At 39.0% G+C, this 144179-nt stretch overlaps 2 protein-coding genes and 1 non-coding gene across 3 annotated transcripts; 1 reads left to right on the top strand and 2 right to left on the bottom strand.

Moving 5' to 3' along the window:
• Positions 1-64728: 64728 nt before the first annotated feature.
• Positions 64729-82263, bottom strand: LOC133814021 (MDIS1-interacting receptor like kinase 2-like). The gene is made up of 4 exons (XM_062247040.1): positions 81457-82263; positions 78000-78003; positions 65279-65347; positions 64729-65195 (listed from the first exon to the last, which is right to left on the bottom strand). Exons 1-4 carry the CDS (start codon positions 82261-82263, stop codon positions 64729-64731), a joined length of 1347 nt encoding a protein of 448 aa, XP_062103024.1.
• Positions 82264-97056: 14793 nt separating this feature from the next.
• LOC133815902 (tyrosine aminotransferase-like) lies at positions 97057-119990 on the top strand. The gene is made up of 6 exons (XM_062248670.1): positions 97057-97440; positions 97529-98099; positions 98185-98244; positions 98562-98717; positions 98828-98924; positions 119581-119990. The coding sequence occupies exons 1-6, from the start codon at positions 97172-97174 to the stop codon at positions 119697-119699; spliced, it is 1272 nt and encodes a 423-aa protein (XP_062104654.1). The 5' UTR covers positions 97057-97171; the 3' UTR covers positions 119700-119990.
• A 9901-nt stretch (positions 119991-129891) lies between these two features.
• Positions 129892-129998, bottom strand: LOC133820187 (small nucleolar RNA R71). Its single transcript, XR_009886616.1, has one exon. It is a non-coding gene; the product is annotated as a small nucleolar RNA R71 (small nucleolar RNA).
• Positions 129999-144179: the final 14181 nt, after the last annotated feature.

The following is a 144179-nucleotide window of genomic DNA, read 5'->3' as shown; positions in this document are numbered from 1 at the left end:
TTTGAAATTCAATGCAACAGATGGACACCTGTTGATTAAGTATCCTGTAGTTTTAACAGCTTCTCCCCAGAAGTGTTTTTCAAGTCCAGCACCTCTCAGCATACACCTCACTCTTTCCAAGAGTGTTCTATTCATTCTTTCAGCTAATCCATTTTGCTGAGGGGTTTTTCTAACAGATTTATGCCTTGCAATTCCTGTTTGTTCACAGTACCTTCCAAATTCTCCTGAACAGTATTCTAAACCATTATCAGTTCTCAGCTTCTTAATCTTCCTTCCTATTTGATTTTCAATCAATTTCTTCCAAGTTTTGAAGCTTTCTAATGCTTGATCCTTTGACTTGAGAAGTAGAACCTAGACCTTCCTTGAGTAATTATCTATGATACTCATAAAATAATTTTCTCCACCTAAAGTTGTTGTCCTTGAGGGACCCCAAAGATCAGAATGCAAATAATCAAGTGGTCCAGTAGTTGAGTGAGTACCTGGACTGAATTTTAGTCTGCAACTTTTACCATAGATGCACTCTTCACAGAAATCAAGCTTTCCACTGACATTACCACTTAGCAGTCCTTGTCTGTTCAATTCATAGATTCCTCTTTCACTTACATGTCCTAATCTGAGATGCCAAACCTGTGTCATATCTGAGATGTTTCCGCCTGATGCTGTAGCAGCAGTGCCAGTGACAGATTTTCCATTCAAAAAGTATAAACCATTTCTGTAGTCACCCTTCATCATTAACGATGATCCTCTGAAGATCTTCATGGAATTTGAGTCAATTTTGACTGTGTGACCTTCAATTGCAAGTTCACCAATTGACAATAGATTTCTCCTCAATTCAGGCACATATCTAACATTTTTTATGACTCTTTGAATGCCATCATACATCTTAATGGTGACTGTACCAATGCCTTGCACTTTGCAGTCCTTATTGTTCCCTAATAAAATGGTTCCACCTGCAATATTTTCAAAGGAACCAAATATGTGCTTGTTTGGACTCATGTGAAAGGTACAACCTGAGTCCAAAATCCATTCATCACCTGATATTGCATTGGTCACAATCAAGGCATCTGCAGATTCATAGCCTTCACTGTCAAAGGCTAAACTTGCTTCTCCTTTGTTTCTATTTTTCTCTCTGTTCAGTTTATTCTTCAAGAAGTAGCATTCTGATTTGTAATGACCCTCTTTCTTGCAGTAATTGCAGAATTCCCCAGGTCTTGATTTGGATCTTGACTTGTCTCTATTTCCTTTCTGTCCATGTGAATTCTTATGAGGTTTGAATTCGCTTTTCTTGGTTCTTCCTCTTACTATCAACAAACCCTCTCCAGATTGATCTCCATTGTCCTTTGTTTTCTTCTGAATGTTCTTTGAGTTTAGTGCAGCTTTAACTTCAGACATGGTTAAGGTATCTTTTCCATACAATATTGTATCAACAAAATGTTCATAAGCTTTAGGTAATGAACTAAGTAGAATGATACCTTGATCCTCTTCTTCCTGTTTGACTCCCAGATTGTTCAGTTCCAATATGATCTTGTTGAAATCATCAAGGTGCTTCCTGAGCTTCGTGTTCTCATCCATTCGAAGTGTGTAAAGCTTCTTCTTCAAATACAATTTGTTTGCCAGGGATTTCTTCAAGTAAATTATGGCCAATTTCTTCCATAAACTAGCTGCTGTTTCTTCATCAGATACCTCCCTTAAAACCTCATCACCAAGATTCAATAATATCACACTATGAGCCTTCTTCTGTATATCTTTCTTGACCTCTCGTCTTTCAATTCTTTCAGTTCTTCTTCATCAATTGCATATGAAATCCCTTGATGAACCAGCAGTGCTTTCATTTTTATTCTCCATAAACTGAAGTCATTCTCACCAGTGAACTTGTCAACCTCATATCTTGATGTTGTCATCTTCTTGCTCCTGTTCTTGATTGTACCCCGATCAACTCAGTTGATCACAAACTCAGTTCTTGATCCACCTAAACAACGAACCTGTGCTCTGATACCACTTGTTATGAAAATAACAAACCAAACTGAGATCAAATTTGCAAGAACAAAACCAGAAAATGCTCAAGAACAACACAAGAATTTACTTGGTTCGAAAGTCTAAGCAATGTGCTTAGCAATCTACTCCAAGGGTCTGAACAGCCTCAATAAGATGGCTGGGAAACTTTATTAAAACAGCTTCAATTATAAGAGATGAGAGAGAGAGATTTAAAAAGCAATTGGAGTCATGCTCCTGTTACAATCTAATCTCACAATGGTGAAAGTCTTCTCAAGGAAGAACACTTCACTTTACAACCTGATAACTCTACAAAATAGAGTTATTTTACTACTTTTTATGTGCTAATTGTTGCTTAATTCTTGAGTTTTTAATTGATTTATTAAGTTTTTAAGTAATTTTGAATTTATTAGTCTTATTTTGATTTTATATTATTTTGTGTGTTTTTATAGTTATTTTGTTGTAAAATGTTGTAGTTAATTATTTAAATTATTATTGTTTAGTTTGAGGTAAAAATGTTGTATTATTGAAATTAAATGTTAAAAATAAATTAAGTTATAATTAATATTTTCAAAGAATTAAATTGATTTATTTTATAGTTGAAAATATTGTATTATGATTTATTTTATATTTATTTTGTAGGGAATTTATGCTCTTGAAAAGCAAGGAAAATAAAGGAAATGTGACATTTTTAAGAAAAGAAAGGAAAAAAAGGATGGCATTTTTGAGATTGAAAAAAAAAAACCCAACAGGCCCATCAATGGCCCAAGCCCAAGTTTAGCAAGCCAGCAACCACATTCACCAAAGCACTCCACCATTTTGCCTCCAAGCAACCTTCAGCATCACCCCAACGTGGCCAAGTCTCCTTCAGCAAATGCAATCATCTCAGCCAGCCATTCCATGCAAAGCCACGCCTGGCTCCCCCAAGCTGCCTTGCTGCCATCAGTGCCCAGCAGCCACCACCACATAGCACACGACCCATGAGCCTCCAACACGCCCAGCTCCCACCTGCCATAAAGCAGCCCCAAACCACTTTATTTTGCATTGAGCCCATAAATATCAATGTTCCCTTGTCTCATTTTCTCCAAAAATACCACATTTTTACCCCACTTTCTATACATTTTACCCCAAAACATCATTATTACACCCTATATTTTACCCCTATTTGCCATATTATACTTAATTAATTTAATTTAATCAATTTAATTAATTTAAATTGATTATTTTAATACCACTTTTTTGGCTATAAATAAGGGAATTTGGGGTCCATTTTAGAAGGGAGGTTACTATACCATAATTTCTACACATTCAAAACCTCTCAATTATCTTCTTCTTCTTCTTCTTCTTCTTCTTTTTAGTTATTTTCTATGTATTTTTAGAGGAAATTTTGGGGGTTTCTCCTCCAAATTTTCCTATTTATGTTTGTAATTTTTAGTTTGTATTTATTATTCTAGTTATGTGTTTCTAATCTTTTTAAGATTATTAAGGTGATGATGAAACAATATGTAACTAGATAGTATTTATTTTGTATGTTGATTTCCCATTTTGTACAACAAATTTTATGGAATTGTCTTCTTCAAATATCTTCTTTCATCTTAAATATCATGTATTTGGGATTGTTAGCACATATTTACACTTTGTTCTTCATTAGTGCATAAACATAATATTCTTTGTGTAAGATGTGTCATTAAATTGTACACATCCATGCTTAGAACAAAAATATTATGTTTTGCCTTATAAATAATGTTCATTGATTTATTTGTTATTTCATTAGATTGATTTACACTAAATGCTTTGAAATTATAATTTTGAAAAGTGAAGAAAAATCATATCTTTTTAGAAATAATTTGTGCTTAAAATTATAAATTTATTTAGAAAATGATAGTTTGATTTATTTTAACTATCACTAAAACTTGGGAATCAATGTACTTATAAATATTATTGAACTTATATTTTGTGGATTCTAATCCTTAATAATCTTATTTTACCATCTTCATCTTCATTTTTACTTTTAATTTATGTTTATATATTTGTCTTTAATATCTTTATTATTGTCTTTTATTTCATTTTCATTATACAGAACTCTTATCAATCTTTGGAGCTATGTTAGAATTTATTAATTTTGGTTTAAAATAGTTTCTCTTTTTCGATTTTAGTCAACTCCTTTGGGTTCGACCTCGTGCTTACACGAAAACTATTCTATAAATACGATTCGTGCGCTTGCGAGTATAAATATTTAAACATACCCGTTTTGGGACCATCACAACCCTCTTTCTTTTCTTTCTCACAAAATAGAACTCTCTCTAATTTTACAAAATGAGCTTACACCGAATTCAAAAGCCTTGATTCCCTTTTATAGCCAATAGCCTTTAACTAACTTGACCAATTGAGTTGGCCACCTCAGCTGCCAAGTCAGCAAAAGACTAGGGTCCTAAGTGGCTGAATAATCACCACAGTAGCCATTTCTCTTTATATATTGGTCATCTATCTTTTTCTTTTTTGAAAATGACATCCCATGTAATAATTTTTTTACCAATATAATTTGCTATATTTTTTATAATATGTTTGGATGGAAGGGCTACTTTAGAACTTTCAGATTGCAATCACTAGACAGTCATCATAATGATTATAGGGACTTAGCCTATGTTTGGTAGGAAGTAAAGAAAGTAGGAAAGATTGAAAAAATGAAGGAGATAGAAAAAGTACAGGAAAGAAAAGAAAGATATTTTCTCATTCACTTGTTTTGTAGAAAGAGAGGAAATAAAATTGTTTTATTTTCTTTGTTTGATATTTGAGTTAAAATTGAGAGAAAATAAATATATTTTGATATTTTTACCTTTATATTTATATGTTATTTATAGTAATATTAAATTTTATATGTATTACTCATTATTTTGACCCTAAAGTTTTATATATTTTGGCATTTTTACCTTTATATTTATATATTTTTTATACTCATATTAATTTTTATATGTATTACTCATTATTTTGACCCTAAAGTTTTATAAATTATCTTGCTTATTATTGAAAATTAAATTAAAAAAAAAAACTATGCCTACCCTTCTATATATTTTTTTCTTTCTTTTCTTTCATATTCTTAAAATAAAACATATAAATAATATATATTATAAAATTTTGACTAAAAATAAATAAACGAGCAAATATAATAAACTAAAATTTATATATATTATTTTTGAGTGGTGTATAAAAATATGTAGATAAAATATAAATGAATGATTTTAACATAGAAAGTTAAAAAAAAGTATTGTGAACAAATTAATAAAATAAATATAAATAGGATGTTTATAATGATGGTAGTGATGATATTCATGTATAAATAAAATAAGATAAAATAAAATATTTTAAAAGGATTAATTTATTAAAAAAGAAATAGAGAAAATGCAAGAGAGTAACACAATGTTATTTTAGTGAAATAAAATTATTAAGCATTTTGATGTAGAATATATGTATTTAGAATATTCTAGAGCTTTAGTTGTTATATTTTGCATTTTTGTTATTTTGTTATTTTATTAGCTTTATTGTAATGACTATATAAGCCTAGTGGAAAGAATGTAATGAAACTTTTGGAATTAATATTTTGAAATAGAGTTTTGAAAGTCTCTCATATTTGGGGTATTCCCCATGTTTGCCATGGATTTGGCATGAGCTTTGCTTAACAATTCAATTCGCTGTATCATTTGGTATTCAGAGCCTCGGTTCTTTCTTGAGGGGTACGATAGCCATGGATGGCGTTTGGAGTTTGCTTCGATAAAGCAGAAGCCTTTTGGGCAGATCAAAAACTTCAACAGATGCGAAGAAAAGATTTGACTCAATGTCGATATGGGCGAGTTAGAGATTCAAACAACGGAGAATGACGATTTCGAAAGTGGAGTGCCCACCAACGATCATCTTCTCCACCCTCATTTACAAGGTACCGCCCATCATCACAATCACCTCCATTTTCAGCTTCATCTTATTCTCAGTACCACCACCGTGACCCTTCACCATCACCATCACCTCACTTATATTCATCTTCCTCTCATTCTCGGTACTGCCATTTAAATCACCATACTTCAAACTCAGACCCACCACCACTACAACACTACCGTGAACCCCCACAACCACCACCATCACCTCCATTTTCTTCTCGGCGCCATCATCAACCCCACCTCCCTTCTACACTACCGTGACTCACAATCACAAAATTACTATTCCCTTTACCTCCATCATCAATCCAGTTACACAAACTCAGATTCATCAATTCCTCTTTTCCAATCTAGTCTCCCTCAGCATTATACACACACCATTTCTCAACAAGCAAATCAACACCCAATCCCCATCAATCTTTCACCCTCACTCGGCCATAATCACCACCATAAAATTCCAACCCAAAGTAGCCCACTATATCACCATGAACTTCGTACACACCTCAATCATTGCCAATATCTATCAACACCACAAACCCATAAAATCCAACGCGTAAGACACACTGAACTTGCCAAATTTTTTTGAGAGAAGGTGACAATGTTGTCGCTGGCCACCGACGATCATTTCAGCTTTGGCAAGGACGGCGTAGAAAATCAGAATATGCTTGTACAAAGATGGCCGCTTCCTGGGGACACAGTAGAAGAGGAGCACGATCATTTTCAGCTTTGCTCAACAATCCAATCCGCTGCATCACATTTTCTCTATAGTATTCTCTCCAATTTGGAGTGAAAATATTTGTTGTAAGTCTCACCTTTTTTTTTTCTCTCCACATTTTTTATTCTACTAAACAACCTTCATTTTTTATTCTCTCCAATTCTTTCCTCCCATTTTTCTATCCTAACAAGCAAAGGGAGTCCTCAAAACTAATTTTCTCAAAAAATATTTAATGGAAGTTGCAGTCAATACAGAGGAGTGGGACCCTGATTCAGAAGGGGTAAGTCAAAAAATTGAAAGAAACAGTCATCCATCCAGCAGGGAACAAATCAACAAATTAAAACAAAGAAATAAAACAAGTCTGTATTGTTTATGAATATTAGTGATGAACCATAGATATACAATATATATAATTTTCATATATGTAGATGTGATAATGTGTGTCAATCAAGAGACTCATCTTTCGACTACAATAGTTCAATGTTTGATGTCTTTAGTACTAACTAAGGAATCAAGTTTGAAAATGGAGACCTAAAATTGAACAAGTGTTCACTTTCTCTTCTTTAACTCATTCATTATAAATTATTTTCACAAACAATAAAATGGTCATCTACAATTTTGCACCTTTAAAAGAGAGTTTGAAAAATGAATAATATAAAGACAAAATGAATGTAAAACCCCAATGCTTCCCTTCCACTCATTGTACCTAATCAACTTCATGACCGACTACATTCTAATTAGTCAAGAAAACGAAACAAAAGAAAATAAACTATAGCTCTACATATCATCAAAGTCATCAAAGTGACATACTATAATCTCTAAATTAGTAACTCCCAGGACAAAGCAGTCTCCGTCATGTTAATTTAATTTCTTAGACTATTAAGTATTAACCATCTTATAAAATTTGACAAGCTTTTTCCATTACAATATCTCATGCTTTGTTCAATCCCGAAGCTGGAATTCTTATTCAAATTATGTAATATAATAAAAGAACAATCAGCATGAACAAAAAGGGTTATAAACTAACATTAGTCGGTCCTGAGCGTATAGGTCTGCCAGGAACATAATTTTCTAGCACATCTTGTCCTCCCCAAGCATTTCGTCACGTATTCCTGTAGAAGCATCTTCATCACATATACATCTAATGCCAAGCAAGTTTAGCTACGGTAAACCCCTCCAAATTAAAAAATTAATAAAATTTTCTCCATAAACGCTCTTCAATTCTTCACAGAATTTCAGATTAACTAGTGATAAAAGATGAAAAAAATATGAAATTTCAAAAACATTGGTTTTGTTCTAAGACAAGTCTATCACAACTAGAAACCAACCAGTGTCTCTTAGCAAGCAAAAGAAATTAACAAAAGTGATATCTCAAAAATTTATCCATAACAATAACACAATTTTTTTTGAAGGAGAAATAACGTGACTGAGAGTTGAAGGAGAAGAAGGAAAATTTTATGGGTTTTATTTTGTATCTTTCATTAATTAGAAATTTAGTTTAAAAAGCCCATAACAAATCTGATTTAACTCAATTAAAAAGCCCAAAACAACTATTTTCAAGGACTTTTTTCATAAATCTGGATTTTTTAATAGCTTTTTACATAAATGTGGCTTTTTATCTGGAAATAAGGATTAAAGATTTAAAATTATGGAATTTTTTTATTCCTATATAACTTAAATTTTCATTAAACACTAAATTACTTTCCTTTTCTTTTCTTTCTTTCTCTCTCTCTTCATATGTTGATCTCTGCTCTCTCCCTCTTCTCTGCTACCATCGCTCTTCACCACTACTTCTCCAACTTCAGTGACACCATGGACGAGATTTGTGGGTTGCTCCGGCAGCGCTGACGGTGAGTTCTTCAAGATCCAAATGAGCAACGTTCATTGAATGATTTGAAGGCTATGATTTATTGATCAAATATGCCAAGTCTTAATTGATTTTGACAAAAGGAAATCTGGTAGTGAGGAAAGTAGCCTAAAGTTTTATTTTGTCTTTTTTAGCTAAAAGAAGTAACTTGATACATGCATTGTTTGGTGATCAAATATGTTGAGCCTCGATTGATTTTGGCAAAAAGAAATTTAGTAGTGAGGAAAGTAACATGGTATCTGCATTCTTTGTTTATCAAATATGTTGAGCGCTAATTGACTTTGGCCAAAAGAAACCTGGTAGTGAGAAAAGTAACCTTTAACTTGATTATTTGTCTTTTTTAGTTTAATGAAGTATCCTAGTACCTGCATTGTTTGTTGATCAAATATGTCGAGCCTCAATTTATTTTGACAAAAAGAAACCTGGTAGTGACAAAGGTAACATAGAACTTGATTGTTTTATCTTTTTTAGCTCAACGAAGTCACCTGATACTCTAAACTATTTTTTTTAAAATTTTAAATAAAGTAACTAGTACTCTGAATTATTGAATAATATTTTGTACTAGGTTACCTTATTCATAATACACTTACTATTTGTGATTTTGTATTGTTTTATGATCTTTTTATAGGTCTTACCATGCAACACCATTATTTCCCAAGTTATTGAAGAAAAAATAACATTTATTGTCAACATTCAAGAGAAAACTTGCACATGTAAAATGTTCCAAGAAGGTGGAGTACCATGTTCACACGCCCTTGTGAAATCCACTAATGGAGATGTCACACAAGCAAAAAAAAAAAAAAAAGGAAATGATTCATTCAATGTACTTAGACATATATCATTTTTATACATTCATAATTCAAGTACTATGTTACTTTAGAAACAAGCTGAGCCTTAATTGATTTTGAAACAGGTTACATGGTAGTGAATAAAGTAACATGTCACTTGATTCTTTGCTTGTTTTTTTTTTTTATTAAAGTAACATGGTACATGAAATTATCATATGATCATATATGGTGACTCTTAATGAATTTTGGAAACAGTAACGTGGTAGTGAAAAATGCACACTCACTTGATTTCTTGACTTTTTTGCCGAATAAAGTAAAATAGTGTATACAAAAAAAAAATCAACTTAAATATACATGTAAATAACAACAAAATCACCTAAAAGTAGCCAAGAACCAAAAGTGTAACCTGAAACTCTTGATGGTAATCTAATCTGGAACAAATGTACCATGTTGCTATTGAAGGTAATTAATCTATAAATAATATATCAAGTTACTTCTAAAGGTAACTTAATCTGGAACCAACAATTATTTGAAAAAGAAAAAGACGTTAAGTAAAAAATGAAATAAAATAACACATAAAATTACAAAATAATCCTTTAAAAATTAGGTGAAATGACAAACAAAGCCCCCAAAAAATAATACAAAACCCTAAACATTCAACTAATTAATAAAATATGGCTTTATTTCAAAATAAAATTAAAAATATGGAAATACTTTTCCACACAATTAGTTTATGCTAGGAAAAAACTATATATGAAGAATTTTTTTAAAATGTCCACATTTATGAAAAGAAAAGAAAAGAAAAAAACCCACATCCTACGTAATTTATACTAAAACAAACTAAACAAATTAACAAACAAAGACCACCTGTGAGATTTATTAATCAGTCTTTAAACAACCAAAATGATATGTAAGTAGTGAGGCGTGCGCCTCACTGAATGTAGCAAAGACATTTTTGAACCGCCTCGCTTTGAGGCTATAACGTCCTTAAGGTAGGGTACGTCTGCCACATACTCGTAATTCTAGGGTTTACGAGTATGTAAGGCACTTGACCAAAAGAATTAAATAAAATGATACGAAGAAATACAGAAAAATTTAAAACTTTTATATAAACTTATTAGAAGAAATTATTACACGTATGGATACTTTAAATTTAAGGTAGCCATATGAAAACTCTAAACCATTATTGCATTGCTACTGAGCCCGTGCTCCACAAGTTGCTCAACAGCTAAAGCCACACCTGGAAAAATGTTGGAAAATAACATAATGAGCTAACGCTCAGTAAGCAAATCTCATGCATACACATACACATGAATGTCGTGAGTTTGTAGTGCACATATACTAATATGCTGACTTATATACTTATGCATTTCATTTATTGCTCATGCACTTTCAAACTTTACTTTTATGCTATTTCTTTTAGTTTCACATTTTTATGGGCCCAATATCACTTGTGCATACTGTTTGATTCGGCCAATGCCTGCAGGGCTTGTTACACATATCATATAGAATCCCATGGGTTCTCCTCCGGCTAGCCATCATCTCAGCTAGGCTCATCATAACACTCATTTCATCGTCGCCATAGCTGCCATACTTATTACACATATGGAGGAGAAAGACGGGAACATGGCAAGCATGTCTGAATGGTTAACTCTGACCTAGCCCATACTAGTGGGCAGCCACTATTAGTCTTATAGACCTCCGTCTTCTTTGCTGAACTTACTTAATTGCTTCATCAAAACAGTGGCACCCTTTTTAAACATATTATTATCACTTTGCTTAAGTCTTGTGTCATTAAAATGTTAAATTTTATATAAGACTTTTCAAGGCATTTCATAACTTTTCTCATATTCATATGCATGGTCTTATATCACATAATAATGTATCACATAATTGTACATGCCATGCATACATGCTGATGCTGAAATGCCAATGTTCATGTTCATGATTCATGTTGATGGTATTCAATCAAGGCATTGTATCACATCTCATATAACTCAAAACATCTTTAGTCATAATACATGAAGCTTTGGGTTGATGGCGTTGTTATACCTTAACGTAGAGCTATGGCTTAGGTCTAAGGTTTCCAGCCTAAAAACTTAAACGCTTCATATATCATAACATATAACAAATCATGATTCATATAACACATACTTGCACATAATTCATATCATTCTTAACCAAGCAAGACATCTTTCACATATCACGGAATTCATCAATTACATATCACACAACACCCTTATGGTGTTCATATAACCATTCTTCACATACTTATCATATACATCATCATCATACCATACTTAACTCATCAGATGTACACAATCAATGTAGTCATGCATCTTACACTTAAGCACAAAAGGTGAGATTTACTTACCTTATGTCCTTAGCTTATTTTAAAATTGCTCAGCAATAGTCAATCAATCAAATCCATACAAATCCTGTTCAAGGCACATCATTTATTAAATTATATCAAAATCGTAAATATACACTATTGATAGTGTATATTAACAATACCAGAAACTATATAAATGATAATAATAATTATTATCAACGTAATGCAAATAACTCTTCATATAAAACCATGCTTTAAACCTTGCTCATAAGATAATGTACTCTTATGATAATAATAACAAGAATAATAATTATTGTCTATAAATAAACTTACTTCAATATTAATAACAAAAATACTTCAATAACAATACATATATGAATGTATATATTCAAATAGTCATTTTATAAAAGAAATCATATTTTTAACATAAAGTTGTAATAATCGATATAATGATAATAATATAAATATAAATATTTATATTATTATTAATTAGTCATAATATCAATTCCAGTGATATAATAAATATACTTTATCCAAAATTTACTGGTCTTACAAATATCAATAACTGTAGGAAACTAATACTGATATTATTTTGATATTCAAATATTAACAAAATTTTAATGTATAAGAATAATTGTTAAATAATAGGTTCACTATAAATCACACTTTTCATTTATATATATATATATATATATATGAAACTATATTCTTGATTTACTTAACAAAATAATAACAATAATAATTAAAATTACTTAATCATAAAAATTTCCATATTAATATAAAATCAATTAAATATGTATTTTTATACTTTATTTAATATCTAATATTTTCTAGAAAATTGGACAGCACAACGGCTATAAAGTGGACAATCCTAAAATCAAAACCTGTATAAAAAATACATATAATCCCAGACAGCCAGTAAATTACAGAAAATATTCCATATATCAATAATATATAATTATATACTATAAATACACATAATAAAAATTACTCTAATCAATCACAATATAGGTCAAAGAAATTATACCACAATGATCGGGTTCCACAACCAGTCAAACGGTGATTTTCTGAAACTCAAAACGTACTTCGGAACCTCGAACACTAAGTTTCGACCGTCAGTCTACGGTGGATCGCGGTGGCTCGTGGTGGGCCCACCACCAAACTATGGTAGATGTAGGAACCAGTTATTGGGTTTTGAAGCCCACAACACGAGGAACACGATGGTGGTGACAGATCGGCAAACAGATGCCCGAGGTGGCCGAATCGCAACTTTGAAGTTGCGGGGTGGCCGAACTTAAATCGACCAGTTGAGGTGTTTAATCGGCGAGTGAGCTCTAGATTCCCACGTGGTCGATAGTTCGGAGGCCTTTGAATCCAACGGTCCGGCGCGTGGCTATAATTGGTGACCGCCGGTGGACGTTTGGTGGTCGAGCAGACGCACGCACGAGAGAGAGAGAGAGAGAGAGAGAGAGAGAGAGAGAGAGAGAGAGAGAGAGAGAAAGACTCGGTTAAAAGGCTGAAGCCTTTTTTTTTTAATTTATTTATTTATTTAAATTACACTTGGACCCAAAATACTAAAATTCTTTTCAAATAAGCCCTTTAGCAAAACTTTCTTAATTTTATAAAAATCCCCAATTAAAATTATATGACATTTGGGTCCAATACTTGACTACTCAAGTTTCTCTATCTTTAATCTCATTAAAAACATAAAATGATATTTTAAACACTATTTTTCCATTACTATTTCTTAAATTTGTAAACTTGTACATTTTATGTATTAAAACTCTGATTTATAATAAAAATGTATAATGAAAATGTTGGATATTACAGAGGCGCTTCAACTGCTTTTGAAAACATATTTATGTGTAGTTAAAAGGGATAGAAAGATGATTATTTTACATTAATCCAAAATTTACCAGCTTTATTTCTATTCTCATCCAAACCAAAGCCAACAAGTCAGTGGCCTAAGGATTCTCCCCAATTTTTTTTTGATATTGATTGCATTCTCTTGTTTAACTTCAATCACATATCCTATCCTCTGTTTTTATGTTTGATATACATTTCTTTGACAGTCAAAATCCTAGTTAAAAATACTCGAAAGGGAATATATATAAAATGTATTCTTAATTATAAGCAGCACACACCATATAAATATTTCTAGGTAATAAAATTACAAAATTGTTTGCACACCAGACTCTGCCAACTGACCAACTTCGGTGATTGGTCTTAAATTTAAAACTCGTTACATCCATACTTTGAGGCAACAGAATACAAAAGCCATATATGAGGAAGCCTAATGTTGTCAAAAAACTTCCACAATTAATGAGAAAAAAAAAACATCATAAGAAAAATATATATTGATTTTTTTTTTCTTTCCAAGTTGCATGCATCAATATAAGTTTGTTGAAAAACACAATTGACAAAACAAAATCATTTCAAAAACATAGAAATATTTAGACTCCCTTTTCTTAGTCCCACTCAATTGGACCTATTAAAGAATAGTTACTGCAAATTCAACCAATACCATAATATTGTCTACTATTACTATGCTAACATGTTTCTTGTTCCTTATATTCCTTTCTTAAATTCAAAACTTTGATTTTATTTCTCATGTATTTTGATAAATTCAACAAAAATCATAAAAAAAAAAAACTCATCATCAACCTAATAAGATAATTACACACCTCGTTCAAACCAAATAAACAAAATTAAAAGCCCAATGGAAATCAGATGAAATATCAAAGACAAGGTACCAAACACCCAACCTGCATTCAACTAGAAAAACTCAAGACTCTATATTCAATACAAGATTTCCATCAAACATTATTCACACTGAACCTTAAAAATATCCAAATGTAATTTCCTCACCACATGAACAAAAAGAAGAAATTGAACCCACTTCCACGAAGAAGAAACGACGGTGTTTGTAAAGCCATACTACTCAGGGACCGTTACGTTGTGCATTTTAAACAGTAATAAACTCGCTAACCGAGTCATTTGACCATAATCATGTAACTAAGTATGATTAACGATTTAGGGTTAAAATTTTTGGTCAAATATACAACGTTTCACTAAAATGTTTACTGTATACATTGGGAACCCAAAAATATAATTTAAATGTTAATTACAATAAAATATTTACAACCAGCCGACCTAAGTGGCAAAACAAGCTTTAACCCTAGTTCCTCATTAAACCCTCGGCCGTGGTGGTCGAGCAGCCGCATATGTACACATCGTCACCTAACATCTCCAACTCAAGGATGGTCTAGCTTTCTTTTGCCTTTTCCTGCACCACATAGCACCTGTGATCCGAAGCTCAGCAAGAAAACTCAATATGCTCATGAACAAGTAATAACATGTCACCAAATCATAATAGGCATGCCTAGCAGTAGTAACCCTACTCATGCATGCAAGCAGGTACAAATAAATATTTATGGAGTCCTGCGCTCTGAGTAGATGACTAGTAAGTCTCTTGCTCTGAGGTAGATGACTAATAAGTCTCTCTGAAGTAGATAACTAATAAGTCTCCCTCTGAATAGACAACTAATAAGTCATACTCTGTATAGATGACTAATAAGTCTATCCCTGTGTAGATGACTGATAAATCTATCTCTTTTTAGATGACTGATAAGTCCATCTCTGTATAGATAACTAATAAGTCCATCTCTGTTTAGATGACTGATAAGTCTATCTCTGAGGTCTCACACCTTCCTAGCCATGTGACGTATCAGTCACCTGAGCTTGTAGCCCTGGCTCTATGTAACTAGCCCTTAGACTAGACAAGCGCTTTTGATTTCATCGAACTTAGGGTCAGTCATGCATTTCATACTTATGTTGATAATGCTTAAGTCGATTAGATCTAATCTTTTCGGCTTGCGTTAGACACGCTAATATCGTTCTTGACTCATAAGCCAATCTCATACGACCAGTGCTCAATACTACTGTCGAACTTGACTAATAAGTCACAGTTTCACAGTCAAAACTGACACCGTTGTCGATTTTGACTAATAAGTGAGTTCCACTCACAAGTAAGCAATGCAACCAGGCATATATCATATGTCAAATATCCAAATACAGGGCATTCAACATGTTTACTCAACATTCACTAGCATAATTATGATCATGCACATTTATAAAGACGCAAGCTCTGATCAATCTCATATTCAACATTCATGCCATGCCCTAATCACATGTATCTTATGCATCACACGCATCACATACTGGGTGTAGTTTTCTTACATCTGGTTCGAGCGTGAAACAAGTTAAACACAACCATTGAGAACGATCAATTCTTTGATCCCTTAGTGGTCACCTAGTCATAACATAAATATGGAATTCCATCAATAAAATCAATAATAAAAGGTTCATGATCTAAACCTCACTCCTGGGACCTCGAATCCTACTAACACGGTTAATAAATTCGATCCCGAGCCTTGAGAATTGAAACCCCGAGCCTAAAACCCTAAAAAGTACCCAAAAGAATGCCCTGGAAAAATATGTAGCATTGCCTTTCAGACGCTATGGCGCTACAGAAAACCAGCCATCCCCTGGACAGCACTGTAGCGCCCTACACTGGGCGCTGTAGCGCCAGAACCAGAGTGTTCAAACTCTGGTTTTTCCTCTTCGTGTTCTCCAAATTCCAAACCTCAAAAACTGACCCCAAACCTCAACCAAGCCCACAAATGAACCAAAAAACAAACTCTACATGTCTTAGACATCAAAACCCAATCAAACTTTCCCAAAAACCTCATTGAATTCCCAACTAGTCAATCCAAGATTTCAACTAAAACCAACTGAAAAATAGGGCAAGAAACCAGAGAATTCATGGCTGAAACCTTACCTCAAACTCAGGATTAAACTCCCTTCAATGGCCGAACATAAGCCTAGAACCTCAAGCTTTGATTCTCTAGCTTGAATCCTCAAACTAAGCTTCAAAATTTCAAAGGAAAAGAGAGAAGAAGATGATCAGGAGGAAGAGGAAGGAAGAGCACTCTGTTTTTGCCTCTTTCTTCTACAGCCATCTTATTTTAAACATATCCCTTGGTCCAAAGACCAAAATGTCCCTAGGTTAAATAATTTCCTTTCAAGGCTAGCAAGGGCAAAATCGTCATTTCTCGTCTATCTCGTTAATTATAATTAACGTTATCCAATTCCCGTTATTCCCAATATTCTCAAATAATAATAAATCATATCCCATTACCCTATAATTCTTGGTAATGTACTAATTATCAAATTACCCCAAGACTCACCCCGAGCCCGGTAAATAACCCCGATATGACCAAACCGCTAACTTGCATTCAAAGATCGTCTCATGCCAAATAACTCGAAAAAATCCACATTATAATGTGGCCTCATCCATAAATCACCAACATGCATGAAAATATACAAATATGCCCTCAACATACCAAAATATGAAAATCACCCAATTAATCAAGAATGAGTTCACATGCATATTTAATACACCTAAACATGCATATCAAGTCATATTATGATATAACTCACATAATCACACAGCGATACACATAAATATCACATAATTCCAAAATTTACCATCTTGGCCCCCTAATCAAGACCCTAAGCCTTATTAGGAAATTTGGGTCGTTACAGTGTTAGACTCCATCGACCATAGCAAAGTCATGCCGTATAAAGGCAAGCAGCCGCGTTATAGCAATAGCAAACTATCCCACTGCCGTTAGCACCTTTTTAATACTCCTTGAGCTAATTTCTTATTGTTTTCGCGCATTAAGCTTGCCCAATTTATGGTGGCACACCCCTCACACAAGCACCACCCAACGAAGGGGAGATCGGTGATGTCCTGAGGAGCCATTCCATGGAGGATTTCAAATTCAGAGAATGGTTTAGAGACATTTCCTAGCAGCACAAGGCAGGGTAGAAAGGCGACAACCCCGGGGTTGTGAGTAGGTTCCTATCCCTGTGCCTCTATGGTATGTTCTCTTTATGAGAAATCCCTCCATCTGATCCCTATCTTTTATGTCGATCTCAGCAAGAAGTACCAGAAGGAAAAAAAAAAGAGTGAAGGTTAGCAGACTTGGTTGGCCCGAGGAATGTTGAAAAGACTTCCTGTTTAACTCAACGTTGATACTATAGCTAGAAAGTAAGCCCCACAACCAAAGCGACGAAGAGCAAATAGAATTTGCTACAAAAGCTGGCTAATGGGGGTATTCGGAACTCCTGCAGGTTAGAGAGATGGAACTACTGAAGCTTCTCCCTCTGCTTCTAGAACTAGTTAAGGGAGGGGAGAATGATTAATATTTCTCGAAATTGGGAATAAGTGATCCAAACTCGATCAGAGTGAATCTCCCATAGAGGCAAGTGGAGTTGGTGAGCCATATGAGCCAAAAGGCTAGATTTCACTCTTACGAGATAATCCTTTAGCTAGTTGGGGGCAACAAATGAAGGAGCAAGTGGAGGCAATCGATACAAGAACGCAATAGAACACTAAAGAGAGTAGAGACTTACGGTCCATGCATTAAAACACTTTATTTTTTGTATGAAAAAGCGAAAACTAAAATTGTGAAATCTACATCTAGCCTATCAAATAAAGTAAAAATCACGATGTGAGTCTCCCTCAACCCTCAATCTTCCGTGGAAAAGGCGTTTTCCATATCCCTATTTCCAATGGACAACAATCTAACAAAATTTAAGTACAAAAATATGATTGAAAATAAAGAAGAATTTTGTGTGTGTGACAGGGTGCATGGTAAGTTGAATGTAAATTACAGGTGCTTTGCATATCTCAGCAGTTCAAATAAATCCAACGGTGCGAAAGTTCAACTGCACCGGTGCGGTTGTTTTAAAAAGACGGCACGTGAGAATCGTCCGTTATATTTATACCCTTCTCTCTCTTTTTTTTTTATCTATTTTATTTTTTCTTCTCAAGATTTTGCCTCGGATTTGCTCCCCGAGTGTGTCTGCCGCTGGTGTAAATCGTTCTCCACTATGCCACGCTCTTATTCGGCGCGTGTATCACTGTCGAGCTCTTTTTTTTGCTTTGTAGATCGGAGATTGCGAAGTACGAACCAAGTTCAGCACGTCGGTAATGTTAACGCTATTCGTGAAGACGAAATACAGCGGACGAAATTGATAGCCAACTACATGTGCTTTATGTGACGAAGAGTAGTCGAAGAATTAAAGTATGCATTTTAATAATTAAAAATAATAGGTCTTAGGCTATTTCGTTCCCTAAAAGCTAGCTTTTAATTTTCTTATGGTGTGATTTGAATTCTTTTTCGTTTTCTTTTTAATTAAAGATAACTTATACGTGTTAGACTTTCCTATGGAAATGTCTTTGCCAAGTGGGATTCTTATTTTGTCCACGACACGTGGCAAAATATGAAACCAAAGGCATATAAGTTGGCAAAAAGGTTCAACAGTAATTTTATTGTTTTTCATCTTTCCCACTTTTATTATTTTCTCAATTCTTTAATTCTTAAAGCATATGTATAGGAAATTTTTATTACACTATAAAGACGAATTGTCAATCGTTGATAGTAAAGAAATGTGGAGGCGTAGTTTAAGTACCGTGAGGTGTCCCTCATATTATGTAATCTCTTTTTATTAAAAAAATAATACAAAGTTTACTGACAAAAACTTTAATATTTATACCACAAATAACACTATTATAATAATTCTTGTCATTTAAATAGAAGCAACATAAAAAATAGAAATATAAGTTATATATAAATAAAGCATAGAATCCCTAAAGAAAGGGTATGCATTAAAATAAAAATAAATTATATCTAAGGACTCGCTAATTAAAAAAGTATCAAGTTTTTATGTAAAAATATGAATAAAATATACAATAGAATAAACTTAAATAGTATTGTTACTGTTGTCTGTATTTTCGCCTTCGACACGTGGCAACTCACAATGACTGGCTCAGATGATCATAGACGTCTTCGGAGTATGTTACCTCCCGAGAGCTCTATTCAAGGCGAAGATCCTTTTAGGTGAGGTCGCCTGTAGCGACCCAGATTTGCTAATAAGGCTTGGAGCCTTGATTAGTGTGCTTGGATGACAATAATTGTTATACTGTATTAATCTATGTGAATTTATTGAATATGTGGTTAGAATGCATGTTTAGGTGAAATAAATATGCATGTGGGCCCCATTTGGCTGTTAGGGGCGAGTTGGTAATTTTAGCCCGTTGAGGGCATAAATGTAATATATGTGATATTGTTGATATAATTGTGATTTGTTTGTGATGCATGTTCCGAGACGGTCCTAGAGAGCTATTCCGCCTAAAGTCACAACGAGATTTTATACCCGGCTCGTGAGGAATCTCGGGGTATCTCAGGATTATTATAAATTTAGTTGGGGAATTTTTGGTTAATGGTTAATGGTATTTTAGTAACTTGGGTAACTATAGGTAACTCTTGAGGATAGTTACTTTAAGTGTGAAAGTGGTATTTTTGCAAGGGATTAAGGAAAGGACTAAAGTGCATTGAGGGTTAGTTAGAGACTAAAATAGAAATGAGGGTAGTTGGGTAATTAGGCTTTAGGAAGGGATAACCTTGGCTGAAGGATAGTCAATCACGTTTTTATACACTTAGACAAATTCAAGAATTCTGCTGAATGTTTGAGAAGAAGCAAGAAGGAAAGGAAGAAGGGGTCTAGGGCTGAGATTGGAGTTGAGTTTCTTGAGATCAAAGAAGGAGTTCAAGCTGAGTTTGGGGCAGCTAGAGTCAAGCTTAGGCCAAGATTTGTCCAGAGGTAAGGCATCATCTCTGAATTTTAGTTTCTTGCAAGTTTGATTTTGGAGGTTAGGTTGAATATTGAAAGCTGGGTTTTGGCTTAGCAATTGTAGAATTCAACTAGAAAGTCAAAGGGTGTCAAGCTTGGAAGTGGATTTGGTGGTGGCTCAAGGTCGAATTCCATCTTGAGGTATGAATTCCATGCATATTTGAAAGTCTTTATCTGGTATGGTTTAAGATTTTTAAAGGGAGGTTAAAGTTTTGAAAGGCTTGGTTTAAGTTTCTGAAGTTTTAAACCAAATTATGAATTGTAGGCTTGATTGTGTGTTTGAGCTGGTTGATGATGTTGTTGAGTTGCTAGATGGTTTATTTGGGGGTTTTGAATTGAATTTGGGACTTAGGTATGCATTGGTATTGGTTTGGGAGTGTTTTGGCTCGGGGAAAACGTTGGGAGAAACCCAGATTTCTGGGTTTGCGAAGGGGTGCCGCAGCCGTGTTCTTCTGCGCCGCAGCGCTAGGCAACTTCAGGGGAAGGGAGCCCTTCTGGGCGCCGCAGCCCTCATTGGTGGGCACCGCGGCGCTAGGCCATTTCTGGGCAGAGGAAAATTGTGGATTTTAGGCTTTTGCCCAGGGGGCTCGGGGGACGCTTCCGCCACGTTGTGTGGGGTTCTGGGAGGTCCTGAGGGCTCGGGTTTGGTTCCGGGAGATGCTTTTAAAATAGTTAGTAATGGGAGTGATATTTATGTGTTGTGACTAGGTTCTCGGTGAGGCTCGGACTAGAGGATCGTGCTCGAGGATTCAGTGCTCAAGAAGCTCGGGGCACAGGTAAGAAAACTGTTGTACCCACAGAGCAGGGTGAGGCCCCATGGTTGTGTTGCAGGGCACGACCCTATATGATTATGTGTTGGGTGTAGCCCATTGATTGTGTTAATATATGTTTAAGTTATGTTTTAATTATGCTGTGTATGCACATATGTGAGTGATCGGCAAGGGCTGGGAACGGCGAAGGTCGGGAAAGGCGAAGGCCGGGAATGGCGAAGGCTGAGAGCGGCAAGGGGCCGGGAGCAGCGTTAGCACGCGAAGTGCGAGTTTCCAGGGTTAGACCCTAAAGGATACCTAGGATATCCTTACGGTGAAGGGCGCAACCCAGGGCCTGGTAAAGCGCCTGGGACGGCTAGGCCGTACATGTTTAGCCGGTTGGCGAATTTGTTGTGTGCTGAGTGGTTTATATGCATATGTTGTATGTATACGCGGAGTTTTCTTGCTGAGCTTCGGCTCACTGGTGCTTTGTGGTGCAGGTAAGGGCAAGGAGAAAGTCAACCGACCATGAGTATGGAGAGCGTGAGGTGGCGCGTACATGTCTGGTCTACCTGGCTGCCACGGCTAGGGGTATTTTTGGGAATTGTTTGTAAAGAACCCTAATTTGTCGTTTAGTTGACTTTAAATATATTTTGAGTTGTAAATATTTATAAACAGTATTTTGGGATCCCAAATGTTAAACATTATGTGATTTTCAGTAAATGGGATTATTTTCAAAGTTTAAGACTCTGTTCATGGTTTAATTACAAGTTTGCCTTAAAACCTCGATCAGCGAGTTAAAAGCACGTTTAAAACTCACTTAGTAACGGCTCTAAGGAAGTAGGGCGTTACATCGCCTGTCTTTGCCGGTAAGTAGGTAGTGGTTACCTTAAATGTAGATTACTCTCGGAACTGGAGGTTCTCCAGCTTAGGAAATTAAGGCGAGGGCTCTCCTCCCCTAGTGGTCTCCCAAGTTCAAGGTTTCGGTTCTCAGACCTAAGATAAGGCGCCAGGTGTCAGCCAATGCAGGTTTGCAGCTCCAGAAGATCGTATGACAACCTTTTTGGGCGATCCGTCAACAGTGTTATCGAGTGTACGACTCGACAATTCGCACTCTCACTACGACGTACTTACAACACGTCCTGACAGTACCTGGGGAATGTTCCCCATAAAGTAGGTATCTTTCTGTGCTGGGCCTCGCAGATCTCGCTTGGGCCGTAGTCTCTATTCAATGCAGCCCAATGCATTGAATTAGTATTAATCTCCCAATAATGAGAAGAATGTATATTAATTACCGATGATTAGTATTAATGACCCCTCTATAGATAGGGCTAAGAGTCTCATTGTAAAGGGTTCGGTCTTTTAGAGAGAAAACACATTGTACTCAGAGCAATCTAAATGTTTTTTGAGAATAAACCATTGGAACTTGCTATAACAAGCTTCCAATCCTCTTAATACCAGAGACTCGTAGACTAGGGCTCTTTTAGAACCTAAACCACGTAAAAATTCTTGTGTTTGTATTTCTTATTTCTTTAATCTCTCATTTTAAGGTTGATAGCGAAAAAGACAGTCAACATTTTGGTGCTTTTATGAGAGTTTGAAGAAAGCATTTGGAACACTTACAACTATGGTGACTACTCGAAGAAACGTTACAGATGACATGCTCCCTCCTACAGGATTCGAAGGAGGAGAACCCCGTAGACAGCCGCCTCAGGACGTGCCTGAGATGGTAGAGGACTACGACGAAGACGCCGAGTACGACGGTGAAGATGACAGCGTCGACCACAGGTATTATGAGGAATAATACCCTCATCCCATGAATGCAGACGACACGTCGGAGGTGGTGATGCTCCGTGAGCAGGTGGCCACCCAACAATAAAAGATCGATGCACAAAAGGGTAACATCGTCACCTTACAGGAGATGGTGCTTGCCGTGAGGCCACTCTTACAGCCTAAGGGCTGTGAGTGGACCCCAATGGAAATGCACCAGCTGGGCACTCAACTGGCGTGCCACCTGTGCACCCCGTTGGAGTGCCACCTGTTAATGCAGCTAGAGTGCCTCCCGGGTACCTGGCTACAGAGGCGTGAGAACTACCAACTGGGGTGCCCGCCGGGCACCCAGTAGGAGTTGGAACCCCGATGCCACCACATGAGTGTTGTAAAGGAAAGGCTGATGATAATCTTGCTCCAAAGTAGAAGAGGACTCATCACGATCCCGAGGGCCACCAAGTTCCTCAGTATTGTAATGCCCCAAATTTCCTAATAAGGTTTAGGACCTTGATTAGGAGGCCGGGAGGGCCATAATTGGTTTATTATAGTATTTAATGAATATATGCATGCTTACGTAAATTATATTATTATATGATGGTGAATGCATGCGTATGGGAGTATTTATTATTATAAGGGTATTTTGGTAATTGGCTACTGTGGGCGTAATTGTATATTTTTGGTGCATGGTTGTGATTAATTAGTATAGCCACATTATAAGGTGGGTTGGTTCGAGCTATTCGGCATGAGACGATCATGAGATGTAAGTGTTCGGTCTAGTCATAACGGGTTTAAGTTCGGGGCTCGGGGTGAGTTTAATGATTAAAGCATTACAGGGAATTAAAGGGTAATGAGATATGATTTATTGGTATTTGGGAATATTGAGAATAGCGGGAATTGGAGAGCGTTAATTATAATTAATGAGATAGGCAGGAAAGGACGGTTTTACCCTCGGAAGCCTTTAGAGGGATTTATTTGGCCTAGGGGCATTATGGTCTTTTGACCTTAAGGATTTATATCAGCTTGGGGTGTTTAGAAGGCTGTGGAAAACAGATTAAAATAGAGGCCATCCTCATCTCTTCCTTCTCTCCCGTACAAGGTTTCTCCTCCATCTTTCATTCAAATTTTGAGAGCCATCTTGAGGTATTGAGCTGGGAAATCAAAGGTGGTAGCTGGGGAACTTGTTTCAGCCATTAAAGGGGATTCAAAACCCTATTTGAGGTGAGTTCCAGTTATGAATTTAATGGTGTGCTCTGTTTTTAAGCTTTAGTTTTCAGCTTGTGAATTTCTTGTAGAAAGCTTGGATTAATAGAAGTTTGGGTGATGTTTTCTTGGGGCTTTGATGAGGGAGAGTGGTAGAGGATGTTTGGTGGTTTAATTGGGTGTTAAGTTGTGATTTGAGACAGGTTTGAGGGGCTGGTTTTAAGGGAAAATGCAGGGGAAAGATTTCAGGTGCGTGCTGCCTTTTTGCTGGTCTGGGCTGAGCGCCGCGGCCCTTGGCGTCTGGCAGGGAGGCCCTCTCTGTTTGAGGGCGCGCCGCGGCACAGCTGGGGAGGGTCGCGGCCCTTAAGGTCATTTTAGCCCAAAATGGTGTTTTTAGCTTGGGGATTCAAGCCTTAGGCCTCGGGGTTGTACCTAGTACCCGGTTAAGTGGGGATTGATGTCCCGGAGGCTGGATATTGGTTTGGGAATTTATGTTGATCATTTTTATTGATGGTATCTTATATTTGGTTATGACTAGGTGACCGCTAAAGGATTAAAAGTTGGTCATTCTCAAGGGTCGTTCTTAAAATCATTCTAGCTCGAATCTGAGGTAAGAAAACTGCACCCTGTGTATATGTGTGACATGCATGGCTATTATTGATGCATGTCGGTTGATTACTATGTGTGACATGCATGGCTATTCTTGATGCATGTTGGTTGGTTATTAAGTATGACATGCATGGCTGTAATTGATGCATGTTGTTTGATTATTAAACATGACATGCATGGATATTATTGGTGCATGTTGGATTGTTGAGTATGGTGCATGTGATGCACAAGAAACATGTGATTAGGACATGCTTTGTATACTGGGTATGATGTTGTTCAGAGCTTGAGCCTCTGTGTTGTGCATGGACCTAATTGTACTAGTACCTGTTAAGTAAGCGTGCTGAATGCCTTGTTTATGGATATTGGATATGTGATATATGTTTGGTGGCATGGCTTACTTGTGTATGGCGCTGGCTTATTAGTCAGAATCGACAATGGTGTCAGATCCGTCTGTGAAGCTATGACTTACTAGTTAAGTTCACAACGGGCTGAGTACTGGTCGAGTTTCACCGACCCAAGAGTCAGAAGTGGCAGTGCGTTGCGAACGCCGGGCCAAATGGAGATTAGATCTAATTGAGGTTGGCATTGGATGACCCATATAGGGTATCAGTGCTGGACCGACCGGAAGGTCAATGAGAACTATAAGCGCTTACCTGGTCTAAGACCAGATAATTTCAGCCAAGGTATATGACCCCGGTGACTGTTTGTCACATGGCTGGGGGACGCTGTCTTTAGTTACGACTCTAGAGTCGGGAGGATGGTTATGTTGGTGACTATCACCATGCACCTATCCTGATCAAGCTTATGAAGGAACTACCTATCAATTGAGCTACCTGTTGATATTATATCATGTTACCTGATGATATTACATCATGCTATCTGCTGATATTGCGTCATGTTATCTGTTGATATTATACCATGTTACCTGATGATATTACATCATGCTATCTGCTGATATTACGTCATGTTATCTGTTGATATTATATCATGTTATACGGTGTTTTCTTGCTGGGCTTCAGCTCACGAGTGCTACGTGGTGCAGGTAAAGGCAAGAGGAAGTTGGACCATCCTTGAGTTGGGGAGCTTAAGTGATGACGTGTACATATGCAGCTGCTCGTCCGCCACGGCCGAGGTTTAAAGTGGAACTAGGGTTGAACCCTGTTTTGACGCTTAGAACGGCCTGTTGTAAATATTTTCTGTAATAAACTCTGAAATTATATTTTCGGGATCCCAATGTATATATTAAACGTTATAGTGAAACGTTACATCTTAACCAAAGTTTTTAATCCCTAAACTGCTAATCATACTTAGTTCACGATTTTGGCCAAATGACTAGATTAGCGGGTTTAGCACTGTTTACAAGGCACACCGTAACGGTCCCTGGAGTTTGGGGCGTTACAAGTATGCTGGTAAGGGTGGCCCAGGGGTCCAAGGACATTGCCAAGTTGTCAGCGCCCATGGAGATCGGGCCTTCCTCCCCGACGCGCTCATACGGACCGTGTGAGACCTGGAGTTGGTGTCCCCTCGGGGCCTCACCAGCCCCAAAGGAATAACGGTCTAGGGATCCGCCCAAAGAATTCCCCGCACAACCAAGAACGCGGTATCAGTATCTCGGTAACCGAAAATGTCGAGTTCAATGGGGAAACCGAAATGGCTCGTCTTGAGAATAACAATGCGTTTCAAAGTCAAGCTGACTTGTGAGACATCCTCAATGCCTAAAGATGCAATGAGGTAGGAGGACACGAGCCCACCGGGAGAGGGCTATCAGATCTTTGAGATAATCTCAACGCCCAAAGAAGAGATAACCTGACTCAGAGCATCAACCGAGATCGTGACCTGCTCCGCGCGGAGTTAGAAAGTATGAAGCAGATCATGCTCAGAATGGTCAGGTGGCAAGACCACGAATTTGACTAAGAAGATGAAGAAGTGGAGTCGTGTGCTCCTCACATTGTTAAGGCCCCTCTACCACAAGGTTTCAAAATGCCAACCATACCGCCTTATGACAGTGGCTGGGACCCCACAGACCACTTGTCTAAGTTCAATAGATTGATGTTAGTGCATCGCGTCTCTGACGACGCTAAGTGTCACGTGTTCCCAATCACCATGACGGGAGTGACAGATGAATGGTTCAAAAAGCTCCAACCAAGATCCATTCAATCGTGGCATTAGTTATCGTTTGCCTTCTGAAGACAATTCATAGGAATTTGGAAGGTAAGCTTTGAGGTCAACGCCTTATGTAGCACCCACATTATTTTGATATTATATAGCCAATAATCACATGATTACATTGCATTACATTACATATGATACAATATAATTTGAGCATATGCATATTCTTATAAGTGTTTCCATGTATACGTATAGAAGTTTTGTATATGATGTCTATGTGTATGTTCAATATTTTTAACCTTGTGGTGTTTGAGTTGTCTTTTTTGGGTGTGTGATGTGCTCAAGATATAAGAAAGTATGAAAAATATGGACAAGGCATGAAATCAAGTGAGAAAAGTGAGATATAGAATGCAAAATATGTTAAGTGGTGAAAAATACTACAATGTCGATTACTAGTATTTCGGTGTAAAATTAAGTATTAGTGGATTTACCAAATATAATTGAGGTATGATTAAGGTCTCATTGATGAAGTAAAAATGGTTTTAGAACCATTAGATCAAGTCTTGATGGGAGGTATACATAATCAGTGGTATTGACGCAAAGTCAAAACGAGCTTAGCATAAGTGTGCTACTCTTAATCAGGTAAGCATAACTATTGGGTATGAACTCATATGGACCTAAGGTTTGGTGTGAGTGTTTCACACATAAGGATAATGGGCTTAGTAGATGATTAAGTCAAAATTATTGAAGTGATAAGGTTTTCAATAAGTCAAAAAGTGCAATGATGAGATGAAAGGTCAAATTTTGATATAATAAGGCCAAATTATTGAAAATAAAGGATTGTCATCAATCTTATCACTTTGCACGACCAAGACTCTAAAAAACAGAGAGAAAAGAAAACCAAAAACCATTTCTTGGCTGGTTTGAAGAGATTCTAAGAAGATCCAAGTGAAATCAAAGCCAAAGAAGTGGATTAAGCTTAGTTTTGGCCTTTTTATGGTAAGTTCTTGTACTTGAAAGTTGAACCATGTTTTTGAATTTTTCTGAGAGCTTACTTATGGTGCTTTATATTTTTTAATATATTTCTTGGTGGTTTCCAAGTGGTTTGAGGTTTAGAAAAGCTATTAGAGATCGTTTTCGCCGAAAAGTTGCTCGGTAAGTGAAATTTTGTGTTTTATGAGGTTTTTGGGGTTCTCGAAGTACAAATTGATTTTTGGTTATTTGACTGAGTTTATAAGAGGGTATTTTATGTTTATAAATATTTGAATACATGTGGAGACTCATTTAATTTGGGTGATGATCTTGGAAATTAGAATTATATCAAAATCGGTATATGATAACTTTGTGATTAATTATGTTAGTATTTGGGATATGTGGTTATGGAAGGTTATTTGATGTTGATTACTGATTGATATTGATATTTGGGGATAGCTAAAATTAAGGGGAAACTCTGTCAAAATTTCTCCAAGTGTTTAAGATAAATCTAACGCTCGATCTAAGTGATTTAAGGCATTTTAGGCATGATTTGGATATGAAATTATATGATGTTTTATGGATATTTTAAATGATAGTTCAATGCCTTACTGCCTTTATTATGATGTGAAATTCATGTCATTTCCAGGATAAGAACATCAACACCTAAGACACCACTTACACGGTGAAATATATTTTGGACAGAATGTAAGTAAAGTACTCAACTGCAACACAAGAATTACATGTTATGTGAAAGTATGCATTATATGAATAATTTGTGAGTAAGTGGTATTAACATACATTGACACTTCATCATTAATTTGTATGCATGGAATAATAGTGATATGGTGAATTATTGTATGATATAAGACCATGCATGATATTATGATGATTAATTACGTGATGCCTTAGCAAGTTTTATGCAACATAAAAGTAAGTTGTAATAAGAAGTTAAGTTCAGTGCCACTGTTTTGAAAAGGAAAATGAAAGTGTAAGTAAGTGTAAGCAGAGGCCTATAGTTAGGCTCATAGTGACAGCACAATAATTTGGGCTAGGTTTTAGTGAACCAATTATATTGTTTGCCATGTTTCCGTTTTTATTTCTCCTCCATATGAGTTATTGTTATATGTATTGACACCACAGTGTGTGGCCGCCTTAACTCTTTAGCTTGACGGGGCAATGGTGGAATAAAATTTTTAATGTGCCCTACTATGGTGATGGCTAGCCGGAGGAGAACCCATGAGATTTTATATTATATGTGTAACAAGCCCTGCAGGCATTGACCAATTCAAACAGTGTGCACAATATTAATGGGCCCAAAAATTTAAAAAGAAGTTGTTTATGTCCATTGACATTGGGTAATCATTAGCATTGCATGCATCACTTTTCTTACTGAACTTTAGGCCCACAGTTGTCTTGTGTTGCAGGTAGAGAAAGAAATGAGTGAATGACATAAGGAGAACTGAAGCATGGTCCTAACCATGATTTGTACATATGAACATATCGATCTTTTGTGGGTTATTTCAGTTTATTAGTGTGATATTTGTAATAAAGTGTGAAGTTATGTTTTGAAAATAAATTAGGTTATTTAATACATATGTATAATATGTTTGAGACACACTTTATGTTTAATGTCAATAATGTGAAATAAGTTTTCTTACAAAGAGAAAAAAAAAATCCAGACTTTTGCAGAAAGAAATTATGATATAGTTTTAAAACGTAACACCTCAGATATGGTTTAAACTAAAATAAGTGAGGGTGTTACACCTTGGCCAATATAAAGCAAGGGCCCTTTGACACCCTCAAGGAATACATCAAACACTTCAAGGAGGAAGCAGTGAGAACCAAAAGGGTTGATGATGGCCAGCAATTGATGGCATTACAAGCTGGCATCCGCGCAGGGTCCCCGCTTTGGGATGACCTCCAACGAAGGGGATGCCGATGTCTTAACGACTTCATTCGTTGAGCGAAAGAATATATCACCTGGGAGGATGCCTAGATTGGGACATTCGGAGCACCTGCCATTTTCCCTACTTTGGCCGCACACCTGATCCTGTGGCTTCAGGAATCCAATATTCCCCTTTTGCTCTCATCCAATTGGGCTTGGGGGGAGTCCAACACAGCCAAAATGTTCCACCTATTGGTTATAGCACCATGCCCGCTCCTAGATTTAGTATGGCTCTAACAGGGTATGGGGCAACACCCACTGGATGTAGTGCTTTTTAACCTGGATTTAGTGCTGGAGTTGCTGCCCCCTCCCAGCCTTCCGAATCTAGTCGAGCTCTCGGCAGTAGTAGACACGGGGGGAAAGGCAAGGGGAGGAAGCCCAAGGGAAGTGGAACTGCACAAGCCAAGCAGGGAGTCACATCTGGCGAGAAGTATGTCTTGCAATATTCTGAGTACACCGACTTGGTAGACACCCGAGAGAATATCTTCGTGGCCACGACGCAATATGTTCACTACAAGAAGCTGCAGCCCATCCGGAGAGACAAAGAAAGGCAGGACCCTAGCAAATTTTGTCGTTTCCACAACGACATAAGGCACCACACCAATGAGTGCTGCCAGCTCAAGGATGAGATTGAGAATCTCATCAAGCTGGGACACCTCCATCAATATGCTAAGGGTGGAGCGCGTCAGGCACAACCTCCTGTGGCAGGACCGCTGGTACCACCTGTTGCCCCACAGGTCCCAGCAGTTGCTCTTGTAGTTTCCCAACATCTAGTGTGCAAGGACCTCCTTCGTTGAATGGGTGGGTAGGAACTATCTCAGGAGGGCCCCACATGGGTGGAACTTCACTAAGCTCCCATGAGATATGTAACGCCCTACTTCCTTAGAGTCGTTACTAAATGAATTAAAAAATTTTCAATTAACTCGCTAATCGAGGTTTTAAGACAAAAGTGTAGCTAATCCATAAATAAAGTCTCATAATTTAAAAATATATTCATTCATTGAAAATTATAAAGCGTTTTACATTTGGGATCCCAAAATATTGTTTAGAAATATTTACAACTAAAAAATATAATTAAAGTTGACTAAACGAAAAAATTAGGTTTAATACAAGCGTCTCCCAAAAATACCTCTGGCCGTGGTAGCCAGGCAGGCCAAACATGTACGCGTCGCTTCACGCTCTCCGTACTCATGGTTAGTCAACTTTCCCCTTGCCCTTACCTGCACCACAGAGCACCCATGAGCCGAAGACCAGCAAGAAAACTCCACACAAATAAATAACATATGCATATAACACATCCGACAAAAGGCTAAACACATACGGCCATGCCATCCTAGGTGCTTTACCAGGCCCTGAGTTCGCAGTCTACACCGTGAGGATATCTCAGGTATCCTTTAGGGTCTCACCCTGGCAACTCGCACTCCGCGTGCTAAATGCTGCTCCCGGCCCCTTGCCGTTCTCGGCCTTCACCATTCCCAACCCTCACAGTTATCGGCCTTCACCGTTCTCGGCTCATTGCCGTTCATTCACATATATGCACACATAGCATAATTAAGCAGATACTCAAACACGTATAAACATATTCAATGGGGCTACACCCTACAACACAATCATATAGGGTCGTGCCCTACTACACAAACTATAGGGCCTCGCTCTGCTCTACGGGTACAACACTTTTCTTACCTGTGTCCCGAGCTTTCCAAGGACCGAAGTCTCGAGCACAGTCCCCTAGTCCGAGCCTCGCTGAAAACCTAGTGACAACGCACAAGTAACACTCCTGTTACTAACCAATTTACAATTGTACCCTGGAACCAATCCCGTGCTCTTAGGACCTCCCGTTTCCCCACACAAGGTAGCGAAAGCGTCCCCTGAGCCCCCTGAGCCAATACCCTAAAAACACAAATTCCCATCTCCTGAAATTGGCATAGTGCCGCAACACAGCCCTATAGGGGCCGCGACGCCCAACAAGCCTCCCCTGTCCTGATTCAACCCAGCGTCGCGACACGGAAGAACAGCGCCGCGAGGCTCATACGCGAACCCAGAAAACTGGGTTTTTCCAAACATTTCTCCCGAGCCAAAACTCATCCAAATCATCACCAAAGTACACCCAAGTCCCAATTCGGCCTAAACCCCCAAATAAACAGTATAGCAACCCATAAACACTAGAAACACACTCAAACACTCAATCAAACTCAAGAATCACCCTGTGGTTCAAAATTCACAAGAACTTAAACCATACTTCACAAAGTTTAAACCACCCTTCAGAAAACTTAAACCACACCAGCAAATAAACTTCAGAGATGCATGAAACTCTTACCTCAAGTAGAAATTTGACCCTGAGCTGCTTTCCCAATCCAATTCCAAACTCAAATCCACAAATCCCCAAGCTTAACTTTGCCAAATATTCATTCCAATAATCCATAAGATAAAACACAATTCAGCTCTCAAACCACAACATATCTTTGCTGAATTCAACAAGATAACCACTTAAAATCCTTACCTCAAATTGGTAGAACAACCTCTAGCTTCCTTGCTTTGATTCCCCACCTAGATCCCACAAAATCAGAGGTCCTTCCTTTTTGGTTTCTGGTTCTTTCTAGAGCTCCCAATAATAATCCAAGTATAAGCCAAAATGAGGGTAGTGTACAAGACTTTTCCTCACCCAAAGCCTATCTACTACTGAAGCCAAATGACATTTATCCTCCCCTCTAAGTTCGACTCTAACTTATCCTCAAGGGCAGCCTAGACTTTTCCTTATCCTCTTGCTAGAATGCCACATTCCCACTTAATTTCCCACCTATAACAACCATCCCCAAGAGTTACTTATGGTTACCCAAGTTACCAAAGGGCCGCTAACCACTAATTATTCCCACCTGTGACTATCTGGCTAAACCGCTCCCTAGGACCGTCTCGGATCGTGCAACACAAATATATCATAATTATCACATTTATGCCCTTAATGGACTAAAATTACAAACATGCCCTTAGTAACCAAATGGGGCCCACATGCATACTTAATTCACCTAACCATGCATTTCTAATAACGTTTTAATCAAATTCACATATTAACATAATAAAACAATTATTGCCCTCCAGGTGCGCTAATAAAGGCCTTAAGCCTTATTAGCAAATTTAGGACGCTATAAGATAGATTCTCAACGAATTTCTTTCTACATGGTAGAAGGAAATAGAGAGGAAGTCATTAGGAAAATTCTCATTGTACTTCTCGTTGAGGATGATCCTAAGACCTATATAGAAGCCATGCAATCAAGAGATAGTGCATTTTGGAAAAAAAAACCATCATTGATGAGATGGAGTCCATTCTTTCCAACAACACTTGGGAATTGGTAGACCTCCCACCGGGGTCTAAGCCAATTGGGTGTAAGTGGATATTTAGGAGAAAATACCACAGCGATGACACTATCCAAACCTTTAAAGCTAGATTAGTAGCTAAAGGGTTTAGGCAAAAAAAGGGTATCGATTATTTCGATACCTATGCTCCTGTTGCAAGAAATACTTCTATAAGAATTTTGTTCGCTTTGGCTTCTATACACAACTTGTATGTTCATCAAATGGATGTCAAGACAACATTTCTTAATAGTGATCTCAATGAGGAGGTCTATATGGAACAACCCGAAGGGTTTGTCCTACCATGATATGAACATAAAGTATGTAGACTTGTAAAATCCTTATATGGATTGAAACAAGCTCCTAAGCAATGGCATGAGAAATTTGATCAAGCCATCATGTATAATGGGTTTAGGCATAACAATGGAGACAATTGTTTGTATTCCAAAACTTGTAAAGGATTTGTGATCATTTTTTGCTTATATGTGGATGACATGCTTATTCTTAGTGACAGGATGAAAGAGATAGAAGAAACGAAGAGGTTTCTATCATCAACCTTCAAGATGAAAGATTTCGGAGAAGTTGACACCATACTTGGTATCAAAGTGAAGAAACATAGTGGGGGTTTTGCGTTGGGACAAGCACACTATATTGAGAAAGTATTGAAAAAATTTAACCATCTCAAGGTTAAAGATGCCAATACTCCATTCAATCATAGTGTAAAACTAGAGACGAATGAAGGAAGAACGGTGGGTCAATTGGAGTACGCAAGTGCTATAGAGAGTCTTATGTATGCTGCCCATTGTACTAGAACTAATATAGCATTTGCGGTAAGTAAACTTAGTAGGTTTACAAGAAATCCAAGTTTGGATCACTGGAAGGCTATTGGGAGAGTCTTAGGTTATCTCAAGAAAACCAAAGGACTAAGCTTTCACTACTCCAAATTTCCTTCAATCTTAGAAGGATATACAGATGCAAGCTGGATATCCAATCTTGGGGACAACTTGTCCACCACTAGTTGAGTATTTACACTTGGTGGGGGTGCAATTTCTTGGAGTTCCAAGAAACAAACCTGTATATCTCATTCCACTATGGAAGCAGAGTTCATAGCTCTTGTTGCTACCAGAAAAGAGGCCGAATGGTTAAGGAATATTTTGATGAAGATACCCCTAATCAATGAGAATGTATCCACTATATCGATACATTGTGATAGCCAAGCAACATTGGCTAGAGCATACAACGGAGTGTATAATGGGAAGTCTAGTCACATTAGTCTAAGAGATGGATATGTAAGAGAATTGATTCAAAGATGAGTCATCTCAATATCCGATGTGAGAACAAGTGAAAACTTGGCGGATCCTTTCACTAAGCTACTAACGAGAGATTTAGTGGCTACATCATCTCGAGGGATGAGACTTAAACTCCCTAAAGAGGTTCACGATTGATGGTAACCTGTCTTAACACTAGTTATTTAACTAGTGTTAGGTTCAATAGGTAATAACAAGTCAATCAAGTGAATATCAATTGTACTCAAAACAGTCCCACCTGAGATGTTGAGTACTTGTGAGTTAGCAAATTGAGGGTTAAAACCAAGAGATTTTTTAATAGAATTTAGTCTTGTGAAGAAAAGTATTTTTGGTAACAAAATACTGTAAGAGTTCTACCTATATGGAGACCTAGGGGTGGTGCCGCCTCATGAGAATTAAGAGTTTTCTAAAGAACATCCATGAATGAAAAGTGCACATGGCCATAAACGATGCAAAGCGAGACATAGAGGTCTCAAGTGAACATGGCAAAGGTGTGTGTTATCATCGATTTATTATCATGGAAAAATGGTTCAAAGCCTAGTGCAACCAAATTTCCAACAAATTTTGTGATAATTACACTATAGTAAAGTTCAAGTTGAAAAACACTTTACTTTATGCACCAATGCAATGGCTTCTATAAGAGAGAATTATTATTTAATCAAGTGGGGGATATGTTATGTTTTAAAATATAATTTTGATTGATTAAATTAGTGTTACAATAGATAACTATTTAATCTAGTGGGGGAATGTTATATTATTTTATGATATAATGCTTTAGATTAAATAAATGTGACAAAGAGTGTTACATATTGTAACATATAAAAGAGAGTTACAATATTTGGATATATGTGAGTTTTCAAATATGTAACATATTTAGTGTTACAAATTCAGTTACAAATTTGTAACTTCCAAATATTGCCCATTATTGTGTAGATTTGTTGTTACACAATTTTGAGTTAAATTTCTTAAAGCCATAAGTGAAATGGTTGTAAGAGATGATTTTAACCCCAATAATGTGTTTGGGGGTTACAAAATCAATTGGGAGTGATTTGAAACCGTTTGGAAAAACAACACAAAATTATGTGTTGAAAATGGCTAGTGGCTGCGGCCAGAGGTATTGGTGCCCGCGGCTTGGGGGACAGAGATCAGTGGCTGCGACCAGTGTGGCGGACAACCAAAATGATTTTTAGTTTTTTCCAATTTGAACAGTTCTAACCTTCTAAGTAACTCCCAAATCTCCATTTTCATTCCATAAACATCCAATTAAACATTGGTAACAACCATGGGGGTTGGTGGAATTTGAAATTCAAAGGGTGTCTCTAAACTCTATAAATAGGAGCCTATTGCTCACTTGCAAGAAACAATTTTTCTATCCATTTGAGCACTTGTGTAACGCCCTACTACCCAGAGACTGTTACCGTGTGAATTTTAAACAGTGCTAAACTCGCTGGATGAGTCATTTGTCCATAATCGTGTAACTGAATGTGATTAACGGTTTAGGGTTAAAATTTTTGGTTAAAGATACAACGTTTCACTAAAACGTTTATTGTATACATTGGGATCCCAAAAATATATTTTAAAGGTTAATTACAACAAAAGATTTATAACCAGCCTACCTAAGCGGCAAGATAGAGTTTAACCCTAGTTCCTCTTTAAACCCTCGGCTGTGGTGGTCGAGCAGCCGCATATGTACACATCGTCACCTAAGCTCTTTGTTAACCCTCAATTTGGTCAACGACACAGAGTCAGATAAACGATATAAAAATGAGATGAAAACAAGAAGAAATTCAAATGGAAAAGTAAACAATACAAACGTTTTATAGTGGTTCGGCCTCAATTGGATAGTAATGACCTATGTCCACTTAGTATTCTTATTGATATAGAATCAAAATACTGTGATCAATGAACTAGGGTTCACGAGTTTCACAAGCTTTGGGAGAATTAAAACTTTGGTGAATAATCACACTACAATTTTCGCTTAGGACTCAAAGATCGAAAAAGTCCCCTCCATTGAGCCTTTTGATTCGTATTTATAGGCTCAGGAAGGTTACATGAGCCAATGGGCCTTAATTACCATTAAGACTTGCGTATCTAGGTAATAATAAAAATTACAATCAATGTATAATTACAGAATTGCATAAATAAATGAAATAAATGAATGTATGCGACCAGGCTAGTCGCCGGCAAGTATGATGCTTGATAAACCAATAACTTTCTGGTCGAAGGTTGAGTAGGATACACTCACTAAAAACTGTCATGTGCCTGCAACGTGTGAACCCATCCTGCCATGTCATCAGGGGCTATTTTTGGGTAAACATTTTCCCCCCAAGTTTATTTTACTGCGACTAGCATAAAGTAAACTTAATCAACAGACCTTTCGTATATCTTGTCAAATCTGTCAGAGCTGTCCATGCCTTCTCGAAAAAGGCAACCAATCATATCTTTGTAGTTTCCCAAAAAGTGGTTTGATGGCTATTATGCTTTTCCATGCCTCGAAAAATAACCCCTCATGATTACTTCTGTAACCGTGCTTCGACCAATTTATAAGCCCCCATATTTACCTTTTTTCCTTTTACTTTTTACCTTTTTCTCAAGAACACTGAAGAACAGAACCCTTAGAACCCAGAAGACCCAAACGATCCCAACGATCCACAGAGTTTCTGCCCAACCACTCAACGTCTTGGAAATTTACACCCACTTTCATCCAAGTAAGCTTCTTGAATTTCTTCGTCTCTAAGATGCCATGCTATATTTAGTTTCTGGTTTGTTTCAGACTTTACGTTCCTAAATGTTCTTGAAAAACTGATTTGGGGTAAATGTGTATGTAGGTCTGAGTATGATAGGATAAAGAAAAAAAAAACACTACATGAAGCTTTGGAATTGGTTTGGGAGATAGAATTATTGATTTAGGGCGTAAAATCGAAGACTTCGATTTTTAAGCATGTAGAAAAAACTGGGTTTTTCTCGCCCTTTCTCAGAGTCGAAAAGTTTTTTCCGAAAAACTTTTCACTTCTGCTTTTTAATCTGTTTTCCAAACTGTTCGCAAAGAATTTAGTGTTTTTGTTAGAATGCTGCTGGTCGTATAAAAGCTTAACTTTTATACACAAGCAACGTTATTCCAACTTTTGCACTTTCTTGGTCTTTTGGCCGTAGATTCTCATCTCCCCTTCTCTGTTCGCATATTTTCATGCACGACCCCTGGGGAGGAGAGAGGCTGATCAGCGATGACTTGCTTGCGCAGTTACTCGAAGATCAAGAACAACCGTTGCTGCTAATCCCAAAAATTCCTTTTTCTCATAACCTTTCAAATAGATTTTTGACCAGCCCAGCCAACATGGGTTGCGTAAAATCCATTGCTCAAAAGAAAAAGAAAACAACCACTCTTTCTGCCAAACAGCCTCTCGGGCTGAAAAATCCTTCGACCAGCCCTCAACCCGAAAATACTTCCCAGTCAACATTCCAAACAAAAGCCCAACCTCGAGACGTCATTCGACCAAAGGTCGAATGGTACGTAGTACCTCCTAACAACATTACATCTAGGATGGTAGGGAATTATCTCAAGAAGTACGGACTTCCTGGGATAACCATAATCAATCCTACAATCGACTAGTGGGCAAACCTGCCTGGGGGCACCTTCAGCGCCTGGTCGAGATATCACATTGAGGTAGGGGCAACCTTGCCTCTTCATCCATTTTTCCAGGGGGTGGCCAACTATTTCGAGGTCGCTCCCTTCCAAATCACCCAAAACAGATATAGAGTGTTCTCTTCTCTCTATATTCTGTACAACCATAAGAAGTGGCCCGTTCTTACGCCACACGAGATCAATTATTTATTTGATCTCAAGTCCAAGCCCAATCACAACAACATGGGGTTCTTCCACTTTTACCACCAGGAAATTGCTCGCACTTTCCTGAGTGAGATCACCCACAAGTCCAATGTGGGAAAGTACTTCCAGGAGTACTTTTTAACACCAGACCTGGTTGCCAACAATATGGCCTTCACTGAAGGAGGTAAATTGTTTATTCACTGGTCACTTAATTTCCTTTAGCTTTTCTGCATATTCCTTAGAACTTCAGTGTCATTTAGGTCCATGGCATCGACCAGCTCCTACTCCAGAATTGGAGATACGAGCGGTATCCCTGGCTAGCATGATCAATATAGAAAAAAGCGTCAAAGAACTGGTCACAAAGACCAATCTAAGGCTAGTTGGCCTTCTGGCACCTCACCTGGATGTGAGGGAATCAACTGCAGGGAGTGCTACCGGTGGAGAAGTTTCTGAGCAGCACCAAGATGTGTCACAACCTCCAAGGAGGAGGAAAACGGGAGTGACCATCAGGGAACCCTCCAACACCACGCGAGCAGCTGCTGCCCCGGCTCCACCAGGACAGGGCAAGCAGAAGGTTTTCGAACATCCTGAGCCCATTCTTAAATCTTCAGATGAGAACGGTACTGACTTCTCACTCTTAGACCATTTGCCCATTCCCTGTCATTTATTTGATGGGGACAACAACTTTAAATACACGCCTAATTTAAATTCAGACTTCTTCAAGGCAGTGAGTGAGTGTAGCAGTAGTACAGTAAATAATGTAGCGACCAGTAATTGTAGCTCGGGTATTTTAGTTGTAATTTCCTTGATCTTATTTCCTTGATTTAATAAGTATCTCCATCTATATTGCTTGACCGTTCGCTTCTATTTTGCAGCCATGTCAGCTGAAGATCTGTTCGACCTGTATAGCGAACCTGAACCCGCCGCTCCTTCGAGCAAGAAAAATGGGAGCAGGCAACATCGCAGAGAGAGCAACAGTAACCCTCCGAAAAAAAAGACTCGGACCGCAGATCCTCCAATACCAGTTCCTTCCAAAGATACAACACCTCCTTCAGCTCCCATCGACTAGACGTCTTCACCAGTCCCTGTCGAGCAAACACGTCCTCCAACGCCTGTTAACCAACCTCCTCCAGCTCCTGTTCACCAGACACCTCCTGATCAGACAGGAGAGGCTTTGACAAACATTGTGCTTAGTTCGGCCAAAGATAGGTTGATTAAGCTATTGAGGCACCGACGCAGCCGAGAGGCCATCATCGGTACTGACTCCATGGAGGTCGACCAGATCATTAACCGTTCGCTGAACGAAGTGCTCAGCGTAACTTGTCGTTTCTTGCTGAGCTTTATTTGTTTATCTTGACATTTTATTTCCACTAACAACTTTATCTTTTCTCTGATCGCAGGGAGTTCTAACCATGAGCGCTAGCTGGCGCCGCTCGGGAGCCCTGACTGCTCAATATGAGAAAAGACTTGGCGAGCAGCTTAAAGCGTTCGAGGACAGAAACGCTGAGGAGCTTAAGATGGCTGAGGTAAAATACACCGAGGAGCTTAAGGCGGCTGAGGCCAAATACACCGAGCAGCTTGAAGCAGCTGAGAAGAAAAATGTTGAACTGCTCGAACAGAAGGCTAAGTTGGCCGAAGAGATGAAACAACATCAGGCTACCTTAACCAAAGCCATTGGAACTAAAGAGAAGTACAAGGAGGCTTCTTTACTTAATTTCAAGGAAGCCTCTAAGCTTCAAGATAATCTGGTCATCAGTACAAAGGAGACTGAGAGGTTGGAGGGATGCGTCAAAGAGCTCGAGGAGACCAATGCCAGTAACGTGGAGAGGTACAAGGGGGCCACCTTTAAATGCTTATATACGTTCTGGAAGCACAACCGCGGGGCAGAATTCAGCTATCTATTAGAGCGTATGAGGCAGTCTGAGATAAGCAGGTGCCTGGCTCGCCTTGAAGAGGAGGAGAGAGCGAAAGTTCCAGCCTCCCGCGAAATCTCCTTGGCTACAAGCATCGATGGCGTAGAAGAGGAAATTGGGGACTCCGTCGACCAGCAAACTCCTCAAGATCCTCCTACTTCATATTTTTTCTGTTTTTTATTTAACTTTGTACTTTGGGACACACGGACCTCGGTTCGTAGTGTCAAAACAATATATTTTTTGCTGCATGGGCAACTTTTTCTTTTAAACAAAGAATTACATCTGAGCAGTAACTGCTCGCAGTGTAAAACAATATACTTTTAATATTTAGATACTATAATACTTGTAATATATTACAACATTCTGTTCGCATGACCAAACTTAGCATAGCACTTCGGTTTGATTTAGCAAATTTTAAACAAAATTTTGAAAAATACTCTAAGTACTGTAGCATGCTTTCACTTATTTTGCTTGTGTGTTAACATATACTTGTTGATATGCTTTGCTTACTAGATACCTTATATGCCCCCCAAGTGATTGAGGAGCTTTAGGTCCTCGGTCACTTGCCTTGACCAAGACCTGCTCGAACATAACTACTCGTAATAAAGAGAAAAAAAAAATTATAATATAGCAAAACAACACACGTAATGAGCAAATACTTGTAATAAATACAATAGTTGGCAAGATTGACTGGCTGCAAACAATCCCTTTTATTTCTCGTAATAAATGGACAATCGTGTCTGTACGAGTGATCAAAAATTTGATCTTACACTTATAAACGATCAGTCACATGATTGACTAACCCTTATTCATAAACTTATAAAAAGTAAAATTAATGCAAGCCAATTCTTAAAGAAGAATTGTTTATTGATAGTACTTGCACAGGTGTTCTCCATTCCAATAGCGAGGAATGAGATCTCCATTTAAGCGAGCAAGTTTATTGGTGCTTGGTTGAAGGACTTCTTCGATTTGGTACGGTCCTTCCCAGTTAGGTCCAAGCACTCCAGCAGCTTGATCGCGGGTATTAAGAAAAACTCTTCTAAGTACCAGATCTCCCACATTAAATTTTCTTTCACGTACTTCAAACTTGAAATACCGGGCCAACTTTTGCTGATAAGCTGCTACTCGGAGTTGGGCTTGTTCGCGCCTTTCATTGACCAAATCCAAAGATTCCATCAACAATTGACTATTGGCATCTTGATCGTATGCCATCATTCGATGTGATGGCAGATCTAATTCAATAATAGCTTCATACCCATAGGCCAAGGAAATGGAGTATGGCCTGTTGCTATTCGATGGGATGTTCTATACGACCAGATGACTTCAGGCAACTATTCTGGCCATGCCCCATTTGCTTCTTCAAGCCTTTTCTTCAGAGTATCCTTTAGTGTTTTGTTGACAGCCTTAACTTGTCCATTTACCTGTGGATGATCTATTAAGGAAAAGCTTTTGATAATCCCATGCCGCTCGCAAAAATCTATGAACAGGTCACTGTCAAACTGCGTGATGTTGTTTGAGACAATTTTTCTTGGCAATCCGTAGCGACACACTATGTTCTTGACCACAAAATCTAGCACTTTCTTGGCCTTTATGGTCGCCAGTGGCTCAGCTTCAACCCACTTTGTGAAGTAATCAACAACTACCACGACATATTTGACGTTGCCTTTTCCTGTGGGGAAAGACCCAATCAAATCTATTCCCCAAGATGCGAATGGCCACGAGCTTTGCATTTGCTTTAACTCATTAATGGGTGCTCGTGGTATCTTGGAGAATCTTTGACACTTGTCACATCTTCGAACAAAGTCCAAAGATTCTTTATTCATTGTTGGCCAAAAGTATCCTTGCCTTAAGATCTTTTTTGATAAACTCTGCCCCCCATTGTGATCCCCGCAAAAACCTTCACGGACTTTTTGCATTAATTCTTTTCTTTTGAGACACACCTTAGGAGTGACATTGAGTATCCCCTTATGTATAAAATTTTGTCAACCAGTATAAACCGAGCAGACTGCCTCTGGAGGGCTCTGGCTTTGTTTCCATCTGTTGGCAGCACTCCGTGCATCAAGTACTCAATGAAGGGTGCCATCCACATGTCTGCTGCCTAAATTGCCAGAGAGGTTTCTTCTGCTTTGATGCTTAGTGCGGACAACCGTTCAACCAGAACTATATTCAGGGTGTCAGCATCCTTTGCACTTGCTAATTTGGCCAAGGCATCAGCGTTTGAGTTCTGGTCACGAGGTACTTGCTGGAGAGTATATTTTTTAAACTGCGCCATCAAATCCTTTGCTTTGTTCAAATAAGCAACCATATTCAAACTCCGGGTTTGATATTCTCCAGTAATTTGATTAATCACCAACTGGGAGTCACTATAGATTTCAAGTTACTTTATGCTCATGTCCTTGGCTAATCTTAACCCTGCGAGCAGCACTTCGTATTCGGCTTCGTTATCGGATGCTGTGAAGTCGAATCTGATTGCACAGTGGAATCGATATCCTTCAGGCATTACCAAATCGTACCGGCTCCAGCGTGGTGCTGGTTAGAAGAGCCGTCTATGAACAACTTCCAAGAGGGAGTTTGGTTTAGAGGCTCAGGTTCTTCTATCTGTTCAATGTCCGGAAGCGCAGTGAGCTTTGCGACAAAGTCTGCTAGAGCTTGTACCTTCACTGCTGCTAGTGGCGAGTAAGAAATATCAAACTACCCAAGTTCAACCGCTCATTTCAATAATTGACCAACGACTTTTGGTTTCTGCAGAACTTGCCTGGTCGGTTAGTGCTGTGATGGGGTGAGCTTGGAAGTATGGCCGTATCTTTTTAGAGGCCAAGATCAAGCAGTAGACTAATTTATCAATGGGTCGGTACCGCAGTTTTGCTCCTATTAGCCTTTTGCTTATATAACATACGACTTTTTGCACATTTTCCTCCTCTCTTACTAAGACAACACTAGCAGCATATTCCGTGACCGCCAAATAGATGAACAAAGTTTCTTTTTCAACCGGCTTAGATAGGATCAGTGGCTGCAACATATGAGACTTTAGAGCCTGTAAAGCCTGCTCGCACTCCTCCGTCCACTCGAATTTTTTATTGCCCCTAAGTAGATTAAAAAATGGGACACACTTGTCCATGGATTTAAAGATAAATCTACTTAAAGCGGCAATCCTCCCGGTTAAACTTTGAACATCTTTATCTTTGTTGGAGATTTCATATCGACCAGGGCCTTGATATTTTTTGGGATTAGCTTCAATACCTCGTGAGTTCACTATAAATCCAAAAAATTTCCCTGATCCAACTTTGAAGGAACACTTAAGGGGATTTAACTTCATATGATATTTGTTCAAGACGTTGAAGCACTGTTGCAGATCCCCAATGTGTTCTTCTGCCTTCTTCGACTTAACCAGCATGTCATCAACATATACTTCCATGTTTATACCGATAAGCTCTTTGAACATGTGATTGACCAATCGCTGGTAAGTTGCACTAGCATTTTTCAAACCGAAGGGCATTACTTTATAAAAGTAAAGCCCTGTATCGGTCCGAAAGCTCGTGTGATCCTCATCAGGCAAGTGCATACTGATTTGATTGTATCCAGAGTATGCATCCATAAATGATAGTATCTCGTGCCTTGAGGTGGTATCGACCAGCATGTCGATCCTTGGAAGCGGGAAACACTCTTTAGCGCAGGCTTTATTAAGGTCTGTAAAATCCACGCATGTTCTCCATTTGCCATTTGTCTTGGGAACTAGTACGGGATTAGAGACCCACGATGGATAAAATGCTACCCTGATGAATTCGTTCTCCTTTAGCTTCTCGACTTCCTCCTTTAAAGCTTTTGATTTGTCTTTGTCGAGTAGCCTTCTTTTCTGTTGTATTGGTGGAAATTTTTTATCTATGTTCAGGACATGGTTGATAACTGCTGGGTCAATTCCAACCATATCTTGATGTGACCAGGCAAAGACTTCCTGGCTCTTCTTCAAAAATTCCACCAGCTTTTGCTTTGTTGTTGTCTCTAAGATTTTACCGACTTTCATAACCCTGGTCGGATTTGCCTCGTCGAGTTAGACCTCTTCAAGGTCCTCGACTGGTCCTACTTCCTCATTACAATCCCCAAAGTGAGAAACTAAATCCCTATCCTCACTTTGAGCAACACCCTATTTGGTGACGCGCTCACCTGATTGGGCTTGTATTTCATCGGCCAACTGCAACTCTTTTCCGGCGATTTCTCTCGATCCACCCGTCTTCGCCTTAGTAATCGAGGAATTATAGCACTCCCTCGCTTCTCGCCGGTTTCCCAACACACGTCCTATCCCTGCGTCAGTTGGGAGCTTCATGGCGAGGTTCCAGACCGAGGTTACAGCTCGCAAGACGACCAGAATGGGCCTTCCAATCACAGCATTGTATGCGAAAGGACAATCAACTACTATAATAGTAGTGAGTAATGTCTTGTTCGCAGGTGCAGTTTTCGTTGTAAACGGAAGCCTAATCGACCCTGTTGGCGTGAACCCTTCACCAGAAAAACCATAAATGGTTTGGTTGCATGACTCTAAGTCCTTCACTGACAACTTCATTCTTTCTAGTGAAGACTTGCACAAAGATGTTTACTGAGCTCCCTATGTCAATTAATACCCTCTTAACCATCATGTTGGCTATCTGGACGTCCACGACCAGAGGGTCTGAATGAGGGAATGAAACATGCTGAGCGTCAAGCTCAGAGAAAGTTATTAGCTCTTCCTCTGTTCGAGCTTTTTTGGGAGTTTGCTCCTCCACATTGAGCATTTCGATGTCCTGATCGTGGCGTAAGGTCTGAGCGTATCGCTCCATTGCCTTCCCACTATCTCCTGCAAGGTGTGGGCCGCCACAGATGGTTAGCAACGTACCTGCCACAGGAGCTGGCTGTAAAGGTGGCGAGCGTTGGCGTACAGGCGCCTGCTCGTTGCCTCCTTGAGCCTCTCGTTGAGAACCTCCAGTGGCTCGTATGTATCTCCTTAGGTGTCTTTGTCTGATAAGGAACTTAATCACATTTTTTAGTTGGTTACAGTCATTAGTGTCATGACCATAGTCGTTGTGGAAACGACAAAACTTCGTTGTATCTGTCTTGGAGATATCCTTCCTTATAGGCACTGGTCGCTTGTAAGGGACGTTGAAGCTGGTCGCATAGTACACCTCCGCTCTGCTTTCGACAAGGGCCTTATAGTTGGTGAACCTTGGCTCGTACCTGTTTCCCTTAGAGCGCTTATTCTCGGACGTTGACGGCTCACTGTTCGTCCTCTTTCCACCATTTTTCCTGTTCCCATTGCTTTTTCCATTGCCATTGGGTTTATCTGACCCGTTGGCGGCCTTAGCGGGATCTTCCTTCAGTCCCTTGTCTTTCGCAGGTGACTTCCCTTCATTGGCAATCGCCTATTCGAGATTAATGTACCAGTCTGCTCGATCAAGGAATTCCTGGGGTACTCTTCACCCCATTCTTCCTTAAACTGTTCTAGAGGGGAGTGTGGTGCCTCACTCCAGCAGTAAGGGCCATCATTTTCCCTTCATCACCAACTGTTTTAGCTCCAGCTGCTGCTCATATAAACTGCTGGACATACTCCTTTAAGGACTCTCCCTCCTTCTGGCGTATCTCGACCAACTGACTGGCTTCAGTCGGGTGAACACGAACATCATAGAATTGCCCATAGAACTCCTTCACGAACATTTCCCATGTACTATGCTAGCATGAGGGAATTTAAAAAACCACTCCTGAGCGGTGTCAGATAGGGTGGCCGGAATGATTCTGCAGTGGGCATCATCCGACAGCTTTTGGATGTCCATCTGTATCTCGAACTTATTCACATGAGATACTGGATCCCCATATCCATCGAAGTTGGGCAGAACTGGCATCTTAAACTTGCTGGGGTTTCTATCACGACTATTCTTTGTATGAATGGAGTGCCTCTTCTCTGATCATACTCGATGTGGGATGTTAGGCTCCCTACCAGCTACTGGACGACCTGGTTTAGTGCATCGATCTGAGCTTGCATGGCGTTTGGGATTGCTGGGGAGACTAGTGCTGGAGGAGCGTACTCATCGTGCCTTTCGCGCCTGTTGTTGAGCACATCCCTCAAGTCGTCATCTTTGCGCCTTTGCTCGCTAGTGCCCAACTGATCAAAAACATTAGGCTCCCTAAGCTGTCCCCTAGCGTTTTGGATGGTAGGCCTATATTCTCTTGGTGGGGGGTTCCTTTCCCCACCTCTTATTCCTTGCCCTCGACCAGTATTCCCTCTTTCGGAATCAACTTCGTTGTAATCGTAGCCGTCTCTGAAATGTGACTGGCTATGACGCGACCGGCTGGTCGCACTAATCCCTCCTCCAGCTGGCATCTCCCGAGCATCAGGAGGAGGTCTGCGTTTGTAATGCCCTGGTTACCCCAAGACCGTTACGGTGAACGTTGAATCGTGAATTTAACTCGCTACCCGAGTTCTTTGGTTAAAACGTGCTTCTAGGTGTTATTAATTGGCTAAGGTGGAAAACCAATCAAAAGGAAAGGATATATTTGATTTAAAATGCAAAACTGTTCATGGGATCATAAAAACATTTACAAGTTATTTACAATGCAAAATGATCACTACATTATAAAATTTACAACCCGTCGATCTAAGCGGCAAAAATAGGGTAAACCTCCTAGTTTCCCCTGAGAACTCCTTGGCCGTGGTGGTCAAGTGGTCGCATATGTACACATCACCACCTAAGCTCTCCACTCAAAGCTGGGTGAGTTTTTCTTTCCCTTTGCCTGCACCACATAACACTCATGAGCCAAAGCCCAGCAAGAAAACACAATATTGCATATATAATATCAACAATGATCATAACAATTATTCAGGACTTTCAGTACAAAATAGAGGAGTGACAATTGGAAAAGTCACTAAAATAGGTTTCGTTCCCATTAGCCATGTGAAGATAGGGTCACCTGGGCTTTACAAATAAGTGATCCTTTCACTAGCTTATCAAGATAGGTGTTCGATGAACTAGTCACCAATATAACCTATCGCATGACCATATAGTCACAACCATGTGATTCCGCTCCCTAGCCACGTGACAAACAGTCACCTAGGCCTTAGGCCCTGGCTCTGAGTAACTAGTCTTAGACTAGTCAAGCACTTATAATTTTCATCGACCTTAGGGTCGGTCTAGCATTAATTCTCCTAGAGTCATTCAACGCTGATATCGATTAGATCTAATCTTGTATTGGCTCTGCGTTCTTGACGCTTATGTCGTTTTGACTCTCAGGTCAATAATACGCGACCAGTGTCAATTCTGAATAGTCAGTGCCATACACAAGTAAGCAAGATTTTCTAAGCATTTAATATGCAATCAATGTCCACATTTAATAACCAACATACCTCAGCAACAACCACGCATGTCATATACACAGGGTGCAGTTTTCTTACCTTTGATTCGAGCGAGAGTGAGTAAAAGAACGACCCTTGAGAATGATCTGACTCTTAATTCTTTAGCGGTCACCTATTCATAACCAAATATGGGATTCCATCAATAAAATGAATAAAAAAGGTTACTGAACCAAGATCTAGCCTTTGGGACATCGAACCCCACTAAATCGGGTAGTTGGAACGACTCTGAGGCTTAAAATTGAGTTCACATGATCAAAACACCCAATTGGCCTAAAAAACCCTCATGAGGCGCGGCCCCAAAACCTTGAGCCGCGACCCCCAGCAAAACTAGGAGCAAGCACCGTGGCGCACCCTACCCAGTGCGCGGCCCCCAGCACACACAAGCTTCACCTCCTTCAGCATCGAGCTTGGGCCGCGGCGCCCAAGAACAGGGCCACGACCCCCCACCTGGGAACCAGCCATAACTCCATTTTTCCACATTCTAAACCTTCCAAAAACATACCTAAACATCTCCAAATCTAAAAATAAAAGTTCCCAAACATCCCAGTGATCCAAAATCATCAAATCTTGAGGCGCAAATGAATAAAAAACTCATCAATACACAAAATCCAAATCAAAGCTTAGAAACTATAAAACTCAAAACTTAAAGCTTGAATTACCTTAGATTGGGTTGTTTCTCGTTAAATCCTTTGGTCAAGAAGCTTCTAATCTTTCCTAGGATCGCTGTGCCTAGATCCTCACTTGATTCCGACTCCTAGAACTCAAGATTTCTTCGAAATTTCCATGAATGGTCACAAAGGTTAACGAGAGAAAGAGAGAGAGAAAGTGTTTTTTTTTAACGTACGGTTCTTTCTGTCAGACTACTTCAGGCTTAAGTAACCTCAAATAAAACCTAATGCTCGGTGTCCCAAAAACAACCCCGGGAACCAAATAGTCAAAACTCCCAGAATTTCCTCATGATCTCATTAACTCCCAATATATCATCAAATAAACACTCTCATTATGCAATATCCCATAATTGACCCCGTTATGACAAAACAACTAATTTTTAACATAGGACCGTCTCATGCCGAATAGCTTGAATATATCCCCATAATAATGAGATCTCATCCATAAATCACAATATACACCAAAATACACAAATATGCCCTCAACGAGCCAAATTACCAAAATGCCCTAATAATCAAATGTGGACCCACATGCATGCATTTAACATCATATTATAATATAATTCACATAAGCATGGATATAATCATTTAGTGGCGTAATAAAACAATTATGGCCCTCCTGGCCTAATAATCCAGTCATTAAATCGCATTAGGGATTTTGGGGCATTATAACTATCCATTCCTTACAGAAATTTTGTCCTTGAAATTTACCTGAACAGCTCGGGATACTGATTCTGCATATCTGACTCCAGCTCCCAGGTAGCTTCCTAGACCTTGCTGTTTCTCCACAATGCCTTACCAAAGGTATCGTCATATTCCTGAGGACCTTGTCCTTTCTGTCAAGTATCTGGACTGGTTGTTCCTCAAAGGAGAGATCTGCCTCAAGCTCCAGATCTTCATAGCTCAAAATATGAGTCACATCAGATACATACCTCCGAAGAGCTGAAACATGAAACACGTTATGCACGGCTGACAACGCCGGTGGCAAGGCCAACCTGTAAGCCACCTGACCAATCCTCTCTAGGATCTCAAATGGACCTACAAATCTATGGCTTAACTTGCCCTTCTTCCCAAACCTTCTCTCCTCTTTCCATGGTGAGACTCTAAGGAAGACATAGTCTCCCACTTGGAATTCCACGTTCCTGCGCTTGAGATCTGCATAACTTTTCTGCCTAATCTGATAAGCGAGCATCTGAGCTCTAATCTTCTCAATGGCCTCACTGGTCTTCTGAACTGCCTCAGGACCCAAGTATCTCCTTTCACCTGTCTCATCCCAATGAATGAGAGATCTGCACTTCCTACCATACAACATCTCATAAGGTGCAACTCCAATGGTAGACTGATAACTATTGTTGTAGGAAAACTCTATCCAAGGTAGATACTTACTCGAAGATCCACCAAATTCCAGCACACATGCCCACAACATGTCTTCCAATATTTGGATCGTCCTCTCAGATTGCCCATCTGTCTGAGGATTATAAGTAGAACTAAACTTCAACTGTGTTCCCATGGCCTTCTATAAACTCCCCCATAGCTTGGACGTAAAAGTGGGGTCCTGATCTGACACGATCGACCTCGGTGCTCCATGAAGGCGCACGATCTCTCTCACATAGAGATCTGCATACTGATCAACTGTATATGTAGTCCTCACTGGCAAGAAGTGAGCTGACTTGGTGTAGCGATCCACTATCACCCAAATAGAATCATGTTGACCAACAGTCTTGGGTAACCCCACCACAAAATCCATCGTGATGTCCTCCCATTTCCACTCTGGGATATCCAGAGGCTGCAATAACCCTACCGGCCTCTGATGCTCAACCTTGACCTGTTGACATGTCAAGAACTTAGCCACATACTCTACTACATCCCTCTTCATCCCCGACCACCAATACAATGATCTCACATCCTGATACATCTTCGTGGTGCCTAAATGCAAAGAGTAAGGTGTAGTATGAGATTCATCCAGAATCTCTCGCCTCAAAGTAGTGTCTAACGGAACACATATCCACCCCTTGTATCTCAACAAGCCTAAATCAGACACAGAAGAATCTCTGGATGCTCTAGCCAAAACATCCTCTCTGATCTTGATCAGCTGTGGATCACTCAACTGACCCTCCTTGATTCTTTCCAATAGTGTAGACTGTAGTGTAATATTGGCCAACTGGCCCACCAGCAACTTTATACCAGCTCTGGTCATGTCATCTGCTAACTCTCTGGCTATCAGCCTCGCACCATAAATCTATCCCGGACCCTTCTGGCTTAAAGCATCAGCTACCACGTTGGCCTTTCCTGGATGATACAAAATCTCACAGTCATAATATTTTACTAACTCCAGCCAACGACTTTGTCTCATATTTAGATCTTTCTGCGTGCAGAAGTATTTCAGGCTTTTGTGGTCTGTATAGATCTCACACTCCTCTCCATAAAGATAATGCCTCCACATCTTTAAAGCAAAGACCATAGCTGCTAACTCCAAATCATGAGTGGGATATCTCTTTTCGTACTCCTTTAGCTGACGTGAAGCATAAGCAATTACCTTTTCTGACTCCATCATAACACAGCCCAAAACTTGATGAGAAACATTGCAATAAATCACAAACTTCTCCTGATCTGTCAGAAGACTCAGAATCAGAGTTGTAATCAATCTCTGCTTAAGTTCCTGGAAGCTGCTCTCACATTTATCTAACCACACAAATTTTTTACTCTTGCGTGTCAGCTCAGTCAACGAAGTAGCAATCTTTGAGAACCCTTCCACAAAACGCCTATAATAACTTGCCAATCCAAGGAAACTTCTAACCTCATAAGCATTCTTTGGCCTTGGCCAATCTCTGACTGCCTTAATCTTCGCTGGATCTACCTTAATCCCCTCCTTACTGACAATGTGCCCAAGAAAGGATACATGAGATAACCAGAACTCACATTTCTTGAAATTTGCAAACAATCTGTGCTCCCTCAGTCTCTGTAGAACCAACCTCAGATGCTGCTCATGCTCTGACTCAGACTGAGAATAAACCAGGATATCATCGATGAAGACGATCACAAACTGATCCAGATAATCCTTGAACACTCTGTTCATCATATCCATAAAAGTAGTAGGGGCATTAGTCAACCCAAAAGACATGAATAAAAACTCATAATGCCCATACCTGATACGAAAAGCAGTCTTCGGTATATCTCCCTCATTGACCCTCAACTGATGATAACCAGAACGAAGGTTGATCTTTGAGAATACTTTCTTACCTTGCAACTGATCAAACAGGCCATCTATCCTTGGAAAATGATACTTATTCTTGATTATTAGCTTATTCAGTTCTCTGTAATCAATGCACATCCTCAGAGAACCATCATTCTTCTTCACAAGCAGAACTGGCGCACCCTAAGGTGAGAAACTAGGTCTGATAAAACCCAAATCCAACAACTCTTGCAACTGTACTTTCAATTCTTTCAACTCAGCTGGGACCATTATGTAAGGTGCTCTAGACACTGGCTCCGTCCCCAGTGCCAGTTCTATCACGAACTCAATATCTCTGTGTGGTGGCAACCCTGGAAAATCTTCTGGAAACACATCCAGGAATTCACAAACTAATCTGGTCTCTTCTGGTCTCACTGGCACGACCTGAGTGGTGTCAACCATACTGGCTAAAAACCCAATGCAACCTTCTTGCAATAGATCTCTAGCCCTCAAAACAGAAATTAATGGTATACGAGGTCCATGCACAGTACCAAAAAACACAAAAGGATCCTCACCTTCAGGCTTAAAGGTGACCATCTTCCTTCTGCAATCAATGGTTGCCCCGTACTTTACCAACCAATCCATACCCAATATCATGTCAAAGTCAGTCATAACCAACTCTATCAAATCTACTGACAACTCTCTGCCCTCCACTGTCACTGGCAAAGATCTGACCCATCTCCTGGATACCACTAATTCCCCAGTGGGTAATAAAGTTCCAAAACCCATAGCATAAAAATCACAGGGTCTACACAGTCAGCAACAAAAGAATGTGTAGCACTAGAATCAATCAAAACATTATAAGGGGTTCCGGCACTATGAAGCTGACCTGTAACTACTGTGGGAGAAGCCTCAGCTTCTGCTTGTGTCAATGCGAACACTCGAGCTGGGGCCGAGCTGTCCACTTTCCTAGGTTCTTCTTTTCTGACCTTAGGGAAATCCTTCTTAATATGCCCCACTGCTCCACACGAAAAGCAGGCCCTTGCCCTACACTCTCCCAAATGATGCCTCTTGCACCTAGGGCATTCAGGATAAGACTTCCAGGCTTCACTACCACCTTGACGACCCATAGAAACACCACGGGGCTGCTTATCAGGACCTGGAACTGGGAAGTTGTCAGGAACCTTCCTTTCCTGATCACTGGGGCCTCCACCCTTACCAGAACCCATAAATGGAGAACCTGTCCTCCTGAACTCCTTTCTGGTTGTACTATCTTGCCAGATCTTGTTCTCTGCACTCTCAGCTGTGAGTGCCTTCTCAACCACCTGTGCATAGGTAGAAACCCCAGCCACATTGGTAATACGAACATCGCGGGCTAATCTGGGTTGTAGCCTCTGGAGAAATCTCTCCCTCCTGGTCCCATCAGTGGGCACCAGCTCCATGGCAAACTTTTCCAAATGATCAAACTTCAGGGCATACTCAGTCACTAACAAACCTCCCTGAAGTAACCTAATAAACTCCTCAGCCTTTGCCGCCCTGATAGCATCATTATAATATTTCTCGTTGAACAGAGTCTGAAACTTTTCCCAACTCAGGGCATTGACGTTTCGGGTTTGGGTTATAACCTCCCACCAAATTCGGGCATCCTTACGAAACATATATGTGGCACAAACCACCCTCTCATTACTAGTCACCTTCATGAATTCCATAATGGTGGTAATCATACTCATCCACTGCTCAGCTTTGGCAGGATCTGCACTGCCTTAAAAAGCTGGAGGTTGCTGCTTTATGAACGTTTCATAGAGAGGCTCCAATTTATTGCCAACCTCAGGCAGCTGCTCAGTTGCTGGCATCGATACAGGAGGTGCCTCAGATACACTGGCTACTACTGGAGCTTGCTATTGACTCAGGAGGTGGAGTTCTTCTCCCTGGCTCAACACTGTAGCCTGCAAATCATTAAATAACTACTGTCAGTTTGCGGGAGCTGGCTATGGAATTTGTCCCTGGTCATTCTCTTAACCCTAATTATTATTATTCTGGCCTTGATCACTCTGGCCAGCTGATGTATTTTTCTATTCTTGATTCATTCTTATAAACTTATACCTTGCTGAAATAATAGTCAATACGGCCAGTCAGGTAGTGATAACTAAACCTCTTGCCGCTTTACGGTCCAAGAACAAGCAGATAACTATCATATTCCACAGTCATACAAATATACAAATAGATACATGATTATAGCATTTAGCACTTAGCATGTATCACATAATAATTCACAATCAACAATACTAATAAGTATGTTCCAGCAATTTTAGTACTATTTAGCACACGGTTGCTGAAGATGCAATATTTAGGGCACAGGTTTAACACAATGTCTCATGTAAACAGGTAAAGCATGTATACTATATTTAAGCAGTTATACATATAACTACATAAATAGTTACCAAACCATGAGTCGAGCTTGTCTTCAGTGGTGAGTGTACATGCCCAGCCAGTCTAGAGGAACCATAACCTTGGCACGCTCTGATACCAAGTTGTAATGCCCTGGTTACCCCAAGACCGTTACGGTGAACGTTGAATCGTGAATTTAACTCGCTACCCGAGTTCTTTGGTTAAAACGTGCTTCTAGGTGTTATTAATAGGTTAAGGTGGAAAACCAATCAAAAGGAAATGATATATTTTATTTAAAATGAAAAACTATTCATGGGCCCATAAAAACATTTATAAGTTCTTTACAATTCAAAATTGTCACTACATTATAAAATCTACAACCCGCCGATCTAAGCGGCAAAAATAGGGTAAACCTCATAGTTTCCCTTGAGAACTCTTTGGCCGTGGTGGTTAAACGGCCGCATATGTACACATTACCACCTAAGCTCTCCACTCAAAGCTGGGTGAGCTTTTCTTTCCCTTTACCTGCACCACATATCACCCATGAGCCAAAGCCCAGCAAGAAAACACAATATTGCATGAATATAATATCAACAATGATCATAATAATCATTCAGGACTTTCAGTCCAAAATAGAGGAGTGATAATTGGAAAAGTCACTAAAACGAGTTTTGTTCCCATTAGCCATGTGACGATAGGGTCACCTGGGCTTTACAAATAAGTGATCCTTTCACTAGCTTATCAAGATAGGTGTTCGATGAACTAGTCACCAATATAACCTACCACATGACTATAGAGTCACAACCATGGGATTCCGCTCCCTAGCCACGTGACAAACAATCACCTAGGCCTTAGGCCCTGGCTCTGAGTAACTAGTCTTAGACTAGTCAAGCACTTAGAATTTTCATCGACCTTAGGGTTGGTCCAACATTAATGCTCCTAGAGTCATTCAACGCTGATATCAATTAGATCTAATCTTGTATCGGCTCTGCGTTCTTGACGCTTATGCCGTTTCTGACTCTCAGGTCAGTAATACGCGACCAGTGTCGATTCTGAATAGTCAGTGCCATACACAAGTAAGCAAGATTTCCTAAGATTTTAATATGCAATCAATGTCCACATTTAATAAACAACATGCCTCAACAACAACCACGCATGTCATATACACAGGGTGCGGTTTTCTTACCTCTGATTCGAGCGAGAATGAGTAAAAGAACGACCCTTAAGAATGATCTGACTCTTAATTCTTTAGCGGTCACCTATTCATAACCAAATATGGGATTCCATCAATAAAATGAATAAAAAAGGTTACCGAACCAAGATCTAGCCTTTGGGACATCGAACCCCACTAAATCGGGTAGTTGGAACGACTTCGAGGCTTAAAATTGAGTTCACATGATCAAAACACCCAATTGGCCTAAAAAACCCTCATGAGGCGCGGCCCCAAAACCTTGAGCCGTGGCGCACCCTACCAGCGCCGCGGCCCCCAACACACGCAAGCTTCACCTCCTTCAGCATCGAGCTTGGGCCGCGACGCCCAAGAACAGGGCCGCGACCCCCCACTTGGGAACCAGCCATAACTCCGTTTTTCCACATTATAAACCTTCTAAAAACATACCTAAACATCTCCAAATCCAAAAATCAAAGTTCCCAAACATCCCAGTGATCCAAAATCATCAAATCCTAAGGCTCAAATGAATAAAAAACTCATTAATACACAAAATCCAAATCAAAGCTTAGAAACTCTAAAACTCAAAACTTAAAGCTTGAATTACCTTTGATTGGGTTGTTTCTGGTTAAATCCTTCGGTCAAGAAGCTTCTAATCTTTCCTAGGATCGCTATGCCTCAATCCTTGCTTGATTCCGACTCCTAGAACTCAAGATTTCTTCGAAATTGCGGCGAATGGTCACAAAGGTTAACGCGAGAGAGAGAGAGAGAGAGAGAGAGAGAGAGAGAGAGAGAAAGTTTTTTTTTAACGTACGGTTCTTTCTGTCAGACTACTTCAGGCTTAAGTAACCTCAAATAAAACCTAATGCTCGAGATTCCCAAAGACACCCTCGGGGACAAAATAGTCAAAACTCTTAGAATTTCCTCCTGATCTCAATAACTTCCAATATATCATCAAATAAACACTCTAATTATGCAATATCCCTATAATTGACCCCGTTATGACAAAACCGCTAATTTTCAACATAGGACCGTCTCATGCAGAATAGCTCGAATATATCCCCATAATAATGGGATCTCATCAATAAATCACAATATGCACCAAAATACACAAATATGCCCTTAACGGGCCAAATTACCAAAATGCCCTAATAATCAAATGTGGACCCACATGCATGAATTTAACATCATATTATAATATAATTCACATAAACATGGATATAGTCATTTAATGGCGTAGTAAAACAATTATGACCCTCCTGACCTACTAATCCAGCCATTAAATCGCATTAGGGATTTTGGGGCATTACAGTGTTGGTCAGTGGGTCCCCGGGTATTATTATGTCGTGGGGATCCCCTGACCGCAGAGCCTGACTCGGCGTGCTTTCTGTTAGCAGAAAGACGTTGCCCCTGTTAGGAACGAGTTTCCTAATACACAACGGAATGGTGGTGTGGTTGGCCCAGTGTACAACAAAATTTTTGTAACATATTTAAACTACCTTTAAATATGCGGATCCATTAATATACATACATTAATCATAAGCAAGATAATAATAGAAATCATACCTCTTGAAGCCTATCAAGTGTCCTTGCTATCTTTTCGTATTTAGAACGATCTTCCTATCCAAGCCGCTCCCATGTACTCACACCAAGATCTTCCAAAGCGTTCTCTACACCTCAAGAAATGTGTGGGCACTTAGAGAATGAAGGATAGTTTATTTGTGATTCTACTTGATGTACTCAACTCATGAGATCAAGAGAATAGGCCTGAGAATTGGTTCTTTATTTTCAGGGAGAGAAAACTATTGTTCTATTTTTCACAGAGCGAATGTTCAGAGTTGTCTCACATCTACGTCTCTGAATATTTTTCTGATTAGTCATACTTAAAAGAAAATATTCAAATTTTAAAAAATAAATCTGTAACCATTTTACAATTTTTCTTTTTAATTTATTAATTATTCTATTAATGACAAAATTCAAAAACCAAATTTTGAATTATCCATTAACTAATTAATTAAATAAACAAAAATGAAAATCCCATCCCTGAAATTTCCCTACACGCCACACACAGTCCATAGACTGTGTGTGCACGTGTAGCTTCCCTAATTTTAGGGATGTTGGTTTTTCAATTTTTATTTAATTATTTATTCAAACTGTTTTGTCAGATAAGATCTAACAACCTGATAACTAATCAAATTTGAATTCAAATTTAAATTAATTATCTTTTTAATTAATTATCAAATATAATTAATTATTTGAATAAATATTAATCTTTTAAATTCAAATCCAATTTGAACTTATCAGATTATTATCTCCCACTCAAATAAAGATATTTAATTAATTCTACCAATTAATTAAATCCAAAATTTTCGAAAATAAATATTTAATTTATTATAATTTAAAAAATTATAATTAATTAATTATTTAATTAAAATTTGAAATTAATTTAATTATTTAATATAATTTCAAAAATTATACAATAATTAAATATTAATTAATTTTGTTAACTACAACTAATTTGTAATTAATTGATTAATCATTATTATCATATAATTGCATATTTGGCCTGAAGAACAAATTTCTTCTTAAATATGTCTTTAAACTATTTTCCATTCATATCAACTCTTACCTTGAATAGTGTTGACAGAGCCGCTATGGGGACCTATGGACCTATAATTCCAAGCTCCAATAAATTTAAGATTATTAATTAAACTCTTTAATTAAATAATCTTAATTTATTAATCTCATGATTATTCCACTATAAATATGAGACTGCACTCTTGTAATTATAGACATTTCATTTACTGAGTACTTTATAATCATAAAGCGTCCATTGATATAATCATTGCATACAACTTGACCCTCTAATAATGATTCATAATTAATCGGGAATAAAATTACCATTTTACCCTTTTAATTATCTCTTATTTCCTTAAGTATCATTGACTCTACTAGTGAAGGTTAATTCATAACTAAATTATGAATTTGAGCTCAATAACCTTTCAGTCCCAAAAGTCAACTCTTAAGAGAACCATCATTCAATCTCTTGCGAGAAGGCATAGGTTCCATATCTGTATACTATGTCCCCAGCCGTCTATATTAATGAGTTCCCAAAACAAAAGTTTTTAGCCTGATCATTCTGACAGACCCTAACAAGTGAATCAAAGAACTCATATAACATAAACAGGAGTTCATAGTAACTTCAGGATTAAGATCTATTTGTATATGATCATCAGTTGATATATTTAATTAATACTTCGAAACGATATTTAACTAAGTATTAATAAACATATCTGGTCCAGTTCTATATATTCTCTAATATATATAGCACCTCCACTAAAGTGTCCTACCACACTAGTGATCCAGATCTAGATCACATGTATTCATAATACTAGTGGACCGTACTTGCAGTTCTTAATCTAAAGATTCCATAACTTTATTTTACTGTGAACTATTCAAGTTTATTTATCTCAAATACAATCCTCCCGTACCAATACGTGTTTGAGATCACATATATGAACTTAGGAATTTCCTGATATTTACTTAATATTATCACAGAATAATATAGTCCATAAAATATATGCATAACAAATTCAATTCATTTATTTATTTCATAAAAACAATGTCTACTACATATGCTTTCAGGGCACATTTCCAACAGCCCCCTGTTCGGTGGATTTGGCTCCTCAGCCGTTGGGCGTTTAGGGCTTCGTGGAGGCTCCCCGGCCCTATTCTGCCTTTGACGCTGGGGATTATCTCGACCAGCGCGAGAAGGTGGCTGTTGCTCAGGATCCTGAAATGGGATATCCTGTTGAGCAGCAGGTGGTTGCTCTGGCCTTTGAGGGCTTGCCGGCTGAAGCGGAGGACTTGGGTTTGGGGCCTGTTGTGGTGGTGCACTTGGTGGCTAATCCGATTGAGAAGTCGACGCAGCTTGTTCTCGGGCCAACTGAATGGCTGCTTCCAGGGCGGCAGTGGCGTTTCTTTGCCAACGGTCCATGTCAGCCTGCCGCCCATTTAACTCTTGGCATTGATGTTCGATTTCCCTCTGTTGCAATGCCAACGTCTCAGCCGCATTCTCTTGATTGGCCCTCAGATTGGCCAACTCCTCTTGCAACACACTCAGTGTTGTCCTTAGGGTTTCAGAATCCATTTCATCCTCTTCAAAATCCAACTGTGGTTCATCTTCAGCCACATTTGGCAGAGGAGGCTGGGTGGATGTAGCGCCAGAAGTCTGTCCTGCCTTCTTGGATGTTTTAGCCATTTGATTTTCTTGACAGTCTTGAGTTCGACTCTCAATGAAAGCACCAAAAATGTTGACCCTCAATTTGCTCAATGACATGGAGTCAGATAAACGATATAAAATGAGATGAAACAAGAAGAAATTCAAATGGAAAAGTAAACAACACAAACATTTTATAGTGTTTCGGCCCCAATTGGATGGTAATGACCAACGTCCACTTAGTGTTCATATTGACATAGAATCAAAATAATGTGATCAATGAACTAGGGTTCACGCGTTTCATAAGCTTTGGGGGAATTACAACTTCGGTGAATAATCACACTACAATTTTCTCTCAGGATTCAAAGATCGAAAAAAGTCCCCTCCCTTGAGCCTTTTGATTCATATTTATAGGCTCAAGAAGGTTACATGGGCCAATGGGCCTTAATTACCATTAAGACTTGCGTATCTAGGTAATAATAGGAATTACAATCAATGTATAATTACATAATTGCACAAATAAAGGAAATAAATGAATGTATGCGACCAGGCTGGTCGCTGGCAAGTATGATGCTTGATAAACCAATAACTTTCTGGTCGATGACCGAGCATAATACACTCACTAAAAATCGTCATGTGCCTGCCACGTGTGAACCCATCCTGCCACATCATCAGGGGTCGTTTTTGGGTAAACACTCTCCAACTCAAGGATGGTCCAGCTTTCTTTTGCCTTTACCTTCCCCACATAGTTCTCGTGAGCCGAGGCTCTGCAAAAAAACTCAATATGCTCATGAACAGGTAATAACATGTCACTGAATCATAATAAGCATGCCTAATAATAATAGCCCTATTCATGCATGGAAGTAAGTCCAAGTAAATGATTGTGGGCCCTGCCCTCCTGTATGGATGACTATCAAGTCAATCCTAAGTGAATATCAATAATGATTCTGGTAATCATGCTGGGGCTTGCAACCCAATCAAATAAGTGAATATCAATAATGATTCTGGTAATCATTCAATAATGATTCTAGTAATCATGCTGGGGCTTGCAGCCAAATCAGATAAGTGACTATTAAGTCATACTCTGAATATATGACTAATAAGTCTATCTCTAGGGCTTTGCACTCTAATCTGATAAGTGACTATTGAGTCACGAACTTGGGCTCCGCATCCTAGACCATGTGACATGTTAGTCACCTTAGCCTTTTGGCTCTGGCTCTAAATAACTAGCCTTTAGACTAGACAATTGCTTTTGTTTTCATCGAACTTAAGGTTGGTCAAGCATTTCATGCTTATGTTAATAATGCTTATGTCGATTAGATCTAATCTTTTCGGCTTGCGTTAAACACGCTAATACCGTTCTTGAATCATAAACGAATACCATACTACCAGTGTCCAGTACCACTGCCGAACTTGACTAATAAGTCACAACTTCGAAATCAATACTGTAATGCCCTGCATCACTATGGTTGCTTTCTGGAATGACGACTGGCCCTACAAACCAACATGAGTCTTTCCAACGTGCTTTGTCTTCACTCGCACGCTTCCTGGGAAAACTTCCTAGGAGGTCACCCATCTTCAGATTACTCCAGGTCAAGCACGCTTAACTTTGGAGTTCTCAAGTGATGGGCTACCGAAAAGAAGATGCATCTTGTTGATATAGGTAGTACCCATCAATCCATTTAAGCTATCTTCAACTGTGTAGCCCCATACCTGCATAGTCTTAGAATCATCACACTTGACCTTCCCTAGGCGGTGTGGGATTGTACAGCTTTACCCGGTCTTTCCCCCTACGGATCACGGGATACTGATTGTCATAATCACCCCCCCCCCCTTAGGAGTTCGATGTCCCCATCGACCACACTTCCGGTGGGTCAAGGCTCTGATACCATTTGTAACGACCCACATCGCTATGGCTACTTTCTGGAATGACGACTGGCCCTATAAACCAACACAAGTCTTTCCAGCGTGCTTTGTCCTCACTCGCACGCTTCCTGAGAAAACTTCCCAGGAGGTCACCCATCTTGAGATTACTCCAAGTCACACACACTTAACTTTGGAGTTCTCAAGTGACGGGCTACCGAAGAGAAGATGCATCTTGTTGATATAAGTAGTACCTATCAATCCATTCAAGCCCTCTTCAACTGTGTACCCCCATACCTACACAGTCTTAGAATCATCACATTTAACATTCCCCAGGCAGTGTGGGATTGCACATCTTTACCCGGTCTTTCCACCTATGAATCACGAGATACTGACTATCACAATGAAATGGTATAAGAGCCTTGACCCAGTCAGAAGTGTGGCCGACGGGGACGTCGGGCCCGTAAGGGGGGGTGATTGTGACAGTTAGTATCCCGTGATCTGTAGGGGAAAGACCGGGTAAAGATGTGCAATCCCACACCGCCTGGGGAATGTCAAGTGTGATGATTCTAAGACTGTGTAGGTATGGGACTACACAGTTGAAGATGGCTTAAATGGATTGATAGGTACTGCCTATATCAACAAGATGCATCTTCTTTTCGGTAGCCCATCACTTGAGAACTACAAAGTTAAGCGTGCTTGACCTGGAGTAATCTCAAGATATGTGACCTCCTGGGAAGTTTTCCCAGGAAGCGTGCGAGTGAGGACAAAGCACGCTGGAAAGACTCATGTTGGTTTGTAGGGCCAGTCGTCATTCTAGAAAGCAGCCATAGTGACGTGGGTCGTTACAAATACTGACACCATTGTCGTTGCTGACTAATAAGTCAGTACCATTCACAAGTAAGCAATGTAACCAGGCATATATCATATGTCAAATATCTAAACACAGGGCATTGAACATGCTTACTCAACAATCACTACCATAATTATGATCATGCACATTTACAGAGACTTAAGCTCTGATCAATTCCATATTAGATATTCATGTCATGCCCTAATCATATGTGCAGCTATGCATTTACAATGCAATCAATGTCCATATATAGAGCACTCAACATGCCTCATCAATAACCATGCATGTGACATACTGGGTGCAGTTTTCTTACCTTTGGTCCAAGCATAGGTTACCAATAAATGAGCCACAAGCACGATCATGTTTCCAAGCCCCTAGCGATAACCTAGTCACAACCATAATATAAAACCTCATCAAAATGAGTAAATAAATACTTCCAGACCCAAACCTAGCCTCCGGGACGTCGAATCCTACTTGACTGGGTAGTAGGATCGATCCTAGGCCCTTAAAATTGAGTTCCCACGATTAAAAACCAAATCTAGGCAAAAATGCTGAAGCCGGTCGCGACTTGGCCTAGTGAGTTGCGACTTGCCCCAAGTCAGAGAGCCCCCTTGCCTGGGCTTTGGGGCGGGCCGTGACTTGACCCCTCTTGGGTTGCGGTGCGCCCCCCAGACTCCCACCTCCTAGCTTTTGGCTTCATCCAAGTCGCGACTTCCTAGAACAAGGTCGCGACTTGACCACAAAACCAGCCATTTCCTTCTATTTTTCCCACTTAAATCATTCCAAAAACCTACCCAAACATATCCAAATTCAAAAATCAAAGTTCCCAACATCCTAATTATCCATCACCAATAAAACCCAATCTTCAATTCATTCAAAAACTCATCAAAACACAAAATCCAATCAAAGCTTAAAAAATTTAAAAACTTAGAACTTAAAACTCAGATTACCTCTGATTAAGTCATTTCCCGACTAAATCCTTTGGTTAATAAGCTTCTAATCTTTCCTAGAATCGCTATGCCTCGATCCTTGCTTGAATCCGAGTCCTAAAACTCAAGTTTCCTTCAAAATGTGATCGGATGTTGAAAACGGAATGGGAGGGAGAAAGAACGTTCTTTTATTATTCTCACAGGTTACTTCAAGCTTAAGTAACCTCAAGCAAATACTAATGCCCAGGGCCCCGAAAACGCCTTCCGGGGATAAAATAGTCAAAATTCCCAGAATTTCCCCCCGATCTCACTAACTCTCAGTTTGTCATCAAATATTTATTCCCATTACCCAATATCCTGGTAATGTGCTAAATATCCATTGACTCACTCCGAGTCAAGTATGGATCCCGTTGTGACTTTCTTACTGGCTTGCCTCCTAGGATTGTCTCGTGCTGAGTAACCCATGCATAACCAAATAATAATGAAGCACCACACACATTCCACATATATGCCAAATACACCCAAAACGGACCAAATTATGAAAATTACCCAATTAAATAGAATTGGGTCCAAATGCATATTATATACACCTAAACATGCATATCAAGTCATATTATGATATAACTCACATAATCACATAATGATACACATAAATATCACAAAATCACATAATTCCAAAATTCGCTATCCTGGCCCCCTATCAAGGCCTTAAGCCTTATTAGGAAATTTGGATCGTTACAACTTGGCTAGAAAACACCTAGAGGCTTGATAATTCCAGAACGCTATTTCCAAATTATGAGAGTTCCCTTAGTGCTTGAGTTAGGGGGAAATAAGCTTTTGGACAAATGTTTCAAACCTTGTTCAAGTTGGTGATCCCCAACACTCTTCACTTTGGTTGTGTGAGTGAGAATTTCTTGCCTTTTGTTCTTGTTCTTACATTTTTTACTATTGCTTTTCTTTTTATTCTTCTTGTCTTATTTACTTGTATTTCTTGTTTAAGAGTTGTAATCTTTTATTTCTTTTTGTTTCAAACACTATTTCTTTATTTGTATTTTTTGTTTAGAGTTGTAATTTTCTATTCTCTTCTTCTACTTCTTCTTATTCTATTTGTATTTTTCAGTCATAGAGTTGTAACATTATTTAATCAATCTTCGTTTATTTGTATTATTTTGTCTAAAGTTGTAATAGTTTTTACCATTTTCATTGAGGAAATCTATAGTTTTTCCTAACACTACTAATAAGAATAAATAAGATAAAGTAATACATATCCTATCCACATCTGTAATGTTGCCTATTTGTAATTGCCAAAATATAACACAAAGGGAAAAAATATGAATAAATATTTAAAGAAACAAAAACAATCATACTGTGTGGTTAGAAAAAATAAAAGAAGCTACTTGTGGTTGAGTGTTTCTTTGGGAGGGTACGGATTCATATCCCAATATATATATATAATAATTTTTAGTCCTTATTTTGTTTATTTTTCACAAATTTTTTAATTTTTGAATGATTTTTTTGGATTATTCATTACAATATATGATGTGTAAAAATATTTGGAGATGTATGATATTTAGAAAAATGTTAATATTATCCATAAAAAAGTTTATAAGTTTGTTAAAAGTTAACTAAAAGTACTTAATTGTTACTTTTTTTTTTAAACTCAAAGACTTGATTGCCAAATTTTTTTCTTCTAGACTTAATTACCATAGAGTGAAAAACTCACAGGTCAATTATGATAGAAACCTTTTTTTTTTCTGAATTTTTATTTTTCATGCATTGGGGATTTGAAGAAATAACTTTTACATCCGTAAATAGAAAATTATAATAATAAGACAGTTATTGTAGAGTGTGAATAGATTTTTTTTTTGCTCACTCATGCTAATAGACAATTGAGGAGGAGACAATATACAACTTAATCTTGCAACGAAAAACAGGTGACTGAAAATTTTATATATACTATTAGATATATACATATAATATCATCGTTAAATTTCCTTGAAAAAAAATATCATCATTGAATATTTCTCCAATAATCTGATCAATTCCAGTATCAGCAAAGACTTCGGCTGGGATAATTAGTTGGCCGAGAGAAAAAACAATAAAAGGCTTGGCTAACAATCCTTTGCGAGCAAGAAGTTGCCGAGAGACGGGCTTCATTGTTGGTCGACACTTTGGATTGGCATTTATGCACGCAAATGCTGTTGTGGCAACAAGACCAAACTCTCGTGTCGCAAGTCGATTTGACGGTGTTAACAAGCGTTTGTCCAATTTATCTATTAGCAACGTGTTTTGAGCCATAGATAATAATGAAGATAATAATGACGATAGCAGTTCTTGACAATGCCTACCCATTAAAGTTTCAAGTGCCAAAACTCCAAAGCTATAAACATCACATTTTTCTGTTACAACCATTGTGTAGGCGAGTTCTACATTGACAACAAAGTGAACATACACTAGATGAAGAACTTCAACTATCAAATTTGAACAAGGGCTATGTATAATAATTTACCAGGAGCAATATATCCACAAGTACCAGCAATCATGGTTCGATTGGACGACTCTGGATCTAGTAGTTTAGCTGTACTAAATGTTAGAATATTTTATATGGACTAACATAATTAAGTGTTGCTCACACAGTGTCGGTATTAGCATGTAATGATAACTATATAATCGGTAATGCATTATATTACCATCAGGCCATAATGGGATGAACATAACGTACTAACATGCTCGGGGCCCATGGACACGCTCTAAAACGTCTTTGGTCAGCCCATTGGGCCAAGACAACTAATTCTCTTACATTGGGCATGTAAGCCCAATTGGCCCATAATTCCTTATATAAAGGGTTGTGCTCTTGATTGATGATTAAGGTGGAATGAGTGTGACTATGGTGTAGAGAGAATGATAGAGTAGTGTTCATTACTCCCAAGCTCTCATTTTCTCTATATGTGTAGATCAAAGAAGTGTAATCAACATGATTATTAAAGATCAAGGCGATAATTGGAGGTACGTATATTATTATATTAATGCCCTAAATAAAATGTTTGATCATGGAAATTCATGAGCATGATTTGATATTGATTATTGTTTATTTAGTGCTCATTGTGTATTAATTATAACAATTGGTATCACAGCCAGGTCATTTGATTTTAGGGCTTATTAGAATAATTTTTTTTTTCAAATCTGATTTACATAAAAAAAAAAATCGAAATTATATATTATTGGTAGATAAAATTAGATTGGAGGATGAGTATTGAGTTTATCAATATTTTAGATTGTATTTTCCGTTTCGTTTATGTTGAAAACACCAAAAACTCCAAGCTTTTTCAAAGCTTGTTAATGGCCGAAAATGACTATTAGATCTACGGGTTTCAGATGTTTATAAGTTTGAATGGTTACTGGAAGTAGAAAGAGCATGAAAAATGGAGAAAAACCCCTCAAACGACATCAAAATCGGAGCTCTGGTGACTAAAATCCAACGGGGTCAGAATTTGGGTTCAAAACGGGTCGAACAGACCCGCTGGAGGTTGAAGATAATCTCAAAACGACGTGTCGTCGTTTTTCTGATTTAGTGTCGTTTTTGGTTTTTTTGTTATTTTCCGAAGTGCTGTCGTTTTTTATGATTTATGTCGTTTTCTGACAAACTACATGTAGTTTTCTGAAAAACTACATGTCGTTTTTGGGCATTTTTCAGCAAATTTTTTTTAAAAACTTTTTTGGGCGCGTGGGGGCGCGTGAAGATTCCATTTTGGACTAAATTTCCACCATTTTGCTCCTTTTAATTTTTCCAATTTTATTGTGTGATTATATTTTGGGTTTGGTCAATTTAAATTGTTAATTGACGCATAATCACATAAGTAATTTGAATTAATTTTTTTTTTCTCTCACAATTTTATTTTTTATTTATTTCATTGGATGAAGACATAATTATATTCATGCCATAAAAATTATTTGATAGATGATTGAAATTTTTGATAATATAATTATGTTAGTGAATAATTAATTGAGTGCTTATGTACTCACCTATCGTGAGTCTAAGCATGTCAATTTTGTTATTCATAAAATTGTGAGAATTGTGATAAATTTATCGTTAAATAATTTAATCTCATACAAGGCCATTTTTTATTTGTTTATCATTCCATAATTTTGTTATATATATGCCTTTCGTGATTTTGATAATTTTTTGTGAATTTCATTGTTGTTATTATTATGAATTCTTTCGGGGCATATACTATGGAAAATGTGTAATAAGATATTGGTCATGGTTTGTGCATTTATTATAAAAATTATTGTCAATATTTAATTAATATTTTTGGTAATAAAATTTGCTAGAAATACAAAAATGCGCAATCGGCCTTATTAGATAATTATGAGATTAATTTTTTTTTCATTGAATGTGTTGTGCTTACCTGTCGTAAGTTTTCACATGTCAATTGTCGAAAATTGTGATTCATGTTAAATACTTTTCTCCCGTATCAATCACAATTAAAAACTAAGATCCATGCATGCAATTTAGTCATCCTGTCGATGATTTTACTATAAAGTAGGATGCTTAGATGGTGAAGGAAACACATTAGATGTCATGAACCACACAATCTTTTCTACCCTATCGGTAGTGGATTAGCTGAATTTGGTTATGATATTTAAAGTAGTTGTCCTTACCTGCGTAAGAGTCATATGTTTTGTTTGAACGACTCTAACATGACATGATCGTTTCCGTTGATAGATCATTGAGAAAGCTAAGAAAACGAGCAGATTGCATAATCCTTGTTTTCACATAGTGGCACTGCTCTAAGATATTTTTTTTTAGTATTAAGCAATCCTAAAACCTCTACCGCTTAGTTATCGGATGGGACTATAATATGTCTTGTCATATCGATCTCTCATTAGAAAATTGGACTAGGCCTCGAAATTGATAAATCTTGAAATCATTTGAATTCAAAGATGCCAAGTTACTGCATGCTCAGTGGGAGTATTGCGATGAGTTTCAATTGGTTTTAGTAAGGTATATATGTGTCGATCGATCCCTATTGACAAATTTTATAAGGTTGGAATCACTTAGGAATTTTTCTTGGGCATCTAAAGTGATATTCCTACGTTTGCTACACAATGATGAGTTAAGGAGACTAGTACGTTGGTTTTGTGCCTTGAAATAGTTTCGGTGGAACTAATGAATCAATTATTACAGTACTTTTATGCTTAAGGATCAAGATAAGGCATAGATCATAAGTTGACAAGTTTTGGATCAATATTACAATGGATGTATGATTGTCATTGTATATTCCGAAGAGATGATTATGTTAATTGTGAATGTCTGTAAATATAGTGAATTCAAGATAATGGGTTAATGCATATGTACTCGATATCATATCGTTGTTGCTAGTAAAATTGAGGATAGCTAAGCTATATTTAGGCAACAATTTTTGGATTGATTTAAGTCTGAACACAGTTTTCAGTATAGCGACTTTGATAACTTAGTTACAATTTTGGATGAGAAATGGAAAGAATAGAGGATATAAGTTTTTTGACTTATTCAATCTCAGTACACATATTCATCGCTAATGACTATCATAATTATTGATAATAGTTTTACAACCCAACTGTCCACAATGATTAATCTATAATGCATACAAATTTTGAGAGATATCGAGTATTTATCACTCTTTTGATAAGATCTCTCATGCATTATTATTTTAAGCACAGTCTTCTCAAAGTTTTGACTCATCAAAGTTTGAAAGCTTTTTATGTTTTAGAAAGCTTTATAGTGGAAAACACCTAAGGGATTAAACCATGCATGCATAATGATATGCAGTCACTTTTTTATGTGTATTGTTTCTCGAAGTGACAAGGACACAACAAGACTGGTAGATAGTCTTAATTGTTGTACTCCATGCATCTTGGTTTGATGGTTGTTATTATATTTGAATGTCTCTCAGGCCAAATTATGTGTAGTATACATATCCTATCGATATGATATCATACATAATTTATTTGATTGCCTATTGCATGCTGGAGATTAATATGGTGTTTGTTGATTAAATTGGTCCAAGTGGGAGAGATATTTGAATCTTGTATGGACTAATATAATCACAAACATAATTCCATATTCACAACCATGTTAGTTGTTTTTCGAAAGAGACAATGTGAGATAAGTCTTTCACACCAACACTCAAGAAACTAAGACTCAATGGATCATATCGTTTTATTCTGAATAGCCTCATGAATGTTGTGATTGAATAAGAATTTACATCTAAGGATATTTCAGAAGTTCTAATATTATGAGGCAATATAGGACATTGCATTTGACAATCTTGGATTTTAATCATATGAGAGAAGATGAACATTTAAGTGTTTTATTGAGAATATCAAGTTTAATATGTATGGCTCTTCTAGCTATTATTTTTTATAAGTATATAAAGTTATCTATGTTGGAGTTTTAAGATGGCATTAGACAAGGGTTAAAATTTTATTTAGGGAATAATTGGATTTATCCCTCATTTTGTTGCTTCCGCTGTTATTATTGATGTGTAGAGTCCAAGAACTTTACTTAGCTAGTTAGATAGTAGTATAATAGTAATAATAGTATTATCTTTATGACTGTGGATTTTTGGTTCAGACCGGCATTTATTTGGACACTCATAGTAGTACTTGTAGATTTTCTAAGTTTAACCTATAGTTTAAGAATATTAATTTTAACCTAAGGTTTGATTAATATGACTGATATTGAGGATAATATTTAGTATACTATAAGGTTTAAATAAGAACCAATAGGATTATAGCACATGTTATGTATGGATTATTAATGATTAAGTATTTTGAGGATTAAATTTATTAAGGGTAAAGTTTGAATGCTCTAAGGTCAGTCAGCAGCTTTGAAAACGTTTGAGGGCTTAGTCAAGGCTGTTTACTCAATTCAAATTAAGCTAAAAATGTGTAATTTCGTGTTTAAATAATCAGTGTATGCCGATATATCGCAGCTATAGGGGGCGATATATCGCAGCACGAAGATACGAAAAACCTGAAACGATGCACGATTGCCTCGGGCATACTGGCCCAGGCGATATATCGCCTACAGGGGGCGATATATCGCCTCTCTCAGCATATTTTAAAAGTTTTTGAAATCGTTTTCCATTCAAACCTTCAACCTCTTGATAAGTCCAGCACCTTTCTGAACGAGTCTTCAGCCTCTGCTGAACGATAATTCAAATTATTTTCACTTAAAAAGCCATTATTTTTATTCAAGTTAAATGAGATCTTTTCATTCCTAAACTCTATAAATAGGACCTAGTACCCAGCCATTATTCATCTTTTACTCTAAGTCCAGAGGCTGCAAGTTGCTAGGTGAGTGTGAGAGTGTAAACACTTGGGTTGGGAATCATAAGCTTGATCATTATAAGCTTATCAAACACTTGGGGAAGTAATGTTTTATAGCATTTCAGTTCAAGGTTTAGATTGGTCTTACAAGTCTTCAAGGTATTTCCACACTCTAGTTCATTGGTATTATTTTATTTAAGTTCTCATAGTCTTCTACCCAGCCTTCTAACCTTATTCTTATTTTGGTTAGGAAATCTAAGTTCTTGAGCACAAGGTTTTGGTAAGTAAATTTTAATAGTATAGTTCCTTCATCTCTTTCATCTCTTTTTCTTCAATAGACTCACCTTGTTACAAATGGTTTTTAGGAGTGTTCCAAAGTCCCAACTCTGTCCTCATATCCCGGTATTTTGGTAAGGAAAATAGGATAGAATCTATATGCTTTTATATGTTATCTTATGATTTTATGTTATGAATATGTTATGATATGTATGATTGTAGACTTGGGCATATGACCCATATGACTAACAAGCCCCATATAGATTATGGGCATATGACTTGCTTAGCTAGCAAGACCCCACTAATCTAATGGGCATATGACTTGTTTAGTCTATGGGACCCCAAGTAATAATGGCCATTATAGTATGTATGTGATATAAGTGTTGTGTTATGTTATGTTATGTTATGTTATGTTATGTTTTTATGTATTTTTTTTTATGAAATTTATGTATACGGACTATGTGTTAGAATTTTCCTTGCTGGGCATTAGGCTCACTCCTTTTTGTTTATATGTGCAGGAAAATAGTCTTAGTGGCGGGAAAGGTTCTTGGAAGCTTGGAGAATGTGTATCGAGGCGGAATGGATTCAAGAGCCGAGCATTTCGATTCGAGGATGTAGTTTTGTTTCTTATGGTTTTTACATGTATTTTCCACATTTTATTATGTAAATCTCTTTTTAATTATGTCATGTTTTGATTTTAAAACAATGAGATCCCATATCCTACTTGATATTTTATGTAAGGTACATCTTTATTTTTTTTTTACAAGTTTCTTAATAAAGTTATGGTCTTTTCACTTGCAAGTTTTATTAAGGATTAGTATTTATGTATAGTTTTCGTTAATGGTCCAAAAGTCTAGAGTAAGTTGGGTCATTACAGTTGGTATCAGAGCAACGGTTCCGTCGCATGAAGTTCTCCTCGATACACACACACAAAAGCTCCGAATCTGACCGCCAAGTAAGTATTTAAGTTATGGTTATTTTGCTTATATGTATAGCTAACGATTTTTAGTATTTATGTTTTTAGTTAAGTATGAACGAAGCTTTAACCTATCAGGATATTCGAGCCATTAATGCTTTAAAAAGAATAAGGGAGCCAAGAAACACCGTAGGAGCACTAGCAAGAATCACTCGAAGATTGCTTTTGTTCCACAAAGAGATAGGTCACCTTCAAGAGTCTAAGCAAATAATGTTGAGATCAATGGAACAGTATGTATTAATAATTAGACTATTTAAAGATTTCCATCCTGTAATAACAGCCTTAGAAGAAATATGGGAAACCATGAATGATGAGGATGAACTGTCATTAGCAATGCGATATTATTTCCTCTTAGTTAGGTTCACTGCAAAATCAGAATTTCAGTTTTCAAATGAGCAAAAACATAGGATTTTCACAAACCTTCCTAGAGGACATTTTGATGCACATGATAATGACGATTATGAAGAGATAGATGACGATATGCTAGATGAAGGATCAGATGTAGAAGATCCCGATTTTTAGAATAGTAGTTTTCATTGCTTGTTTTATTTCTTTCTTTATTTTATGATTGTAATAAGTGAAAACTATTTTTCCAAATGAATAACATGTTATTTTATTATCATGTATGAGTTTGATTTTATTTTCGCAATCATAATAAATACTAAATAAAATGATTATGACTAAGTTCGTTGAGGGTGGATACAAATCAATGAACCAAGTTTCCTTATTGAGAGTTAGGGGGCCTTAGTAGTGGGAACGATTTTACTGATCCCAGCCCTCCCTCAATATGGTTAACTTTGGAACAAAGATAAGTTTCGAGCCTGAGAATTAAGTCATATAGGATAATTAGAAACAGACTTAGAAAATAAAGATGGATTGTTTTTCTAAGTATAGAAACCCACTTTAATAATAAAGGAGACTTGTATAATTAATTTTCATAAGAAGTCATAATAAATAGGTCCGAGATATGTTTGTTTTAGAATAAGTTTTTGCCTTAGAGCCTATTAGGTAAAGTTCTAACATGTTTCTTTCAACTGTTAGAACTTTTGCTACGATGTCGCTCTGAAGATCTGCACGCACCAACGGAAACGCCTCCAACGCTGTCCCAGCAACCAATGAAGCCCCTCCAGTTCGCAGAAGGGGAGTGCGTGCTAGTGCCCGCTGCAACGCACCGACACCGCCAGCTGACAACACTGCGGAGATCGCTAGACTGCGACAGCAAGTCGAGGAACTTTTGCAGCAACAACAACAGGCTCAGGCTCAGACTCAGACTCAGCCTCCACCGCAGCCGCAGCCGCAGCAAATGGCCTCAGCACCCAAACAAGTTGGTCCATATGGGGGATGGCCAGTGACGATTTACGCGTATTATCCAGTACAACACATGGAGCCAGTATATGAGAGGTTCCGCAAGCAGCACGCTCCAAACTTCGAAGGGACTACATACCCCTTTGAGGCAGAAGAGTGGCTAAGGAATGTGGAGCCCATTCTGACACACATGAATCTCAGTAATGCGGACCACATATCCTGCGTCTCATCATTGCTCAAGAAGGATGCCAGGATATGGTGGGACTTGGTCTAGCAATTGCATGATGTTGCCACCATGACATGGACCAGATTTGTGGAGCTGTTCCACAAAAAGTACTACAACTCAGCTGTACTCGCTTCAAGAGTTGAGGAGTTTGCCAACTTGAAGCAAGGAAATTTATCAGTGGCAGAGTATGCTCGTCAGTTCGACCGCTTAGCTAAGTTCGCATCTGAGATGGTTCCAACTGATTTTCTGAGGGTAAAAAAATTTGTTAGAGGACTTCGACCAAAAATCGAGATGGGGGTTAAACTAGCAAACCCAGGGAACACTAAATATGCTGATGTTCTTGAGACACCAATAGAAGTAGAGAGGTTGCAGGCTAATGTAAGTAAAGAGGAAGCCGGTAAGCCTGAACCTAGACAACAAAGTCAACCTCAGACCAGTCGGAGCAACAACCATAACAGCAACAATCAGTCCAGCAACAACGGTAACGACCAGAAAAGACGGCATCCGGATAACAAGAAATTCGACAGCGATAAGAGGGCACGTACGAATAATGGGGGAAATAGGCCAGGCTACGTGGAATACCCGCCATGTGCTAAGTGTCAGAAGAAGCATCCTGGAGAATGTCGCGCAAACACCAAGGAATGTTTTAACTGTGGTCAGGAAGGGCATCGTAAAAGAGATTTTCCTCAGCAGAAGCCAGAAGGGAAGAAGGACGAAAAGATGGTTCCTGCTAGGGTTTTTACTTTAACCTAAGGAGAGGTTGATGCTAGCAATAAGGTGGTCACAGGTCAGGTTTCTATCCTCAATAACTTATGCTATGTTTTATTTGATTTGGGAGCCACTCATTCGTATATCTCGTTAGGAATGATAGAAAAACTAGACAAACCTTGTGAAAGATTTAGAACTAGGTTTGTAACTGAGTTGCCTTCAGGCAAAGTAATTCTATCATCACGGATAGTACGAGGCGTACCAATCAAGATTGAGGACATAGAACTAGAAGGAGACCTGATAGAGCTAGTGATCAAGGACTTCGACGTAATATTAGGCATGGACTGGCTAGTACGGCATGGCGCAACCATCGACTGCAAACGCAAGAAGGTGATGTTCGAGACTCCTGACGGCCAGAGATTATGCTTCATGGGACAAGCTTCAGGATTACGCACCCCGTTAGCATCATCTCTCAAAGCTCAGAGAATGATGGAGAAAGGATGTCAAGCGTTCTTAGCCAACATCACAAATATGGAAAGGGAGATACCACTTAAGGTTGGAGATGTCCGTGTTATACAAGAATTTCCAGAGGTATTTCCCGATGACTTGCCAGGATTGCCGCCAACTCGGGAAATAGACTTCACGATAGAATTAGTACCAGGCACCGAGCCTATCTTTAAGGCACCATACCGGATGGCACCTACGGAACTCAAGGAGTTGAAGACGCAGCTACAAGAACTCCTAGACTTGGGTTTTATTAGGCCGAGCCATTCGCCATGGGGAGCTCCGGTGCTATTCGTGAAGAAGAAGGACGGAAGTATGCGGATGTGTATAGACTATCGTGAGTTGAATAAAGTAACGATTAAGAACAAGTACCCGCTACCTAGGATCGACGATTTGTTTGATCAACACCGAGGCGCGACTGTATTTTCAAAGATCGATTTACGGTCCGGGTATCATTAGCTTAAGGTAAAGGGAGAAGATATTCCTAAGACAACCTTTAGGACTCGTTATGGACATTACGAGTTCTTGGTTATGTCCTTTGGTCTTACTAACACACCAGCCACATTTATGGACTTAATGAATAGGGTCTTCAAGGATTACTTAGATAAATTCGTCGTTGTGTTCATCAATGACATTTTAATATACTCCAAGGATGAAGTAGAGCACGAGGAACATTTAAGGATGATTTTGACGCGATTGAAGGAGCATCAACTCTACGCAAAATTCAAGAAATGCGAGTTTTGGCTTTCGCAAGTGGCGTTCCTCGGGCACATTATATCGAAAGATGGAGTTGCAGTAGACCCATCAAAGGTAGAGGCCGTGAAGGATTGGCCTAGACCAAAGAACGCATCTGAAGTGAGAAGCTTTCTAGGGTTAGCAGGTTATTATAGGAAATTTGTAGAGAGCTTTTCTAAGATAGCCACTCCGCTCACCAACCTGACCCGGAAACAACAAAGATTCAACTGGAATGATAAGTGTGAAGAAAGCTTCCAGTTGCTCAAAGATAGGCTTTGCTCAGCACCAGTACTTAGTGTACCAACACCCAACGATAAGTTCATAGTCTACTGCGATGCATCAAAGCAAGGATTGGGTTGCGTGCTGATGCAAAATGACAAGGTGATAGCCTACACCTCACGAAAATTGAAGGAGTACGAGCAGCGCTATCCAACTCACGATATGGAGTTGGCAGCGGTGGTCTTTGCGTTAAAAATATGGCGCCATTATCTTTACGGAGAATGGTGCGAGATTTATACGGACCACAAGAGTTTAAAGTACTTCTTTACTCATAAGGAGTTCAACATGAGGCAACGCAGGTGGTTGGAGTTAGTAAAGGATTACGACTGCAAAATCTTATACCACCCAGGAAAGGAAAACGTAGTTGCCGATGCGCTTAGTAGGAAAAGTTATGGAAATTTAGCAGCTTTATCCGGAATAGAAAAGCCGCTACAGTAGGAGCTGATCAGTGCCGGAATAGAAGTAGTTGTAGGCAAGCTTGCTAACTTGTTTATCCAATCGAATCTGCTAGAGGATATACGAATTGGTCAGGGACATGATGACACACTAGCAGCACATATGGATGCAGTCAAAGAAGGCAAGGCTACAAATTTCTCAATATCTAGCCAAGGTTTATTGAGATATAAAGATCAGGTATGCGTGCCAAATGATCAAAGTATTAAGAAGACGATTTTAGAAGAAGCGCACAGTACCCCATACTCAGTTCACCCAGGGTCTACCAAAATGACTCATGACATCAAGGCAATCTACTGGTGGCCAGGGATGAAGAAGGACATAGCAGAGTATGTATCTAAGTGTCTTATATGCCTGCAAGTGAAAGCAGAGCATCAGCGGCCTGCAGGTTTATTGCAACCGCTTAGCGTACCAGAATGAAAGTGGGACGATATAGCCATGGACTTCGTGACGGGTCTGCCAAAGACGAATAAGTAGCATGATTCTGCTTGGATAGTAATAGATAGACTAACCAAGTCGGCTCATTTCCTGCCTGTTAGAACTTCATACACGGCAGACCAATATGCAGACATCTACATCCAAGAGATAGTACGGTTGCATGGAATCCCCAAGACAATAGTGTCAGATAGAGGATCGGTGTTTACATCGAGATTTTGGGGAAGTTTACCGCAAGCTATGGGTACTAAGTTAAGTCTTAGTACAGCTTTTCATCTTCAGACAGATGGGCAGTTTGAGCGTACGATTCAGATTTTAGAGGATATGTTATGCGCATGTGTACTTGATTTCGGAGGATCATGGAACAAGTACTTGCTGCTGATCGAGTTCTCGTACAACAACAGCTACCAGTCAATGATCAGGATGGCACCTTATGAGTTGCTATATGGAAGAAGGTGCCGATCACCGTTGCACTGGGACGAGGTAGGAGAAAGGCAGCTTCTAGGGCCCAAAGCTGTTAGACAAGCTCAAGAAGCAGTAGCGCTTATTAGACAGTGTATGCTTGCTGCTCAAAGCCATCAGAAAAGCTATGCGGATGCCAAGAAACGCGATGTGGAATTCCAAGTCGGAGATCAAGTCTTCTTGAAGATATCTCCTATGAAAGGTGTAAAGCGGTTTGGGAAGAAAGGTAAGCTTAGTCCCTGATTCATAGGTCCTTTTGAGATATTGGACAAAGTGGGACCAGTTGCGTATAGACTAGCCTTACCGCCAGCACTAGCCGATAGTCACAACGTTTTCCACATCTCGATGCTACGCAAATATGTGTCGAACCCATCTCACGTCCTCAAGTACGATACGATAGCACTCCAGAAAGACTAAAGTTACGAGGAACGACCCGTTTGCATCCTAGATAGGGGGATGAAGCAGTTACGGTCCAAGAGCTTTCCTATAGTCAAAGTCCTATGGAGTAATAGTTCTGAACGAGAGGCAACGTGGGAGTTGGAGGAGGACATGCAAGGCCGGTATCCGGAGTTATTTGGTAAGTAAATTTTGAGGACAGAATTCTTTTTAGTAGGGGAGAATTGTAGAGTCCAAGAACTTTACTTAGCTAGTTAGATAGTAATATAATAGTAATAATAGTATTATCTTTATGACTGTGGATTTTTTGTTCAGACCGGGATTTATTTGGACACTCATAGTAGTACTTGTAGATTTTATAAGTTTAACCTATAGTTTAAGAATATTAATTTTAACCTAAGGTTTGATTAATATGACTGATATTGAGGATAATATTTAGTATACTATAAGGTTTAAATAAGAACCAATAGGATTATAGCACATGTTATGTATGGATTATTAATGATTAAGTATTTTGAGGATTAAATTTATTAAGGGTAAAGTTTGAATGCTCTAAGGTCAGTCAGCAGCTTTGAAAACGTTTGAGGGCTTAGTCAAGGTTGTTTACTCAATTCAAATTAAGCTAAAAATGTGTAATTTCGTGTTTAAATAATCAGCGTATGCCGATATATCGCAGCTATAAGGGGCGATATATCGCAGCACGAAGATACGAAAAACCCGAAACGATGCACGATTGCCTCGGGCATACTGGCCCAGGCGATATATCGCCTACAGGGGGCGATATATTGCCTCTCTTAGCATATTTTAAAAGTTTTTGAAATCGTTTTCCATTCAAACCTTCAACCTCTTGATAAGTCCAGCACCTTTCTGAACGAGTCTTCATCCTCTGCTGAACGATAATTCAAATTATTTTCACTTAAAAAGCCATTATTTTTATTCAAGTTAAATGAGATCTTTTCATTCCTAAACTCTATAAATAGGACCTAGTACCCAGCCATTATTCATCTTTTACTCTAAGTCCAGAGGCTGCAAGTTGCTAGGTGAGTGTGAGAGTGTAAACACTTGGGTTGGGAATCATAAGCTTGATCATTATAAGCTTATCAAACACTTGGGGAAGTAAGGTTTTATAGCATTTCAGTTCAAGGTTTAGATTGGTCTTACAAGTCTTCAAGGTATTTCCACACTCTAGTTCATTGGTATTATTTTATTTAAGTTCTCATAGTCTTCTACCCAGCCTTCTAACCTTATTCTTATTTTGGTTAGGAAATCTAAGTTCTTGAGCACAAGGTTTTGGTAAGTATATTTTAATAGTATAGTTCCTTCATCTCTTTCATCTCTTTTTCTTCAATAGACTCACCTTATTACAAATGGTTTTTAGGAGTGTTCCAAAGTCCCAACTCTGTCCTCATATCCCGGTATTTTGGTAAGGAAAATAGGATAGAATCTATATGCTTTTATATGTTATCTTATGATTTTATGTTATGAATATGTTATGATATGTATGATTGTAGACTTGGGCATATGACCCATATGACTAACAAGCCCCATATAGATTATGGGCATATGACTTGCTTAGCTAGCAAGACCCCACTAATCTAATGGGCATATGACTTGTTTAGTCTATGGGACCCCAAGTAATAATGGCCATTATAGTATGTATGTGATATAAGTGTTGTGTTATGTTATGTTATGTTATGTTTTTATGTATTTTTTTTTTTATGAAATTTATGTATACGGACTATGTGTTAGAATTTTCCTTTCTGGGCATTAGGCTCACTCCTTTTTGTTTATATGTGCAGGAAAATAGTCTTAGTGGCGGGAAAGGTTCTTGGAAGCTTGGAGAATGTGTATTGAGGCGGAATGGATTCATGAGCCGAGCGTTTCGATTCGAGGATGTAGTTTTGTTTCTTATGGTTTTTACATGTATTTTCCGCATTTTATTAATGTAAATCTCTTTTTAATTATGTCATGTTTTGATTTTAAAACAATGGGATCCCATATCCTACTTGATATTTTATGTAAGGTACATCTTTATTTTTTTTTTTACCAGTTTCTTAATAAAGTTATGGTCTGTTCACTTGTAAGTTTTGTTAAGGATTAGTATTTATGTATAGTTTTCGTTAATGGTCCAAAAGTCTAGAGTAAGTTGGGTCATTACATGATGACCTACAATTGGCTAGATTATTGTAAGAAACTTCATATGCGGTCAAATAAAGATAAAGGATCGAGACAGTTTGATAAACCTGTGATTCCATACACGAGATAAGTTTAATTACATATACCTCTAAATTTCTAATCGATAGTCATTGGTAGTTCTTAATCTTTATTTGGAGAATTGATATGGTTATTTCATGATTTCCAAGCTATGATCAAGCGTGAAAGTTTAGGCTTAATCCCATAATAATTGGGAGATTTTCTTGATGGTGGTTTTTTTTTTAAGAATAAGTTGTTTGATGGTTAAAGTAAGGTGAATTAAAGCCTATAGCTAGTCTCCACTATAATAATGAATTTGTTCGTTACTATTATTGAGTTGTAAAGTGGTGACTATTTAGAAATCAATATATAAGGATGCAAGAACTAAATTCTTGTTTAGAGGACACCCGAGTTCAATGCATTAAATCCATTTTGAGGCAGGACATCAAGATAGTGATTACTGTAATTCTCAAAATAGTCAATTCGAAACATTATCGTTAGTCAACACTATATGAGAGATCAGTGGGAGCAATGATATGTTTATATTGTCACTTGATATAGTACATTGCTCGTATCTTATGATTTTGATCTATTTTGGAGACAAATTAAGCCGTTATTTGATAATATCTGTCAGATGAAGAATTCTTGATAAACCTTGTATGGTCTAAAAATTTAGTTTCTTCGTGATGAGATCAACGGTAGACTGAATTGTCTCATAGTTTGCATTGACTAACTATTGTAGTGATTAATGTTTCGATTTCATTGAGAATCTTTAAATAGTCTAAACTGTGATGTGTTATGAACGGCCTAAAGTCCATGATATTAGTAATGACGAGAGATCAAGTTTGAGATTATCTCACATATATGCTTATTGAAGGCAGCCTAGGGTTTACTCAAGTATACACATTCCTATCGTGATATCTGTTACAGGCATGCTGGATTGGTACTTAAGTTGTCATCCTTATGGTACCAAGGATGTGTTAGCAATCGACAAACCAACATTGTGACATATAGTAGTTGGTTTTAGTGATATCGATTGGAAATGCTGCATGGATGATAAAATCCACTTATAAGCATTCATGATTCTAGGAGGAGCTATTTTGTAATTAAATGTCATATGAACACCTACAACTTCCTCTCTCATACAAAGTGAGTATAATGGTAAGGGAAGTTATATGTGATTAGGTGTTGCATGGACATTGACAACATCCTCGTATGTGAAGGTAGAGTGTGTGGCGTGTTACGAGGACATTGATTGTACATTACAATTGCGATATTCCGTTTCAGTGTTAAGAGTAGTTGACTCTATTGTGAACTTACTGAACTTATGTGATAAATATCGCAATGATATCTATCTCTCGGAACTTGGGGAGTAATATTGCTCTATTAATGATGATGACGTTCCATATGTAGTGAGAAAGTTGTGGAGTCCTCTATTAGTATCATAACACGCACTTACAAACAACATGCTAATGACTACACTGACACGAGTTACCTGAACGTATGTACTAAGAAGTCATTTCTTGTTTGGATTGTTGGGAGCCAAAGATGTATTTGATCAGTGGGAGTCATTGTTTTTCATGTATGATCGACATGTTAAGGATTGCTATTGGTTGTTGAATATATGCATATTCTGGATAACTCTTTGATGTTGTGTGTACACACTTGTTGATGCAAGCTAGTGGCTTAGTCTCGGTGCTATGTTCGAGTGGATCCAGATCAGTAGTTATCATCATGTTTTATGAATCTCAGAATGTATTATATTTGTGTCCTGTCGATACAATATGGTGCATAATTAGTTTATAGACATTATTGTTTCTTGAGATTTCTATGTATTGATACTGTTGCTTAGTGAACACATATTAGTGTAATTATGTAGTCCAAGTGGGAGAATGTTAGAATATTTTATATGGACTAACATAATTAAGTGTTGCTCATACTGTGTCGGTATTAGCATGTAATGATAACTATATAATCGGTAATGCATGATATTACCATCAGGCCATAATGGGATGGACATAACGTACTAACATGCTCGGGGCCCATGGACACGCTCTAAAACGTCTTTGGTCAGCCTATTGGGCCAAGACAACTAATTCTCTCACATTGAGCATGTAAGCCCAATTGACCCATAATTCCTTATATAAAGGGTTGTGCTCTTGATTGATGATTAATGTGGAATGAGTGTGGCTATGGTGTAGAGAGAATGATAGAGTAATGTTCATTACTCCCAAGCTCTCCTTTTCTCTATATGTGTAGATCAAAGAAGTGTAATCAACATGATTATTAGAGATCAAGGCGATAATTAGAGGTACGTATATTATTATATTAATGCCCTAAATAAAATGTTTGATCATGGAAATTCATGAGCATGATTTGATATTGATTATTGTTTATTTAGTGCTCATTGTGTATTAATTATAACACCAAAGTCAGAGAGAAAAGCGTCCAGTTTCGAGTTTAACAAGATGTTGGTGCTAGTTACATCACGATGAACAATAGAAGGAGTGCAATCATGATGCATGTAAGATAATAATGCATAAGCTATGCCTTTAATGACATTGACCCTTTTGCTCCAACTTAAATCAGTAGCATGTGCATCGTTGCTCAGGACACAAAATAAGCTTCCTTTTTCCATGTACTCATAAATAAAAAACATACTTCTCTTGTGCAAACAAAATCCATGTAGTCTCACAATATTTTTATGACGTATTTCTGTCAAAGTTTCTATCTCATTAGTGAAACTTTGTCTTAGAGTTGGTTGTTCAGCCTCTGCACTGTGAAGCTTTTTCAAGGCAATTACTTTGCCGTTAGGTAGTTGTGCTCTGTACACACTACCGTAGCCACCAGTTCTGATGCAATATCTAATGTCAGAGTCTTCTGTTGCTCGTATGATATCTTCAAATGCAATTTTCATCGAAAATATATCTCCATTCTTCATTGTTCGATGGCTAGGAGGTTGGACTTTTCTTCTCTTAAGGTAAATTTTAAAGACCAGACAAAGCCCAAAAAAGCCAAAGAGAATTGAGATGAGAAGAATCATTTGATGTGTGCTGATGAATCTCTTCTTACTCGAGCTAGAGTTAGAGCAAGGATGGAAGAAACTTTCTGAATCACTACATAAGTCCTTATTTCCAGTAAATGATGAAGCTGAGAATTTAGAAGGAAGCCCATCACTTATTTGACCTCGTAAAGAATTGTGTGAAACATTAAAATTGATCAAATTAGACATTTGGTCAAGGTGAGAAGGTATGTTTCCTGATATATTGTTATTTGATAGGTCCAAAATATTCAATTCGGATAGATTTCAATCGCATGTATCGAACCATTAATTTGATTTGAATTTAAGTAAAGAACGGAAATCCTATCTAAAGCAATCAAAGATGGAAAAATTGGACCGGTGAGATTGTTAAAACTTAGGTTCAAAATTGTCAATTCCATCAAATTTTGAAATTCTAATAGGATGAAGCCATTTAATTTGTTGCGGGAAACAGACAATTTTTCTAGATTCATCAAGTTGCCAAGTTCTTGACGAAGGGCGCCACTGAGTGTATTATTACTAAGATCAAGTGCCTTTAATTGAGAAAGCTTGACTAGTGAAAGAGGTAACTCAACGGTGAGAACATTGTTGGAAAGGTCAAGGTAGGTGAGCTTTGTAAGATCACCTATCTCCAGTGGAATAATCCCCACGAGTCCTACCGATGAAAGATCCAGATGAGCTAAATGTGGAAAGCAAATGTTAGAATATTATTTGTTTGGTATATAAAATCAACTAATTAATTTAATATATTAAAGTCAATATTTAATTTATTGACAAAATATTCTAATTAATGGTCAACATTGTTTGTTACCTGATTTTGTTGTTACCCGATTTTTCATATCCCAACTGATTGAGGAAATATCTCAATCTGTGGCAGAGACTCTGATGGTAGGTCTCACTCTATAAATATAGAGTACCGGTCCCCAAGCTCGCTGCTCATTCTGACTTTCAGTAACTCCATCTAAAAGAGTTAGTGAGAGCTTGAAAGCCCGTGTACTCGTTCTAACTTCTGTTTCTTTTCTTTTGTAGATCTAAAGCTAGATCGAGGTTATCAATAGCAATGGCTGGAGGTATACAATATTCGATCTTTTTTTGTATATGTTCATTCTATATATTAATTCCGCCTACATGTATATAGAATTGTTCATATGTCTACTTTCATATTAATTCTTACATTTGGTATCAGAGCCAGTCTACATCTCTGCCTTGCTAATTTTATCTACATATATATTTATTTGATTTATATATGCCTTCATGTTCATATTCATATATATATATACATATATCTACGTTTTTTTTGTTGGCCTACATTTAACAAAATTTCTTTTGGTAATTTTATTGTTTTTGTATTGTTTTGTGTTTACATATATGTTATATCTAACATATTTTGGCAATATAAACAAATTATACATATTTTTTTTTATGATTTATAGATGTGCCTATGTATTCATCTATACACATATATTATATATTCGTGTATATAGTTTTATATATTGTTTGAGGGCCATATTCATAATTTTTTATTTTTTATTTTTATTTTGATAGAGAGTTTTAATGTCTCATATTTTTTTGATTTTTTGTTTCAAAACTAATTTTCCACATAAGTACCATTAGAAATCCTTCAGATTATTTTTTCTAATGATCTATGTTTCCAAATCAAGTTTTGAGAATCCAAAATCAGTTTTGCAACCTTCATGTACCCGGTTATGGCCAAAAACAATTTTGATATTAAAGTTCGATTTTTTGTTATTGTTTAATCAATCTAACGTCATGAATCTCTTTAGACATGAATTTCGAACCAATTTGGACAATAAATTTTATCTTGCCAATTTAATTAAAACATATAATTTTGGTAAATTATATATTTGGAAATTAATTAAAATGTGCACTTACTTGATTTTGGTGTATGGTATATTTCTTTTATTCATGCAATATTAAATAATTGTGCTATTTTAAGAATGTAATAAATTTTTACAATTAAGTTTGTGCAATTATTTCATTAATTCACGAAATCAGTAAATGATGTTATTGTCTTATTAAGCATGATTTTTTCTGCCATTAAGTATATATATGGAATTATTGTATTTTCGTACATATAATTAATTATACTAATTTGTATGATTATTTTGTTCTTATTCATGCAAAATTTATTTTGAGTATAATTATCTTTAATTTTATATGTATGCCTTTATAATTTTAAATACATTATATATATTCCATTATTGTGTTAGATATATTTAGATTATATTCAAAACATTAAGATAGGTTGAATAATATTTAGCACATTAATCTTCATAATTTATTCATAAAACATTTAGGGTGAATAAAATTATGAATAATTCATAAACAATTTTGTGGTTGACATAAGAACGCATGAAACTGAGACAAATGCTCAAATCTAGAACGGTTTTTAATGATCTTCGGACGACCACACTAGGAGCACTACTCTCTGTGATTGCCTATTATGTTATAACGAAATTGTTCTTAGGTCTTCCTAGAGCCTAAAACATAATGTCTACTGAACCATATAATTTTACATAATTATGGAGTAGCCACAGCATCTTTAATTATATAAAATTATATATTAATTTGAAAGGATCACATAATGGACAAAATTGTGATTGATTATATAAATATAACAATTTTACCCCACAGGGATTTTATTATATTTATATAATTAATTAGGATAATATATTAAATTAATTTTCTTAATTTACCCACATGAGTTATGATAATTAATTTAATAGTTTTATCATAAAGTTTAATAAAGATAGAAGTATCAAACCTTACTTTATCCCAAATAATTCGTTTGAATAATCTATCATCCTTTACATCCAATTTTATTATATTAAAAATTTAGCCCACAGGCAATTTTTGTTTAATAAAATTTCATTCTTCAGCATGTTATACATTGGTAAAACATGACTTCATTAAGCCTCAATCTTCTAAATCTAAGTTTGTAATCCTATTCATGCAGCTTCTTCATCATCCTCTAGTTTTGCTGAAATCCTTACCGAAATACCTGAGCTTAGGGGTGATAATTTCAAAATCTGGAAGGAACGAGTTCTTCTTCATTTAGGCTGCGCCGACATGGACTACGCAATAAGGAAGGACGAACTCGCTGCAATCACTGCGACTAGCACTGCTGCTCAGATCGCACTATATGAGAAATGGGAGCGGTCCAATCGCCTTAGCATCATGTTCATCATGTCCAAGATCCCTCTGGGAATGCGTGGATCGGTGGAGCAACCTGAGAAAGTCAAAGACTTGATCAAACTGATCGATGAGCAGTTCGACACTTCAGACAAACCACTTTACAACAACCTCATCCACCAGTTCTCATCCACAAAACTCACTGGTGTCAAAGAAGTTAGAGAACATATTTCAAAGATGAGGGACATTTCTGCTCAACTGAAGAAACTCGATGTAGTCATTCCTGAAACCTTCCTTGTCCACTACATTCTTAACCATCTTCCACCTCAATATGGGCCTTTCAAAATTTCCTACAACACACATAAGGACAAATGGAGTATCAATGAACTGATAACCATGTGTGCTCAAGAAGAAGCAAGGCTTCTGCAGGAACAAGGTGAAAGTGCTCACATGGCCACCCAAGGCAAGAAATGCAAACCATCCAAGAAGGAGAAGGGGAAAAATAAAGTGCCTCCCTAAGGCGATACAAAGAAGAATTCCATCAAATGTTTCTTCTGCAAAAAGAAGGGACATGCGAAAAAGGAATGCGCCAAGTCCAAGAAATGGATGGACGACAAAGGTAATCCAATTTCATTCGTATGTTATGAATCTAATATGGCTAATGTTAATATTGACACATGGTGGATTGATTCTGGATCGACAATTCACATTTCAAATTCCTTGCAGGGTTTACAAAACCTAAGGAAGCCAGTGGGAAGTGAGCAAAGCATCTTATCTAGAAACAAGATGGGCTCACATGTGGAGGCTATAGGAACGTGCCATTTAGTTTTAAGTAGCGGTTTTGTTTTAAAGTTAGAAAAGACATTTTATGTACCAAGTTTCTCTAGAAACTTGATTTCCGTTTCAAGACTTGTACCTTTTGGTTTTTCCTTTACATTTTCAGACAAATCTTTTAATTTCTATAATAAATCTGAATGTGTTGGAAATGGTATTTTGTCTGATGGTCTTTACTGCCTTAATTTACAAAACAATACCGCTTATAATACTGTGCACGTTCACGCTGGCAATAAAAGATGTGTTATGAATGAGAATTCCTCCACATTATGGCACCGGAGATTGAGACATATCTCTATTGATAGAATTAGAAGGTTAGTAAATGATGGGGTACTCAATACCTTAGATTTTACTGATTTTGATACTTGTGTGGATTGCATTAAGGGAAAGCATACCTCCAAGTCTAAGAAAAGTGGTGTCCATAGGAGTTCCGACCTATTAGAAATCATACATACTAATATATGTAGTCCAGACATGGACTCATATGGTCAGAAATACTTCATCTCTTTCATAGATGATTACTCACGCTACATGTATATCTACTTACTTCATAACAAAAGCGAAGCGTTAGATGCCTTTAAGATATTTAAAGTTGAAGTAGAGAAACAATGCAACAAGCAAATTAAGATAGTGAGATCAGATAGAGGTGGAGAATATTATGGTAGATACACTGAAGATGGACAAGCACCTGGTCCTTTTGCAAAGTTTCTTCAAGAAAATGGGATTGTTCCCCAATATACCATGCCCAGTACACCCGAGCAAAATGGTGTTGCAGAAAGGAGAAACCGAACATTGATGGACATGGTGCGAAGTATGCTTAGCAGCAACCCTAAACTTCCTAAATCCTTGTGGACTGAAGCTCTAAAGACATCCGTGTACATATTTAATCGAGTTCCAACCAAGGCAGTCTCCAAAACTCCTTTTGAATTATGGAAAGGTTGGAAACCGAGTTTGCAACATGTACGCATTTGGGGATGCCCATCTGAAGTTAGGGTATACAATCCACAAGAAAAGAAACTGGACCCAAGGACCATAAGTGGATACTTTATTGGTTACACTGAAAGGTCTAAAGGTTACAAGTTTTATTGTCCATCTCATAGCACTAGGATTGTGGAATCAAGGAATGCAAAATTTCTTGAAAATGCCTTGATTAGTGGGAGTGATCAATCCAAGGACTTAGGTTCTGAGAAAGATCCTTCAGAATCCTCCACCTCAAGAGCAAGATTGATTGTGGTCGATAACACCCCTGCAGTCCAAATGGATGTTGAACCACCACAGCCAATTGTTGAAGATCCACAAGTCGATGATGAAGTTCAAATGGATCAAGTTGTTCAAGAGTTGCCTATAATTGTTGAACAACAAGCTGAACCACCCGCTCCTCAAGAGCCTGCTGTTGTAGCCTTAAGAAGATCCACTAGGACAATAAAATCGGCGATACCTAGTGACTACATTGTGTATTTGCAAGAATCTGACTACAATATTGGAGCCGAAAATGATCTAGAAACGTTTTCACAAGCTATGAATAGCAAATAATCGAAACTGTGGTACAATGCCATGAATGAAGAAATGAATTCTATGAAAAGCAACGGAGTCTGGGATCTTGTTGAGTTGCCTAATGGGGCGAGGGCTATTGGGTGTAAATGGGTCTTCAAAACAAAGAAAGACTCATTAGGCAACATTGAGAGACACAAAGCGAGACTCGTTGCTAAGGGATTCACTCAAAAAGAAGGAATTGACTACATGGAGACCTTTTCTCCGGTATCTAAGAAAGATTCCCTCAGAGTTATCCTGGCATTAGTTGCTCATTTCGATTTAGAGCTACAGCAGATGGATGTGAAAACTGCCTTCCTAAATGGTGACCTAGAGGAGGAGGTATACATGAAACAACCAGAAGGATTCTCCTCTAGTGATGGTGAGCATTTGGTGTGCAAGCTTAAGAAGTCCATCTATGGTTTAAAACAAGCGTCCCGCCAATGGTATTTAAAATTCCATGATGTCATCTCTTCTTTTGGATTTGAAGAGAATGTCATGGATCATTGTATTTACCAGAAGGTCAGTGGGAGTAAGATTTGTTTTCTTGTTTTATATGTGGACGATATTCTTCTTGCAACCAATGATAAGGGCATGCTACATGAGGTGAAGCAATTTCTCTCAAAGAACTTTGAGATGAAGGATATGGGTGATGCGTCTTATGTCATTGGCATTAAGATCCATCGAGATAGATTCAAAGGTATCTTAGGTCTATCTCAAGAAACCTACATTAACAAAGTTTTAGAGAGATTTCGGATGAAAGATTGTTCACCAAGTGTTGCTCCTATCGTTAAGGGTGATAAATTAAATTTGAGCCAGTGTCCAAAGAATGATTTTGAAAAGGAAGAAATGAAGAACATCCCATATGCTTCTGCTGTTGGAAGCTTGATGTATGCTCAGGTGTGCACACGACCCGACATTGCCTTTGCTGTCGAAATGCTAGGAAGATTTCAGAGTAACCCGGGATTAGACCACTGGAAAGCTGCAAAGAAAGTTATGAGGTATCTTCAGGGTACTAAGGATTACAAACTCATGTTCAGACGAACCGACAACCTGGAAGTAGTTGGCTACTCAGATTCAGACTTTGCTGGTTATACTGATTCACGTAAATCAACTTCTGGTTACGTGTTTATGTTTGCCGGTGGAGCTATATCATGGAGGAGTAACAAACAGACCTTGACTGCTACTTCTACTATGGAAGCCGAGTTCGTTTCGTGTTTTGAGGCTACATCTCATGGTGTATGGCTAAAGAGTTTCATTTCAGGCCTTAGAGTTGTAGATTCAATATCTAGGCCATTGAGAATGTTCTGCGACAATTCAGCTGCTGTATTCATGGCTAAGAACAACAAGAGTGGTAGTCGAAGCAAGCACATCGACATCAAGTACTTAGCTGTGAGAGAACGTGTTAAAGAAAATAAAGCGGTCATTCAACACATTAGCACTGAATTGATGATTGATGATCCTATGACGAAAGGCTTGCCACCTCATAAATTCAAGGATCATGTAGTGAACATGGGACTTGGTTCCCTTATGTAAATTTATTGTACAAACTGAAGTTTTTATCAATGAAACTCTTATTTTGATGTTTTCTCATGTTTATGCGCATCTTAATATTTATTTGAGAAAATTTTATCTTCATAGGACCTGAATAAACATAAGGTTTATTCGTTTAAGTACATAGCCACATAAATTACATTGTTATGTAATAAATATATTGTAATACATGGAAGATAATACTCGTCATAAAAAGAGGACCTATCGCCATGATTCATGTGTTTATTACCTAACAAGGATGATCGTCGGGCTTAAGTAATACATTAATTTAAATGCTGACCAAGTGGGAGAATGTTAGAATATTATTTGTTTGGTATATAAAATCAACTAATTGATTTAATATATTAAAGTCAATATTTAATTTATTGACAAAATATTCTAATTAATGGTCAACATTGTTTGTTACCTGATTTTGTTGTTACCCGATTTTTCATATCCCAACTGATTGATGAAATATCTCAATCTGTGGCAGATACTCTGATGGTAGGTCTCACTCTATAAATATAGAGTACCGGTCCCCAAGCTCGCTGCTCATTCTGACTTTCAGTAACTTCATCTAAAATAGTTAGTGAGAGCTTGGAAGCCCGTGTACTCGTTCTAACTTCTGTTTCTTTTCTTTTGTAGATCTTAAAGCTAGATCGAGGTTATCAATAGCAATGGCTGGAGGTATACAATATTCGATCTTTTTTTTGTATATGTTCATTCTATATATTAATTCCGCCTACATGTATATAGAATTGTTCATATGTCTACTTTCATATTAATTCTTACAAGACGCACTGAAGTTCTGGAGTGTTCTTTCTCTCCCATAGTACATGTCATCAAAATAAGATTGATCGATACGAATATTGTGGCGAGCATAGTCGCAAGTGATACCAAACTGGTTGCAAAAATATTGTTGGTTTCTGTGGTAGAGAAGTTTGTCCTTACACCAATTGGCTTGAAACAGAGAATTCAGTTGTGGTTCTTCGAGATCAATGATGTTACTGTTTGGTGAAGGAGCCGGTGATGGTGATTCATAATGAGAAGCTTTTACTAATAAGAAAATAATGGAGTTATCCAAATTGGGTAGAATGATGAAGTGATCAAAGTAGCCCATACTAGTGACAGTGATAGTGATGAGCCAGCAAGGATATTTGAAGTATGGGGTGTCATACTGCCAAGCTTGTTATGGTTATACTGGGGCTTTGGCAAATTCATACGCTCAATAGTCGAATCAATATTATGCAACTGCGTGGACGAATGGCGATTTTGATCATGACATATATAAAAGTTTGAAAGTTAATAATTATTAAGAAAACGCAGTAGACACGGCAGGGGCAGGGTCATTCATTTCATACTACGACAACTTATGCATTATTATTATGCCCTTATGCATGTAATTACTTCCACACGTACGGTATCAGTGGAATTTCCACATTGAGAGTATTATATGCTTAAGTTGACACGTTAAACATTCTCTTCAATGACCCCAACGTAATTTAAGGGTTTGGGTTAGCTAGCTTTGGTTTAAAGATACACGTTGTTTGATGATGATAATGATTTGTCTCACTTAACTTCCAATGTGCCCTTGATAGCAGCTAAACAAGTACTTTGCCCCATGGAATCTTAGTATCTCTTTTTCTGTTAGGTACATGTGCCTTGAATCATAGTAACGAAACAGGTACTTGACCCCATGGGATGGTACCTCTTTCCTGTCAAATTCGTATAAGGATCTTAACAAGACAATCATATACATACATATACATGTGCTTCGGTGTCCCTCTATAATTAAAATCAGCATCGTACAATTTCTATTAGTCATTTCATTTGAGATAAATATGACGTTTGGATTTATGGAATGACTATTTGGTTATATATGAACACATATAAAGCCGCCTAATTACAAATGAGTTTATATATAGTTGGTTATATATGCATCAAGAACTATGTTGATGATGTGTTTAATATATAATTGTGTATTTCTCGGGCTAAGAACGTTATAACAGAAGTAGATACTGATACAGAGATGTGGAGGATCAAAATATAAAAAATAAGTCTCAAACTGTGTGGGCTTGCTGAATTGTGTTTATATCAAGACCTTTGATCAGTCTCTCTACTGAAGTGGTTGGTTGGTATTATTTGGCAAAACATGTCACTTGCTATAAATTTGGTTGGGCTAAGAACACTGCTCCAATGCATACAAAAAACGTAAGGAGTTACATAAATACATGTAAATCTTTTTTGTTTGGTTTTTGAATACAGAACCAGGCCTAAAATATAGAATGGTATTTTTCAAAATAATTTATCATTTATGATATTTCTTAAAATATTTAAAAAGATGGTATTTTAAAAATAATTATCATACAAGTAACTAAATGGGTAAGATTTGGTACACTTTTATAAATTCATCAATATTTTTAATTACTTATAGTATGTAACTATGTTTTACTTGCAACCCGTTTGGAATATGCCAAGTTCCATTCAATATTAGGTTTGCAATTTAAACATTTGAATACTAATTCTAATGGAAAGTTTTCCATTTTTCAGTGTTTCCACGACTATTCCCCTATTGAATGATTACGAACGATCGAGTTGATATAACAAAAACGATTTTATTAGAAGATCGAGTTGATATTTATCACATATAATCAAAATTATTAGAATTCACACCCACCTAAAAATAGTAAAAAACATGTATAACCCAAATTTTAGAGATAAGATCAAATGGAAACCTACAAGTATACAATTTGACAATTAATTAAATGTAACAATGTGAGAAAAATAAATGAAAACTTGATATTCAACAAATAATTTTACTACGCACTACAATTTGGACCTCAGACGCCAGTCATGAGAAGTCAGTTCAATATAAACCATCATAACATGTTTCCAAAAATCGATTAAAACATAACCGACATCCCACAAGTGTTAAAGACAAACATGGTACGTCAATTTGATCATTAATTATAAAACGACTTACCATGTTGGACCAACCAAGCATGAGATGTTGCTTTCCTGCGAAGTGACGTCCCATGCTTGTAGGGGACACCCCAAGTAACAAATTTGTGGTGGTGGTATAATAACAAATGATGATTTATCAAAGCTCTTTTATGGGTCATCTAAGGATCAATTTCCACCAACTACAACGAAATTGAAAAACCCAATCAATTTTTACGTTGTTTACTGTATAGTTGGGTTTAAAAGGTTGAATATCACAGTTTGGAGTAGAGCTGTAAATGTGGGCCGGCCCGGCCCAGCCCACATTTTCTTTCCTTCGAATAATTCAGGCCGGGTCAAAGCTTGGTCACATAGCGTCTAGATGCTATCAGAGGTTCAACATGGACTTCCCTGGTGTTGGTGCTGCTAATGTAGACAAACAATCAGCTAATTTGGCAACATCTGATACTGTTGTTGATCCAGCTTGGTATCCTGATTCAGGTGCAACCAGTCATTGTACTGCGGTTGAGTCTAATTTCCCTCAGAAGGAACCTTACTATGGCTCAGAACAAGTTCACATGGGTGATGGCATGGGCCTTCCCATTCAGAATGTTGGTAAGCTTTCCTTCCAAACTCATTTTTCCCCTAAAATTCTCACTCTCAATCGTATGCTTCATGTCCCACAAATCACTAAAAATCTGATTAGTGTGTCTCAGTTTTCTCTAGATAATGATGCCTATTTTGAGTTCTATCCTAACCATTTCCTTGTCAAAGATCAGGCTTCTAAGGAAGTTCTCATGGAAGGACATCTTCATAATGGTCTCTATGTCATTGATCCATCCTAGCTGAAGGTTCCTTCCAGAGTCTCCAATTCTGAGACATTTCTTTCTGATGTTTCTTGCTCAATAAATCATGCTCAGTCGAGCAATTCCACTGTACCAAGCATTTTTTCACTGTGGCAAAGTCGTTTAGCTCACCCCTCTGCCAAAATTGTTAAATCCATCATGTCATTTTGTAATGTTTCCAGTGGTAATAAAACTTTTAGTGATTTTTGTACTGCCTGCTGCAAAGGAAAAATTCATAAGTTCCCATTTACTACATCTGATACAATTTACACTAAACCATTGGAACTTGTTCACTCTGACCTTTGGGGACCCTCCCCAATACTCTCTTCCAATGGATATCGTTATTATATTCATTTTGTTGATGCTTTTTCCAGGTACACGTGGGTGTTTATGCTGAAAAATAAGTCTGAGGCATTGCAAACTTTCATTAATTTTCGTACCCAAGTTGAAAAACAATTTGAATGTAGCATTAAGTCTTTACAATCTGATTGGGGGGGGGGGGGGGGGGGGGTGAGTTTCAAGCATTTAAATCATATCTCCTTGACTATGGTATAAACCATCGTCTCTCCTGTCCAACCACTCATCAACATAATGGTGTGGCTGAGAGGAAACATAGGCATTTAGTTGAGTCTGCACTAACTCTTCTTGCTCAGGCTTCCATGCCGTTATAGTTTTGGGATGAAGCAGTTCGTACTGCTGCCTTTATTATCAATAGGCTTCCTTCATCTGTTAAAAAAAATGCTACACCACTTCAGCTCTTGTTCAAAAAGGACCCTGACTACAATGCTTTAAGAGTATTTGGTTGTGCTTGTTTTCCTAACACTAAGCCCTACAATAAAAATAAACTAGAGTTTCGGTCTGAACAGTGTACTTTCTTGCGGTACAGTTTACAACATAAAGGTTATAAGTGTTTGTCTTCTACAGGACGAATTTATATTTCAAGAGATGTACTCTTTAATGAATACTCATTTCCTTTTGCTGAGTCTTCTAACTCCTCCTCTTTTCCTACTGTTGAGTCAAGAGTTCCATCGTTGTCAGCTACTATTCCTGTAGTGTCTCATCATCCTGTTCATGCATCACCATCCATGTCCTCTTCTCAATCTCTGTCTACTTCTCAGACACATATATCTCCCTTAGGATCTATTTCTTCTCCCTCTCCATCACATATACTTCCCACGGGTACCCCCAGTAACTCCTCTACTTTACCCATCTCACCTTCCTCATCTCCAACTATTTCATCTGCTCCCATTGTGCAACAACCTACCAACACTCATCAAATGGTTACTCGGGCCAAAGTTGGTGTATATAAACCAAAGGTGTTCATGGCATCCAAGGAACCTCTTACTGTTACTGAAGCTCTACAACACCCTCAATGGCAGTCGGCTATGCAAAATGAAATTCATGCGTTGAACAAAAAAGGAACTTGGACTTTAATGCCTCTACCTCATGGGAGAAAAGCTATTGGTTGTAAGTGGGTCTTTAAGCTCAAAGAACATCCAGATGGGACTGTTGCTAAGTACAAAGCAATGTTAGTAGCTAAAGGTTTTCTTCAGCAATATGGTTTTGATTTTACAGAAACTTTCAGCCCAGTTATTAAACCAACTACAATTCGAATTGTCTTAACTCTTACTCTTTCTAGTAATTGGTGCATAAGGCAATTAGATGTCAATAATGCCTTCCTTAATGGTGAGCTACATGAAGAGGTTTTCATGGCCCAACCTCCTGATTTCACTACAACGTCTGATCCTCCGTTGGTTTGTAAACTTCACAAGGCTATTTATGGTTTGCGACAAGCTCCACGAGCTTGGTTTGAGAAATTTAGAAATGCTCTGTTTTCCCTGGGTTTTGTAAGTGCTAAGTCATATCAGTCTTTGTTCATACGTGTTACTGCATCTCACACCACTTTTGTACTGGTTTATGTCGATGATATCTTGGTCACAGGGAGTTCTTCATCTGCTATCTCCACTCTAATATCTAGTTTACTTGCTTCTTTTGCTCTTAAAGATCTTGGACCTATTGACTACTTCTTGGGAATTCAAGTTCAGCACACTACTCAGGGACTTCATTTGTGCCAAAAGAAGTATATTATGGATCTCTTATGCAAGGCCAAAATGCAGTTTGCTAACTCTCTTCCCACTCCTATGATTGGTGGTGAAAAGCTATCTGCTTTTGGTAGTGATCCAGTAGCTGAACCTCATTTTTTCAGAAGTTTGGTTGGTGCTCTTCAGTATGTGACAATCACTAGACCCGAAATTTCTTATGCTGTTAACAAAGTTTCTCAATTTATGCAAACTCCTCTTGAGTCTCACTGGAAAGTGGTGAAAAAAATCCTCAGGTACTTGAAAGGTACCCTGGATTATGGTTTGGTTTTAAAGCCTGCTTCTGTTCTTCAAGTTACTGGGTTCTGTGATGCAGATTGGGCATCCGATCCTGATGATCGTCGGTCTACCTCAGGCTTTTGTGTTTATCTTGGTCCTAACTTGGTTTCATGGTCCTCAAAGAAATAGAAGACTGTCTCAAGGTCCAGCACTGAAGCTGAATATAGAAGTCTTGCCAATGCTACTGCCGAAATTGTTTGGATCCAATCTTTACTTTCTGAAGTTGGAATTTCAAACTCATCTCCTCCTACCATTTGGTGTGATAACCAAAGTACTGTGCTTATGTCTGCTAATCCTGTATTGCATTCCAGGACCAAACACATAGAATTGGACTTGTATTTTGTCCGTGAACGCATTCTGAACAAACAGCTCTGTGTGAAGCATACTCCAGCTCAAGACCAAATAGCAGATTTACTGACCAAACCACTTTCTCATACACGGTTCTTATTCTTACGAGACAAACTCAGTTTGGTCTCCTTAGCCACGCTCAGTTTGAGGGGGGGGGGGGGGGGGGGGGGGGGTTAGATGAGCTGTTCTTAGTATGTTAGTTAGTTACATATTGTAACCATTTATGTTATTGTACAGCTGTATCTGTTATCAGTTATCACTTGTATATATATATATATAAGAGCTTTGTCTCTAGCTGATCAATATATGAGATTCATTTTCATTCTGTTATTGTTTCCTCTACAATCACCTTCTCTTTATCAATCAATGGACTTATCACCAATCCAAATACATTTTTTTGTTTAAATTATAGTTTTAGATGCTTTTATATACTTTTTAACAATACTTTACACAAAATTATATCAAAGATAATTATTAGAATTTGAATACCAACTAATAAATGCTAAAAAATTTAACTCACAATTCTTAAAATAAATTAATATAATTATAAAAATATAAAAATTGAGGAAAATAATAGACTTTTATTATCATTTTAATTTATAGATAGTTGACAAATAAAATTTATTATCATTATTATTAATGTCAAAATATCGGGTTTTTTATCATGTCGTGCTTTCAGGCTAGTTTGTTCGTGCTTTCGTGTCGTGTCGTGTCGTGTCGTGTCGTGCCGTGCTCAAGCCCATGTCATGCCATGCCAATTTTCAATTCGTGTCATGCCTGGCCCAATCCCATATTTTTTCGTGTCGTGTCGATTTCGTGTCGTGCTAGAAAGTCCGACCCGTATTTATAGCTCTAGTTTAGGTTGTGAAAGAGTTATTTTTTCCCGTTACTTGTAATAATTACATTGATGAATGCAATTTCTTTTTTACATTTTATAATGTTCAACTAAAGCTTTCCCTATCTTGGATGCCAGTTACAAAATTGTGGGTTTTATACATTTCTTCAAGTTATTTATGTTTGTTTTTCATTTAGTATCTTGGGTTTAATCCTAAACAATTTCTTTGATTTAAATATGCACAGTCGCAAAAACAGTTAATTGAGTAGAAAATGTTGAAGAAATTATGTCATCATTGTTCTCTTCATACATATACGACATACCTACTATGCAAACCATTTCCTTGAGGATAACAGATACAAAAAGATAATGTATAATATACTAGGCCTGTTTAATTGATTGAGTGCCTTTTCTTGTTATTTCCAGTTCCATATTATAAAAAAAAAAAACTTACGTAATAAATATCATGAAAAATAATAGAAGAATATCTTCTAGTATTTATATTTTATTTTTATTATTTATTGCTCGAGAGGGTCCAGGTGGATTATACAATGATTTATAACTCCTGCTCTGCTCTATCTGCCTTTTTGGCTGATCGTTCCTCAATTTCATATACCGAGTCAAGTAAACCAGTCACTAAAATTTATAAAGTATTAAATCATATAATCTCCAAAAAGGAAATTGTTAGAGGTAAAAAAAAAAGAATGGAGAAAAAGGAGTGGAACTTCTGGGCAGATGAAGAAGATGAAATCGACAAGAAAAAGCCTTCAATCATAACCATCAGAGAAGTTACCGATATGCTGAAACAACATCTTAACAAGGATGACAGGAGGCCAGTTGTTCCGCTCGGTCACGGCGACCCCTCCACCTTCTTTCGAGCTCCGGCCGCCGTTGAAGACGCCATTGTTGATGCAATCAGGTCCGCCAACTTCAACTGCTACCCCCCTGCACATGGTCTTCCTTCTGCTCGCAGGTATACGTACTAGCCCTATTATATAATTCAATCAAAACTGATGATATGATCGATGAGCAGTCATATTAACAAAAATGAAGCTTAACAGAGCCATTGCAGAGTATGTCTCGGAGGATCTCCCGTACAACTTGTCCCCAGATGATGTATATCTCACAGTGGGTTGTACACAAGCAATAGAGATCATCATGGATGCGCTTGCACTCAGCACACGCAGCCCTGGGGCCAATGTTCTGCTGCCGAAGCCAGGGTTTCCGTACCACGAAGCCCGAGCTGCGTGCAGCAACCTTCAAGTCCGTCACTACGATCTCTTACCCGAGCAGGGTTGGGAGATTGATCTTGACGCTGTGGAAGGTCTCTCAGATGAGAACACTCTCGCCATGTTCATCATCAACCCTGGCAACCCTTGCGGAAGTGTGTTCACCTCCCAGCATTTGGAGAAGGTTGGTTTGATGGCAAGGAGGCTGGGGTTTATTGTGGTGGCTGATGAGGCTCATGAGCATTTTACGTTTGGGAGTAACCCATTTGTGTCGATGGGAGTGTATGGTTCCATTGTGCCGGTTGTGACTATTAATTCTATATCCAAGAGATGGAGTGTGCCTGGTTGGCGCCTTGGCTGGCTTCTCACAAATGATCCCAATTCCATTCTTCAGAAATCTGGGGTCTCTTCTCTTCTCTCTCTCTACTCCTAAATGACATCATTTTTGTATAATATAGTTCTGATATCATTTTATACATTTTTCTCAGCTAACGAAGAAAATTATCGGTTGTCTCAATGTATCGACTGATCCTCCAACTCCCATTCAGGTATTGCAACCTCTGAGATATTATTAATTTGAATAGAATTGAAACAAGTGAATTTACACAATATAATTAATTCTCCTAAGATGTGTTTTTCTTCCCATTTTATGATTTAGAAGCGGTAATCAAAGATAAAATAATTAAAAAAATCAGAGGGTAAATTATTCTAGACTACTTAATTACAAAAAATAAGTATTTAAACAAGCTGAACAAATTAGCCAGATAGATTGATATTATCATTTCACCTAAACTCCTGAGATATTTTTTTTTAATATTAAAATATTGTACACTGATTAATTTCTTCGTTTAAATATTATTATGAGGGAGCGATTTCTGATATTCTTGGGAAGACAAAAAAGGAGGAGTATTCAAAAGTTGTTGAGATAGTAAGAGAAGCTGCTGACACTTGTTATAATAGAATCAAAGAAATACCCTTCCTTCATTGTCCACACAAGCCCCAAGGCTCCATATTTATGCTGGTACATACATCATTATCAATTAATGGATTTAATATTTTTTTTTTTTGAAATGAGGATTTAATATTTAATATACGTATCAAATTAAATTAGTTTTTTATTTTTTATTACAGGTTAAGCTAAATGTGTCTTTGTTGGATGACATTAACGACGATTTGGAGTTTTGTGTCAAGCTTGCCAATGAAGAATCGGTTATACTTTTACCAGCAGGTATGGCTACAAACAGATTTAAAAAAAAAAAAGTATATATGAGGCTACAAAGAGGTTTTGCAACAATATTATTTACCACTTAGTTTCACTAGTTAATACGAGATTGCATATGCCGATGTAGAAAAGATGAGATGATTGGGCACTTGATTAGCCAATTCTCTAAATAATTTAGGCATTTCTCACAATAATTTAACTATGACACGCCTGAATTTAGGTATCTAAAAAAACAAAAAATGTGAAGTTAGGAATTTAAATCATTGAAACAAATATATTGAAAATTTCAAATAATTTATAAAACTGAAAACTGAGTTAAAAATAGTTAATTTGCATACGAATAAAAAAATCAAGCATGTGATTAATTGTTTGAACTTTATTTTCGACACGTTAAAATATTTGAAAATTTAAAAAATTGAAGATATGTCTGCTATAACTAAAATGTACACCATTATGTAAAAAAAAATTGGGTTATAATTTCTCTAGATGTCAAAAATAGAAACACTCCGACCCGTAGAAGTAAAAGGGATACCCTTACCTGAGAAGCTCCATATATATAATTATACTATTAATAAAATAAAAAATTATAAATTAATATATTTTTTTAAATGAATTTTTTTTCTTCGGGTCACACTCGTCTCGTGTGGCTCCACCATTAGGGATCTAATTTAATGAATGTTACTATTTGACACTTTATAAGATGTCCAACAATATAAGAGGTGATACTCTATAATTAGTTAGTCATACACCATAATAATTATTAAAGTAAACATGTGTGGGACTCAATACTGAATTTCACCAGTAGCGATATGACACATTCTTGTGGTGTTGGACACCATTAATGTCCCTTAACAATTCTCGAATTTAATACAACATATGTCTATCTGCAGATAATATACCACTAGAATTAGGATAGATTAATATATAATCTAATAGAATTTAAAATAACTTTTTAATATCACATGTATATATAGACTAGGTAAAAGCAACATGCAATGCACGTTTGCTTAGTTTCAAAGTTGTAAATATTGTCTATAATTTTAATAAAAACTGGTTCACTATTTAAATATATATATAATATAGAATGAATTATAGTTCTATAGTATATATAAATATTTATATCAATAATCTCTACATATATGACATCTAAACACAACGTTGATATAAATATATATTTACATGACTACATGACATATATATAAAATACACTAATATTTAAAAAGAAATTAATAATAGAAATAAAATAAGAATAGATGAAGAAGTCATAGTGTAGACAGTAGTATACATGCATAAATTATTTTTAGTTTCTAATGTATTTCGCAATATCTTTTAGTGAATTTGATGAAGAAAAAGAGCTCCAATCACTTGATAAAAAATAAACTATCACACAAATTTATAAGATAAAAAATGACATGTATATCATTATTATTTTTAAATAAATATGATTTAATTAATTAAATTATGATAAAATATCTTAAAAATATCTTATTTTAATTAATTAATTAATTAATTTTTGTTTAAGTTTATGTTTGTTATAATTTTTGAATTTGGTAGTGGTAACAAAATATTATATGTTTAATATAATATTAAGTTTAAATTTAATTAAATTTTATTTAAGTTATAAAATACATGATTTTATAATTTTTAAATAATTATCATTGTAAAATATCTCAAAAAATATATTATTTTAATTTGTCTAATTATTTATTTAAGTTTAGTCATATTTACATTCTAACATTAAATATATTAATATTCTGTTAAATATGAGAATATTCCGTTAAAGTTAACGAAAAAAAAACCGTTAAAATTAAGAATTTCCATTATTTATATAAAAGTGATATGATAAAAATATGAAGTGACTTGATTCTATTATTTGTCTCTCCTATTCAATTAATATATACTAAACATTAATGTATATAACTTTTATATAATAGGTAAAATATATGTTTATACATTTTAGTTATATAAATATAAATAATTATTTTAAAAAATAGAAATATTTTATTTATTATTTAATGTGTAATATAGATTCAATTTGTTTTTCATTCTTAAGTTTTAATAAGAAGGTCTATGAGTATCTTTAGAAAATAATTTCGTACTATGCAGATTTTATATAATCTGGTACGTAATAAATAGGATACAAATATAATATAAAAGGAAATTTGGGTATTTATGCATAATGTACGTGCATATATAAAAAAAATATCATTATTTAAAATTATTCAAAAATAATGTTACTATTTGTTTGGTTTCCAAAAAATACCCTTATCATTTTTTTAGCCTCCATCTCTCTTCTCTCCCTCTACTTCTTCTCTCTCGGGTCACCTTTATTCTTTAGAGTTATGACAGCCACTACCAAACCATCATCACCACCAAATTTCTTTGAAAAAACATCTACAACTTTGATATCCTCCTCTATTTTTTTCTTCTGTCTTTCTTCTTCTCTCTTAAAGTGTCAATGGAGAATAAAATAAAATGACCCATGGTAGTTTTTGATGATATAAAACTTAAACCTACTAAAAGTTCAATTAAGAAACTAATTTATGCATTTCGAATAGATCTGTGTATGAATTTTTTGGTTTTTTTTTGTAATTTTTTTCAAATTTTTTTAGATGTGAAACGTAAAAATTTGCATAAAACTCGATAGACCTCGATGTACCTCGATGCCTAGCTCGAAGAGCCCTTAAAAATCATGATTTTCAAGAAAAAAACCATCTACCTCGATAGGCCTCGATAGGTCTCGCTGCAAACCAATGCAATTAATCAAAATTACATAAATTTTCACTCGGGTGTCTGTTTGAGGTAATTTTTTTTTTAAATTTGGGTATTTTCTTAAGATCTACATGTCTGGGATGTGTACATACACATTTGAGAAGTTGAAAGTTTGAAAACATACCTGTTGACGCGGTTCTTCGCCAACAGGTAATTAAGAGAAAGAGAGGAAGGGATTAGTGCCGAATGTAGAACCGTAACAGATATAAGATCTTAGAGGATGAAATGGGTGACTCAATACACGTTTTTGAGTGGTTCAAATGTTAAAATCCTTCTACTCCACTAGTCAATATTATTGATATATTCTGGGTATTTGGTTACAAAGTATATCTCTCTAGAGACTATTGTTTTCCAACCCTTATCAACTCCCAGGGTCTCCATATTTATAGGAGAAGGCGCCTGGAAGTTGGTAAGGAGGTCATCCCGTGTCCTTCTTATTTGTCATATCAACTCTGTGACATTCATGATTAATTCCTAACCCTGACACATAAGTATGGTCAAATCGATAGGTAAGGAGATAATGGGCCGCACGGCCCAACCCAGCTGTGGGTGTCTGAACACGCACGTTCCTGCGGCGTGTCCGAGAAGTCAGGGAGATATCGGACACGTGATGTCAGATATATACACGTTTATGTTGCGTGTGTTGACTTTACAAGGGGTCATAGTCTCCATATCTAGCTCGTACCACGAGCTGTGCATCTGGCCCGACCTTCGGCCTTCCGATTCCTCGCTTCAGTCTTGGGAGTCTTGGCGAGTCCTTGAGGATTCCTCGAGCTAAGGGGGGTACGACCTCAAGACAGGAGCTCCGACCTGGGGGATGCTTATGGACTAACCATGATTAGTCCGAAGCTCGGCCTGCTAATCAGCCCGTGGGAAAATCAGGGCGTACATCTTCCCCCCAAGCTCCTGCTCGTGGTATATGACGTCGTATATAAGACCATAGTAGGGGCTTTTAAACTTCCCCACAAACTCTTCGCATTCCACCCTTTACGCAGGCGCCTGATACGTGCCACATCGTGGGTGGTGACGGTACATCTCACGAGAACCGCATTTAATGGCCTAGCCTATGCCCGGCCGTCGTTTCATATTTCGAGTGGAAGGCCTCGGATCCCTCACCAGGGCCATCCAAGAGCCTTCTACACGTGATCCTTCACACATATAAAAAGGGGGTGGCCACCCTATGCATGGGCCACCCATTTATTCGAAATTTTTCAAACCTCTTTTCCTCTTTCCTCTCCATATTCCAGAAGAACAAAACCCTTCTCCTCATTCGAAACTGTTGCTGCCATTTTCACCGTTCAAGAAGCTTAGGCGCACAGATTTCTCCGAAGCTTTGGGAGCTACTACACCGACGAAGCCCCTACCAACGCAACACTCTCGTCTACCTCCCAGTCATACACAATAAGTTTCCTGACCCTGTGTATTTTGATAACATGCTACTGTAGCTTAGGTAAAAAATTTCACTGTAGCCGCATGCAAGGGTTTTCTGGGTTTTGTGGATATGGAGGGTGACAGCCCTTTTTAGGTTAGGGTATATTTGCTGTAGGAAATCGCTTTAGAGTATGGGTTCCAGGACACTTTTTCTGGGGAAAATTTCTGGGTAAGAGTTTTTGGAATTTTGGGTGCAAAACCGAGTAGCTTAGGGAACACGCCTCATAAGCGGTTTTGTAATTTTCTGCCTATTGAAACTTTCCCCCCAAGGAAAATTCTATTCTGAACCTCCTGACACACGAATTCCGAGTAATCTGGGATCTGTTGGGAGTATATGCGCGTGTTCACTGAACCGCGTGGTTCCACTCTCCACGAGCCGGGCTTACCTCAGCTCGTGCAAATAATAATTGTTTCTTCCTCCTGCTTGGGTCGCCTTTTCTAAAGTGTTTTATTTTGTTCGTTAGGCGACCAGATGGCTCCAAAAAGGAATCTCCCTCAGAAGAACGTTGGAAGCTCGGCCTCCCAGCAGGAGAAAGGGAAGGCGGCGATGCCCAACTCCCCGATCCCCCGTTTCGGGCCGGCAGTGGAGAAGGAGGTCGAGGTGGCCCCCGACGCATTCTTTGAGGCAGAGAGAATCGTCTCAAAGATAACCGATCAGACGAAGATCAACAAACTCTTCCTCACTCACAACATCGCGCTGGGGAAAGCCTCCATTATTGCCCGACCTGCCTCGGATGGCGAGCGGAGCTGCGCGCCGCTCGACGAATCGTTCACGACCTGGAGCGGAGAACACTTTAAGGCAGGGGCCTTCCTTCCCCTAGATCAGTACTTTGCTGATTTCTTGAACTTCGTGGGGTTGGCTCCATTTCAGCTCCCCCCCCCCCCCCCCCCCCCAACTCCTACCGTCTTCTGGCAGGGTTGAGGTACTTATTCCAGAAGCATGAGTGGGAGGTCCCCACTCCTGCGGATATTTTATATTTCTTTTGTCTCAAAGCCAGCCCGGACCAGCGGGGGCGAGGCGACGTGTTTTACTATTTAACCCGTTTTCCCAATACGGCGGCGGTCATCGAGCTGCCCAGCCACCCCAATGATTTCAAGGACCAGTTCTTTATGTCAACTGGGTTCCGGAACTGCGAGCACCACTACTTCAATCGTCCTCGTAAGTGTTTCCTGACCTTAGCCCGTGTGTTTAATTATCACTTTAGCTCCTCCTGCACCCATTTCTGACTTAACCTCATTACGCAGCCATCTTCGCGAGGACAGAGAAATCGGTGAATTTCGGGGCGCAGTATGAAACACTGGCGGGCTTGCCCCCCAGTGAGAAGGATTATCGCGTGCTCGTGACGGACGAGACGATGGTGGCCTGCAAACTGATCTTTCTGAACCAAACACTGAACCTAAAGAGGCCTCGGGGGCCACCTCCAGCTCGGGAAACCAGACCTATCAACGTGGAGGAGGTTGCGAAAAATGAAGACGGGGAGGCCGAGGGCGACGAAGTTCCACTCGTGAGGAGTAGGAAGAGGACTTTGGAGGTTGCCCAGAGGACGGGTGAGGAGAGGATCCAATTCGGAGCAGCCGCGGGTCCTTCTGGCCAAGGTAACCCTTACTTGTTTAGGAGTCTAGATAGGGCCGCTGCAGACCCCCGGCTGGCTAGGTTCAATCCTAGGCAGCTCATCCATCGTCACAGGAGCAATCTGGACCTGAACACACTTCTGCTTCATTGTGTCGATCGACTCGTGTTGGATCACCAAGAGAGTTGGCCTAGGGGTACCGTAGTAGTAGATAATACCCTAGCCTTTAGGTCGATCTTTTTCCAGGAGTATGGGATAAACCTACGTACATGGCCCTCACTTCAGAGGGGTATCTATGCTCCAGGGCTTAGGCAGTATGTAGGAGAATCTAGCCCTGAATCGGACCCGGAGCCAGAGCTTGCGCCAGTTCGGGAAATAATCGTCTTAGGCTCCTCCAGCTCGGGGGGTAGGGTTCCCTTAGTATTTGTACACTTTTTTAGCTTTAACCTTCTGTCTTTATCTCTGTATGATTGCTAACTTGTAATAACCATGTTTTTTGTTTTACAGAAGAGATGTCTCAGCCCGAGGATAGCTTGCGGGGCGTAGTCTTTGGGGGGAACCCCTCAGCCGGGCCAAGACAGAAAAGGCTCCGGGGTTCCAAGAGCATTGCTGGGGTCTCCACCAAATCTCCGGCAAAGGAGAAGGAGAAAACCCCGGCAGCCTAGGTCGTAGGGGCGATCCTTCCTGCTGCCGGAGCAGGACAAATGCCTCCACCGCCTCAGCGAGCTCCGGCCGCTACTCAGGTCGGAGGATCGGAGCTCGAGACCCCGGCTGTGGCGGCCTCCGATGTGCGCATCCCAGTAAACCCTCAGGACCTGGAGAAGATCCCAGAGGCCTTCCGGGGGACAGTGTACGAATCGGCGAGCTACGCCGTTAACCATATCTATAAGTTCACCGAGAAGGAACTCCGGACTATTGAGTCAATGAGCCCGGTTGACGTTATGGACTCATCAATGAGCATGACCCTAACGGTAAGCTGGCCTATTCTTTTAAAGTTTTTACCATTATACTCTGCGTTATTTTTCCTCTGAGCCAATTTATCTTTCATCCCTCGTAGGGTGTCGTCGCCCTTCACCGGAGCATCATCAGGGCCAGAACTCAGCTCGATGACATGAGGACCGAGCACCAGGCCACCCTTCAGGAGGTTAAGGCGACTAAGGATGCCTTGGCGACCTCGAAGGCCGAGTTAGAGAAGACCCAGGTCGACTTGGAGAAGACCCGCTTGAAGGTCCAGGAGCTCGAGACCTTCCTTGCTACCTCGCAGGCAGACCTCGAGGCAGCGAAGACTGAGATCCAGGCCGCCCAGACCGCCTTGGAGGACGAACAAACCACCTCGGAGCAGTCCATGCAGGATCTGTTCTATCACTATTGGGCCCACAATCCGGAGGCTGACTTCTCTTTCATGCCACCGGGTCTCTGGGCGCGCTTGCTGGTGAAGTTCCAAGCTCGCCTCGACAAAGAGGCGCCGCCTTCGGAGACTGGGGAAGCCTCTGGTGCGGCGGAGCAGGGTGAAACGGCGACCTCCAAAGGGCCGACTGACGGAGCTTAGGGCGCTTTTTCTCTTCTCTCCTCTTTTTTTTTTTTTTTTTTGCCTTTGAATATGTTGAAGTATTTTATGTAACCTTTGCATGAGGTGTTTTCACCTCGAGACAATTTGCCTTACACCTTTAATTTATATTTTTTCATGCTTTTGGCTACAATACATATATCTTTTTGATAAACTTAGTTCGTGTTCACCACTATTTATATCTCGAGCTCTTTGGAAAGAACAGCGATAAATAGATAATCAACTTCTAGGTTTTACGACCCAGTTAAAACCAGGAACTTATTTAGAAAATTTAGTTCGTGTTAATTTTTATCCGTATCTCGAGCTCTTTAAGAAGAACAACGATCAACAGATTTAAATCAATTTCTAAGTTTTTATGACCCGGTTAAAACCAGGAACTCTTTGAAAAACTTAGTTTGTGTTAATTTTTATCCGTATCTCGAGCTCTTTAAGAAGAACAACGATCAACAGATTTAAATCAACTTCTAAGTTTTTATGACCCGGTTAAAACGAGGAACTCTTTGAAAAACTTAGTTCGTGTTAATTTTTATCCGTATCTCGAGCTCTTTAAGAAGAACAACGATCAACGGATTTAAATCAACTTCTAAGTTTTTATGACCCGGTTAAAACCAGGAACTCTTTGAAAAACTTAGTTCGTGTTAATTTTTTATCCATATCTCGAGCTCTTTAAGAAGAACAACGATCAATGGATTTAAATCAACTTCTAAGTTTTTATGACCCGGTTAAAACCAGGATAGGACTTAGTTATCGTTAACCCTAATCCATATCTCGAACTCTTTAAGAAGAGCAACGATCCATAGATAAGGATCAACATCTAAGTCGTTAAGGAGACCTGGTTATATCCAGGTACCATATGCCCCCCAAGTAACTGGGAAATGGTCTTTCGTGGTTACTTTTAAGATTACAATTGCAAATATGCGTAAAAAGCTGATTTTTATTAATATACAAAAGGTGGCCTTCCAGGCCTTACAAGTGGATCATTGGTAATATCTCTTTAAGTGGATGGCGTTCCAAGTCCGCGGGACCGCCCCTCCATCAAGTCGAGCTAACTTATAAGTTTCCTCCTTGATGACTTCGATGACCTGGTATGGTCCTTCCCAGTTTGGTCCCAAAACTCCATCTTTGGGATCTTTCCCGGCCAGGAAAACTCTCCTTAGGACCAAGTCGCCAACGCTAAAGGCGCGTTTTTTGACTTTAGAGTTGAAGTAGCGAGTGATCTTCTGCTGATAATGGGCGAGCTGGAGTTGCGAATCCTCCCACTTTTCCTCAATCAGATCGAGGGAATGGCATAAGAGCTCATGGTTCCGACCTTGGTCGTAAGATTGGACTCTATGCGAAAGAACCTTTATCTCCACGGGGAGGACTGCCTCACTCCTAAAACTTAAAGAAAAAGGAGTATGACCTGTAGGAGTCCGATGCGAGGTCCGGTACGCCCATAGGACCTGGGGGAGCTGTTCTGGCCAGACCCCCTTTGCTTCGTCTAATCTTTTCTTGAGGCTCGCCTTTAAGGTCTTGTTGACAGCTTCGACCTGGCCATTAGCCTGAGGATAGGCTACAGAGGAGAAGCTTTTTACAATCCCATGCCTGTCACAGAACTCCGTAAACAGGTCGCTGTCGAATTGAGTGCCGTTATCGGAGATGATCTTCTTGGGCAGGCTGAAGCGATAGATGATGTTTTTAATCACGAAGTCAAGCACCCTTTTAGACGTGACCATTGCCAACGGCTCGGCCTCGACCCACTTAGTGAAGTAGTCGATGGCTACCACGGCGTAACGGACCCCGCCCTTTCCGGTAGGCAGGGCGCCTACTAAGTCTATCCCCCAAACGGCGAACGGCCAAGGGGCCGAGATCATTTTCAGCTTGACTGGAGGAGCTCGGGCAACTGCAGCGAATCGCTGGCACTTGTCGCAGCTCTTCACGTATGAAATCGAGTCTTTGGACAGAGTCGGCCAGTAATACCCTTGTCTGAGAACTTTTAAGGCCAGGCTCTGCCCCCCAGTGTGGTCTCCGCAGAATCCTTCGTGAATTTCCTGCAGGATGGCCTTCGCTTCACTTGGAAGAATGCACCGGAGGAGAGGTAAAGAGTGCCCACGTCGGTACAACACTCCACCGACTATCGTATATCTCGGAACTTGATATAGGACTCGCCGCGCGTCGTTATGTCCTCAGGCAGCTTGCCCTCGGTGAGATATTCAAGAATGGGGGTGATCCAGGTCGGCCTAGCGTCAATCATCTCGACCTCTGCCCGATATCCTTCTATACTTGGTTTTTCCAAGAATTCTATTGGCACCAACCCCAGGGTCTCTGTCTCTCCCGAGGTGGCGAGCTTGGCAAGAGCATCTGCATTGGCGTTCTGCTATCGAGGTATCTGTTCGATCGATCCTCACTCAAATGTGGACAGCTCGGTTTTTACCTCCGCCAGATAGGCGGCCATCTTGGGTCCTCGTTCCTGATACTCGCCCAAGACCTGGTTAACCACGAGCTGGGAGCCACTGAAGCACTGGACAGAGCTCGCCTTTAACTCCCTGGCTATCCTTAGGCCGGCCAGCAAAGCCTCGTATTCTGCCTCGTTGTTGGAGGCCTTGAATCCGAACCTTAGTGCTGAGTGGAACCTATGTCCCTCGGGGGATATCAGAATTATTCCGGCCCCGGAGCCGTTTTCGTTGGATGAACCATCTACAAAGATCTTCCAAAATGACTGGGGCGAGGTGAGCTGAGATGAGTACTTCGCTGGATTCTCCTGGAATCCCGTGCATTCTGCCACAAAGTCGGCCAAGGCCTGACTTTTTATGGCAGTTCGGGGAGTATAGAAAATCTCGAACTGACTGAGTTCGATCGCCCACTTTAACAAACGTCCCGATGCTTCAGGCTTTTGCAAAATCTGCCTTAGAGGCTGATCGGTCATGACGTGTATCGAGTGAGATTGGAAGTATGGCCTCAGCTTTCGCGAGGCCGTGATTAGGCAGAACGCCAATTTTTCCATCAGCGGGTATCGTGATTCTGCCCCGAGGAGTCTCTTGGTGATGTAATAGACTGGCTTCTGAACTTGGTCCTCTTCTCGTACTAGCACGGCGCTAGCTGCATCCTCAGTGACAGCTAGGTAGAGAAAAAGAGGCTCGCCTGCCTTGGGTTTGGATAGTACAGGCGGTTCAGCCAGATGTGCCTTCAGGTCGAGGAATGCGCTTTCGCATTCTACTGTCCATTCGAACTTCTTGTTCCCTCGGAGCAGGTTGTAGAAGGGCAAACACTTATCGGTAGACTTGGAAATAAACCGGTTCAGTGCGGCCACTCTCTCTGTCAAGCCCTGGACATCTTTCCGCGACCTAGGCGAAGGAAGCTCGAGCAGTGACCTGATCTTGTCGGGGTTTGCTTCGATTCCTTGGGTATTAACTATGAACCCCAGGAATTTCCCGGATGCGACACCAAAGGTACATTTCTGGGGATTGAGTCTCATGCCATATTCTCGTAGTATTTTAAAACATTCTTCCAGGTCGGAAACATGGTTGTCTGCAGTCTTTGACTTGACGAGCATGTCATCAACATACACTTCCATGTTTTTTCCGATCTGGTCTGCGAACATTCTGTTTACTAGCCTTTGGTAGGTAGCTCCGGCGTTCTTCAGACCGAACGGCATGACCTTGTAGCAATAGACATTAGTCGGGGTCATGAAGCTGGTGTGTTTCTGGTCCGCTGGATTCATTGCGATCTGATTGTAGCCTGAGTACGCGTCCATAAAGGACATGAGCTCGTGTCCCGCCGTGGCATCCACCAGCTGATCGATCCTCAGCAGTGGAAAACAATCCTTGGGGTAGGCTTTATTCAGATCGGAGAAGTCAATGCAGGTCCGCCATTTCCCGTTGGGCTTTGGAACTAGCACGGGGTTGGCGACAACAAATAGGAAATTTGGCTTCACGGATAAAGCCACATTTTTTGAGTTGGGTTACTTCTTCTTCTAGGGCTTCAACCCGGGTTGTTCCTAGACGTCTTTGCTTCTGAGACTTGGCAGGAACGCTTTTGTCCAGATGGAGCGTGTGCATGATGACACTCGGGCTAATCCCTACCATGTCCTCATGCGACCATGCGAATACATCTAAATTAGCCCGGAGAAACGTAATCAGCTCCGTCTTCCTCTTGCTACAGAGGTTTTTCCTGAGCTTGACCATTCGTGATGGATTTTTTGGGTCAAGGTTCACTTCCTCGAGCTCCTCAATAGCCTGGAGCTCGGACCTGTCTTCGCCTATTCGGGGATCAATGTCCTCACTAAGGGCGACACTTTCCCCTTTGGCGTTTTGAGGTTTTTCAATCTCAGGAGCCGTCAAGGGTTCTTGGGATTCCTCTTCACTCAGAATGGCCATAGCCAGCTGCCCGGGTTTAGATTTTCCCTTCATGGAAATGCTGTAGCATTCCCTGGCAGCGAGCTGATTGCCCTTGATGGTGCAGATTCCTGTTGAAGTAGGGAATTTCATGGCGAGGTGTCGAATGGAAGTGATAACCTCGAAAGCTATGAGCGTAGGTCGGCCCAAAATGGCGTTGTAGGCAGCGGAGCAGTCAATGACCACGAACTCGAGTAGTTTAGAGACTGTCTGAGCCTCTTCTCCTACGGTGATCACCAGCTCGATCGTCCCTATCGCTGCCGATCCTTCTCCCGAAAAGCCATACAGCATCATGGAGGTTGCCTTTAGATCGGTGACAGTCAGACCCATCTTCTCTAAGGTGGATCGGAATAAAAGGTTTACCGAACTCCCGTTGTCTATCAACACCCTTCTTACTTTCCGGTTGGCGAGTTGGACTGCTACAACCAAGGGATCATTGTGAGGGAGCTGGACATGGCCTGCATCTTCCTCCGTAAAAGTGATCGGTTGCTTCTCTAATCGTTGCTGTTTTGACTGACGCTGCTCCGGGACGAACTCCACTCCGTTGTGAGCTTTTAGTTCGTTCACGTATCTCTTCTGGGCGCCTCTGCTTATGTCAGCCATGTGCGGGCCTCCAGAGATGGTGGATATCTCTCCTCCGACCACGGGAGGAGGGACGTCCTGATCTATCCGAATCCCAGGCTGACTGGCTGGGACGTCTGGAGCAGGCCGACTCGCTGGGACCCTGTTCCGTGAGTATTGAGCCAAGGGGCCTGCTGAGATGAGAGTCTCTATCTCATCTTTGAGATGCCTGCAATCGTCGGTATTGTGGCCGACGTCGTTATGAAAACGGCAGAATTTGGAAGTGTCTCTCTTTCCCTTGTGGTGTTTCAATGGTTCCGACCTCTTCCAGGGGACCCGAGTAGAGTTGGCCAGGAAGATACTTTCCCTGGACTGGGTGAGTTCGGTATATGTCGCGAACACGGGCTTGAACTTGTCTACAGACTTATTCTTCTTTTGGCCGTGTTGATTGTTCTCACCATTCCCCTTTCTTTTGCTTCCGCCGGGCTGGTTATTCTGTGTGACGTCTGGGGTCGCTACCACGACCTCCGTCCCCACTCCAGCGGGCTGCTCGGGAACCTGGCTGGTTCCCGCGGCTGAGGCTTCGGCTTCTTCCAAATTTATCCATTCTTGGGCTCTGTTAAGGAATTCGTTAACCGAGCTGACTCCCTTCCTCTGTATATCCTTCCATGGGTCTCCTCCGACAAGGATTCCGGTTCTCATGGCCATGAGCTTAGAGCTATCATCCACGTCCCTAGCTCGGGCAGCGAAGTTCGCGAATCTGCTCAGGTAGGCCTTCAGCGTCTCGCCGGGCTACTGTCTCACATTGGCCAGGGAGTCGGCCTGAACACGGGCGGCCTGGGAGGCGCGGAATGCCCTTTTGAAGTCAGCTGAGAAGGTCTTCCAGGAGCTGATTGACTGTCTTTTACTTTGCTTGAACCACTGTCTGGCAGGTCCGATCAGTGTGGAGGGGAAGATCAAGCATCTCAGCTCTGGGCCAATGTTATGTGCCATCATTAGGGTGTTGAACATCCCTAAATGGTCTGATGGATCTCCGTCCCCGTTGAACTTCGACAAGTGAGGCATACGGAAGCCAGATGGGTATGCCGTCGCTGCTATGTTGGGGGCGAAGAGTTCCATCTCGTCTTCCGAATCATATTCGTCTTTTTTTTTCCGACAGGAGCTTCCTCATCAGTTCCTCCACCTGAGTTAGGCGCTCGAGGGTTTAGTCTTGAGATCCTTGGTTATTCCGGGGCTTCTCAACTGCTCCGGATCCATTGTACATATTAGGTGGGTTATTGCCCCTCCTATCTTGAGATAGGTTGCTTGGGACATTCCCTCCGTTACGTGCTTCGGATCGGACCCCCCCGAGCGAGCCTGACTACCATCTCTAGCCCGATCCTCTCTGTGAGAGTTGAGGCGATCTCGAAGGTCGCCTCCCTGGGTGGTCTGGTGACTTTGTGCCGAACTTAATCGCTGACACAGGTCTCCTCCAGAGAGACCACTCCCGCGATTGCCGGTCCAATGGCTCCTGCTGGATAGGCTAGGAGTCCGTCTTTGGTGGCCAGGACCTGAACTATAACGCCCTGGATAACCAAGACCGTTACACTGTGTGTTTAAAATAGTGCAAGACTTGCTAACCAAGTCATTCAGACAAAGTGTAAACTCTATACCATTATCAGAGTAAGAATAAAAAGATTTCGGTCACAAACAGGCTATTTTCATTAAAAATGACGGTTTAATACATGGAGACTCAAAACAGGGTTTAGGTGTCTTAGATACAACAAATTCTAGAAGTTACAAATAGTTCAAGCCACTCTAATGGAAAAATATATATTTTAGGTTTCCGTTCCTGTACAATCTCTCGACCGTGGCGGCCGAGCAGCTGACGATGTACACCTCGCCCCCAGAGCTCTCCAACTCATGGTTGATTCAGCCTACCCTTGCCTTTACCTGCACCACGTAGCACCCGTGAGCCAAGGCCCAGCAAGAAAGCATAATAACATAGCAAGATCAGTAACACTTATCTAATATTTTACAATGCTCAACTAAGAATTCGATATTTCATAACATTTATCCAATCAGTAATACCAGTTTGTCATCCAAACAGTCAACCGACTATATTCATAAAACAATATTCACATTCAAAGCCAACAGATTGTCACAACCATCAAATAACATTCAGGGTTGGCGCCCTTAGTCGCACCCTCTATTTAACACACTGTCTTCGGCTCATTAGGGCCGCCCCCAGTGTAATACTCACTGACTCCGGCCAGCTTAACCGAGCTCAGTGATAAATAAGCTGCCTCAGCTACCAGTGGCCGAGCCGCGCCCCAGTGCGCAAATATTGATTCCGACACCCTTAGGCCGGTAATCGCATGTCCCATGGCATAATAACACCATCACACGACATGATATACAAATGGAGGGAACTCTTAGTCCCATCACGTTCACATGGTTAATCACATTCACATAACAATGTATACAAGCATAGGGAACACTTAGTCCCAACCTAACCACATAATCAGGTGCAGCTTTCTTACCTTTTTCACTAGCTTTGATCACTTGACTCCTTGAGCACGATCCCCCTCGAGCCCTAGCGCTTACCTAATCACAATCATGGCCAAAGTCATTATAAATCCCCAAGTTCAAAACCTAGCCCCGGGGCCAATCCCGAGCCCCCGGAAAGTCCTAGTTCCACCAAACAAGGTGGTGGAACCAAACCCCAAACCTTAGGTCAAAAACCCTTGCAAACAACCCTAAAATCCACTTCAGGAAGCAGGGTAGCGCTACAGCGCTCATGGGAGGGCGCTACAGCGCTACAAACAGAAGCCAAAATCCCTCAGCAAACTTGGCCTAGCGCTACAGCGCCCAAAGGCTAGCGCTGTAGCGCTAGTCACAGACAGATTTACACCAATTTTCATCCTCTGCGATTTTCTCGAACCAACTCGAACCAAAACTCTTCCAACTCTTTCCCAATCTCAAAAACAACCTCATGACCATATTCCACTCATCCCAAGCACCCCAAACATCTAGAACTCAAGCACATGCATCCACAAACTCAGAATTCACCATAGCCACTCCTAAGCTCCAAAACTCAATCAAAACCAGCTGAACAACAAAGTTAGAGTTTAGGCTTTATACCTTTGATAGAATTTCGACCACAAGCTGTCTCTAAACCTTCTTGGCTTGCCTCTCCTCAGTCTTAAGCCTGAATTCCTAAAGTTCCATCCAATTCAACTTAAGCACCATAGCTTAAAAACCAGAAACAAAACCAAACCAGCAACTGAAGAGATTACAGAACCTTACCTCAAGTGATGGCCTAATCCTGCTAACCCTTGCCAAATCCTCAATCTTTGCTCAGTAACCTTGTGGCTTAATTGGACTAACTTCCCTCTGAGTTTTACTCCAGAAATCCACAAGAAATTGGTGAAGAAAACATAAACCGACTTAGAGAACTCTCTCTGTTTTCCCTTCTTTCTTTTCCCTTCCTTTTCTTTCTTTTTCAGACTTCTCCAATATTCTACAAATCCCACTAACATAAAGCCCTGGTATTATTTAACTTCTGTAAGCTAAATGACTAGTATGCCCTCCCCCAATAAGTCTAAACCCTTTAATCCACTTAAGGGCATTTTAGTCATTTTACCCAATTTCCGCTAATTCCTCGAGTGTCTCTAATATTTCCCGCTTAATTCCCGATACCTAACTAATCTCCAATTATATTTCTCAATGTTAAAAACAATAGACTCCAATATGCTCACTAAGTTCCCATTTATACCCCTAGGCTCACCCCGAGCCAGGTATAAATCCCCGCCATGACTTTTCGCCACTTTGCTCGCTAGGATCGTCTCGAGTCACATATCACAAATATATCCACATAATAATGTGGTCTCAACATTAGCCTACCAGTATACACACAAATACACAATTACGCTCTCAATGGGCCAAATTACCAAAATACCCTCACACCAGAGTATATAGTCCCGTGCATGCCTTTATCATCATATAATAATATGACCCACAAAATCATGCATATAATCACATAATAGTACAGTAAATCAATTATGGCCCTCCCGGCCTCCTAATCAAGGTCCTAAACCTTATTAGGAAATTTGGGTCGTTACATGAACTTTCTTCTGGCGCCCTGCTACGCCGGGAAGGTCCCGCTGATGGTGGGTTTCTCCTACTACTCCCGTAAGCTGGGATGTCTCGGAAGGGCCGAGGAGGAGACGGATATCTGATTGGAGAAGGAGGATGTCTGACTGGGGAGGCGATCCTAGTTCCGTCTGGACGGATCAAATTTGGTGGGGGCCTTTCGGCCCTGCCAACTTGCTGGTCCCGCGCCAAGCGATCTGGACGAGGCGCAGGACGGTCTTCGGGGACGGGCTGACGTCGCGGGCCCTCCCCGGATCTTCTTCGGGAATTTCCTCGAGCTCTCCCGGGCGCTCTCGAGGATGGTTGAGAGCTAGGAGTTGACGTCCTAACCGAACGACTGTATTGCTGTTGTCCGGTTCTAGGCTTTTCCCCGAAGTTTGCTTCTCGATGATGCGATGAAGGGGTGGAGTTGGCTGCTGGAAGTCTATCTGAACGGCTATGCCTGGACCGATTACCCCGACGAGATTTAAGAGCCTCACCTTGCCTCTCTCTAACGTTAACGTTGGTTATGAGAAGGGGTAGTCGGGCCAGGATATCCTGGATTTGCTGACTAGCAGTGGCTAACTGGCTCCTCAGCTGAGCGTTCTCCATCTCCACTGCAGTATAATAACACGGGTTTGGATTAGGTGGCCGGGGCGCCGAACTACCAGTATTGTCTTGGCCCGCCGGCTGCTTTCCTAGTCGCTGCTGGACTTCAGGAATTTGTTCATCAGGGATGGCGGTATGATGAGCCTCCTGCCCATCATGTTGTTCTGTCTCGTTGCCATGCCTGGATCGAGTAGTCACCATAGTTGGATGTTTGTAGCAGCACTAATCGAACTTGCTCTCAATGAAAGCACCAAACTGTTGACGCGGTTCTTCGCCAACAGGTAATTAAGAGAAAGAGAGGAAGGGATTAGTGCCGAATGTAGAACCGTAACATATATAAGATCTTAGAGGATGAAATGGGTGACTCAATACACGTTTTTGAGTGGTTCAAAGGTTAAAATCCTTCTACTCCACTAGTCAATATTATTGATATATTCTGGGTATTTGGTTACAAAGTATATCTCTCTAGAGACTATTGTTTTCCAACCCTTATCAACTCCCAAGGTCTCCATATTTATAGGAGAAGGCGCTTGGAAGTTGGTAAGGAGGTCATCCTGTGACCTTCTTATTTGTCATATCAACTCTGTGACATTCATGATTAATTCCTAACCCTGACACATAAGTATGGTCAAATCGATAGGTAAGGAGATAATGGGCCGCACGGCCCAACCCAGTCGTGGGTGTCTGAACACGCACGTTCCTGCGGCGTGTCCGAGAAGTCAGGGAGATATCAGACACGTGATGTCAGATATATACATGTTTATCTTGCGTGTCTTGACTTTACAAAGGGTCATAGTCTCCATATCTAGCTCGTACCACGAGCTGTGCATCTGACCCGACCTTCGGCCTTCCGATTCCTCGCTTCAGTCTTGGGAGTCTTGGTGAGTCCTTGAGGATTCCTCGAGCTAAGGGGGGTACGACCTCAAGACAGGAGCTCCGACCTGGGGGATGCTTATGGACTAACCATGATTAGTCCGAAGCTCGGCCTGCTAATCAGCCCGTGGGAAAATCAGGGCGTACAATACCCAACTTTGAAAATATAAGGGTATTATTTTGAACTTTGGTGTGTTTTCAAGCTTTCAACTTCCCAAATGTGTGTATATACACATCTTAGATGTGTAGATTTCAAGAAAATACTCAAATTCAAAAAAAAAAAAAATCACCTCAAACGGACATCGAGTTGCATCAAGGTATGTCGAGAGTTATCGAGGTGGTATCGAGACATATGGTTTTTTTTAATGAAAATCATGATTTTTAAGATTTACCTCGATGTACCTTGATGCCCCGCTCGATGGGCCCTCAAAAATCATGATTTCCATGAAAAAAAAACCAATTACCTCGATAGGCCTCGATAGGTCTCGATGTAAATTAATGCAATTAATAGAAAGTTTATAACTTTTCACTCGGGTGTCCGTTTGAGTAGATTTTTTTTTGAATTTGGGTATTTTCTTGAGATATACACATCTAATATGTGTACACACACATTTGGAAAGTTGAAAGCTTGAAAACACACCAAAGTTCAAACACAATACCCTTATATTTTCAAAGTTGGGTATGTTTTCAAACTTTCAACTTCCCAAATGTGTATTTACATATCCCAAACGTGTAGATCTCAAGAAAATACCCAAATTCAATTTTTTTTACCTGAAACAGACACTCGAGTGAAAAGTTATGCAATTTCTATTAATTGCATTGATTTGCATCGAGACTTATCGATGCAGATGGTTTTTTTCTTGAAAATCATGATTTTTAAGGGTCCATCGATCTGTGCATCGAGGTACATTGAGGTCTATCTAGGTATATCTTAAAAATCATGATTTTCATGAAAAAAACCACATGCCTCGATACCACCTCGATTAGCCTCGACATACCTCGATGCAACTCGATGCAATTTATAGAAAGTGCATAATTTTTCACTAGGGTGTCCGTTTGAGGTGATTTTTTTTTTTGAATTTTGTTATTTTCTTGAGATCTATACATCTAAGATGTGTACATACACATTTTGGAAGTTGAAAGCTTGAAAACACACCAAAATTCAAAATAATACCCTTATATTTTCAAAGTTGGGTATGTTTTCAAACTTTCAACTTTCCAAATGTGTGTGTACATATCCCTGATGTGTAGATCTCAAGAAAATACCAAAATTTAAAAAAAAATCATCTCAAACGGACACCCGAGTGAAAAGTTATGCTCTTTTTATTAATTGCAATTATTTACATCAAGACCTATCGAGGCAGATGATTTTTTTTTCTTGAAAATTATGATTTTTAAAGGCCCATCGAGCTGGGCATCGAGGTCTATCGAGGTACATCGAGTTTTTTGCAAATTTTTATGTTTTAGATCTAAAAAATTGTGAAAAAAATTGCAAAAATAAAATAAAAATAATCATGCATTCATCTATTCGAAATGCATAAATTAGTATCTTAATTGAACTTTTAGTAGATTTAAGTTTTATATCATCAAAAACTATCATGGACCATTTTATTTTAGTCTCCATTGACACTTTAAGAGAGAAGAAGAAAGACAGAAGAAAAAAAATAAAGGAGAATGCCAAAATTGTAGACATTTTTTCAAAGAAATTTGATGGTGATGATGGTTTGATGGTGGCTGCCATAACTCCAAAGAATAAATGTAGGAGTAGAGAGAGAGAAGAGGGATGGATGCTAAAAAAATGATAAGGGTATTTTTGGAAACCAAACAAATAGTAGTATTATTTTGGAATAATGTTAAAGAATGATATTTTTTTAATATATGCAACTATATTATGCATAAATACTTAAATTTCCCAATATAAATTATTAATTTAATAAGGCAGTGGAGTATGCATCATGCATATGATGCGTTTACAATCCTCACTCACTACATTTAACCTAATTATAGGATAATTTGTACTTTTGAACTTTAGGGAATGAACTAATTGAATAACAATGTTAACATATTTAAGGATTTATATTATTTTGCATCCTGTGATTTATTGTAGAGATTTTTACATAAAATACTAATTTTTGCTAAAAAATTACGTTTTTACGTTCAAAGTTTTTTTTTCTTTTCAATTTTACGTTTTTAAAGAAGATTTTATGGTTTTGTCTTTTTTTTGTGTTGTTTTCAAGATGTTTTTAAGTTTTTTTTTGTGTTTTCACATTGTTTTTAGATTTTTTTTTTGTTAATGTTTAGTTGGTCCAATGAGTTGTTTTCAAGTTATTTTTTAAAAAACCGTATTTTTGAAAACTTGAGTGCGTATTTTTGAAAAAAAATAAAAACCGTAAAAAAACAAAACAAAACAAAACAAAGAAAATTGTATTTAAGAAAAAATCTCTTTATCTTATTATCTGTTTGGATATTGTGTTTTGATAATTTTTTTAAATTTCGTATTTTGTAAAATTATTCAAATAGACCCTTCAATTAAATTTTAATTAAATTTTTTTAAACTAAAATCATAAATCATTTACCGAATTAATAATTCAAAACAAAAAGACAACTAAAATAAAGTTTAGGAGTCTATTTAAAATATTTTACAAACACATGTTCCAAAAAATAATTTATTAAAACACAAGATTAAAAAAAATAATGAGACAAAACATAAATTCTTAAAAAGTATAAATTATGTTTTAAACCCTATTTTCAATTATTGTTAAGGCTATATGATCACTCTTTTTTTTTGGCAGGGTTGGCTTTGGGTATGAAGAATTGGGTGCGCATTATTTTTGCCGTTGAGCCTTCACTTCTTGAAGATGGCCTTATTAGACTTAAAGCCTTTTGCCACAGGCACGCCAAAAACAAATAAGATCCATGGATCTTATTAATTTGAAGGATTTTATAATTATATATGCGCGATGAAAATTCTGGAGGAGTTTGGATTTAGAAAAGTAGTTGATTAAATAAAATAATTAATCCCATTATCATTTTTTTTTATCAAAAACAAAGTTAGAATACTTTGGTTTGAGATGAGTGAGCTCTATTCGGAATTTATCATGTTATTGGGCTTTAATTGTTGGTATGTCTTGTAATAAAGTTTGAAAGCTAAGAATATTACGATATTTGTTGATTTTAGTAATTTATACTTCATTTGCTTGATTGTCAATGGCTTGTTTTCATTTTCACCGTATTTTACGTTATGTTTGGTAGAAGAGGGTGGAAAAAAAATTAGTGGGGCCATTCCAAAATGAACAAAATGAAGAGAAAAGTGGAGAGAAAACTTTTTATTGTATATATGGTAATGAAATTACCAATTTATTCTTATTTTTAATTCAATTTTTTATACAAAATTATATATTCAATTGTAATTTCACTTTTTTTTTTATATTCTTTCACTACTTCTTACGACATTTTCTTTTCTTTTACTCCTATTGTCGATCTCTTCAATTTTTTTAGGATTTATACTATTTTGAGTCCCTGTGTTTTACGTTAATATTGCTATGGACCCTCTTTTTAAAAAAATATATTTTTGTAACCTATGTTTTGTAAAATGAAAAAAAAATGGTCCCATGAATCCAAATTCTGTCACAATATATTTAAAATCAAACTCTATTTACGAGGCGATCAACTTTGAAAACGTAAGGATATGTACCAGACATTACTATTTATGAGGTTATATTTGAAAATATTTTGATTGAATTTAAATTTAGGGGACCATTTTTAACAATTTTACAAAACACATGGTTCAAAAATGTATTTTTTTAAAATAAAATGACCATTGTAGTATTAACGTAAAGCATAAGGACCCAAAATATTATAAACCATTTTTTCTATCCTCTCATTTATCTCTCTGTTGTAGAAATTTATGTACGCAAGTAGACACAATCTTAAGTAATAAAATAGTAAGTAAAATATCGTTCCCATGATGACTGTTAATAATTACCAAAAATTAATCTTTGATTCTAATTGATTGACAATTAATAAATTCTGAATTTATAAAACTAAAACAATAAAATAGAACAATAGAGAACTCAATACTAAATATTAATTCAATGGATTAAGAATTATGATTATTAACTTCATCAACTATCCACCTATGCTTCTCTAATGTGAATTTAAGAATTCCTATCTCTGTTGTGATAGCGGATTACAATTGTAAATTATATTCTTACTAGGACTTATAATTCTCTACAATAAGCAATCTCCTACATTTAACTAACATATTGCAGGAATTAAACACGTAATCTCTAAGCTACACAAATCATACATGTACTCTCGTCCAATATAAATATATGATTATTTGACTATAGCATATTTATCCTTCACTTCTCAGAACTCAAGTTAAAATCATATAAATCATGCAATTAGTGGACAATTAATCACAATCATTAAACATAAGACAAATAAGTCACAATATTGATAGGAAATTCATAAAAACTTCATTAGATAGTCATAAGGTTTCATGAGAATCCATTAACACCCTAAATAAGAAATTAGTTCATGCTAAACATAGTAAAATCCATTAAACTAAAGATAATCATCACTACACGAGAAAGTAAAAGTAAATGATGAAATTGAATGATAGAACTACTTGATCTCCAAGCCTTTGCCTTGAGTCTCCTCCTTAGGGTTTTTCTTTTAGAAATCTTCATAATGATGCTTAAATAGTAATATGTGCTTTGAACGCGAAATTCCACTTTTTCCCCTGCTTAAAATGCCCTAATCTGTATGTTCACCGCTCAGGCACTGCGACTCGTGTCCAAAAAATGAAGTCTGTCTCGTCTCTGACTATACAAGCGTCGCGGCTCTAATATGCTTGCGTTGTGGCTCAAATTCTCCAACCAATAGCGTCGCGACTCTCGAAGGTAGCGCCGCGGCCCTAGATTTCTCAAGTTTGGCCTCTTTGTCTAATCGCAGTGCGCCTCATCTCAAATGTGAGAGTGCCGCGGCTCGAATGCCCTTTTTTTTTAACCAAATCACATCTTTTCGAAGCCAAACACGGTCATTTATCAATTTCTTTTCATAAATCCTGAACTATTATCAAACACATGCAACAAAACGTCAATGTAACGCCCTACTTCCTTAGAGCCGTTACTAAGTGAGTTTAAAACATGCACTTAACTCGCTAATCGAGAATATAGGTCAAAAGTGTGACTAAACTGTAATAAAATCACATAATTTTAAAATGTAATCATTCATTGAGAATTATAAAGCGTTTAACATTTAGAATCCTAAAATACCGTCTAAAAATATTTACAACTAAAAAATATGATTAAAGTTGACTAAACGACAAAATATGATTTAGTACAAAATATCTCCCAAAAATACCCTTGGCCGTGGCAGCTAGGCAGGCCGAACATGTACACACCGCTTCACGCTCTCCGTACTCATGGCTGGTCGACCTTTACCTTGCCCTTACCTGCACCATAGAGCACCCGTGAGCCGAAGCCCAGCAAGAAAACTTTACACAAGCAAATAACATATGCATTTTACCAGGCCCTGGGTTCGCAGTCTACACCGTGAGGATATCCCAGGTATCCTTTAGGGTCTCACCCTGGAAACTCGCACTCCGCATGCTAAACGCTGCTCCCGGCCCCTTGCCGTACTCGGCCTTCGCCGTTCTTGGCCTTCGCCGTTCCCGGCTTTTGCCGTTCATTCACATATATGCACACATAGCATAATTAAATAAATACTTAAAGACGTATAAATATATTCAATGGGGGCTACGCCTTGCAACACCATCATATAGGGTCGTGCCTTGCAACATAAACTATAGGGCCTCGCCCTGCTCTATGGGTACAATAATTTTTCTTACCTGTGTCCCGAGCTTCTTGAGCACCGGAATCCCGAGTACAGTCCTCTAATTCGAGCCTCGCTGAAAACATAGTCACAACGCATACATAACACTCTCGTTGCTAACCAATTCATAATTGTATCCCGGAACCAATCCCGTACTCTCGAGACCTCCCGTTTCCCCACACAAGGTAGCGAAAGCGTCCCCCGAGCCCCCTGAGCCAAAACCCTAAAAACACAAAATCCCCATATCCTGAAAATGGCCTAGCATCGCGGCACAACCCTATTGGGGTCGCGACGCCCAGCAGGGCTCCCCTGTCCTGATTCAAACCAGCGCTGCGGCATGGAAGAACAAGGTCGCGACGCTCATATGCAAACCCAGTTTTCTGGGTTTTTCTCAACATTTTTCCCGAGCCAAAACTCAACCAAATCACTACCGAAATATACCCAGGTCCCAATTCGGCCTAAAACCTCAAATAAATAGTATAGCAACTCAGAAGCAGTAGCAACAAACTCAAACACTCAATCAAACCCATAAATCACCTAATGGTTTAAAACTTTATAAAACTTAAACCACCCTTCACAAAGCTTAAACCACAAACCAAAAAACTTAAACCATATAAGAATATAAACCTCAGAAATGCATGTAATTCTTACCTCAAGCAGGAATTCGACATTGAGCTACTTTCAAGTCCAACTCCAAGCTTAAATCCCTTGATTCCCAAGCTGAACCTTGCCAAACTTCATCCCAAGAATCCACAAAGAAAAACACAATTTAACTCACTAATTCAACACTTCCAGCAGAAATTCATCAAAGAATTGAGTTAAAGACTTACCCTTGACCCTAACTAAGCCCCTGAGCACTTGAGTTTCTGTCTTATGATCCTCCAAAAATCAAATACCTTAGAGAGGGAGAGAGAACCGAATGGGAGAGAGAGAGAGAGAGAGAGAGCTGAGGGAATTAATCCTTCTTCCTTCCTTTTTTCTTCTTTCCTAAGTGGTTCTAGAGTTCCCATCTCCTAAATTGAGTATATCCTCTTGCCAAAAAGACCAAATTACCCCCTTAAGTTAACCTAAGTCCTCAAATAACACCAATGGTAGTTTAGTCATTTGACACATCCCGCTAAGTCCTCGAGTACACCTAAAAATCCCCGTTTAATCCCGACATACTCAAATCATTACCAAATTACTACCTGATACTTAATAAATCCCAACCTCACATTATCTACCCAAAATACCCCTAGGCTCCTCCCGATCCGGGTATTTGACCCCGTTGTGACCTTCTAGCTAAACCGCTCCCTAGGACCGTCTTGGATAGTGCTTCATAATTATATCATCACTCACACGTGGTATCAATCATAATATACACAAATATTGCATTTATGCCCTCAGCGGGCTAAAATTACAAATATGCCCTTTACAACCAAATGGGGCCCACATGTATATTTAATTCACCTAAACATGCATTTCTAATCACATACTTATCAAATTCACGTATTAATACAATATATCAATTATTGCGCCCCAGGTACGCTAATCAAGGCCCTAAGCCTTATTAGCAAATTTGGGACGCTACAACTATCCTCTTCTTATAGAAATTTCGTCCTCGAAATTACCTGAACAACTCGGGATACTGTTCTCGCATATCCGATTCAAGTTCCCACGTCGCCTCCTCTACCTTGTTGTTCCTCCACAGCACTTTCACAAAGGCGATGGTCTTGCTCCGCAAGACTTTATCCTTCCGGTCAAGAATCTGAACCGACTTCTCCTCATATGATAAATCCTGGTCTAGCTCCAAGTTCTCATAACTCAGAACATGCGTCGAATTTGATACATACTTTCGGAGCATGGACACGTGAAACACATCATGAACCCCTGATAAGGCTGGAGGCATCGCCAACCTGTAAGCTACCTCTCCAACCCGTTCTAGAATTTCAAAGGGCCAACAAACCTAGGGCTCAGCTTGCCCCGAACACCAAATCATTTCACTCCTCTCAAAGGTGAAACCCTAAGGAACACATGGTCACCGACCTGAAACTCTACGCTCCTGCGCTTCAGGTCCGAGTAACTCTTTTGGCGACTCTGGGAGGCGAGCATTCGAGCTCTAATATTTTCGATCGCCTCATTGGTCCTTTGAACCAACTCAGGACCTAAGTACCTTCTCTCACCCATCTCATCCCAATGGATAGGTGATCTACACTTCTTCTCGTATAACATCTCATATGGAGCCACTCTGATAGTTGCCTGATAACTGTTGTTGTACGAAAATTCAATCAAAGGGAGATACCTACTCTAGGATCCCCCAAAATCCAGTACACAAGCTCGTAACATATCCTCTAGTATCTGAATTGTCCTCTCAGACTGTCTATCCATCTGAGGATGATAAGCGGTACTAAACCGCAACTGCGTGCCAATAGCCTTCTGCAGACTCTCCCAAAACTTAGAGGTGAAGGTGGGGTCTCTGTCGGATACTATCGACCTCGAAGCCCCATGAAGTCAAAAAATTTCCTTCACATACAATTCAGCATAATGTTCCACAGTATAAGTCATCCTAACAGGTAAGAAGTGGGTGGACTTGGTATACCTATCCACGATCACCCATATTGAATCGTGCTGTCCCACGGTTTTCGGCAAACCAACCACTAAGTCCATAGTGATATCCTCCTAATTAAATTCTGGAATCCCTAGAGGCTGTTGTAAGCCTACTGGCCTCTGATGTTCAACCTTTACCTGCTGATAAGTTAGGCACTTGGCCACATAATCCACCACGTCCCTCTTCATTCCCGAACACCAATACAAGGTTCTCAAATCCTGTTATATCTCTGTCGAACCTGGATGTAAAGAGTAAGGAGTGTTATGAGACTCAACTAGAATCTCTCGCCGAATATCAGAATTCATCGGAAAACAAATCCGCCCCTTGTACTTCCGTAATCCCATCTCCGAGAAGGAAAAGTCCTTAGCCGCTCCGACTAGAGCACTCTCTCTATGCCTTCTTAACTGGGAATCTTTCCCCTGCACCTCCTTGATCCTCTCAAGGAGTGTAGACTGAAGAGTGATGTTGGCTAACCGACCAACCACTAACTCTATACTCGCTCTAGTCATCTCCTCAGCTAACTTATCAGATATCTACCTCGAACTGAACAATTGTCCTGGGGCCTTCCGACTCAATGCATCAGCCACTACATTAGCCTTCCCAGGATGATAAAGAATGTCACAATGATAATCCTTTACCAATTCCAGCCACCATCTCTGGCGCATGTTCAGATCCTTCTGGGTGAAGAAGTACTTCAAACTCTTATGGTCGATGTATATCTCGCACTTCTCACCATATAGATAATATCTCCAAACCTTAAGTGCAAATACCACTGCTGCCAACTCCAGATCATGCGTGGGATATCTCTGTTCATACTCCTTTAGTTGTCTTGATGCGTAGGCTATCACCTTTCCAGCTTGCATCAGCATACAACCTAAACCCTGTCTAGAAGCGTCACAATAAACCACGAACTTCTCATTGTCTGTCGGCAGACTCAACACTGGCACGGTGATCAGTCGCCACTTCAATTCCTTGAAACTGTTCTTACACCTGTCTATCCAAACATACTTAATCTTCTTCCTTGTCAATTCAGTCAATGGTGTAGCTATCCTGGAGAACCCCTCAACAAACCGCCGATAATACCCTGACAATCCTAGAAAACTCCTAACTTTCAGAACACTGCTCGGTCTAGGCCAATCTCTTGCTGCCTTAATCTTACTTAGGTCAACCAAAATCCCCTCCTTACTGACGATATGGCCCAGAAACGTGACTTGCGGTAGCCAAAACTCGCACTTGTTGAACTTAGCATATAATCTATGCTCTCTCAACTGCTGCAATACCAAACATAGATGCTGCTCATGCTCTGTCTCTGAATGAGAGTACACCAGAATGTCTTCAATGAACACAATCATGAATTTTTCCAGATAGTCCTTAAAGACCCTATTCATCATATCCATAAAGGCTGCTGGGGCGTTTGTTAATCAAAATGACATAACCAGGAATTCATAATGTTTATATCTTGTGCGGAAAGCGGTCTTTGGTATGTCCTCCTCTTTAATCCTTAACTGATGGTAACCTGATCAGAGATCAATCTTGGAAAACACTGTCTTTCCCTGTAACTGGTCAAATAAATCGTCAATCCTAGGCAGTGGATACTTGTTCTTAATGGTCAACTTGTTTAGCTCCTTGTAGTCAATACACATCCTAAGAGATCTGTCCTTCTTCTTAACGAACAACACTGGAGCACCCCATGGCGAGAAACTCGGTCTGATAAAACCCAAATGCAGTAGCTCCTGAAACTGAATCTTCAATTCCTTTAACTCTGCCGGAGCCATTCTTTAAGGTATCCTGGATACTGGTTCCGCCCCTGGCACCAGCTCTATAACAAACGCGTTCTCTCGATGTGGCAGAAACCCTGGCAAATCTGCTGGAAATAAATCTGGAAACTCACATACCAGTCTGGTCTCACTCGGTCCAACCGACACAACGCTAGAGGTATCCACAATGTTTGCTAGGAATCCTATGCAACCTTCTAGCTTCAAGTCTCTAGCCTTCAGTGCTGAAATCATAGGTACCCCCGGTCCATTTGTCCCCACAAATACAAAGGGTACCTCCCCTTCTGACTCAAAAGTCACCATCCCGCGCTTGCAGTCAATCGTCGCCCCGCACTTCGATAACTAATCCATCCCTAGGATCATATCGAAGTCATCCATCTCTAACTCAATCAGATCCACAGACAATTCCCTACCGTCTATCTCAATAGGCAATGCTCTAATCCATCTCCTAGAGACTACCAGTTCCCCAGTTGGCAACAAAGTCTAAAAACCCCTAGCATACAAAACACTAGGTCTACACAGCTGATCTATCACTCTAGCAGACACAAATGAATGAGTAGCTCCCGAATCAATCAATGCAGTATAAGAAGACCCAGCGCTAGAAATCTGATCTATCACAACCGAGGGGCTAGCCTCCGCCTCAGTTTGAGTCAAGGTGAACACTCTGGCAGGAGCGAGGCTGTCACCCTGCTTCAGCTCCTCTTTTCTGGCATGTGGACAATCCCTCTTCAGATGATTGACACTCCCACAAGTAAAGCAGGCCCTGATTCTGCACTCTCCCTGATGTCGTCTTCTGCACCGAGGACACATTGGAAAAATCCTCCAGTTCTCACCTCTGCCCTGACGGCCACCAAATGCACCTCGTGCCCTCCTATCTGATAAACAAGTTTTAGGCTCGTTTATGGTTCTAGTTTTTAGGCTATTTTTCATTAGTTAGGGTTGTTTTATTTCGGATTTATGCTTGTTTGTTCTTGTTTCAGGGTTATTGATGTTAAGTGATGCAAATATTGAAAAGGAGCGAAAATGGAATGAAATTGAGACGGATTTGTGACTTTTGGGTGGTTCTGTAAGTAGCGCTACAGCGCTACCTTGGGAGCGCCGTAGCGCTAGGAAGAGATCTTAAAGAGGTTCGGCACTGACTTAAGCGCTACAGCGCTACAACATCAGCGCTACAGCGCTTGGACGCAGTTTTCAGGAAGATTGTTCCTGACTTTAGCGCTATAGCGCTATCAAAAGAGCGCTACAGCGCTGGTGCCCAGTTTTTTCCCCCGTATAGTTTCTGAGTTTAGCGCTACAGCGCTGGTTTCGCGAATTATGGCATAATTGGTTATTTTTGATGGGCAATTCATTCTTTTCCAGAGGGAACTTTCAGTAGGGTTTTTTTGGAATCATATAGGCGACTGAAAGAGGGCTAAAGTGGATAACGACGGCTGGAGTAAGATCATCATATTGGAGGATTCGTCTCTGAGTTTTCATCATCTTTTTCTGTCAATTTTCATGTTTGTAATTGAATTATCTTATTGCTAGAATGAAGATCATAGGCTAAATTTTCTTTTAGGGCTTTTATGTGAATCTTTTGGAAACCCTTGTTATGGTTTAATGCAAAATTGATATTCTTCTTCATCTCTTTCAATTCCTTGCAATCTATGTTAATTGTGCGATTATTGATTGATCACCTCTAATTGCTATTTTATGAATCAAATTAAAATCTGAAAAGTGAAATTTGATATGCTTTGATTGTTTGGATGCAAATTTAATTTAGAACGAAAGTATCTAGGCTATTTGCTTATTTTCTGAGTTGTGTGGCTAATGCCCTCTACATGATTCAACTTACCATAGAAATATAGGAAGTTGTCATTTAGATTGAATTTCATAAGTCTTGACCAGATTATGAATTGTTGTTGCAACTTATTCTTGAATAGAGAGAAGGAGATATAGATGCTTGCATTAGGAAATAACAGGGTGGAAAAATAGAGAATCATAATTGTCCTAATTGTATTTTCTTTGTTAATTTGTTTAATTCTTCACTGCGCTTCGTTAGTATTTTTCTTAGTTTAAACTCTCTGATAATTGTTTAATCAAATAGAATTAAAGGATTAATTGATTGGTAATTGATAAATCAGTCCTTGAGGACGATACTTGGTTTTACCATTTTATTACAAGTTTGCGACTGTGTGCACTTGCATAGCTATAAATTTCGCAACAAGTTTTTGGCGCCGTTGCCGGGGACTGAAAATAATTATCAATATCAGTCTATTTAATTTTTATTCTAATTTGATTTTAATTTCTCTTGTTTCTAATCTGTTTAGTTGCTTAATTTGTCTATCTCAGGTGAATTTTGGTATATGCGTGGCTGAGAAGGAAAGGACACACTTGTTCCTCTGAATCCTGAGATTGAGAAGTCTTGCAATAAAATCAGAAAGAAGAAGAGAGAGGCCCATAAATCTGTAAAGATGGCACAGAATGAAGGGGATGGCAGGAATGTTCAAACTCCTGGGGTTGTACGAGGGGTTCAGGCTCAACCCAATGCTGAGAGGAGCCTGCGAGATTATGTGCTACCCACTCTGACGGGAGTACAAAATAGTATACGCCCACCAACTGTAGAGGCCAACAACTTTGAAATAAAGCCCGCTATTCTACAAATGGTGCAGTCTTCTGTGCAATTCAATGGGTTACCCTCTGAAGATCCTCACACCCATTTGTCCAATTTTCTGGAGTTATGTGGGACCTTCAGATACAATGGAGTGAGTGATGACGCAATCAAGCTCAGACTTTTCCCATTTTCTCTAAGGGACAGAGCAAAAATTTGGCTGAACTCTCTGCAGCCAAACTCTATTGTCACCTGGCAAGATCTAGCTCAGAAATTTTTGTCCAAATTCTTCCCTCCGTCCAAGGCTGCTAAATTGAGGGGAGAGATAAATAACTTTTTCCAGAATGACGGAGAGTCATTGTATGAGGTGTGGGAAAGGTGTAAGGAACTCCTGAGAAGATGTCCTCATCATGGCATTGAACAGTGGATGCTAGTACAGAATTTCTACAATGGTTTATGTCCGAAAACCAGAACCATTATTGATGCTGCAGCGGGTGGCACTTTTATGAGCAAGAGCGCAACTGGTGCTTATGAGCTGCTGGAGGACATGGCTACAAACAACCATCAGTGGTCTGAGGAGAGATCATCAAGAGTCAGAAAGATAGTTGGGGTGCACGAGCTAGATGCAATTACTGCTTTAACACTGCAAGTAGCCTCTTTGACCAAGCAGTTGCAACAGAGCAGTGTATCTGCTAATGCGGTTCAGATGGCAGTGAGGTGTGAAATGTGTGGTGGTGCTCATTTTGTCGATCAGTGCCCTATTTGTATGAATAACACCCCAATGGATCATGCTCAAGTTCAGGCGGTGGGAAATTTTCAGAGGCCACTCAATAATCCATTCTCCAACAACTATAATCCAGGGTGGCGAAATCATCCAAATTTTTCGTGGAAGAATAATCAAGGCCAACAACCTCAGTTTCAGGGCCAGTTTCAGAATAACATGCCTCAGCCACCTATGAATCAAGCTTCGTCATCACTGCAGCCTAGGCCTCAACAATCAATGCCTCAACCTGAGAGACCTAATGAACTGCAAGCTGCCTTGTTGACTCTTACTAATACTCAGACTCAATTTATGACTGAGACCAGATCCTCTATTCGAAACCTTGAGACACAGGTTGGGCAGTTGGCCAATATGTTCAATAACAGACCCCAGGGAAACTTGCCTAGTAATACTAAAGTCAACCCCAAGGAGCAAGTTCAGGCAATTACTCTGAGGAGTGGGAAGCAAACTGAGCACCCTAGACCTCCACAGGCAGTGGTTCAGAATAAAGAGATGGGTGAACAGTCTGAGTCAGAAAGGGTTACTGAAGACCATCCGAAGTTAGAACAGAGTTCGCCAGTTGTTATTGAACAACCAGTTAGAGTTCCATACCCTCAGAGGCTTAGAAAGACTACCCTTGAAAAACAGTTTTCTAAGTTTCTTGAGGTGTTTAAAAAGCTGCACATAAACATTCCTTTTGCTGAGGCCTTGGAGCAGATGCCCAGTTATGTTAAGTTCATGAAGGAGATTTTGTCAAAGAAAAGGAGAATGGAGGACTATGAGACTGTAGCACTCACTGAAGAGTGCATCGCTATTTTACAAAGGAAGTTACCCCAAAAGCTGAGAGATCCGGGGAGTTTCACCATACCTTGCACCATTGGCAAGTTTGAATGCAAGCACGCCTTATGTGATCTGGGGGTAAGTATCAATCTGATGCCCTTATCTGTGTTTAAAAGACTTGGTTTGGGGGAGGCAAAACCAACAACTGTCACTTTACAGCTCGCAGATCGATCGTTAACACATCCACGAGGTATTATTGAGGATGTTCTTGTGAAGGTGGATAAGTTCATATTTCCTGCTGACTTTATTGTTCTGGACATGGAGGAGGACACAGATGTCCCCATTATTCTTGGGAGGCCATTTCTAGCCACAGGCCAAGCTCTTATTGATGTTCACAAAGGAGAGCTTAAGCTTAGAGTTCAAGGAGATGAGGTGGTCTTTAATGTCTTCAAGTCTATGAAGTATCCGGTGGCTAGTGACAGTTGCTTTAGTGTGGATATGATAGAAAAGGCAGTCTCCAAGAGAAGGATGAGCAGAGATGCCTTAGAGGCAGTATTATTGGGTGATGAGGGCGATGATGATGAGGATGCTGAGATCAGAGAATGTGTCAACTGGATCAACTCGTTCCAACCATATTGGAAGAAGTTTCAAGAATTAGCAGATGCGACTGATAAACCGCTAACCTCCATCCAGCAGCCACCACCGTTGGAATTAAAGGTCCTCCCAGATCACTTGAAATATGCTTATTTGGGAGAGAATGAAACTTTACCGGTCATTGTGTCAGCTGACCTGTCAAAGATAGAATTGGAGAAGCTGTTGAGGGTTTTAAGGGAGCATAAATTGGCCATTGGGTGGACCTTGGCAGATATTAGAGGAATAAGCCCAGCGACAGTGATGCATAAAATCTTATTGGAGGAGAATAGCAAGCCATCCATAGAGGCTCAGAGAAGACTCAATCCAGCCATGAAGGATGTAGTATTGGAGCAGATTCTTAAATGGTTGGATGTTGGGGTGATCTACCCAATTTCTGATAGTGCATGGGTGAGCCCTGTACAAGTGGTACCCAAGAAGGGTGGAATGACTGTAGTGAAAAATGAGAACAATGAACTCATTCCAACAAGGACGGTAACGGGGTGGCGGATTTGTATAGACTATCGCAAGCTCAATAAGGCAACAAGGAAGGATCATTTTCCTTTGCCTTTCCTTGATCAGATGCTTGGTAGATTGACAGGCCATAGCTACTACTGTTTCTTGGATGGGTATTCTGGGTATCATCAGATCGCTATTGCACCAGAGGATCAAGAGAAAACAACCTTCACATGTCCTTATGGCACATTTGCTTTCAGGAGAATGCCATTTGGACTATGCAATGCCCCTGCAACATTTCAAAGGTGCATGATGGCCATATTTTCAGACATGGTAGACAGGTGTATTGAGATTTTCATGGATGATTTCTCTGTTTTTGGCTCCTCATTCGACCTTTGTTTGGGTAATTTGGAGAACGTGCTGCGTCGTTGTGAGATGGCTAATCTAGTGTTGAATTGGGAGAAATGCCATTTTATGGTGAAAGAGGGGATTGTTCTTGGCCATAAAATTTCAAGTGAGGGAATTGAGGTAGATAGAGCAAAAATTTCTACCATTGAAAAGCTGCCTCCACCAGTTTCAGTCAAAGGAGTTAGAAGTTTTCTTGGTCACGCTGGGTTCTATCGAAGATTCATCAAAGACTTCTCAAAGGTGTCTAAGCCTCTCTCGAATCTGCTTATGAATGGAGTTGTCTTTGATTTTAATGACGAATGTTTGAGGGCGTTCAATTTCTTGAAAGAAAAGCTTATTTATGCTCTAATTGTGATAGCTCCGAATTGGGAATTGCCTTTTGAGTTTATGTGTGATGCCAGTGATTACGCAGTGGGGGCAGTTCTGGGACAGCGGATTGACAAGGTATTCAGGTCTATTTACTATGCTAGTCGGACTCTAAATGATGCTCAGCTGAATTATGCCACTACAGAAAAAGAGTTGCTAGCTATTGTGTTTGCTTGCGACAAATTTAGACCATATCTGATTGGCAACAAGGTGATTGTTTACACTGATCACTCTGCCATTAAATATTTGATGTCAAAGAAAGATGCCAAGCCCCGCCTGATTAGATGGATTCTGTTGCTTCAAGAATTTGACATGGAGATTCGTGACAAGAAGGGCAGCGAGAATGTGGTAGCTGATCATCTCTCTAGACTTGAGGTGGAGGAGACTGAAAATAAGAAAGCAGTGCAAATCAATGATCATTTTCCTGATGAGCAGTTGTTTGGGGTAAGTGAAACCTTAGCTGTCCCTTGGTATGCAAACATAGTAAACTTCTTAGTCGCCAAGATTGTGCCTCCTGAAATGTCAAAGCAGCAATTAAAGAAATTCTTTTCTGAGGTGAAACACTACTATTGGGAGGAACCTATTCTCTATAGGCACTGTGTTGATCAGATTATCAGAAGGTGTGTTCCTGAAGAAGAGATGCATTCCATTCTTAATCACTGTCATACTCAACAATGCGGAGGGCATTTTGGAGCATCAAGAACGGCGGCTAAGGTATTACAAAGTGGTTTCTATTGGCCTTCGTTATTCAAGGATGCCAATGTTTTTGTCAAGGCTTGTGATAGATGTCAGAGAACTGGCAATATCTCGAGGAGAAACGAAATGCCTCTACAAGGGATTCTTGAGGTGGAACTGTTTGACGTATGGGGCATCGATTTCATGGGGCCTTTTCCACCATCTTACAACAATGAATACATTCTATTGGCAGTGGATTATGTATCTAAATGGGTGGAGGCTGCAGCAACTAGAGCCAATGACGGTAAAACTGTCCTTAATTTTCTGCAGAAACATATTTTTACTAGATTTGGCACTCCCCGAGCTCTGATTAGTGATGAAGGGAAACACTTTGTAAATAAGCAACTGGATGCATTGCTGGCTCGTTATGGAGTTTATCACCGTAAAGCTTTGCCTTACCATCCTCAATCAAATGGGCAAGCTGAAGTTTCGAACAGAGAAATCAAGAGCATCGTGGAGAAGACCGTTGACAGTTCGAGGAAGAATTGGTCGAAAAAGTTAGATGATACAATTTGGGCATACAGAACTGCATTCAAAACACCAATAGGCATGTCTCCTTACAGGTTGGTGTTTGGTAAAGCGTGTCATCTGCCAGTTGAATTGGAGCATAGGGCATTCTGGGCTATGAAAAAGTTGAATTTTGATTGGAATGCCGCTAGTGCACGAAGGCTGTTGCAACTGAATGAACTTGACGAGTTCAGAAATGAGGCTTATGAGAATGCCAAGATTTATAAAGAAAGAACAAAGGCTTGGCATGACAAGAACTTAATCAGAAGAGAGTTCCAACTAGGGCAGCAGGTACTTCTGTTCAATTCAAGACTTCGACTGTTTCCTGGCAAATTGAAGTCAAGATGGTCAGGGCCATTCACTGTTGTTCAAGCTTTTCCATATGGTTCTGTAGAAGTTCGGGGCAGTTCAAGTGATTCCTTTAAAGTCAATGGTCAGAGATTGAAACCTTACTTGGGTGGTACTTTTGATCAAGCAAAGTCTGTCCTTCTTCTGAAGCCTCTTTGAAGAGGGATCCAGCGTCTGACTAAATGACGTTAAAGACAGCGCTTTGAGAAGGCAGCTCTCAGTTGTAAATTTTAATTTTATTTTATTTTATTTGGTTTTGAACAATGATGGGATTTTGTATTTAGTTGTTATTTTTATTTTCATGTATTTTTGAACCGTGAAAATCGTGAAAAAGAGAAAGAAAAAAAAAATGAAAAAAAAATGAAATAAAAAAAATGAAAAAAATGATAAATGTGGTGATTTCAGGAGCAATAGGGCTACAGCGCTGCACTTGCAGCGCTATAGCGCTCTTCTCAGAGAGGACAGGCAATTCGGGGGTCAACCAGCGCTATAGCGCTGGTTCCAGAGGAAAAATTCCAAATCGCGTATAAGCGCTACAGCGCTACTCTAATAGCGCTATAGCGCTCGGCCCAGTAAACCACTTAAAAATTCAGAAAGGTGCGATTTTTTCCTCATTTCCTCTTCTTTCTTTTTCTTCATCCCTATTTTCTTATTCCCATCCTCTCCATAACCTCCATAGCCTTTCCATTGCAGTCTTTTTCCCAGAAATTTCCCCACACACCCTCCATCTTTCCTTCATTCTTCATCTTATTTCCTTCTTTCTTCCCTTCCATTCCAACCTATTTCAATTTTGCCCCAAATCTATTTTGCAACCCTAGGAATTCATTGATCTAATTTCTTGCAAAAAGTGGAAATTCTGAAGGGGGTATTCACATTCAAGCATAAGGGAATCAATTGCAGTGGTTTGGTAAGTGGTCTTTTTCCCTCTCCTCCGATTTTTGTTGTTGTGATATTTGGGATTGGCTGGCTTTGATTGATTGAAGAGGGTGAATCCTTTCTGTGGCTTGGGTTTGGGGATTCTAGTTGATTTGCTTGAAAGGTTGAATATTGTTACTGTTTGTGAAGAGGAAAAGGGTCCATTAATAGGGTAGGTGCTGTAAAAATTTTGTCTTGTGGTTTGGTGATAATAGAGATAATGGCACCCAAGAGTAGAGCGGGTAGAAATAAGGACAAGGGAAAGGGGCAAGCATCTGCGTCTCAACTTAGGGAAGATAGTTCAGAGCATGAGTATGATGAGACTCGATTTATCAATTTCAAGGCTCAGGAGCGGTATGAGAAATTTGTCAGGAAGCCTTTGATCTCTGAGAGGGAAGTGGAATTTCAGTCTGAACCATTTGCTCATCCGATTTTTGAACGGGTTCGGGTGAATCTCATGAATAGGAAATGGGGCGATTTTGTAACTAGGCTGGCTCAGGCTAATGTGTCGTTGGTGTATGAGTTTTATGCCAACTTACGAGATAAACACAATGACACAGTCTTTGTTCGAGGGAAACGTGTGCCCTTCACTGCCGAAGCGATTAATAGGGTGTTCAAAGCCCCGCATATCAAACAGGAGGAGGAGGAGTATGCCCAATTCTTGAGCGGATCTATAGATTTTGCAGCTGTGGCTGATAAACTGTGTTTTGAAGGCGCCCCATGGAATTTATCTGGCAGCCTCCCTAAAAGTATAGCCTCATGCCAGCTTAACATGGAGGCGAGATTTTGGGCATTCTTTGTGTGCGCTCGATTCATGCCTGTTAGTCATGTATCTGATATGACTAAAGATCGAGCCTTATTGATGTACGCATTGATGCAGGGGATGAGTGTTAATCCGGGTATTTGGATTAAGGCTAACATCAATTTCATTGAAAAAGGGCACACTACTGGAGGTTTAGCCCATGGATCAGTCATCACGATGTTGTGCTGTAAGGCTGGTGTCCCAGAGTTCGTTACTGATATCTATCATTCGTTGCAGCAACCATTATCCATTAATTTGATGAATGACTATCCTGAGCCTTCTTTATATGTGCCACAAGCAGGAAAAAAAGGAAAGCGCCGTGTGGAAGCTATTGTGGAGGAGGAAGATGAACCAGTTTTATTGGGTGGCGGTAGCAATTCAAGTTTGCAGCAAGTCAATGAGAAGTTGGACTATCTAATCCAACAGAATCAGTATGTGGTTCAGTAGCAGCATATGGTGAATCAGTATTTAGGCCAGCGATATGATTATGAAGTGAGTCATGTGGCTCAATTAAACAATTTGGTGAACCGCTGGTCGCTAGATGATTCGGATCGCACTTATTTTGCTCCACCTCCACCTTATCCACCGTACTCTCCGTTTTACTCTCCGCCTCCACCCCCGTCCTTTACTGGTTTTCCTGCACCTTAACCTCCGCAATCTCAGCCTTTCGAAGGTCCTTCGTTCCCTCCACCACCTCCACCGCCATACTGATGTGGATTCAGGTAAGTTCTCTTCCCTTGTTCTTTTCTTTATCACATTGGGGACAATGTGCATCTTAAGTTTGGGGGGGCGCTTATTTTTGTTTTCTGCGTTGTTTAGTTTAGTTTTCTTTAGTCTGTTGTGTTATTTTCTGTGGTTAGTGTAAATGTTAAACCATCATTCTTGTCTGTAGTTGCTTTGTCTTTGCTCGTGAAAAGGAAATTGAATTCAACTGTGTGCTTGGTTCAATTGTTTTAGAGTTGAATTTAGAAAGTTTTGTGGGAAGTTTTTAATATGTTTTGAAAAGACAACATTTTGGATTGTATTATATGTGTTTGACTAGGGTTGGTGGAATGACAATTTGAATCTAATAGAACTTGCATTATTTGGCTTTTGAGGCGAAATTCGTGATGACATGTGTTTAGAAAAGTGATTTAGGCAATTTTATTGGATCGATTGTGCCTTTCAAGCCGACCTTGAGTTAATTATCCTTAGTTACCCTTTTGAGCCTTGAACTTGGTTTTTTTTCTTGATCATACTACTTGAGCCTAAATTTCTTAACTTCTTTATTTTTGTTTTCCTTTCCTTTTGTTATCATAAGCATATAATCTGTGGGAAAGAAGAAGGAAAAATAGTAAGAAGTTGGTATGATTGGAATATAGTATGATTGTAAAAAAAGAAGAGAGAGAGAGAAGTCTTTGAAAAAAAAAAATAATATCACTTTGTCACACTCCTTGATCATATATATATATATAGAAAATAATAAGTTTGGGGGAGTGTGATTTGAAAAAAAAAAAAAAAGTGATAAGTCTAAAAAAAAAAAAAGAAGAAAATAATGAAAAGTGTTGTAATCTCTCTCTCTAATTGTATAAACGGGTGATTTTTGGTGTGGTAAAGAAAAATTTGGTTGGTTTTAAGGTTTTATGCTTATGGTAACGATTGAGCTTAAATGACGATTTTATCTACCCCTGTCTAAGCCTAGTTATAACCTGTGAAAGTCCTTTTGATTTCAAAACACGTGTTATTGACATTAGTGGAGAAGGTCAAGTGATGCAAGCGTATTGAAAATTTGGTTTGTGGAATTGTCTGGAAGGAGTTGAGCATATATGATAGAGTCCAAATGTTGCAGTCATTTTCATGATATATTTTTGATTTCCCTAATTGAATTCTACAAATTGGACTTTAAGGCAATTGAGCTGAAATTCTGGTTATTGTTATTGCAATTGAGATTTCACGAGTTTGGCAAAGTAGTATAGATAGTAATGATGGTTTAATGTGTTCGTTTTGTGTTTGTTTCGTTTTGTCAGTTTAACTTAGGATTTACTCGAGGGCGAGTAAAGATTTAGTTTGGGGGAGTTTGATAAACGAGTTTTAGGCTCGTTTATGGTTCTAGTTTTCAGGCTATTTTTCATTAGTTAGGGTTGTTTTATTTCGGATTTATGCTTGTTTGTTCTTGTTTCAGGGTTATTGATGTTAAGTGATGCAAATATTGAAAAGGAGCGAAAATGGAATGAAATTGAGACGGATTTGTGACTTTTGGGTGGTTCTGTAAGTAGCGCTACAGCGCTACCTTGGGAGCGCCGTAGCGCTAGGAAGAGATCTTAAAGAGGTTCGGCACTGACTTAAGCGCTACAGCGCTACAACATCAGCGCTACAGCGCTTGGACGCAGTTTTCAGGAAGATTGTTCCTGACTTTAGCGCTATAGCGCTATCAAAAGAGCGCTACAGCGCTGGTGCCCAGTTTTTTCCCCCGTATAGTTTCTGAGTTTAGCGCTACAGCGCTGGTTTCGCGAATTATGGCATAATTGGTTATTTTTGATGGGCAATTCATTCTTTTCCAGAGGGAACTTTCAGTAGGGTTTTTTTGGAATCATATAGGCGACTGAAAGAGGGCTAAAGTGGATAACGACGGCTGGAGTAAGATCATCATATTGGAGGATTCGTCTCTGAGTTTTCATCATCTTTTTCTGTCAATTTTCATGTTTGTAATTGAATTATCTTATTGCTAGAATGAAGATCATAGGCTAAATTTTCTTTTAGGGCTTTTATGTGAATCTTTTGGAAACCCTTGTTATGGTTTAATGCAAAATTGATATTCTTCTTCATCTCTTTCAATTCCTTGCAATCTATGTTAATTGTGCGATTATTGATTGATCACCTCTAATTGCTATTTTATGAATCAAATTAAAATCTGAAAAGTGAAATTTGATATGCTTTGATTGTTTGGATGCAAATTTAATTTAGAACGAAAGTATCTAGGCTATTTGCTTATTTTCTGAGTTGTGTGGCTAATGCCCTCTACATGATTCAACTTACCATAGAAATATAGGAAGTTGTCATTTAGATTGAATTTCATAAGTCTTGACCAGATTATGAATTGTTGTTGCAACTTATTCTTGAATAGAGAGAAGGAGATATAGATGCTTGCATTAGGAAATAACAGGGTGGAAAAATAGAGAATCATAATTGTCCTAATTGTATTTTCTTTGTTAATTTGTTTAATTCTTCACTGCGCTTCGTTAGTATTTTTCTTAGTTTAAACTCTCTGATAATTGTTTAATCAAATAGAATTAAAGGATTAATTGATTGGTAATTGATAAATCAGTCCTTGAGGACGATACTTGGTTTTACCATTTTATTACAAGTTTGCGACTGTGTGCACTTGCATAGCTATAAATTTCGCAACACTATCCGAGCTAGGAGGAACAAATGAATCTGGGGCCTTTCTCTTCTGCTCACTGGGGCCGCTACCCCGACTAGATCCGATAAAGGAGGCACTGTCCTCCTGGCATCGCGCCTAGCAGCGCCCTCTCTCCAAATCTGATCCTCGGCCCCCTCAGCAGCAAGGGCCTTGTCCACTACCTGAGCATATGTAGTAGTCTCTGGATCCAAAGTAATCTTCACATCACGGACGATCATAACATTGAATCCCCGCACAAACCTATCCTTTCTTGCTGCATCAGTCGGCACCAAATCCGGTGTGAACTTCCCCAACTGGTCAAATTTCAAGGCATACTCAGTAACTGTCGCCGGTTCTGAGTTAGGTTGATGAACTCGTCAACCTTTGCAGCTCGGGCTGCAACATTGTAATATTTCTCATTGAAGATATTTCTGAATTCTTCCCAAGTCATAACTGCCACATTCCTCCTCTGAATCACTACATCCCACCAGATGCGGGCATCTTCTCTGAACATGTAGCTGGCACAAGCTACCCTCTCGTTCCCTACCACCCTCATAAAATCCAAGATGGAGGAAATCATATTCATCCACTGCTCTGCCCGCAGTGGGTCCGGTCCACCCTCGAAGGTGGGAGGATGTTGTTTCCTAAACCTCTCATACAAAGGTTCCCACCTATTCTCCATAACAAGCTGAACCGGCACTGGCGCCACAGTCTGCTGAACTGGCAACCTGGTGGCATGAGGAGGGGCCTGCTGCCTTAGCTGTCGAATTTCTTCCTCTGTTTGATGCAGTCTGGCTTCCATATCGGCAACACATCTGTTGCCAATTATGTGGGGCAGGTGGAGGGTCTTGACCCTAGTTGTCATCCTCAGCCCTACTGCCGTGGAGTCTCGATGATTGTTGAGGCATCTCAACAATATACCTGCAATAACCGACGTCGCTCATCGGGCATGCTAACAACATCCAAAACCACCTCCCAATTCACAACAACCCAACCATAACACTAATCCACAGTGCACAAATATCATACAACACTCAATGGGCCATGCCCTAACATCATGCATAAGTTAACTCATTCATCATGCTCTATATAAAATAAGTAGGCAAACAGGGCATTTAAGTACATAATCAGGCATATAATTCAATCATTACCAACCAAACCTGAGTCGAGATTGTCACTGATAGTGAGCATACATGTTCGGTCAATCTCCAGTAACCATAAACCTTGGCTTGCTCTGATACCAAGTTGTAATGCCTTACTTTCTTAGAGTCGTTACTAAGTGAGTTTAAAACATGCACTTAACTCGCTAATCGAGAATTTAGGTCAAAAGTGTGACTAAACTGTAATAAAATCATATAATTTGAAAATGTAATCATTTATTGAGAATTATAAAGAGTTTAACATTCGAAATCCCAAAATACCGTTTAAAAATATTTACAACTCGAAAATATGATTAAAGTCGACTAAACAACAAAATATGATTTAGTACAAAACATATCCCAAAAATACCCCTGGTCGTGGCAGCCAGGCAGTCCGAACATGTACACGTCGCTTCACGCTCTCCGTACTCATGGTTGGACGACCTTTCCCTTGCCTTTACCTGCGCCATAGAGCACCTGTGAGCCGAAGCCCAACAAGAAACTTTACACAAGCAAATAACATATGCATTTCTATCATTCAACATACAATTAAACCGCCAACGGGCTAAACACATACGACCATGCCGTCCCAGGCGCTTTACCAGGCCCAAGGTTCGTGGTCTACACTGTGAGGATATCCCAGGTATCCTTTAGGGTCTCACCCTGGCAACTCGCACTCCGCGTGCTAAACATTGCTCTCGCCCGCTTGTTGTACTCAGCCTTGCCGTTCTCGACCTTCGCCATTCCCGGCCCTCACCGTTCCCGGCCTTCGCCGTTCCCGGCTTTTGCCGTTCATTCACATATATGCACACATAGCATAATTAAACAAATACTTAAACACGTATAAACATATTCAATGGGGGCTACACCTTGCAACACCATCATATAGGGTCGTGCCCTCCAACACAAACTATAGGGCCTCGCCCTGCTCTATGGGTACAACCGTTTTTCTTACCTGTGTCCCGAGCTTCTTGAGCGCCGGAATCCCGAGCACAGTCCTCAAACCCGAGCCTCGCTGAAAACCTAGTCATAACACATACACAACACTCTCGTTACTAAACAATTCATAATTGTATCCCAGAACCAATCCCATGCTCTTGGGACCTCCCGTTTCCCCACACAAGGTAGCAAAAGCGTCCCCCGAGCCCCCTAAGCCAAAACCCTAAAAACACAAAATCCCCATATCCTGAAAATGGCCTAGCCCGCGGCACAACCCTATTGGGGCCGCAGCGCCCAACAGGGCTCTCCTGTCCTGATTCAACCCAACGCCGCGGCATAGAAGAACAGGGCCGCGGTGCTCATAATCGAACCCAGTTTTCTGGGTTTTTGTCAACATTTTTCCCGAGCTAAAACTCAACCAAATCACTACCAAAGTATACCCAAGTCCCAATTCGGCCTAAAACCTTAAATAAATAGCATAGCAACTCAGAAACATCAGTAACAAACTCAAACACTCAATCAATCCCATAAATCACCTAATGGTTTAAAACTTTATAAAACTTAAACCACCCTCACAAAACTTAAACCACAAACTAGAAAACTTAAACCATATCAAAATATAAACCTCAGAAATGCATGGAATTCTTACCTCAAGCAGGAATTCGACCTTGAGCTACTTTCAAGTTCAACTCCAAGCTTAAATCCCTTGATTCCCAAGCTGAACCTTGCCAAACTTCATCTCAAGAATCCACAAAGCAAAACACAATTTAACTCACTAATTCAACACTTCCAGTAGAAATTCATCAAAGAATTGAGTCAAAGACTTACCCTTGACCCTAACTAAGCCCCTGAGCTGTTGAGTTTCTGTCTTATGATCCTCCAAAAATCAAACACCTTAGAGAGGGAGAGAGAACCGAATGGGAGAGAGAGAAAGAGAGAGAGAGAGAGAGAGAGAGAGAGAGAGCCGAGGGAATTAATCCTTCTTCCTTCCTTTTTTCTGCTTTCCTAAGTGGTTCTAGAGTCCCCATCTCCTAAATTGAGTATATCCTCTTGTAAAAATGACCAAATTACCCCCTTAAGTTAACCTAAGTCCTCAAATAACACCAAGGGTAGTTTAGTCATTTGACACATCCCACTAAGTCCTCGAGTACACCTAAAAATCCCCGTTTAATCCCGACATACTCAAATCATTACCAAATTACTACCCGATACTTAATAAATCCCAACCTCACATTATCTACCCAAAATACCCCTAGGCTCCTCCTGAGCCGGGTATTTGACCCCGTTGTGACTTTCCAGCTAAATCGCTCCCTAGGACCATCTCAGATCGTGCTTCACAATTATATCACCACTCACATGTGGTATCAATCACAATATACACAAATATTGCACTTATGCCCCTAACAACCAAATGGGGCCCACATGCATATTTAATTCACCTAACAATGCATTTCTAATCACATACTTATCAAATTCACATATTAATACAATATATCAATTATTGCCCCCAGGTACGCTAATCAAGGCCCTAAGCCTTATTAGCAAATTTGGGACGCTACAATCATACTGCACAAACATAACTAAATATAAGCTTAAAAATTCCATAAAATAACCCTTTAAAATACTATAAAAACTAATCTATCACTTTCCTCAATACCAAACATAGAATTAGTGGTTTTTTAAACCAACGTATATATCATGGTTTACTTATATAAAATAAAATTTGATAGAGAAATGCTATTGAATTGATAATACATTATATTTAAAAAATACAAAAAAATAATAGAGAGAATTAATCTGGATATTATCGCCCTCAATATCCCTTTTCTGAATAATATATAGCATGCAGAGAGGGTCCCCACTTGAAGCAATCATTGAAAGATGTTTTAACGTATTGATATGTCTCCTTCAGAGTTCAAACATGTTGGAACTTATTATGAATTATTTAAAAAATTGAAACAATTGAGTTGTGTGTGATATGGAAAAAGTCCCACATGGAATTGGAACACTCTTCATAGAGTGTATATAAGTTGCAAAGTCTATGTCTTGGGGTGTGCCCCAAGGGGTACCCAGTTTTGTGCGAATGGGTGAGGACTCACACACTTGACCACCACACGCGCGCGCGCACCGCCGCCGCCGCCGCCGTCCGTCCGACCGACCCGAGCTGGCGGGTGGGTGGTGTGGTGTATTATTGTTAAGTTTTATTTTTTTTTCTTTCAACATGGTATCTAAACGTTTATCATTTTTTTAAATTAAATTAATTTTAAAAAAACGTTCATTTTAATAATACCAAAACGGTTTTTATTTTGATTAAATGAAGATAAACATTTTTTGCTGTTTATATCCTCCTCTGATTTAATGAAAAACGTTTTTAGACGTTTTGGGATTTTCTTCTGTGTATAAGTTAGATAGAGTTCTTTTGAAAAAAAAATAC

The sequence above is a fragment of the Humulus lupulus genome, chromosome 2 (assembly GCF_963169125.1).
Source record: "Humulus lupulus chromosome 2, drHumLupu1.1, whole genome shotgun sequence".
In the NCBI taxonomy this organism is placed as follows: Eukaryota; Viridiplantae; Streptophyta; class Magnoliopsida; order Rosales; family Cannabaceae; genus Humulus; species Humulus lupulus.
Note: the sequence above shows the minus strand (reverse complement) of the source record. Positions and strands in the feature narration are given on the sequence as shown.

Coding starts and splice junctions, on each gene's coding strand:
- LOC133814021 (XM_062247040.1), bottom strand. CDS start 82,263: ATGTCTAATTTGATCAATTTTAATGTTTCACACAATTCTTTACGAGGT. Junction 65,196..65,278: donor TTGTGGATATATTGCTCCTG/GTAAATTATTAT, acceptor TTGTCAATGTAG/AACTCGCCTACACAATGGTT.
- LOC133815902 (XM_062248670.1), top strand. CDS start 97,172: ATGGAGAAAAAGGAGTGGAACTTCTGGGCAGATGAAGAAGATGAAATC. Junction 98,718..98,827: donor AAGGCTCCATATTTATGCTG/GTACATACATCA, acceptor TTTTTATTACAG/GTTAAGCTAAATGTGTCTTT. Junction 98,925..119,580: donor GGTTATACTTTTACCAGCAG/GTATGGCTACAA, acceptor TTTTTTTGGCAG/GGTTGGCTTTGGGTATGAAG.